At 44.4% G+C, this 144,179-nt stretch overlaps 2 protein-coding genes across 4 annotated transcripts in view; one reads left to right on the top strand and one right to left on the bottom strand.

Moving 5' to 3' along the window:
* The first annotated feature begins 10,269 nt into the window (after positions 1–10,269).
* On the top strand, positions 10,270–112,198 carry KIF19 (kinesin family member 19). 3 transcript variants are annotated; one of them, XM_088473156.1, is made up of 21 exons: positions 10,270–10,330; positions 10,993–11,142; positions 14,496–14,576; positions 28,084–28,194; positions 61,232–61,319; positions 62,243–62,379; positions 64,708–64,833; positions 66,272–66,466; positions 73,475–73,621; positions 76,960–77,082; positions 77,192–77,348; positions 79,025–79,199; positions 82,704–82,902; positions 85,106–85,376; positions 85,763–85,884; positions 93,308–93,471; positions 95,521–95,626; positions 97,048–97,135; positions 102,290–102,693; positions 104,423–104,579; positions 111,642–112,198. In XM_088473156.1, exons 2-21 carry the CDS (start codon positions 11,104–11,106, stop codon positions 111,803–111,805), a joined length of 3,054 nt encoding a protein of 1,017 aa, XP_088329282.1. In that variant the 5' UTR covers positions 10,270–10,330; positions 10,993–11,103; the 3' UTR covers positions 111,806–112,198. The 3 variants fall into 3 exon arrangements, with proteins under 3 accessions (XP_088329282.1, XP_088329274.1, XP_088329290.1); XM_088473148.1 differs by lacking the exon at positions 10,270–10,330 and having other exon boundaries at positions 10,844–11,142; XM_088473164.1 differs by lacking the exon at positions 10,270–10,330 and having other exon boundaries at positions 10,844–11,142; positions 77,192–77,318.
* A 7,558-nt stretch (positions 112,199–119,756) lies between these two features.
* BTBD17 (BTB domain containing 17) overlaps positions 119,757–144,179 on the bottom strand; it is a 160,367-nt gene continuing 135,944 nt past the window's right edge. The window contains exons 2-4 of the mRNA XM_088474627.1: positions 132,915–133,112; positions 127,700–127,976; positions 119,757–121,421 (exon numbers count right to left, since the gene is read on the bottom strand). Of these exons, the coding sequence (XP_088330753.1) occupies positions 120,341–121,421; positions 127,700–127,976; positions 132,915–132,999 (1,443 nt within the window). The 5' untranslated portion in view covers positions 133,000–133,112 and the 3' untranslated portion in view covers positions 119,757–120,340. The remainder of the gene's footprint in view (positions 121,422–127,699; positions 127,977–132,914; positions 133,113–144,179) is intronic.

Here is a 144,179-nt window from a genome sequence, read left to right on the forward strand (position 1 = left end):
AGCACAAAAAATATACAAGAAAATACTTAAATGTGTCCATGAGATAGTTCATAGGTTTCCATAAAAAACACTCATCCCCGTTAATTTTTATGTGTGGCAGCTCTTCTGGGGGCTGGTTTGTCAAATCAGCTGTGGAAAATCTGGAGTGAGAGAGAAAAAGGAGCACCTAATAGTGTAGTTATCCAAACGCAGTGGAGACCAGTGGCGGCACTAGGGGGATCGATCGGGGCACGTGCCCTGGGCACCATGGCAGGCCCAGCAGAGGGGGCCCCGCCGGCAAGGGCATTGTATCCATACCAACTGTAGGGGGAGCTGCAGCAGAAGCGTGCAACCCCTCCCAGGCAGTCATTCCCATCTTCCTTCGCCGGTGCTCTCTCTGCTCTGCAGTTAGGTGTGTAGTAGTTTTTTTTGTGGGGGGGCGGACTGCCATGGGGGGAGGGGGGCCGGACTTCCGCGGGTGGTAGAAGGGGGGCCGGACTGCCGCAAGAGGGGGGGTGACTTTAAAAACAATAGATGCCAGTGATGTATTTATTTGGCTGGCTGCATATGTGTGAAAGGTGTGTGTGTGTCTGTGTTGGTGTGTCTGTGTTTATGTCAGTGTGTGTCTGTATCTGTGTCAGTGTGTGTGTAACTGTGATGGTGTGCCAATAGATGACACAGGGGAGGGCGATGGTGTGGCTGAGAGACGACACAGGGGGGCGATGGTGTGGCTGAGAGACGATGCAGGGGGGAAGGCAATGGTGTGCTGAGAGACGACACAGGGGGAAAGGTGATTGTGTGCTGAGAGACGACGCAGGGGGGGAGGCGATGGTGTGGCTGAGAGATAATGCAGAAGGGGGAGACGATAGTGTGCTGAGAGACAATGCAGGGGAAAGGTGATGGTGTGCTGAGAGACGACGCAGGGCGCAGGGGGTGATTGTGTGGCTGAGAGATGCAGGGGGAAGGAAGCTACACAGGGGGAACAAGACTGGTTGAACCGCTGTTGTATGATCATTACCTTCTTAATAATCCTACACAAACAGGCATCTTCCGGATGATGTGACCTACATGAATGGTGAATACCGACTGAAGACGCCGTCTTCCCAGGGAGAATACATTTCTTCAGAGGTTCCACATTGTGAGAAACCACCGCATAGGTAAGGTGAATATGGAATGGAAAGGGATGTTCCCAGAGTGCTGAGAAATGGCTGGCGTGTCATGTTGACATGCCCCATTTTCAGTGGCCATGCCCCTTCGGTATACGACCACACCCTTTTGCCGCACGCAAATTAGATGCTAGAAAATGTTCAGAGAGTCCATATACTGTAGTTTTTAAAAAGGTGACTTTCCTGCTCCCCTTGAAGAAGTCCAAAAGGGATGAAACGCGTCAGGCTCCTCCATTTACAATTGATACATGGACTGAGACAATTCCTTTTTTAAACTATATGGACTCTCTGAACATTTTCTAGCACCTTTGGTGCTATTGGCTAAGTTAAGTTTTTTTTTACTTCTTTTAAGATGTTTATTGTATTTTATGTGTCTGGTTCTGTTTAATAAATGTACCCCGCTTTTATCTACAATGTGTAGAATTGTGACTTTTTACTTAACCTATCAATAAGGGGTTTATTTGCATTAATAATAGGGTGAGAAGCACCTTAGACCAGACCAAACTCAGCCATAGCCACATTTTTTTTTTCTATTTTTTTCATATTTAATTCACAAAGAATTGTTTTGAGTCATAGAATACCCACGGCAACATTTGAGACGACCACTTGGAATACTACAGCATTTCACTGCTTTACACCAAGAGTCTATCTGGTACGCATATATTTTGGCACAATATGAGTTTGCCTCCACTGCACTTGGATAACTACACTATTAGGCGCTCTTTTTGCTCTCTGACTCCCCGCTCCGGGGACAGTGGCAGGTGGGGAGTTTGACTGGGGCGGTACACTTGTCAAAACGTAACGCAGGTGTCCTAAGGCGAGCTCAGGGAGGACAGAAATCTCCCATGGAGCAGAAGGGCAAAAGCTTCTATCTATCTATCTATCTATCTATATATATATTTATATATATATACATTTGTCGTTGGTATATATATTCCCGATAACCTCAAAACTAGGCTATGTATCATCTTGCCATCATGTTAATTGGCTACATACACACACCACACATATACATACACACTTATCACACACATATCACACAAATGCAGCTTTCAGATCGTTTTGGTGGAGATTTCATAGTGCCCGGGTGAAAAGCTTCACTCGGTTGTGACAGTGCTGCAGGGAAAAGGGCGCGTCCAACTCAGTATCATACAATCTTTACACTATAAAATCTGCATTCTTTGTGTACCAACTACAGTATAAACAAATCCATTTGCTTTATTCCTGTACCATCTATATGCAAGAATACCTGCATTGTTCTCATACGCAACCTGCAGGGGCAAAATGGGAACATTAAGTGGCTCTGGGAAAAAAAATGTGAAAGTGGCCTTCAGGTGAAAGGTTCCTCTACCATCTATACACAATACAATCCCCTGAGATCCCATTCACTGCACCAAAAGCGGGTACCTGATGTAGTCTGTCCTTATAGATGGGCATATTTACTACAAGCTGCATTTAAAATGCTGTTGTGGCATGAAAGTTACACCTTGAATTTAACAGTATTGGGGCACTTCTAGCGAGGGGCTAGAAGCAAAGTGATAGCTCCAGCCATCGGCCTGTGCCAGTAGGGGCAGATGGGGAGGGATCTGGTAAAATGTGTAATGCAGTACACCAGAGACTATTATCGCATTCTGAAGCTAGATATATCTGACAGTTTGGCAGACCCCATATGAGGGCTGCTGTTGTGGATGGAGGGACTGCAGCAGATATTGGAGATATATGGCGTGGTGCCGCCTTGTAGGGCCGCCATCTGGGGGGGGACTGCTGGGACTGGAGTCTCGGGCCCGCACATCAGAAAGTATCTTTGATGTCGGAGCCACTTATAGCGTGATTTATTGATGTAAATAAGTACTAAGATTGCTGCCTGTCCTGATATATATATCTACCATATAAAAGCGAAAATTTGTCCTTCTGTCTTTCTATACAAATCCACAGTTTGCAAGCCAAGATCGTGAAATTTTGCATACGAGAGTATTAAAACACGGCGGAGGCAACTAAAAATATTTGAAATCGAAATTAATTACTGTTAATTTTTAGTTAATTAAACAACACAATTTTTGCATAGCATTCACCCTCTACAGGTCAGGTACGGAATTAGAAAAGGATTTAGCCCACAGTTTACAAGCCAAGATCTCTCATGGTTCTACACCTAAAACACCAAAGAAGAATAAAAGCATTGTCCGGTTTGGGTTATTGTTATATGCAGATTTGGACACCATTCTTCTTGGGCCATCTGCAACGTCAATAATAAAAATATTAAAATGTTTATTTTTGTTTCATTTCATAGTTTGATTTTATAACATGCATTTTGCTACTTACTAAGGAATTATGGAATTTTATTTTGTAGCATATAATCTAAGTCTCTGAACATCATTTACTATGGCTCTCACGTGGAGTTTACAGTACCCTTTAAATGCTGTATGAATTTATAACCACTATTGATATTAAGCCAGCATTATTATGAGTCTGAATATGATAAAAATTGCTATCTGCATCCATGAGGAGAGATCCATCTGACTTAGAATCAGGCCCATAAAGATGGCAACTATACTGGGATGCAAAAACGCAGCTCTGCAGCACAAATTTTTATTTATACTCGCTCATGCATCAGCTTACACAACTAGGTGGTGGCAGCAGTGGCGAACAAACTTTTTTGCCTACCTCCTTGGTTGCTGGACCTCACTATGGAACGCACAGAGGCTACTTCCAGTTCATTCCTTTGTCAGCCCCTGAAGGGTAAAACCGATTGGATGAATCTTATACACCGTGGAGACCCTGAATGCCGGAAACAGCTGCACAAGGAACTGGAAGTAGTTGCTGTGCATTTCATAGTGCGATCCAGCAACCAGGAAGTACACAGTCATCCTAGTATCAGAGCAAACAGAAGCTCTTGGCCGTATTTACACTGTACATAGGACAAGTTTTGAATGCTTCTATCTAGTTTGATTATCCACCCTGCAGTTGCCAGGCTCAATTAGGGAGTTTCCCTTCCCCTCCACAGACACTGCCCCCTTTATGGCTGCTCCCAGAAATTTCCAGGGGAAGTTCCTGCCTATTATTTAATTCCCGGACCACACAATTTCTGATGGCAGCCCTGCCGCCTTCTTAAGTCCTGGGGATACTTACCTTTTGCTGGGATCCCCAGAAAACGGCTGTTTGGGGAGATGATCTTTTGAAAATATACTCTATAGTAATAATTGATGACCTTTTGGCTGCCCCCCCTGGGAGGGGTCAGCGAGGTCGGCACTGCAGGTCACGTGGAGCTGCAGAAGTGGGTGGTGCTGGGGGCATGGCGACATACCCTGCTAGACAATGCCATGATTACCAGCATTGTAAAGTTGGAGACGGGGCCAAGATGACGCGATTCAGCACGAATCACGTTATTGGCCTCCTGTACCATCCACTTCACTCGGGAAGTGGGTGGCTGGGGGAGGCTCTGGGAGACTTTGCCACTCTTCCGGGTGGCCAGTAGCAACAGACGTTTTTCGGGAGCCTCCTGGCCGTTCCTGGAGTCTTGGCAAGTGTGGAGTAATGCTGGGTCTGCCCACTTTAAATCATCCTGAGATCCTTATTAGGGGAATTAGTGAATAAATACTTTTGAGAGTTTCACAGTGATAATTAATGGTAAGCACCTCATGTCAGTAATGTCACTAGCTGCTAGTGACAGGAATGGCCAAATATTGGTTAGGCCCACAAAATGGCTACTTCCATAGCGTGTAGGTGATGACCACAATAATGTATTTTTTATTTACATATATACCTCACAATAGTGTTCAGGGACAAACCTAAATGCTATCATTTATATTTTTCCTATGGCCAGGTTACTGAGACCAATATTAATCAGACAGGTACAGAACTGGGCTCCAGGACAAGCATTGTTATTGATACCACTAGCAACCAAAGTAAACTCCAAGTAACAGGCTGAGAAGCAATGAGAACCGTGTTTTTCTGTGACACAGGAGAACCAATATCACCACCTCAGTTTCACCAGAGAATGATAACTGCACGAGATTCAAAGAAAATAAAACATCATAAAACAATGTTACTCTCAGCACTTCTGATCATACAGGTTATATTGTGTAAAAAATTAAATAAATAATTTAAAACATGTGACTACATAGAGAAAAATCACCAGAGTCACTATATAATGACAACGGGAGAATAAATGGAAATAAAAGCAGGATTGTGCTAATTAAAAGTCATGATTTAAAATTTTGTTTGAAACAAGACTCCAAGACGCATTGAAAAAAACACGCAGGAATAGTGGCGCTATAAGTCTATACAATCCTGTTAAATATGAATAAAATTTAAATGCAAACATTAACCAAGAGACTCTCTGGTTTTCTTAGAGGCTGCTCATAGGTATCTATTGCCTCTCTCCAGTTATATTATCCATGTGTATAGATCAACTCACCTCTAAAGTGCCCACATCTGCACCCCCTATACCCATATTTTCCTCCTTAATCCAAGGCACATTGAGCTAAGGACATACGGGAGAAATTATCCCACCACTAAAGGACAACATCAGAGTACCATTAGTCTTTCTGTCTCAATAGGGTGCCACAATATAATATAATTTTCTAGAATATTTATAGCTGGAATTCAATTAAATAATAAAATAAATAATAATAATAATAATTAATAAAAAACAAATTAACAGTATATAAAATATGGAGACATATAGCCAAGAGGACTTGTATTCTCAGCCAAACGGACATCTCAACTATATAATAAGCAAGGAAGTGTGTTTGTCTGTTTCTCCTTAATGCACGGCCAGAGTTTTGGACCTAGCTCCACCAAATTTGGCATGGTAGTGTTTTTGACCAGGATTAGATTTTTGACTAGGTTTATACTTCGTCGGGGCCACACACTGTCACACAATCCTTAAAAATGCGGATACTCTTAAATTACACAGGTTCTGGCTTCAGTGGAAATTGGCAGTCTACCAAAAACCTGTGTGAAAGTTACAAAAGTATACTTTTAATCTTAGTCTGAGCAAATGTCAAACTGTATGACTCATGCAAATTCATATTAAATCCAGAGTAAAGCTGGCCACACACTAGACCAACTTTCATCCAACCAGCCAACTAGTTGATTGGTTGGAATGAAAATCTGGTAACGTATGGGAGTAAATGATGATCAGCAATTTGCTCCTAAATGCCAGAAAAACAGATGAAAATTGTCATCAGACAAGTTTGTTAAATGTTTGATCAAAACAATTTGTTCAAACAACAGTTTTTAGTCCAATTTCTGGCGTTTGGGAGCAAATTGCTGATTGTCATTTGCTTTCATCCCTTACCAGATTTTAATTCCAACCAATCAACTAGTTGGATGGTTGGTTGCAACTTGGTCTAGTGTGTGGCCAGCTTTAGTTCTTTTTAAAGTGACCATATATATAAGACAGCCCTGTGTGTTTTTTGGGGACCACATAGCAAGATCTTAAAAGAGCCCCCACCCCCTCCCTCAAGGTAAAAAAAACACATACATTTGCTCCCACACAGAGCTCATCCGTTTTATGCCAAACAGAGCCCATTCAGGTTATGCCACACAGTACCATCTATACACATTATGCCATGCAGTAGTAGTGACTCTTACACATTATGCCACACAGTAATGCCCCTTACACTACACAGTAATGCCCCTTACACATTATACCACACAGTAATGCCCTTTACAGATTATGCTACAAAGTAGTAGTGCCCCATATAACACATTATTCCACACAATAGTAGTACCCCTTACATATTATGCCATACAGTAATGCCCCTTACACATTATGCCCCACCCCCCTCAGCAATTCACCTCCCTGTCTCCCTCCAGCAGCCTCTCGCCTCCCCCTCTGTGCCATCAGCAGCCAGCAGGTATGGATTTGGGGCGGGGCTGCTAGTTAATATCAGCTGGTGCAGTGGCAGGCATGGACAGACCCAGGCCCGCTGAGAGCCGCGGCAGGCCCGGGTAATAGGGGGCATGGCCTAATTGTAGGAGGCATGGCCACGCCCCCTCCCCGAAAAAAAACTAAAAGGGAGGGGGGCGCTCTGGGCCCCCTCAGCCCTGCTCAAAGCCCAGTGTGATCGCTCCCGCCCACAGGCATAGGAGACTGCTGTGGCTGCTGCTCAGCAGCCACGAGCAGTCTCCACTGCAGCTCAGCACACGCTGTGTGCTGGGCTGCTGTGAGGGAGGGGGAGCGGCGCTGGACCCGGGCCACCGCCGAGCCCCTCAGGAAGCCCGGGCCCCGGTAATATGTACCCGCTCCCCCCCCTCTCGGCGCCCCTGGACAGACCACTCCAGCACAATTAGAATCTGCCACCAGTTGTGAGCCAATCTGAGTTTGTGGACCAGCAGCCAATCAGTAGCCACCACTGCTGATATGCTGCCAGTCCGTGAGCTCTGTTTGCCTCACGACCGTTGGCACTGCCTCTCTGTGTCTGCCTGCCAGTGCGCCAGCTGTAATCAGCTGGCAGGCCGGCACCAAATTAACATCGCTGCCAACCTGGCCCCCTTCAGCAGCCCTAACTGGGCCAGCCCACCTTGTGTGCATGAATGGGTGCAGGGGGAGAGGTGGGCCACAGAGGCAGCATGGGCACCACAACAGCCGCACCCCTTGTACCCACGATAGTTACGCAATTGTTTTCAATGCATGTATGTTAGCTAACAGTAGGGTCCTTTTCAGGATCAATGGAATGGGGTTATACGCGAGGACAATGTAAACAAATAAAGGCTGCAGGTGTGCAGCCTTCAACCTGGGCAATGTCGTGTATCCCAGCTAGTAGCTTAAGAAATGCTGATCCATGTCATGTACCGTATGCTCGCTGTGACATCACTGGCCAAGTCCCAAATGTTTTCATTCTGTATGGATTAAATGGCTACAGCTCACTGAGGGGGTATGGTGTTTTTATGGAAATACCTCCCAACCTACTGCATATCTAGACAAATGTCCTGATTGTGGGATGACGGGACAACCTCCCACCATCATGTTCCACCAAAATTTGGGCAACTGAAATTGCAGGTTATTTTATGGAAAGCAAATATTTGACGATGATTATTTATAATATATTTGTATTTTTTTTTACCTGCCTTTAATTTAATAATCCCCAATGTCACACCCTCTGTGGGCATGGTTGACATTTTTTTTTTTTTCAAATTAATGTTGTTGTTTTTTTATGTGTCAGTTAAACAAAACAATAATGGGGCCCCAGCTTCCACATACAGCATCATCTCACCACATTGTTTTCCTTATAAATGCATTCCAGCATTAAAAACAATGATTTATGTACTGGTAGAATACATTTTTATATGCATCTTATAGAGATAGGATGGGTTAGAGGTTGGAGACCCTGAACTCTGCAATCAATATGAGAGGGAGAAAAGTGACCTGAAAGACAATAATGTTTATATCCAAATCCACATTTGTTCCCAATTGACATTACCTGCTGTTTGTTAATCTCCAATGACTTCTAGACATGATGTAACACAGTGTTCTGTAAGACCCCTTCAGACAGGTGGAACATGATGTTGGGGGCTTGGCCCGCCATCCCACAATCAGGACACTTGTGTAATAAGCATGACATAAGCATCCCATCTGGCATGACCTTAACACTTTAATATGTACACTTCTAATTACATTAATATCTTACATTTGGTAGGATGTTAATCTCCATTGCATGTCTGATAAGTTTACAGAATCTTATAATAGCATTCACACACTTCTGGTTATAACAACTCACATGACTCACATCTGCTATTCTTATCCATTGACTTCCACATGTAACCATATTATTCCTGTGCATTATTGTATACTTTGTAATTCTGTGCGATAATTGTGTCTGTCAGGGACGGAGACAACTGAAGGTGGTTGTCTCCGGGACTGAAGGGGGCAAACTGACCTAGCCCAATGCTCCATGTTCGGCTTCATGCAACCTAGAGCAGGAATAAGCAGGGAGCCCGGGGGGGCATGTGGAGTTCGGTCCCTAGAGATGGATCTCCAGCAAGGAAACTGCACCAATGTACATAGAAGGGGAAGGACAGAGGCTTGAGTGCATGGTCCCTCCCTCCTTTGTTGGTTCTTCTCCCTTACACATGCATGACCTGCTGCCTCTGCTGTTGCTGTGGGAGCAGCAAATGGCAAGAATGGAAGACTCTGATCAAAAACAGGTAGTAATTGTGTGTTTGGGTGTTGGTAGTTAATTGGGGGAGGAGTGTGTGCCTGGGTGCTGCTGCTGTTTTGTTGGCATTGAATGTAGGAGTGGAAAAAGTGTGTCTGGGTGCTGCTGTAGTGTTGGCAGTGAATGCAGGGGGGTTGGTTTCTGCTGGGGTGTTGGCAGTGAATGCGAGCCGTGATTGTCTTGTGTGGGAGCCAAGCCTGCCCGAACACAGGACAGTCTCTGGGAGCCAACAAGCGGTCCACACGCTGGAGTCTTGCGCAATCATGCTTCCACCACTGGGAGGGACCAGGCAGCCACAACACTAGGTACCTGTCGCGGGCTCACCTCTGTTGCTGGAATCTGACACCTGATCCCAGCGCCATCCCCCACGGCAAGGGGTTCAGGGCGGCCTTCCACATCTGCACGGGTAAAGGTAACCCCTATAATACACCCTCAGATGCTTCTCTTTTTACATGCTAAAGGTCAGAGTTTTATTAGCATAAAGAAGGGCTTGGGATTGGGTTTGGAGAGAGCAAGACCCAATTTATTGGACATGTCTAGGGACAATATTGTGCACGGTTATCATTTTTCTTAAATTATTGCATAAGAACCATAATTATAAACATAGAGGTCTGAACCGTCTTTGTACGCAGCTACTGTGCTAAAATATGATAATACTGCAGGAGTCTTATAGAAGCCTCCTGCGGGCTTCAGTGAACATGGCCTTCTGGGTAACCCTCAGGTTACTGAGAAAAGCCAGGTTGTTCACGCTTCCGGGGCCAGTAAGTCTGCATCGGAAGACGCAGATACTGGCCTCGGCAATCCTAGTAAAATGGGGCCCCTGTTTTTGAGAACGCAGCCCGGCCCCGCACTGCAACCTTAGTTGCAGAAAGAGACCTGCAGAAGCGCAATACAGATCCTTCACAGGTGCAGATTTCTAACGCAGCTTCTGGAAGAATACTTACCTATTCTCCCGGAAGTTGCAGGAGGCTCACGAATTTTCGGGTAGCCCCCCGCATCCCTGGAAAAGTGTGAAGTCAGCAAGTAAGCATCAGGTTTTACGTACATCTCTGAATTAGGACCTCTTTGTCAAGCTTGCCGACTTTCTGTTTGTCCCCATTGTGAACTTGTCTAATATGGTCACAATTGTACTTATATAACTTATTGTATGTTCCACTTGTGGTGTCATTTAAATAAAATATGGTAATATTATTGATGATGATAATAATAGTAAATTATATGTGACATTATTCAGATCATCGTTCAGACAAAACATTAATTCAATACACATGTTAAACACATATTAGCTTCCCCCTCCTTTGGCCTGCAGATTTGGTTCTGCTCTCTAGTGAACTCATTATCTATTTTTTAACAATCACAGTTAATTCTACGGTTAGCAATAATTGTCAGAAAGACAACCCGTGTGAGAAAATGGGAACTGCGGTATTAAAAGAGCCCACAAGAGGGCACACGTGAGAACTGCAGTGACAGCTGGGGTTGGTTTGTTGTGTTGGGTTTCCAAATCTCCAGGGAATCCATGAGAGAGCAGAGATAAAGGAGTGAGACAGAGCTGCTGGAGTCTCTCCTAGACATCGCTCTCACTGCATTTCCAAGCCTGACACACACATGACTATATATCTGTCTATCACACCTGACTCTCCGTGCCTCTGTTTTCCTAACAAATATGTATCCCATGGGACTTGCAGCTTCAATGCTTTGGTAGATCCTGCTCAGCAGACCTGCCTGGGGACCCCTTGCTGTGAGACATGTACGGCTAACCCTGCGCTTCTTCCCCAACTGTGCTGCAACATCCAGCCATGAAGGACGGAGGCGAGTCAAAGGACCAGCAGCTCACGGTAAGTCACCGTATATGCCTGTGCTATTACTGAGAGAAATGTACATCTGCCCAGTGGTCACTTACCAATTCCCAGCTATGTGCCCAGCAAGAACTAGCTTCCATTGTGCTTGTCATCACACATTGTGTTTTATTTAATGCAAATTAAATGTTTCAATAAGTTGCTAGATGTTTGTAAATAGCATATGTATATATGTGTATAATGATACACCAGGTAAGCTAAGTGAATGCCCCATGAGGTCACACTCTGGGATCCAACCAATTTTGAGGCACTTGGGGTGTGTGATACATGCAGGCGGTACTGGTCCTGGTCCTGGACAGTCAATGTGTTAATACTTTGTTGTCAGTATAATTCTTTCTAGGTTGGCGTGTGTAATGTAAGTGTCAGCGGTGTTACTGTGGCCTGCCTGAGCATAGTTCTGTTCACACTGCACTGCACAGTAATTGTGTGGTGTGTGCACATTAATCCCTCGCTGGGGGTCTCAAGCAAAGGATTAGGATGAACAAATAATGACATATAATTAACTTTGACATAACAGGATTCAAATCAGACTTCAGCTGAGCAGACACAGATCTGGTGACAACAATGTAATAGTGGCGTGCTATAATGACCTAGTGGTACAGAGTTCTATCTATGAAGTGACCTTTATTCATACATTTAAAAGCATATTGTCCGCAAAGATGTAACACTCATTTTGGGATGGGCTCAGCTGGGTTTACAAGCATTTCCCAAATCACAGGTCATTGCACATAGTTATCTGATCTACTGCACCAGGTTATACCATGAAACATGAAATGTTCAAAGAGAAAACTTAAAAGGGGTTTGAGCTCTTTCTACATACAGTAAATGATCACATATCACGGGAAGTATCCTCATACCATTATCATGCTTTACTCCTATTTTGCCCGTTGTACTGTCATCAGCCCCTACAGTACAGTGCTACACTCTATTTTAGAGTCAGTCTGTAATACTTATCCCTTGCACTGTTTAGAGTCAGTCCATAATACTTATCCCTTGCACTGGTTTAATGAGCTGTTTGTTTTAACAGATTTTGTGAAATAAACAATAGATTTATGAGGGCAGCTGTTGTAGACCAGTTCTACTGTATAATATATATTCCATAACATGTACACGAGTGACGTGTTTATATACAGTGCATCTGGAAAGTATTCAGCACTTCACTTTTTCCACATTTTGTTATGTTACAGCCTTATTCCAAAATGGAATAAATTCATTTTTGTCCTCAAAATTCTACACACAATACCCCAGTGAGCACAGTGGCCTCCATCATCCGTAAATGGAATTAGTTCGGAACCACCAGGACTCTTCCTAGAGTTGTCCGGCCGCCTAAACTGAGCGATCGGGGGACAAGGGCCCTAGTCAGGGAGGTGACCGAGAACCCGATGCTACAGCATTCCTCTGTGGAGAGATGAGAACCTTCCAGAAGGACAACCATCTCTGCAGCAATCCACCAATCAGGCTTGTATGGTAGAGTGGCCAGATGGAAGCCAATCCTTAGTAAAAAGAACATGGCAGCCCGCCTGGAGTTTGCCATATTGCACCTGAAGGACTCTTAGACCATGAGAAACAAAATTCTCTGGTCTGATGAGACAAAGATTGAACTCTTTGGCGTGAATGCCAGGCGTTATGTTTGGAGGATACCAGGCACTGCTCATCACCAGGCCAATACATCCCTACAGTGAAGCATGGTGGTGGCAGCATCATGCTGTGGGGATGTTTTTCAGTGGCAGGAACTGGGAGACTAGTCAGCATAGAGGGAAAGATGAATACAGCAATGTACAGAGACATCCTGGATGAAAACCTGCTTCAGAGCGCTGTTGACCTCAGACTGGGGCGACGGTTCATCTTTCAGCAGGACAACGACCCTAAGCACACAGCCAAGATATCAAAGGAGTGGCTTCAGGACAACTCTGTGAATGTCCTTGAGTGGCTCAGCCAGAGCCCAGACTTGAATCCGATTGAACATCTCTGGAGAGATCTGAAAATGGCTGTGCACCAACGCTTCCCATCCAACCTGATGGAGCTTGAGAAGTGCTGCAAAGAGGAATGGGCGAAACTGGCCAAAGATAGGTGTGCCAAGATTGTGGCATCATATTCAAAAATACTTGAGGCTGTAATTGCTGCCAAAGGTTCATCAACAAAGTATTGAGCAAAGGCTGTGAATACTTATGTACATGTGATTTCTTAGTTTTTTTTTTAAATTAAATGAATTAATGCTTTGGCCATGGAGACCCGGTGATAGGGTCTCCTGGCTGTGGCATTACACCCCGGTCGGTGTGGGTCCGGTGCTGGTTTTTAAATATACGCCCTTTCCCCCCCCCTATATTTAAAACCAGGACTGGCTCTGCACCCAGGTGCTGGTTCCTAAATTATGGGGGAACCCTACATGTTTTATTCCCCGTAATTTTAGGAAGCAGGACTGGCTGAGTAGCCCGGGGCTGGTTATGCTTTTGGGGGGGGAACCCTACATAATTTTTTTAAAGATTGAACCCTTTTTTTACAGGTACAACACACAAGCAGCCTTCACATATCTCACTGTTCAGGGAGACTTAGGCAGAGAGAAGACCTACAATCTTGGGATATCTCGATCTGCTTTACATTCGGCAAACTCGCTCTCAGCTAAACTCACTTCTTGTAGTAAATTTGTGAGTGGCAGAAGCCTCAATTCACCCGAGTTTCGGCGATGCTAATCGAGTTGAAGAAACAAAACTCGATCAGACTCGAATCTTAGTAAATTTACCCCTTAGTATGAATGAGCGGTGCAGGTCTTGAGCAGAGCTAGGGGTTGAGTTAGGAGATATTTTAAGACAAGAGAATGAATGTATGTCAGTGCAGTTTTGTAATGGCTTTGTATGTTAGTAGAAGTATTTTATATTTGGTGCTGTAAAATACAGACAGCCAATGTAAGGACTGACAGATCAGAGTAGAAGTCTAAGAATGATTCCCAATGCAAATCAGTCTTGCTGCTGTTTTCAAAAGAGATAGTAGGGGAAGAGCGTTAAGCAGGAGGTGCAATAATTAATGTGTGTATATGAATGCATGTATTAAAGATTTTGCAGCATCTTGCGGGAGATACGGGCCTATTCTGGAAATGTTTCTTAGATGCGTGAAGCCCTATCCTCCTGTACACATTCACGCAAATTCTCCTACAATCACAAATCAGCACATTCATCTTCTGAAATACTGCACTGATTATTCTGATTGGCTACAGGTAGTTCTATCCCTGCTCATTTCATAACTGAGGTCATATGAACGAGATGAAGAATGATAAATCTGTATGTTCTGACCCTCGTCAAAAGCACCATGCTAACATCTCTCTTTTATCTGGACAGGTTGCTCTGCGTATCCGGCCAATTAATGAGACCGAGTTGGTTGAAGGAGCCACCATCATTGCACATAAGGTGGATGAACAGGTATGGTTCATTTTAACAAATGTAAAGCAACCCTACTATCCACTATTCAATGCAGCCTTATAAATCAAATCACAATCAATCTATTCAGTTCAGGCTGTATTGCTGGTTTTAGTCTTCATCTTTGTGTTTATACAGCTGAATTGCTATTAGATACCTCTTTGTGTTAGAAATGTTCTACTTTAAAGCCTGCTTATAATGTATACAACTACTATATGTGACATTTGTTTTGGTTAATTAGTGGTTGTGCAAAAATGTCTGTAAAGAGAGGAAGATCATCTTGGGAGCAGCTGTTTGCCAAGAATTCTGTAGGGATTCAGTATAATTTACCGCTGGCCGCATGGCCGGCGGCTCTAATCCCGACAGCGGCAACTCGACAGAGGAGGAAATCCTGATAGTCCTTAGGGTAAGTATAACTAACCTAACTCCCCCCCCCCTAACCCTAACCCTCCCTTAGGGGTGCCTAACCCTAACCCCCCCTTCCCCTAGCCTAAACCTAACCTCCCAAGGGGGTGCCTAACCCTAAGTCCCCCCCGGGAGCCCCTAATTTAACCCTCCCCCCCACACGGCTTCCGGTGCCCGGCTTACCTTCGACCGGTAAGCCGGGTGTTGGGCTCCCGGCGTAGGTCTAATGACAGGCGTCGGGATATCGACGTCTGTCATTAGTGCCTTGCCGGGATTAGACAGTCGGGAAGCCGGCGGTCGGGATTACGTCCGTCGACTTCCGGACTGCTTTCCTTCTGTAGTATGTCGTGAGAACAATGTACGAGTTATTATCATGGCAAAATTGTCTTGTCTCTGTTTATTAAGGAGAGAACAGCCATATCTCCTGACAAAATGGGTGTTTTTGCCAGATAGGGCATCTCCTTATCTATCGAAGGCTACAGGCATGCCATTATCAGAGATTCAAAGAGCCTCTCTGTTGGAAGCTTCCCCATGCAAACAGTCACTCAGCTGCTAGGGCGATATAGTCTTTGTATATTGTGATAAGCTGTGATAAAACATTTGTGCTGTCACTGTATATTAATAATTTGTGTCCATAATGCTACATTAATATGTTACCAAGAGCTCAGAGAGTTCATATTATATACCGGCTGGAACACTTATTATGCACCAATTGAATAATCCCTCTGTTTTATGCTGCCTACCGAGGTGGTTTACAGTACACGTACAGTTATTTTTTGGCTAGAACTGATAAGTTACTGACAAGAGACATAATATTGAATACACTGATATGATATCACTTAATAAGGCGTTGGGACATCTCATGTGCCACAGCATTGAGGGCCTGATTCAGAGCCGAACGCTCTGACCAGAGCGTTCGCTCTGAATCAGTGCCCTCCTCCCTGAAAATGGAGCGGCCTCCTGGTCGCTCGCATAGCTGTGGGTGACCACCCACAGCATATGAGAGCGGCCAAAAAGATGGTCGCAATGGTCAAGACCATCGCGACCATCGGGCTTGCGACGAGACCCCTGTGGTAGGATCTCGTTGCCTCAAGCCCTGGAGTGATTTTGGCTCTATCAGAGCCAAAATCACTCCCACTGACATCACTAGTGATGTCAGTGGGGCCGGACTCAGACGGTAGGTGTTCCCATCGGAACGCCTCCGTCTGGCAACCACGCCCCCTGGCACGCCCACTAAAGGCCACCATCGACAGCACGCCCCCTTTAGTGCGAGACCCATAACGACGGCTTGGCCGTCGTTATTCGGGTCTCGCGCATGCACACGACGGAGCTCCCTCCGTCGTGCGCAATCCCATTGGGGGAACATCGACCCGCTTGCGAGCGTCCTGCGCTCGCGAGCGGGTCTGAATGACCCCCTGAGTCCATTGTCTGGAGTCAAGCAGTAAGGATGCACCACATGTCTATCACAGTATAGTCACTCATCTGATTATGGTTATGGCAGCAGCCTTGGTTCACAGATAGAATGTATAAACCTTAGATGTGTAGAATGAATTTTAAAACCCCTATTGCCAGTGAATAACTCACCAGCAATGGAGATTTTTACTCCCTGATTAATCTGAGCCGACAAATCACTGTATGGAGCCTGTTTATCAAGACTTAAACCATGCAGAAATGTCTGCTTTCTCTTGCTTATTCAGACTTATTTACGTATCAGGGCTATTTAGAAGAAGCCTATAGAGTTTAGGCAGAATATCACAGTCACCATAACTCTCAATAGGGGCCACTTTGTCATGCTCTGAAAAGTTTAGTATTTCTGAGTGTGACAACAATAGCTTTTGCCATGATGTCTGTCCTGTGGGAAGAACAGGGCTCCTCCCATTGTTCTGCCACTCTTTGTTTTCTGCGACTTAGTGGCCTGATGCTCACACATGTCATCCGTAGTAAATAGGATGTGAGAGCCTGGAAGTAAAGTGATAGCAGTGCAAGCACTTTACTATAGACCCATCGCTGGGACAGACCCTTATCAGAGCCGCTGTCCCGGAGTTTGTTGTTACATGACTTCATTACTTCATCTGTAATCACTGTAAATAGCTGTGATAACTGATGATAATTTACGGGGACAGAGGGTGAGATGCATCAAGCATCGCATTTTGGATGCGATGAATTCCCCCAATCATGGCATTTAGAACAGCTGTCTTTTGCGGTGATGGGATTTCCAAGTTTATGACCCAGGAGTCCCACTGCACATGCACAAGCTGCCGGAGACGGAATGGGATTGAAATGCCTGTGGCTGTTTAGCCGGTTCAAATCCCAACAGCGGATTCCCGGTAGGAGGAGATCCTGACTGGGGCAGGTAAGTATTCTAACCCTCCCCTGTTGTTCCCCCTAACCCTCCTTTAGTGGTGCCTAACCCTAACCTCCCCCCCCCCTAGTGCCTAACCCTAACCCCCAGGGGAGCCTAAACTTAACCCCCCCTACCCACACCCTAAACCTAACACTCCTGTGGGGGTTTCCTAAGCCTAACCTAACCCCCGGTGGTGCCTAACACTAACCCACCCCCCTAGGGGTGCCTAACCATAGTCGTCCCCCCCAAAAAAAACCTAACCCTAACTGCGCTAGAGTGCCTAATCCTAACCCCCCCTCCCCCGTGGATAACGCTAAGGGTGCCCCAGACTTACCTTAGTTCGGGCTGGCATTCCGGATTAACATAGGCGTCGGTATTTCGACACCTCTGTTAAATCCCTTGTCGGGATTCCGCTGTCGCGATTGAGATAACTACATCCCGCAGGGGACCCTGGGAAGAATCCTATTGCATCCCTCTTGGGGAATTCTCCAGAAAATAATCCCATAGGCTTCTATTAGGTTTTGCCTATCGGTTCTAAGCTCCGGAAAAATTTGGTTGGTACCAGGGCCGGCTCCAGGGGTAGCTGCGCCCTGTGCCGGATGGTGAACATGGTGCCCTCTAAATGGAGGTGTGGCCTTTTTACCACAGGCCACGTCTCTAAGTGCCGTTATTTGGGTGCATGCCCATGTGGCACGCCTCCCGTGTAACGTCAGGCTGGGGGCGAGCCCAGTACTCCGTCACTAGCTGGGCTACACCCAGCCCTCTCCCGGCACTGAATGGATGCCGCGCGCATGCGCACAGTATGCATTCAGCTACTCTGGGGTCCGGCATAGCTGCGGCGGTGGGGGTGCCCAACCTCCAGATTTGACCACCCACGGGACACAGAGGGACAGTGGTATGTTGGGAGGTGTACATCCTCTATGGGGTGGTTGAACACCCCAAGAGCCAGCTCTGGTTGATGGGTTTGACCGCATTTTTAGCGCTGATGCATCCTGTCCATAATGAGATGGGTCATAAATATACAGCAAACTAGTATAGAGAACCCTACAATCCAGCCAGACACCTTTTGTCTGTCTGTCTCCACACCTACCAGCATTCTTATGGGTAATTTGAAACAAAATAGTCTACACCAGCAAAATGCCAAACACCTAGCTAGATACACCAAAACTACAGCCATTTTCTCGGTAGGCCACATCCATTTTGCTCACCAAAAAAGGGTGTGTGTGTTTCTTGGAAGACCCCACAATCCTGCAATACCAGGAGCAGATTGATTTTTCTGGGGGCAATCCAAAAAACCCGTAATGTGACCTACGCCCATAAATATCCTTTTTCTTTTTTTGTTAACTTGCATTTCGGTGAAATACCTTTTCTGAATTTGGCTATGTCTTTCCTTTTCTTCTACTGATCACTGCAGGGGACCTTCTTCATACTGTCATAAGTACCCCTCCTCTTACTGTACATTCCTATAAAGTACTGATTATACATTTGTTTGGAAATCTGGTCTAGCTTGCAGTAAATCCATTATGGCTACTTGTTGATCAGTTGCTATGGGTTAATGCGTATTATTTTACATGTTTGCACTTTGTACACTGGTTTATTTACTAACAATGAAAAGTAGAAGATAAAAAAAACTAAGTTTACTGGAAAATGTAGAAATAAAACTAAAATGAAGGGAATGATGCTTAGAAAACATTTCCCCTGTAGTTTTACAGGAGACAGGCTAGGCTGGCCGAATGACATCCTGGCCTATTGCATAAGAAGGGGACAGACAGATTAGGACAGAGAAGCACAGATGGTGGCTGATAACATGCTGTTATGATGTATCCGCTACCCACTTTTCTGTAGAGAACGGTGTTGCTATGGCAGCCACCTGGACAGACAGGAGCCGGCTGAGGACAGCATGCATTGGCAGGAGTATAATAAGATAGGAGAAGAACACTGCACACAGCACCTGCAGCAGGTGTCACCCACTGCTCCTCCTCCCTCCCTCATGCTGAGAGAACAGATACTGCTCTCATTGTACCTGTGCAGTCTACTTATATTCCTCACAGCACATCCAGCCTCATCTGTTCCATTATTATTATTATTATTATTATTATTATTAATAATAATAATCTCAAATACAGTTTCTAAGAATCTTCATTATCAAAAATGTATCTTGTGCAGTGTAAATATCCCTTGTGTCTGTTTGCAAATGTGACCTTTTTTCAACATACATTTTGCATGTGAAAATAATGTGGAGGGTTATATATATATATATATATCTATCAATGATCAGCACAGACGGTGTAATGGTTAGCATTACTGCCTCACAGCACTGAGGTCGTGGGTTTCATTCCCACTACGGCCCTAACTGTGTGGAGTTTGTATATTCTCCCTGTGCTTGCGTGGCTTTCCACCGGGTACTCCGGTTTCCTCCCACACTCCAAAAATATACTGGTAGGTTAATTGGCTCCCAACAAAAATTAACCCTAGTGTGTATGTGTGTGCGCATGTGATAGGGAATATAGATTGTAAGCTCCACTGGGACAGGGACTGATGTGAATGGCCAAATATTCTCTGTAAAGCGCTGCGGAAATATTGTGTGCGCTATATAAATAACTGGTAATAAATAAATAAATAATAAATAAATAAATCATGGGGTATAAGATTAACTGGGTTCTGCCACTGATATCTTTCCCACGCAAAGCATGGGTAACATTGTCACAAGCATCGTAGCGCTTGTGCCACCAATACGTATTCTGATAACAGAGGAGATTTGATGACAAAAATGCTGCATTTTACAATAGTGAATCATTATTTATTTATTTTTTTAATATATATTTTTAACCTTGCTTTCAATACCAGTGCAAATGCACTAACTGGATACCAGATCTGTACAGTGTAGCTGTGAATTAACTCTTACGACTCCAGGCCAGTGATTTCAAGATGAATTTACCATAAATTAGCCTAAACTAATGCTATATTACCAGGCTCCTGCATATGACTGAAATATCTAGGCAGCCTATCTATTATCTAGGAGCTCACCTCTCAGTCTTATTAGTTCCTAGTGAATTTGATGTTTCAGCCTTTGCTCCTTCCTCTGAGTGTAGCTGACTGGTCCACTTTAATGAAAATTAATTATTCCCAAATGATTGCTAGACCTAAACTTAGGTAATAAAAACCTATCCGTAGCCAGAGGTTATCTATTTTTTATCATCCTCAATAGATAAGGTGTAGGACTGATCACCCAATACAATTTTTTGAATGTCAACAGATAGAATGTCTACATTTAACCAGAGCAGCCCTCTCTGCTGTCACTATCAGCACGCTCTAATGCCCCCGCTACAGATCCTCAACATATGGCATGTGGGTGAGGCCCTTAACATGTAACGCTCCAGACAGATTACCCAACCTCTGATACATACACCAGATGGCTTCTAGCGACACCTTACAGCCATTGTTTATTCCATGCAGAGAGTTATCTGGAAATTATAGTGTTAAAAATGAAGCATTATTAAAAAATTGTGCAGAGTTGCTAACAGAAAACTTGCTGCTTAGTGATTATAGGAACATTTTCATGAGTTTAGGTGAAGAACTCGTTAGGTGAAATTCCAGGATGCTGCGCTATCTAGTATGGATAAATGGATAGTATTGGTGATATGTAAAGAAGAGCACTATTTGTATTGATCAGAAAGGGACACGCAAGTTAAAAAAATAAAACAAGCCAATACTGGAATGTGTATATAAATAAGGTAAGAGCATTGCAACATGAAGAATCAGAGACAGTGCAGTCATTAGACAAGTTTAACACTGGGGTGCCGGTGTTCTGGGGTGCCTAAATAGTTTATTTCTTTTTTAATTTTTATGGTACAGAGCTCTGGATTCCTTGGGAACAATGACGCAAAGGAATAGAAACAAGCAACATCACAGGCAGCTTTTCCAGCGTTTTGTGCATGCGCAGTGAGGAAATCACCGGGAAAATGGCGGCCGCACCATTTCCCCACCTTACCTGTGCATGCGCAGTAGACGCTGGGCACACTCTAGTACTTTTTTGTAAAAAAATAACTGTCAGGGCCATTCATCAAGTTTCGAAAAAGCATTTATTTCGGAAATTGATGGTGTTACTGAACGCCACTGTCAGATGGCGTTCAGCCCCCGATAACCTTCACAGGCTGCTGTTTACATGGCTGCCTGTGAAGATTTACAAGGCAGCCACAGCAGAGGGATCTCTTCAGATCCCTTGCTGCCAGGGCCGGACTGGGACTTAAAATAGGCCCTGGCATTTTAAGAGCACACAGGCCCACCTCGCGTCATCATCATGCTCCTGGCATAGACCCCTCCCCTTACTATTCCTAACTCCTCCCATTTCTTAGTCTATGCTCCTACACATATATTATTCATATTAGAACATACAAGTACACAAACAACAGAGCACATCCTGCAGGGGATTTAAACATGTGTCATAGTCAAACATTTGGTATTGTGTTGGTTCTGTTAAACTGTGTACACACCTATAGATATATCTGTCCAATCCATTTGGTGGGAAGGAAAATCTGGGAATGTATGTGAGCAAATAACAATAGAAATTTGCTCCCAGATGCTGGAAAATGGACCAGATTTTTCTTCTCACCAGACAGATTGGACAGATATCTATAAGTGTGTACACAGCCTTAGGTAAAGCTGGCACTTCACTGGTGTAGGTCACACACAAGAAAAGGGAAGACAGGAAAGAGAGAGGAGGAAAGGAGGAGCAGGGAGAAATTCGGGGAGCTGGGGGAGAGAGAAAAGGAAAAATGGGATCCAACATAGGAGAATGAGAGAGACCAGAGAGAGAGGGAGCCCAGAGAGACAGAGACACAGAGAGAGAGAGAAAGACAGAGAGAGAGAGAGACACACACACACAGAGAGAAAGCCAACCACAGAGAGAGAGAGACACAGGCGCAGAAAGAGAGAGACAGAGACACAGAGAGGGAGAGAGAGAGACAACAGAGAGACACACACACACACACACACACAGAGACACACACACACACACAGACAGAGAGACACACACAGAGAGAGAATAAGGAGAGAGAGAATAGGGAGAGAGAGAAGGGAGAAAGAGATAGAGACAGGGAGAGACAGAGAGATATGGAATAGAGAGAGAGAGACGTAATAGAGAGAGAGGGAGAAAGAAAGAGAGACGGAATAGGGAGAGGGAGAAAGAGAGAGGCGGAATAGGGAGAGGGAGAGAGAGACGGAATAGGGAAAGGGAGAAAGAGATGGAATAGGGAGAGGGAGAGAGAGAGCCCAGAGAGAGAGAAGGAATAAGGAGAGCCCAGAGAGAGAGAGAGAGAGAGAGAGAGAGAAGGAACAGGGAGAGCCCCGAGAGAGCAAGAGAGAGAGCCCAGAGAGAGAGAGAGCAAGAGAGAGCCGAGAGATAGAGTGAAGGAACAGGGAGAGCCCCGAGAGAGAGTGAAGGAACAGAGAGAGCCCCGAGAGAGAGTGAAGGAACAGGGAGAGCCGAGAGAGAGAAGAAATTGGGGAAGCTGGGACAGACATAGGGGGAGCGGGGAGAGACATAGGATAAATAAGGGGAGCTGGGAGAGACATAGGAGAAATAAGGGGAGCTGGGAGAGACATAGGAGAAATAAGGGGAGCTGGGAGAGACATAGGATAAATAAAGGGAGCTGGGAGAGACATAGGAGAAATAAGGGGAGCTGGGAGAGACATAGGAGAAATAAGGGGAGCTTGGAGAGACATAGGAGAAATAGGGGGAGCTAGGAGAGACATAGGAGAAATAGGGGGAGCTGGGAGAGACATAGGATAAATAAGGGGAGCTGGGAGAGACATAGGAGAAATAAGGTGAGCTGGGAGAGACATAGGAGAAATAAGGTGAGCTGGGAGAGACATAGGAGAAATAAGGTGAGCTGGGAGAGACATAGGAGAAATAGGGGGAGCTGGGAGAGACATAGGAGAAATAGGGGGAGCTGGGAGAGACATAGGAGAAATAAGGGGAGCTGGGAGAGACATAGGAGAGATAAGGGGAGCTGGGAGAGACATAGGAGAAATAGGGGGAGCTGGGAGAGACATACGAGATATAGGGGGAACTGGGAGAGACATAGGAGAAATAAGGGGAGCTGGGAGAGACATAGGAGAAATAGGGGGAGCTGGGAGAGACATAGGAGAAACAAGGGGAGCTGGGAGAGACATAGGAGAAATAAGGGGAGCTGGGAGAGACATAGGAGAAATAGGGGGAGCTGGGAGAGACATAGGAGAAATAAGGGGAGCTGGGAGAGACATAGGAGATATAAGGGGAACTGGGAGAGACATAGGAGAAATAGGGGGAGCTGGAAGAGACAGAGGAGAAATAGGGGGAGCTGAGAGAGAGGAGGAGAAATAGGGGGGAGATGGGATATAGAAGGTAGGAATAGGGAAAGACAGGATACAGGAGGAATAGGGGAGACAGGATGAATAAGGACAGACAGCAGTTTAGGTATAGGGGGAGATGAGAGGAGAATAGGGGAAACAGAAAAGAGAGAAGAAATCAGGGGAGATGGAAGAGTAAGAGGAGGAGGAATATAGTGAGATGAGAGACAGAAGGAAACTAATGGTGGAGATGGCAGAGAGAGATACCTTATGTAGTTTTGGAGTATGAAGAGAAGGTTTTAAACAGTCAGCTTATGCAGTCCTCTGTGACGTTGCTGCACTTCTGTCGCTGATGCCCGGGTTTAATCTACCATTTCATTACCGGCACTATAACCCGGAAGTGCGGCTCCTCTGAATGAAGAGCGGCTCGTGCGGTTCCACCTCTAGGCCAGCAGACTGTCTATATAGCGTGCGGCTCACCCTCCCACCCAGATTAACAATGCCCCCATTGCCAAGGGGCTTGGACGCTGGCCGCGTCATGACGCAATTGCGTCATGACATCATCGCGCAATGACCTGGCCGCGCATTAGTGAAAGTTCCTTGCTGACTCAGAGCATGGCACTGCCCGGGAGGGTGTACTGCCCGGTAAGCCTGTGTTCAGCCAAACCGGCCCATTTAGCCATCGACCCTTCTGGCATTTGCCAGAAGTGCCCGATGGCCAGTCCGGCCCTGCTTGCTGCTGTGTCTGCACTGCAGAGCCCCGTAGCTGAGAGCTCTGGGGCACTGCAGTCATGTGACCCAGACTCACCAACCGAACACAGGTGAGCCGGGGAAGGAGACGATGCGGCGGCTCTGGATCAGGGGGCCACATCGGACACCCGCGGGGGTGGGGGGGCGCATCGGTCTCTGTCGGCGGCAGAGGCAGCTTTACATGGATGGGGGGGGGGGTGACAGACACCGGCAGTTGGAGCAGGGAGTCCAGGCAGATAGGCAGGGGTTCAGTCTCTTTCCAGCCTAGCTTCAAGCTACGCATGCACAGCTTGAAGACTTGAAGACATGCAGTGAAAAGTTTCTCGCTTACGACTGCTATGTAAAAACTGCAGTTTTTCGGAAGGGATAGTTTAGGGCAGGAGGTATGATGAATACCTCCTAAACTGTGTTTGAACTCACAGTGAGTTCAAACCATAATTATCACAAGTGATAATTAAGTTTTGATGAATAGGCCCCTCAGAATCATAGTTGTCCACTTAAGTTATATGAAGAAGTTACAGTTGGCTGGAAAGTGATAGATCCAAATAATGAATGGAATTGATTCTCATCATTGATGGTTCTTTGGTGCACAGGGATGAAGTTAGGCTACAATAACAAAGTTATAATTCATAAGGAACATCAACAGCATTAACTATCGCCAGTAGAAATTCATGAATACTTACTACAATTCCTAAGGCTTTTTGTTTTCTTTAACTCTCAGGTGGTCAGTATAAGTGTCGGTCGATGCGCGCGCACGGATGGTCGATATCGATATCGACCATCGCCCGTGCATGCAGGCCAACCTGGTCGATATCGACCAGGTTAGCCTGTTTGATCGCGGGATCGTTAAGTCGTTAGGCTGTTGGTGAATGTTGCTGGACGTTCGATATCGAACATCCAGCACATGCAGGACGGTCAGACAACGATATCTGATCGTTGTCTGATGGACCCTTGTGTACGGGCCATAAGATTTCTTTCATGACGTTTGGAAGAGTTGTTTTTATTGTTTTATGCACTTAAGCTTTGAGAACAGGTTATGCTTTTTACATGTCATTTTATTGCAACTGATAAATTATGTTCTATCCATCTGCTTTCTACACTAACTTGAAAGAATCCACAATAAAATCCTCTTTGAAGAAGTACACCCTTATCTTCTGTACTAACGGCCGGTGATGAGTTATACGGTTGTTCTTGTTCCAGGTGAAACTGCGGTAACACCATCTGGTTATGTAGAAGGTGCCCATTGTAGGGTCATCTACTCTGTGAGGCAGCAGCGCATTGTCTGGCACAGAATTGTGTCTCTTCTAGCTGGCGTCGTCTCTGGAATCATTTCCTTATCTGATTTAGAAGAATTCAGAGAGACTTGAGCTCAAGGACATCTGTTCATAAAGCTCCACTTGTCCATGAACATGTTATTGGTATTTTGCAGTCATTTTACTCTAAGTGTATTGGTTTAAATACATTTTTCTCAAACATATAAAATTTTAGTGCTTATATGCGCACAATACAAATAAAACATGGAAATGGGCAATAATCACTTGGGTTTATGGCACAAATACGGATGGACCAGTCACGTAAAAATCTATTCATAAGACTATAACCTCTTGTCTGCTGATTTGAGCATCCAGCTTAGTGTAAAAAGAAACACATTAATAAAACTTTTAACAAAAATTAAAAACGTATTAAAAAAAACAAAAAACATTTATGCATTACAAATACAGTTTATTGAAGAATAAAGCATTTTTTAATAAAAAAAATGTCATCACTTTCCTGACATGGCTGTAACAGAACTGGTATTGTACTTTGGTGGGCGTGGCTGCCCAGGCGGAGGCGTTCCCATGGGAACGCCTACCGTCTGGGGCCGGCCCACTGCCATCACTAGTGATGTCAGTGGGAGTGCTTTTGGCTCTGATAGATCCAAAAGCACTCCAGGGCTAGCGGCAGCGAGACCCTACTGCAGGGTCTCGTCACAAGCCCGATGGTCGCGATGGTCTTGACCATCGCGACCATCATTTTGCCCGCTCGCTATAGCTGTGTGTAGTCACCCACAGCTATGCGAGCGGCCAGGAGGCCGCTCCAAAAAGGAGCAGGGACGGCCCTGATTCAGAGCGATCGCTCTGTCAGAGCGTCCGGCTCTGAATCAGGGCCTCTGTTTGCTTGCTTTAGTCTGCCAACAGAATTTAGTTTACATTTAACATTTATGTTTTAGCTACCCAAATATAGTTGTGCTGTTATAATAAGTTTTTATTTATATCTATGTCTCCTGCTATTTAGAATTGCAGTTGGTAAATTATATTGCGAATGCAGATTTCTGTCGCTAGTAGGTTTATAGTAAATAATAGCTGCTTCTCGATGATATCATCAAAATGCATAGACACGATCATGGTCCACTTATACAGTAGCTATGATGAGCTTGGCAGAACTATGTACCTATGAACTATATAACAGGGAAGGAACTGCCAAAGCAGGGTGGGGAAATAGGTCATTTTTACCATAGGTCCACAGCATTCCAGATAACAGATGATCCCATGTCTGTAATTTAATTTTGGGGTTCTGTGAGCTTGGGAGTTGTAATGAATTTTATTTGATGATCATGATATGTATGCCTATTACCATGGAGTCATGAGATAGGGAAAATATGAACTCAGAAGTGTTTAGAAGTGTTAGGCATCCCTTTACCCCTCTCCACTCCAAATATCCATTCACTGTCATGGTACATGTGGCCCTTGCTTACTGTTGCTCTGCAATGCATGGGATGTAATTCCCAATGGCATAAGTAGTTTGTTTTATTTCTTACCGGTACTCTCTGTGGACCCGTTTTTGGTCACTCAGGGGCATGCCCAGCCCTCATTCATTTGCAAGGTCCGTCACGCACCTAATGGTAGTAGCCGGTATGCCGTGCCCCCTAATTTCTTAATGGTACACTGTACTGGCCTGTACCACCTTACTTGCGCCACTGGTAAGTCCAAACTTTCGAATCCACAGGACAAAGCTGTCCTGCACAGGACGGCAGGATGAAGCCTCACCTGACTCAGGATGGATGGGAGGTTTGAGTGTATGCTATGATTTTGGCATCTTGTTAATTTGCACAGTTTAATATTCACCATAGAGAACTAAGGGGATGGCTCTTGGGATTAATTTTGTACAGATTGTAGGATATATCTCTGATATCTCCTGTATTATATTATTCTTAAATAGAAGTGATAAACATTGCTCTAATCCTGCTAAACATTTTTGCAGAATTTAAGGGCTAGGCGGCTTTGATAAATAGGTCCTTTGGAGTATGACCTTTTAGAGAAGCATATCCCTTGTAATATGGCAAGCTGCTGCAGATGAGTGCAGGAGAGCATGACAGACTTATTTAGTTATGTATAAAGAGTGAGAATAATTGAGGTACATCTTCAGCTCAGTTATATACAGTCTTACACAGCCTTTGATATTAATTAAATTAAATAGTGGAATTATTTACTTGTAAAGATAATACTAGGATTTCCAGAGGAGATGGCGGCCACAAGGAAACCTATTGTCTAAATATGTTCTAAATGTTGTGCAAGATGAATGTGAACTGAATATCACTATATAATTAATTACAAATTAATTGTATGAATTGATGAGAACAGTGATATCACTGAGGTATGAGGTGTTACATTGAACTCTACAAATTGATTTAATAACTTGCAGATGGTGGTTCTTATGGATCCAATGGAGGACCCAGATGACATCTTGAGAGCCAACCGGTCCCGTGAGAAGACCTACATGTTTGATGTGGCGTTTGATTACACTGCAACGCAGGTAGCGCATAATTTTACTATAACATTAACAGACAGCATTTGTGCTAAATGAATATGCATGCATGCTATTATAGCCAGACTATCAAGTCCCTAAAAAAATAATTGTGTGGTCCAATTAAACCTGCACTTTTTCCCTGCCTCCACTAATACATCGGTTTCAGGGCCTAATTCAGACCCGCTCGCGAACGCTGAGCGCTTGCAAGAAGGTCGATGTTGGCCCACTGCGCATGCGCACGACGGACCCGGCTCTGTCGTGCGCATGCGCGAGACCCGCATAGCGACGGGCAAGCCGTCGCTATGGGTCTCACTACAAAGGGGGCGTGCTATCGATGGTGAGTGACAGCACGCCCCCTTTGGTGGGCGTGCCGGGGGCGTGGCTGCCCAGGTGGAGGCGTTCCCATGGGAACGCCTACCGTCTGGGGCCGGCCCCACTGACATCACAAGTGATGTCAGTGGGAGTGCTCTCGGCTCTGGTAGAGCCGAAAGCACTCCAGGGCTTGCGGCAACGAGACCCTACCACAAGGGTCTCGTCGCAAGCCTGATGGTCGCGATGGTCTTGACCATCGCGGCCATCTTCCTGGCCGCTTGCTATAGCTGTGGGTGGTCACCCACAGCTATACGAGCGGCCAGGAGGCCGCTATAAATTTCAGAAGGACGGCCCTGATTCAGAGCAAGCGCTCTGTCAGAGCATCCGGCTCTGAATCAAGGCCTCAGTCTTTCCAGCTCATTACAATATTTCATCCTGCAAAATTAAATCTTGTTGTTTTTTCCTCAGTGCTTGTAAAGAGTTCACGATTGCCTCTAATCAGCACTTTGTATGGAAAGCAGATCCGCCTATGTCCAGCCAGGTCCACCTATCACACTTTCACAATCGCCAACATTTTGAAGTAGTTTAGAGGGACATTTTGCTGCTGAAGCACTAAACACATTGGGGCTGATACAGAGCTGAAGGCAATCAGCAGCATTTGCAGACATGTTGTGCACGCAGACTAAGGGGGAGATGTACCAAACCTTGATGAAAATACGGGGGACCCCTATGTTTTTTTACTTGTCTTTTCACAACCAGGACCGACTTACAGAGCCCGGTGCTGGTTATGCATTTGGGGGGCGCGGGGGACATGTCATTTTCTTTCCTTTTTTTTTTACTTTAACACTTTCATTTACTTTTAACACACAGAAGCCTGCATGCACGGATCTCACTGATCCGTGCAGGTTTCTGTCAAACACGCTGCTGCCATTGGTTACATTGGCTAACTCGCACCATGTAATAAAACTCGCATCACAATTTGTGAGTTTTCCTGCAGTAACAATAGCGTAAAAGTCACAAGGACTCTCATTTCAGATAAACTCCTACTCGCAGGCTATTGCTGCGAGTTTCGGAACAAACTTGCATCATACTCGCACACAAACTCGGAACCTATTACATTTACCCCTGATTGTCCAATAAAACAAGGATTTTTCGTGATGAAGATTAATTAATTTATCAGTATCTTCATAAATGTTTGCCCCATCACCACCCAGTTACCAAGCATCTCATGTTTTACATACAATGTTGCCTTTAGTTGCATGCACTCGGAAAACAAGCATGTGTATTGTGGAAACACGCAACGTACTTCCAGAAAACTGATCTGCATTTATCTTTGCGTCGTCCCCATAATGTGCAAGTGTATTAAAATGATGCCATTCTTTTTTGCATTTGAAATACTTTACAAGAACATTTACCATTTAAAGACCAGAAAATGAGGCCCTGTATACAATTTTGCTCATCCTGCCATCAATGCTATCCTGCCTTGGTAATCCCTGTATATATCTGCAGACACAACAGCGCACAAATAGTCCCTCTGCTGAGAATGTCTGCATTTTCTTTTACATTAGAGGATGACCTCCAATGTCTTCCATGGACATTTCAATTACACATGGGTGACTGAGAAATGGCTGTGAAGGCTACATATTGTAATGCATCTATATGGTGCTCAGGTGGCACATCTAGAGAGAGTAAACATTAGCTGTGTTTTCCAGGAACTATCTCTCCACTGCGGAGTCCCTGGAGTCGCTGTTACTAATAATTAACTGCTCCAGCGCTGGTGCTGTAATGCTTATTAGAATTCATATACATTGATATCTGTGAGTGGAGTCAAATCTGGCTGAGGATGTTCTAAAAAATGTTTGTAAGGTTGCTTATAACAAGTAAGGAAAACACGTTTGCTAGCTATTACCTCTGAATGGATTGGTTTGAACATGTTCACATTATCATTTGGTCAATTATAAACATTTGTGCAAAGCGCACAATAAAATCTCTTCCAGACAGGCAATATTGTTAATTTATTGTTATTAAAATAGTCTATTCTAAATATGTATCTACTTTATTACACATAGCTGAGATACCTGGCATTGCCCGGGTTGAAGAATGGACCTTGAAGTTCATCTGCAGCCTTCATTTTTTTACATTGTCCTCACCTATAACTCTTTTCCATTGATCCTGAAAGGGACCTCACTGTTTGCTAAAATTGTTTTAGCCCTGAAATGGACCTATCTATCCAATTAGTAATTGTCTGTGCAGGTGCAGTGTGACAGTTGATCCTCCCACTCACTGCTCTTCCTTTGGAGCTCTGCCTGCCCTAACTGGTACATATCAGCCTGTGCCTTTAGATCAGGATGTAGTTGGTTTCCCGACGGCCGGGATGCCGTCACTTAGAATGGTGTCGCCGGAATCCAGGCAGGGGTCACAATCCCGCCACCTGCATCCCGACCGCTGACATGTCAACGGTAAGTATTAGGGTTAGGGGGAGGGTTAGTTTTAGGGTTAGGAGTTAAAGTTAGGCACTATGGAGGGTTATTTATTATTTATTTATTTATTAACAGTTCTTATATAGTGCAGCATATTCAGTTGCGCTTTACAATTGGAACATTAATAGAACAAAACTGGGTAATGACAGACAGATCTATAGGTAGGAAGGCGCTGCTCGTAAGCTTACAATCTATAGGGAAATAGGCATTGATAAACAAGGATAGATGCTATATATTGCCATTTGGTCCAGCCAAACTGCAGAGTTTCTTGGTGGGCTGCATGATCCAGTCACACAGGAATGTCAGACAAATGTCAGGATGATGTGAAAGAAAGACAGTGTGTGAGGTTATGTGTGGACTGTAAAAGGGAATGTAATTAGACATGGAAGCTATGAAGGTTATGTGGGTGGTTCTGGAATCTGATAAGCTTGCCTGAAGAGGTGAGTTTTCAGGGAATGCTTGAAGGATTGGAGACTAGATGTAAGTCTTATGTGCGTGGTAAGGCATTCCATAGAGTGGGTGCTGCCCGAAGAAAGTCCTGTAACCGTGAATGGGAGCAAGTAATGCGTGGGGATGAGAGACGCAGATCTTGTGCTGAGCGGAGAGGTAGGGTTGGGAGATATTTTGAGATGAGTGAAGAGATGTATGTTGGTGTGGTTTGGTTAATGGCCTTATGTGTAAGTAAGAGTATTTTGATTTGAATACGGTAGAAGACCGGCAACCAATGGAGGGACTGACAGAGCGGGGCAGCAGACGATGAACGTTTGGCAAGGAAGATAAGCCTCGCAGCTGCATTCATAATGGATTGTAATGGCGATAGCCTGTTTTTGGGAAGACCAGTAAGGAGACTATTGCAATAGTCAATGCGGGAAATAATGAGTGTATGGATTAGAGTGTCTTGTGTGAGATATGGTTGAATTTTGGATATGTGTTTTAGATGTATGTAACATGATTTTTAGACAGATTGAATGTGGGGAACAAAGGACAGTTCAGAGTCAAGGCAGCTAGCTTGTGGAGCAGGGTGGATTGTCGAGTTATCAACCGTGATCGAGAGATCAGGTTGGTAACTGTTCTTGGCCGGTGGAAATATAATGAATTCTGTTTTAGAAATATTAAGTTTCAGATGGCGAGATGACATCCAACATGAAAAGGCAGATAGACATTCAGTGGCACGGACCAATACAGATGGTGATAAATCTGGGGAGGATAGGTAGATTTGAGTATCATCCACATACAAATGGTACTGAAATCCAAAAGAGCGGATTAGTTTGCCAAGAGAAGTGGTATAGATTGAGAATAACAAAGGACCTAAGACAGAACCGTGCGGTACTCCAACTGATAGAGGTAGCGAAGAGGAGGCAGAGTCAGAAAAACGAACAGTAAAAGAGCGATCAGATAGGTAGTAAGAGAACCATGAAAGAGTTGTGTACTTAAGACCTAGGGATTGTAGTGTTTGTATGAGAAGAGAGTGGTCAACAGTGTCAAGGGCAGCAGAGAGATCTAGAAGAATTATGAGTGAGTAATGTCCTTTAGCCTTGGCAGTGACCAGATCATTTACTACCTTAGTCAGTGCTGTCTTTGTGGAGTGTTGGGAACGAAAGTCGGACTGAAGTGGGTCCAATAAGTTGTGTGAGTTTAGAAAGTGTGTGAGGTGGGTGTAGACAAGTCTCTCAAGTAGCTTGGAGACGCATGGGAGCTGGGAGATAGGACGGTAATTTCAGAGAGTGTTAGGGTCAGAATATTGTTTTTTTTCAGAATGGGAGTAATCACTGCATGCTTGAACAGTGATGGAAAGATGCCAGTAGAGAGAGACAGATTGCAGATTTTAGTTACGGTTGGGATGAGCACAGGAGACAGAGTTTTACTGATTTGTAGGGTATAGGATCTAGAAGAGAGGTAATATAGTAGGAGGATGAGAAGAGTGTAGATACTTCATCTTCGTTTGTGAGGTCAAATGAAGAGAATGAGCCAGAGGGTACAGGTAGGGAATTGAGCAGGTCACTAGCTGAGGAAGAGCAGACCATTTCATTTCAGGTCTTATCAATCTTATCCTTAAAATCAGAAGCAAGATCATGCCCACAGATAGTAGCAGGTGGGTTGGGTGAGGGATGGGTAAGAAGCAGTTTAAATGTATTAAAAAGTCATTTGGGTCTAGAGGCTTGAGCAGAGATAAGAGATTGGAAATATGTTTGTTTGGCAGCGTCCAGAGCAGCACAATAAGAGTTGTAGATAGTCTTATATGTGAGGAAGTCACTTGGAGCACGAGACTTTCGCCACTGACGTTCTACTTTACGTGAGCGTTTTTGTAGATGCCTTGTTGAGTTATAATGCCACGGTTGACATCTAAGTCTGTGTGGTGTGTAATGGCTAGCTGGAGCTACTTCATCAAGGGCTTTTTCTAGAATCTGGTTTAGGTGTGATGCAGCAGGCTCAGGAGAAGTGAATGCAGTCATTGGTGAGAGTTGTTGTTGTAGAGAGGTAGATAGTTGTTGAAAGTTAATAGCATTAATATTTCTGCGGGTTTTAGGAGGTTTGTTTTCAATGACAGAGGTTGATGTAATGGAGGAGAGTGTGCAGGTGATAAGGTTGTGATCTGAGAGAGGGAAAGGAGCATTAGTGAAATCAGAAACTGAGCATAGTCTGGTAAATACAAGATCAAGACAGTGGCCATCCTGATGAGTAGAGGAGTCAGTCCATTGGGAGAGGCCAATAGAGGAGGTTACAGAGAGTAGTCTGGAGGCATGAGGAGATTGTGGACTGTCAATGGGGTATTGAAATCACCCATAATGATGGTGGAGATGTCTGAGGATAGGAAAAATGTTCCAGAAATTGTTGGGGTGGCCCAGGTGGGCAATAGATAGCAGCAACTCGTAGAGAGAAAGGGGTGAAAATTCTGATAGAATGTACTTCAAATTATGTAAATGTTAGTGAAGGTACCTGTGGGAGAACTGTGTATGTGAAAGATTGGGACAGTAATATTCCTACCCCACCTCCTTTAAAATTACCAGGCCTGGAGGTGTGTGAGAAGTGTAGGTCACCATGTGAAAGTGCAGCAGGGGAGACAGTGTCTTATTGTGTAAGCCATGTTTCTGTTATTGCCAGAAGGTTGAGGTTAGTTGAAATAAAGAGGTCATGGATGGATGTTAGCTTATTGCAGACAGAGCGTGCATTCCATAAGGCACATTGTAGTGACTTGGAGGGTGAAGGGAGGCATGCAATATTCATGAGGGTAGCTGGATTTATAGTTCGTTGTGGGTGTGGCATGTGGGTCGGGCCTGGATTTGGTTATATGTCACCAGCTAATAGAAGCAGCAGGAGAGAAATATAAATATAGTTGTGGGATTTGTCTGAAAGATTTTTATGCCGACAGGTTGTGGATGTTATTGTCAGTGTGTATAGATAAGTTAAAAGCTCATGTGTGTTTGTAAGAGGAGAGTAGATTAGTGAGGCAGCAATATGTACAGAAGGATGAGCTGCAGGGAGAGTAAAGGATGTAGTTGAAGGTTAGGGTTAGGCTGCGGGGGGTGGGGTGGTTAGGGTTAGGCTGCGGGGTCTAAGGTTAGGGTTAGGCTGTGGGGGGGAGGGGTAGGCTGCGGGAGGGGTAGGGTTAGAGGAAGGGTTAGACAACTTACCACCAGGTGTCGGTATTGCAAACCAGTTGGGATTCCGGTGTTGGCATTCTGACCGTCGGTCATATGTGCGCCGGCATCCCATACACAACCCTTCAGATCATAGCAGATTTAGGCACTGGAAGACATCCTGTGCAAACTTGCTTAAACAAAAATGTCAAAACGGAGGCTCCACGCCCTACTTCGAGGGACCTCTATGGCCCTGACGAACTTCAAACATAGCGAAAAACCAATTCTGGTCAAACTACTCTACCATGCCAAATTTGGTGGAGCTAGGTACAAAACTCTGGCCATGCATAAAGACTTATTATATAAATTTACCTAATTATTAATTTAATTAAAACAACTATTAAATAGTGAATCGCCTTACCTTACAGCAAAGCTCAGCCATGGCTATAAAGTGTTAGTGAAAGTCCTAGATACTGTAGCTAGGTTGACCAGACCTATGTTATTTTTGTGCAGACCTGATCAGCGCAGGGACTGACAGAAGGCTCATTTACATCAAGTTTTATTTTTTGTGTGTGTGTTATTTTTTGTTTTTTTTGCTCTTCAGGGCTACTGTACAGGAGGCAGAAGTGGAAACTGCTCTCCACATTACACTCTGCCTAGGTCTCTTTATGGCCACATATCTATGGGCAATGGATTCTTAATGAACTGATGGACTGGATGTTCATGAACATTGGTTCAGTCCCGAAAATGGCTACCTCAGCTGTGTATGAGCCGCGGAGTGACTACAGAGTGCTCATGAAGGCCCCGCACAGTGATAGTTTCATTTCTGCCTACTGAATATGCTGTTTGCCTTAGAAAATATTTAGGAGTTTGTATTCATTGGTTCCTCCAGTGTCCCACAGAATATCAGCAGATTTCACACGGCTAATTAATTAGACACTTCTAACTGATCTTAAACAGACTCTCTTGTGTTTGGTGTAAATGTAGAGACATGCAGATACACCATGGCAGACTGGACACAAATTGACGTAACCAATTACTATGTAAATTCCTAAATGGTCGATGCAATTGCTTTTTAATTTGAGATCCAGAGAGACAAAATTTGGAGCCTGTCAATGTACTTATAGCACAGGCATAGTAGGAAAGACCAATTTATGTTAATAAAAAAAAGCCCTCTCTCCACTATTGGAAAGACCTGTTCTTTCTGGGAATAAATAAACTGAATAATATGGTAACGGATCACTATCATAGTTTATGTTAATAGTTCAGTGAAATAAAAAGTTTTTATTAAGCATTTTTGGCACCTTTTAGTTCTGATGGGTTATTCTAACAAGTATTGTGCAGATGTTTGTTTTATACAATATGTTGCTTATTTTTATTACTGTAGTTACTAGTGACGGATTATAAAATAAGGGCAGTGGGGCTGCAGTCTGGCACCCAGCCTTGTGGTCCTCCTCTAATAAACAGGTATATATGTGCTGTGGAACATCGCTGTAATAATTAAGGCCTTGAACAATGTTTGTGTCTAAGGCAGTTGCGTAAATTGCTCTGACCTTGAGATATTCCCAGTACAGACGTTACCCCATATATAACAAACTTTTCTTGTGCAACTGCATGTTCTAATGTAGGTTGGGGGTATAAAGGTCCATGCTAGGATACGACCCAGTAGTCAGAGTGGTGCTCTAGATAAGGGGTGTACAGTTTTTTCATTCAGGATTAACGCTGAATCTTAATTATGCACACCTCTGTAACGGCGTTAAGACGCTCAGGCACGCCTGCGTTCGCACCACCACTCCCCGTTTCCAATGACCATCCCGTCACCACCCACAAACGGCTTCTCCTGTCACTCATTCTAGCGAGGTGGCTATGCGCAGCGAGCGAACGCTTCCCGATCAGTTACCCTACCCTCCCCCTTTTGTCTGTGTACTACCTAGCTTCCTGTTTATTTTGCTCTGTGTTGTTTCTAAGATATGTAAACTTGCAATTACCTATGATATATCACGTTTCACTGTTATTTTGCATATACCCTGTACAAGACTCCAAATACAATGTAGCGCCTTAGAAGTAAATAATAATAATAATAATAAGATAGAAAGTGTCAATTTGGAACGATAGACACCATACACGGGTCCCTCAGTGCAATTGTGACATCACATACATATCTTTATGGGCTGAATTACTATTTCTATGCAACTATTTCTCATGGATATGCATAGCTAGATTTGTTATTGGTAAATGATGCATGCGATAATGGGTGGATGGGGAAGGTTCTACACTTTTATGGGGTTGGTGCAATGTATTTACATAAAATGATGCAAAGGATTAAATGAATGAGCGTTAGCAGGCTGTGATTGGTGGTTTCAATTTCCTGTTCAAGGTGCAATTTGTGCTTCAAACCCAGTTTTTGTGAGCCTGCTATTTGCAGAGGGTGTCTTACCTCTTTGTCTATTATTACCGAGTGGGTCATAATTTATTAGTGTTTTGTTCACATTTGTAAAGGGCAATGGAAAATGCCGGTCCCATATAAATAAATTATAGACTTGCTTTGTGCACATATGTAGATATTTCATATAAGATGTGTTCTGTGTAGGTCATCAAAGGCTCCTTCCTTACACCTGCACAGCCCAGCTCTTATTTGAGAAGCTGCATTGGTTTTCTCTGGGCTCATTGAGCTTTCGTGTGTTCATGTGTAAAGGTTTCCTCTTGATTTACAGTCTCAGCTGCTTTTATATCCTGATATTCTACTCTCAGATCCACCATTCTTCTTGTTCTATTGTTCTCTTCTCCTACTTGTACTAACTCACCAGGTTTTCCTCACTGTATGTTTGCGCTCTGGTGTTTTCTGTCTCTGCAGTCTGCCTCCTTCTCCATTGCACTTTTACTTTACCTCACTATTTCCTTCTTGTCTGACAAGAAATCTTTGCCCTTGATAGAAATGCTCTCAGCTAAGAAATAGAATAGAGGAAACACAAGTCTGCTTGTAGATAAAGTTACCTCCTTTGCAGGATCATGTTGCCTCTTTATATTCTGGGTTGTGTTACAACTTCACTTGCATTACTCTCCAGCCTCCAGCACCTTGACCTATGTGTGACGCTTGCTTTTGTCACTCATCTGATGTTCTCAGGGAAAAGGACTATCCCAGTACCAAATGTATAGTACTCAGTTGTCCTGGGTGGTAACTTGAGGGACTGGGTGTGAAGATGTTTAGCTCTTTTATCACTCAGCTCTAGAGGGTCAGCCCAAAGGCTGCCTTATGTATTGGCTGAGGGCACCCGGGTACCTCTGGGGATTTGGCATTCCTTAGACAAACAACTCAAAAGTAAAACTGTTATAGCCTCCGATTAGCGGGCAACGGAGCTATTTTGCCAAGATAGCTGCTAGATTTAAAGCAGCAATTAGTTTTAAAGCAGAAGCAACCTTGTGTTGCCTTACAGCTAATTGCAACTTTAAATCTAGCGGCTATCTCTACAAAATTAGGCTGGTGTCCGCAATTTGTAGGCTATTACATTTGGGCTCAAATGGGAGATGTATCAGCAGTGTAAAGAGTGGTGAAGTTGCCCAAAGCAACCAATCAACTTCTACCTTATCATTCTATAGATTCAGACTGTACTTGGTAAATGCTACCTCAAAGCTGATTGGTTGCTATGGGCAACTCCTCCACTTGTCCAATTCTCCACTTTTTACACTGCTTCATAAATCCCTCTGACCAAAAGGGTCCAACAGGGACTTTATTGTAATATAGGAGCAGATAACGCTAAGATCTGGAAGTAATAAATTAGAAAGTGATAACCTACCAACCAATCAGCTCCTAACTGTCATTTTTCAAACACAGCCTGTAAGTTGACAGTTAGGAGCTGAGTGGCTGGTAGTTTATCACTTTCCAATTTATCACTTCCCAGAGCTTAGGACATATCCCCCATATTCACACACAGGATAAAGACCTATAACAAATACCCCTTTCCCATTGCCGCAATAACCCGGGTTATTGCAAGGTCAACCCGGGTCGCGGCTCAGTGGAAAAGGGTCACAAAAAATAAAGGTCTGGTGTAAACAGCATGACCCGGGTCACCCCTCAAACCAGCGGATTGGCTGGTTTCAGTAGTGCTTGGAGATTACATCATCGGAAGACCCGGGTCTGGTGTGAACGGCTGGACCTGGGAATAGCCTGGGTCCAGCAGCCAGTGTAGAAGTGGTAAACCCGGCTCCGACCCGTGTTCGGTCAGTGTCCTGGGTTGGAACTGGGTTTTTATGCAGAAAAGGGATAACAGGGAGTTCAGTACACAAAACAACCCTACCCAACAGAGCTATATTTATTGTCCATTGGAGCTCTGTCCCAGCCATGGAGCCACACTTTTCACACCTCTAGCAGCAAGCTACTATAGGGATCAAGTCCAATCTCATCCTGCTATTGGCAGGTACATACAGTACAATAAAAGCCTGATAAGTGTTCTAGAGGCCACATTGAGGGGCCTATTCATCAACACTAAAATAACGTTTTTAAGGACATTTTCCTTAATTACCGTTATTTTAGTATTCACGTTGACACTTAACCAGGAGATATCAGTGATATCTCCTGTGTTAAGTCCCCCTGCATGGGGATATGAAAATTATGATTCAGAAAATTGTGTTGTACAGCGGGTTACACTTACCTGCTGTCAGCATGAGCAGGTCCTCCTCGGCTCCCTCCGGCGCTCCATGGTCCCTCCTCTGGCTCCGGTGGCTGCTCTGACACTGTGTTCTCCCACAGAACGCAGTAAAGTTTGGAAAAAAGATTTTTAAAAAGTTTTTTTTTTTTTCCCCTCTAAACTGTACTGTGTTCTGCCGGGAGAACACAGTGTCAGAGCAGCAGCCAGAGCCGGAGGTGGCTGCAGCGGCCAGGTAAGTGGGGGACAGGGAGGTGAGTGGAGGGGAGGGTTGGGGGGGACACGCAATTACCGCAGCTGTAGGCAGGGCTGCGCATGCGCTGCTTTTACGGATGTAACAGCGCATGCGCAGCACTGATTACAGCTGCGGTAAGGTAGAGTAGATAGGGAAAAGTATCTATTTCCCAAAAAACTGTCATCGCAAAAATGCCAGCTTTTCGGAATAGATAGTTATGGGGAGGAGGAATGATGAATTCCTCCGGTAATTAGGTAGAACTCCATGCGAGTTCTAAACCTAATTCATAGAATTTTTTGTAATGATGAATAGGCCCCTGAGTGTATTAGAAATATCTGGGATACTTGTCAAATGTACATAAATTTAAAAAAATAACATTACTTTTAAAATCTTGTCTATGAGTTTTCCTTCTGAATTACCAATGCGTGTAACAAAAAAAAGTATTGAAGTGTGCAAGAGAAAAAAGTCTTTTGGATTTTATTAAGTGTTAAAATAAAAGTTAATAATACCCTCTTGGACATCAGTAATTCAGTAACCCTGTAACCCTATTTTATTGTTATTTATACCTTACTACTAACAGTTTAAGTGTAATACCTCTCCAAAACTGGAAGGAAGAATTACTTGTATATGCATGTCACAAATAATGTGGGGTACGTGGAGGGGTAGCCATCTCCTCTTGTCTGGAAAGTCCAACTGCATTTTCCGTGGTCTCAACCTTTGTTAAGTTATATGTTAGTAATACTAGGCTACTACAGCTGCAAATTATTATCAAATCATGGTCAGTTACAACAGAGATGTCCCACATATACAGATATGACTGGAAATGTTTTACTGACCATACTCTAGCATGGCACATCTTTTCAAAAGTGGCATTAGTGCTCTCCCGATCCACGATTTTCTCGACCATATAGTTATCTGTCGACGTACGCTCTGCCAACAAAATGTTGCATCACACTTCTCTGTGAATCATATTTGTAATTTGGGCTAGGCAGAACAAGGCCTTGTGTTAGGGCAGCCTTCAGCTTGTTGAAGGCCTGTTCTGTCATTCTTTTTTGGAGGTCAAGTCTGTTAAAGGCTTGGTGATGGAGCTATACTGTAAGGCCAGTTCAGGATAGCCTTGACTTTGGCCTGCTGTGATTAAATCTTCCTCCTAGTGCCCCAGGTATAGTACCTCAATCATCCCCATCTTATACTTGCCAGGATGACTTGAGCGAGGTGCCCAAGATGTTCCTCTCCAGTGTCACAGAAAATGTTGTCTAGATAAGCCTGAACAAACTCCATGCACCCTTCTAGGAGCAGATTTACCATTCTGTGGAAGCTGTTTGGACATGGAACTGAGCTTTTACTGGAGTCACTTCCGTACCTGTGACTGGTAGTTGCCAGTACTGGTACTTGCCTCATACTAAAAACCATGGAGGACACATAGCATCCCCTCCCCTTCAGTATATCTAATATCTTGCCAATGAGGGGCATGAAGTATCATCAGTCACTGTCATACCATTCAGGTGCAGAAATAGCTTGTCCCATCCTTCTTGGGTAGCAGCACTGCACTAGCTGTCAGGAACTGCATGAAGACACAATTAAGAAAATTTTCAGCATCTCATCCACATACTTATTTACAATGTTATAGACCTCTGGGTCATCTGATATACAGTTTGTTGATTGGGCGAAGTCTCCCCTGTGTCAACATGATTGGCCATGTTAAGGGTGCTCTCAGATTTGCTTGTAAATTGTGGTAATTACTCCTCCAGCATCTCCCCAATCACCATGCTCTGCATTATGGTGAATTGCGCTTCTCTACTCCCTCCTGTCACTTGACATCGGTTAGTAGGTTGGTTAAGGGATGAGAATTGGGGTGTCTGTTAGCAGGCAGCCGACTGCCATTGACCCAACCTTCCTCTTCCAGATACACATTAAACCGGCTGAATTGGTTGGTCTGTAGCTGGGTATATCTGCTATCTAGGTCTACAGTATGAGTCCCACTGTGTTGCTGTACCACCATGTAGTGGCTGCCCCAGGTATTCTGAAACATATTAATTTTATCTAGGACTAATACAAACACACTCTAGCCTATGGCCAGCTCATGCCCCGCGTATGCCTGCTGCTTCTGTCGGCCCTGCACTACTAGCAGGCTGGAGTGATTCACCTCAATTAACTGCTTGAGTTACTCCCTCAACCTTCCTACATATTCAGTGATAGGTATCCCTGGTACAATAAATATTCCCTTACGGACCTGGCCCATGGACCTTCGTATCTTCTGGCTGTACAACATCTTGAATTGTAGACTCCTGTGGCACTTTCCAGTAGGTTGAAAACAACTGCTAGATGTACTTCTCCCAGTCTGCTTGCTTCCTCCAAGTGGTCATATGTCTTTAGCACTTGCTTGAAACTCCTGCATAGCCTGCTGGTCTGGGGTGTGACCCCAACATTTTCCCATAGGGTCTGCATCAATTCACCCTGAAATTGGGACCCATGGTCACTGATGATCTCCTGTGGGAATCCTACCCAGCTGAAAATGTACCAACACATGTGCTACATGTTCTATACCTATGGACACCAGGGTATCTTGTAGCATAATTGACTAGAGTCATGGGTGCAGATTCATATATCCATGAATTAGACTAGGTAGCAGAACCTTTTACTGTGGTACAAACCCACAGCTGTAACTCTTTCATATTCAGTTAGAAAACCACATTAAGTTAATGCAGCTTTCAAAGGGAGAGATTGCGGCTTTTAGTTTGCACTTCCAAAGTTGTTGATAACTGTTAAAAAGTCCTTGGGCCTGATTCAGACCCACTCCCGAGCGGCTGTCCGCTCGCAAGTGGGTCGATGTTATGGACTGAGCATGCGCACGACGGAGGGAGCTCCGTCGTGCGCATGCGCCAGACGCGACGAGCGAAGGAAAGTCCTTCGCTCGTTGTGTCCGATCAAAGGGGGCGTACTGTCAATGTTGATTGACAGCACGCCCCCTTTGGTGGGCGTGCCGGGGGCGTGCCTCCCTGACGGGGGCGTTCCCATGGGAACGCCTCCCGTCAGAAGCCGGCCCACTGACATCACTAGTGATGTCAGTGGGAGTGATTTTGGCTCTGATAGAGCCAAAATCACTCCGGAGCTTGCGGTTGAAAACCTCAACCGCAGGCTCCGGCTCGCAAATTCGATGGTCGCGATGGTCTCGACCATCGCGACCATCACAATGCACGCTCGTATAGCCTGTGGGTGGTGACCCACAGCTATACGAGTGTCCAGGAGGACGCTCCATGAAAATGGAGCCCGGCCCTCATTCAGAGCGTGCGCTCTGCTCAGAGCGTACGGCTCTGAATGAGGGCCATATAGTTCATTGCTTCTGGTATGTCCCTCCTAATGAATAGTAAGGTTTTTAATTTGCATAAATAGTGAAATATGGGCACTTTATTTTTCAGGTTTTTTTTTTAAGTTGCAGATGGTAGTTGTAAGTACATTTTTCCAAATTTTTTCTACTTCTATTGAAACAGAGACATTAAAATGTACCCCCAAATGCTCTAAATACATCACTCTGTTGAAATACACTTGCTGGCTATTCATAAATAAAAGTTGAAATATTCATGGCTGTAAGACTGTAAAACGGCTTCCTACAGCCACTAATAGCCTCCAACACTTTCCTTATTGCCAATAGGTATCTTATTTACCACAGGTGTTTAGGGTGGTTTCCCCACTCTCTCATGCAATTCACATAGATCACACACTGCAGACAGGGCCAGATTAACAATGGGGTTGATGGAGCTCCAGCTCCAGACTCCCACATAAAAATAGGCCAATCATCATCATGGCAGCAAGAGAAACAGCTGCCTAGCTGGCCACACAGTTGGCCATAAATCATCCTAAGTATTAAAAATTTTATTTAAAAAAAAAGTGTTTTATTTTATGTACTTGGAGAAACATTTGAGCTTATAGTGTAGGTGGTGTATATGCCAGCGTGACTCTGGCCACACCCCCTCAGTACTGGCCACACCTCCTCCACTTCTCAGTATTGGCCCTTGAACATTTTCAGCCCCAGGCCCATGTGGCCGTTAATAAAGCAATGACTGCACCTGCGAGATGGCTGAAAATTGGAGTTTGGAATTGAATTGTGTGACTTTGTCTGATATTATCGGATTATTAATGTAGGAGCACACAGGGCCGGTACTACCATTAGGCAACCTTAGGCAGCCGCCTAAGGGCGCCGGCCACTGGAGGGCGCCGATGAGTCTTCAAAAAAAAATGAATGGCATAATTCATGGCTGAGTGGCGTATAATGAATTTGAGACACAGCTGTGCAGCATATTATGTATCTGCAGCAGTATTATGAGGTACATTATGATTTTGGTACTCTGCTTTGTGTAATATTCTATATGGTATATTATGAATTTGGGACACTGCTGTGTGGCATGTTATATAACCGGGGAGACTGAAGCATGGCATATTGCGAATTGGAGGGAGCAGGGGTGGTTGGTGAAATGTTGCCTAGGGCGCCCGGAAACCTTGCATCGCCCCTGGGAGCACACATCGCAGAGTTTGCAGCTTGTTGATTCTGGCCCATGAATTTATGTATCATTGACTATAAAATGCCAGTGAATCCTACTAACAGCTTGGGTTATATACGCATTCATGTATGGGGAGGAGCTGATGAAAACATGAGTGAAAATAACAAGTCTTCTGCCTCATTCCATATTGTTTGGGAAATTTTGCCATCAGAATTTGGCTCAGGTGTTCCGCGATGAAATTCACCCTATCGGTTTTTGAATGGACAGACTGTCAGAATGGCAAGGCAAAACGAAGAAGGATACATTGCTAGCAATGCTCTGCTGGGAAGAAACAAGTACTCTGAGTCTACAAAACATATAGAATAATGGCCCTCATTCAGAGCCGCTCGCTAGTGGCAGTACGCTCGTTCCGAGCGATGTTTGCACATCTGCGCATGCGTACGGTTTTTAGTACGCATGCGCGAACAAGTCAGTGCGGCCGAAAATCGTTTGTACGCTATATAGCGAGTGCCTGCTATTTTGAGTGACAGAATGAGGCGTATGTGGGTGGTAACAGGGGAAGGTGTTTGAAAACGGGGGAGTGGAATTCGGACGCAGGCGTGCTTAAAGGTCAAAACGGGCGTTTTAAGGGAGTGCATAATTAATACAGCAGCGTCATTGACCACGTCACTTGTTTTTTTTTAACTCAGAACTGCTCGCAAAATAGCGGTTGAAAAAACCAACCACAAGAATAGCGAGCAGTTCATACGCTTTACGATGTACTCGATTAATCTAATAAATAGCGGACATGACGTATGGTGCGAGCGGCCATGGGGCGTTTTTATCAAATAAACGAGCGTATGTTTTGCTCGCTCGTTCAGACTTAGAGGTGTGAACAGACTGCAATTTGCGAACGGATCATTTGAATAGCCACCCCTAGTTTTAGAACGAACGACCGCAAATAGCGAGTGGCTCTGAATGAGGGCCAATGTTCACAGTCAGCCCCCCCAGACCCAGTTTTAATTAATTACAGCCAGTCTAGCTGTATATGTTCTATTAACCTATTGTTCTGGATCTATAGGTAGCCATTTGTGACATATATGGGTCTGTTTTGTCATTAAGGGTCCCTTTGGATGATAGCCAAGAATTTTTATTGTGTCGATTTAAAACCATTATCTCTGCATATTACACCTTCCCGGGAGTCTGTGCAGGCATACTGACAAGCAGGACATCTGGAGAGTTCCCTAAAACTGTGATCGTCACATCTAAATAGGGACAGTAGATATAAAATGTGAGATAAAGCACTTAGCTTGTGCACACAGGACAGGTATATATCTACAACCCGCTCTTTCCTTACACCCCCTCCATGAAGCCATGTGTGTTCGTGCATGAAGCCAGGTGTGTTAGTGCATGAAGCCAGGTGTGTTAGTGCATGAAGCCAGGTGTGTTAGTGCATAAAGCCAGGTGTGTTAGTGCATGAAGTCAGGTGTGTTAGTGCATGAAGCCACTTGTGTTGGTGCATGAAGCCATGTGTGTTAGTGCATGAAGCCATGTGTGTTAGTGCATGAAACCAGGTGTGTTAGTGCATGAAGCCACTTGTGTTGGTGCATGAAGCCAGGTGTGTTAGTGCATGAAGCCAGGTGTGTTAGTGCATGAAGCCATGTGTGTTAGTGCATGAAGCCACTTGTGTTGGTGCATGAAGCCATGTGTGTTAGTGCATGAAGCCATGTGTGTTAGTGCATGAAGCCAGGTGTGTTAGTGCATGAAGCCACTTGTGTTGGTGCATGAAGCCAGTCGTGTTAGTGCATGAAGCCAGGTCTGTTAGTGTATGAAGCCAGGTCTGTTAGTGCATGAAGCCAGGTGTGTTAGTGCATGAAGCCAGGTGTGTTAGTGCATGAAGCCAGGCGTGTTAGTGCATGAAGCCAGGTGTGTTAGTGCATGAAGCCATGTGTGTTCGTGCATGAAGCCAGGCGTGTTAGTGCATGAAGCCAGGTGTGTTAGTGCATGAAGCCAGGTGTGTTAGTGCATGAAGCCACTTGTGTTAGTGCATGAAACCAGGTGTGTTAGTGCATGAAGCCACTTGTGTTGGTGCATGAAGCCAGATGTGTTAGTGCATGAAGCCAGGTGTGTTAGTGCATGAAGCCAGGTGTGTTAGTGCATGAAGCCATGTGTGTTAGTGCATGAAGCCACTTGTGTTGGTGCATGAAGCCAGGTGTGTTAGTGCATGAAGCCAGGTGTGTTAGTGCACAAAGCCACTTGTGTTCGTGCATGAAGCCAGGCGTGTTAGTGCATGAAGCCACTTGTGTTGGTGCATGAAGCCAGGTGTGTTAGTGCATGGAGCCAGGTGTGTTAGTGCATGAAGCCAGGTGTGTTAGTGCATGAAGCCACTTGTGTTGGTGCATGAAGCCAGGCGTGTTAGTGCATGAAGCCAGGTCTGTTAGTGCATGAAGCCAGGTCTGTTAGTGCATGAAGCCAGGTGTGTTAGTGCATGAAGCCATGTGTGTTCGTGCATGAAGCCAGGTGTGTTAGTGTATGAAGCCAGGTGTTAGTGGAAAGCACAGGAGTATCTCATCATACTATGCTGTGCGAGGCATGGAAATAGATGCCCTGTATGACTCCAGTCTTATCACTGATTCCTTTTCATCAACTAGAATTATGCAGTTACCACTGTAATGTTCTTCACATATTCTAAGCACAGAAAATCCCTGATATGTATCACTCAGCGCCGTGTTGGAAGTGTCAATGGCCCTTGCAAGCAAATTGGATAAACCTATAATAACATCTAAAGCAGATAATTGCTCTGCAATTACTTCCTTCTCCTTTTTCCTTTCAAGGGGACTTATTTTGTCAATTGACAATTACTACCTGTAGCATAAGCATTTACAGTGTCCTGTGAGTCTACATATCTTCTAACAGACGCACTACTATACAACAAAGGGAAAGCGTGACAACGTGGTGAAAGGGGCTTAGAATTTAGAAATCCATTATGTAGATCGAATGTACACTTTCTATTTTTGATGATGCATTTTTTTGATGCAAAGTAAATTTAGCAATTATTATGATAATCATATCTATATGAAATTGTGTGTTTTGCAAAAATGTTTCTTTAAATTGGGATTAGATAGGTGTTTAATGTGGATTATATTTCTATATGTCTTAATTGCTGCACCAAAAATGGCATTTACTCCATTCAATTGCAGAAATGAAACCTGTGCAACAGTCTATAATTTGTTTCTCTACCTACATGCTGTTCCCTTACCATCCCTGGCTGTCCGTGATGCACCATAATGTGATAAGCTTTGTGCTATATTGTACTATTACAGTATAATATATTATAGCGAGACAATGTCCGGGCAGCTTCGGGGAGATGACAGCTTCTCTGTCTGCCAAACAGTATCCATGGAGCTAAGAGCTCCCGGCAATGCATTTGCTAAAGAGTGTAACACTGGATCCTGTAGAACATGTAAGTATTGTTGTTAACTACATTAATTGAAAATATATGCCAGGGACATGGATTTAATAATAAGGTTAGAGTGACACTAAACAGAAATATAATTTTGTCAGATTATGAAGTGTTTTTATAAATGTTAGAATTTGTGTAGAGTACTACTCTCCTAGCGACTTTGTCACACTTAGCACAGACAATCAAACACAAACACAGCCCTTCCTGTACGCAGCCCTCTTCATCTACTTCTGTTCTCACTCACCTACTCCTCCTGCTTCATCCACTACTGCCACCCCACACCTGTTCCTTCTTCTTCATACCCTACTGTCACCACCACACCTGTTTCTTCTACTTCATCCCCTAATGCCATCACACCTGCTCCTCCTACATCATCCCCTACTGACCCCCAGCTACTCCTACTTCAACCCTGCACAGCCCCCACACATACCCCTCCTACATCATCCCCTACTGACCCCCAGACACCTAACCCCCCTACCTCATCCCCTACTGCCCTTCCCCATACCTACTGCTACTGCCCCATGCCCATTCCTCCAGCCCCCTCCCCCTTTCAACTTCTTACTAAACCCCTACAGTTTACAGCACTTACTCCTAACTAATACCCTATTGCCCATCCACATCTATTCCTTCTAACTTAGCCTCTACTGCCACCCACCTAACCCTCCTATCTCCTCTCCTAATGCCCCTCCAGACCTATTTCTCTTAACGCATCCCATACTGCCCCCCCGCCACACCTACTCCTCCTACTTCATCCTCTACTGCACCCAAAAACACACACACAGTGGCGTAACTTCATCCCAGGTGCCCAGGGGCAAGATAAATGTTGGTGCCCCCCCCAAACTAAAATGTACCACCCCCCAGCACCTATGCCAGCCCCAGCTGCCGCCGCCCCCCTTATACAGTTCCTTTTATATAATGCCCCCAGTAGTGGTCCCGCTATGCAGTGCCCGCCTATGTAGTGCCCCCCAGTAATGGTTCCCCTATACAGTACCTCCAGTAGTGAGCCCCCGGTAGTTGCCCCCTGTAGTTGCCCCCAGCAGTGAGCCACCTGTAGTTGCCCCCTGTAGTGAGCCCCCTGTAGTTGCCCCCTGTAGTTGCCCCCAGTAGTGAGCCCCCTGTAGTTGCCCCCAGTAGTGAGCCCCCTGTAGTTGCCCCCAATAGTGAGGGCCCGCCCGCGTGCGCCCACACACAAAAAAAAAAAAAAAAAAAAACACTTACCTTTATCCCCGCTCCAGTGCTGCTGCCGTCCATCCCCGGCATCCGCTCCTCAGCACTATGGGAGTGACGTAATTACGTCACTCCCATAGTGCACTGCGGGACCTGGAAGACAGAGCTCACTCCTGAGCTCCGTCCCCGGCGTCCGCTCCTCGGCACTATGGGAGTGACGTTATGACTTCACTCCCATAGTACACTGTGGGACCCGGAAGACGGAGGGAGCTCCGTCCTCCAGCTGCCGCCAGGGGTTTGAATAGGAGCCGGGCGCCCGCTGGTAACACACTCAGCGGGCGCCCGGCAAATGGAGGGTGCACGGGGTTACGCCAATGGAGGTGGAGTGCCGATCAGCGGCGCTCCTTCTCCATGCAGCTCCCGGGGACAATGGAGCCAGGTGCCCCCTTCAGGGCTGGCGCCCGGTGGCAAATGACTCCATTGTCTTCGGGAGTTCCGCCACTGCACACACACAAACCGTAATCAGTCCTCCATGCCATTTGGTACTCAATCACCCAGAATAGAACTTTGCCCATTAAGTTGACCAGGTGTTGTCCTATGTATGGTGTTGCACCCCAGACTCTAGCAGCAAATCTGGATCTCTCTCTGCTGTATTGGGTGTCTATGAATATCATTGTTCCCTTGTCCGTTACTGTAATAGGGATGTGATGACTGCAATGGATACTAGCACTCTTGTTTGTATATGACCTTACATTCCACACCTCCAATCTCTTTCATTTGAAAACCGTGCAAGGAAGCACAAAACTGGCTAAGCTGATAGTAGGATAAGATAAAACTAATCAAGCATTATGAAGATAATCAATTCATAGACCACGACAACAAAAAACAGGGCAGGTCTACTTTTCCATACGGTGATGCTTTGCAAACCAGCATGTCTGCAGCCTGATTCAACCTTTTCCCAGTCAAGATTCAATGAGTTTGCAATAGATTTTGAAGACAAATTATCATCCATTAGGGCTGAAATCCCATCTCTGCCATCAAATGAATGCCAAGGTTTCAAGCTGTGAATGTCAGACATCTTGGTCTTCTTGGACTAGCATTGACACCCTGGATGTAGAAGATATTGTTGAAATAACCAGAAGGTTGTGTCCCACCAGCTTAGAATTGGACCCTGCCTCAACCAAACTTCTAATAGGAATGCGGTCCCAATCCCGACTGCAGAATGCCAGCTAGGGATTATTGATAGGCGTCGAAATACCATCGCCTATAATAATCCCGATGCCGGAATCCAAAACGATGTGGGACCGAACGAGGTAAGTACGGTCCACACGTCCTCATAGCCGCAGGGGGAGAGGATTAGGTTTAGGGCACCCCGGGGGGATTTAGGGTTAGGCACCCCCCTGGGACGGTTAGGGTTAGGCTAGGGAAAGGGGGGTATGGGTTAGGACTGGACTGGGGGGTATGGGTTAGGCTTAGGGCTGAGACGGCTGGTGGGACTAGGGGGGAGACGCACAGATCAGGGAAGTTTGGCTGGACTAGGAGGGAACAGGCAAGGCTGACTGGACTAGGGGGGAGACTCATGGCTGAGAGGGGGGACAGGGTAGGGAGGGCTGGCTGGTACAGGAGGGGGAGCACAGGGCATAGTCAGGTACTATGTAGTACCTGGTTTGCGCTTCTTCAGTTGGCACTGATGGCATATCAGGATCATATATGGCATGTATGATTGCTGCACCCACCGGCATTTCACCAGGCGCCGGACCCGAGCCAATCAAAGCTCGCAGACCAGCAGCCAATCAGGAGTGTCCGCTCCTGATTGGATGCCGGTCAGGGAGCTTTGATTGGATGGCGCCGGGAGCGAGCCAATCAAAGCTCTCGGACAGGCATTCCAATCAGGAGCTGATGCTCCAGATTGGCTGCCGGTCCGCGAGCTCCGGCTGACTCGCGGCAGGCCCCGTATTTGTAATTGTAAATTAATGTAGCAGGCACTATCAGTACTCTATTGCTGCCGGTGCAGCACCGCAGCCAGCTGGGCCCTACTCTGTCTCTGCTCTCTCTGGGCCCAGGACTCGAGGCCCGGCAGTCCCCCCCTGATGTCGGCCCTGTTAGGCGCCCTTTTCCCCCCGGGAGGATTAGGTTTAAAGTGCGGGGAGGGGGGGTCAGGTTTAGGCCCCCCCAGGGGGGGTTAGGGTTAGGCACTAAGGGGGGAGGTTAGGGTTATAGTCCCCATACACCTACACAATTTCCGGACGATTACACGATTTTCAAGCAATCATAAGATGGATCTTGTGAAAATCGTGTCTTTTTTTAGTAACTTACGATCCGATGCGCGTTCCCGCTGTTCGTACAATCGTGTCTTCTTATCATATGTGCAGCACATCTTGCCCGTCGTATCCGTATGAGGATCGTGACGTTTATTTTGTCCATGCGATCCATCGTGTGGCATTTCAAGTCATTTCAATGACTGTTTCCCTGATGAGCCCCTGATGAACCTGTGAGACAAAGGATCGATCTTACGACTGATCCTGTGCTAGATAAACAACAAACATGCTGCCGGGACAGCCAGGGTGCTCCTGGAGATTCGTAGGGAAAACGTATCATTCATCTGATCTTATGCTGGTCGTTTAGGTGTATGGGCCCTATATGGCACCCTTAAAGGATGGCTAGAGGGGGGGGGGGTAGGGTTAGGTAGTTTACTCACCTCCGTCAGGATCTCCGCCGTTCAGCCTGCCGGCGTCGGGATTTCGACCACCGGGCTCTCGTCATTCATACCGATCCCCTTCTAATAGGGTGTATTGATATAATTGGCCCAGTATTTGCAAAAATAGTACAATGCTCCTTGCAGACCTGCATTTTTACTGAACTAAAAACTAATTTAGATCCAAACTGCATGGCTAACTATAGACCAATAACAAACCTTCCTTTTCTAGGAAAGGCTATTGAGAAAGTTGTTGCAACTCACTTAAAACCCCATGGTATTTATTATGATGCATTCCAGCCAGGATTTAGGAGACGACAAAGCACTGAAACTGTGTGTGCTTAATGATCTTCCGATGACAAGAGACAGTTGTAAGGAACATAGCCAAAATCAAGCACTTCATTCCCTTAGAAGATCTGTCGACACTAATACATAATATTGTATCATCACACATGGACTACTGCAATGTCCTTTACCTAGGTCTCCAAGCAAAAGAATTGCACCGCTTGCAGCTGATAAAGTATGCAGAAGCCACTGAACTAACCAGCCCCTTTCTGCCACATAACACCTTCTCCTTTCACTGACTTTCTTAAGCTGGCAAATCTATTTCAAGATGGGCTTACTGACTTTCAAAGTTCTACATAACTGGGGTCCAAGGTACCTAAAGGAGCTGCTGTTTCCTTACATCTACAATTTCTTACTTCGATCTACAGATGAAGCAGGGGCGTAACTTGAACTTTGAGTGCTCCATATTTTAAGGAGCCCCCACCAACTCAGGTCTCAACCAGAGTGTGTGTGTGTGTGTGTATGTATATATATATATTATATATATATATATATATATACGTGTTAAATATATACAAATATATATCCCCTCACCTTAAAAAATTGGGGTCTTACTCCACTATTTCTGGGTCCCATTACATATTATGGGGGGTGAGGGCAGGCAGCAGTTGGGACAGTGCTGGGGGCAGGTAGCAGTTGGGGTAGAGCTTGGGGGTAAAGGCAGGGAGAAGTTGGGGTAGAGCTGGGGTAGAGGGGAGTAAGAGCAGGCAGTGCTAGAGATAGGGAGGGGGTAAGGGTAGACACCAGCTGGTGCAGTTCTGGGGGCAAAGAAGGGGTTAGGGATAGGCAGTGCTTGGGTAGGGAGGCGGTAATGATAGATACCAGATGGTGCAGTACTGGAGGGTGTTAGGGGCAGGCACTGCTTGGAGTAGAGAGGGGGGTAAGGGTGAATAACAGCTGGGGAAATACTAGGGGCAAGAAGAGGTTAGGGGCAGGCAGTGCTGGGGGTAGGGAGCAGGCATTGGTAAATAGCAGCTGGGGCAGTACTGGGGGGGCAAGAAGGATTTTAGGGACAGGCAGTGCTAGGGCTAAGAAGGAGGTAAGGGTAGATAGAAGGGCAGCTTAAAGTAGTAGTAGCAGCTGCCCTCCCCAACCCCAACAGTACCAAACAGCCAAATGTACTTTTGTGCCGGGGCCTACCTCCCGCCTGGTGCCGGGAACTGCCGCTGGTTGCCAGGGCCGTCCGTGTGCGGGGGCCAGCCTGCCGCCGGGTATCGAGGTCCGTCCTGCCACCGGTTGTTGGGGAAGTGGCTGCTTCTCCCTGTAGTGCCGGTTGCAGGAGAAGCGGCCGCTTGTCACTGAGTAATGCCGGGTGCCGGTGCACACCTGGACCACCCCGTAGATTAGCCCGGGTGCAGGGGGTTGCTTTCTGAGCCGGTGGGCCCCCTATGCTGCCGGACCCCATAGCAAGCGCACCCCCTGCACCCTTTATAGTTATGCCACTGAGATGAAGCACTAGTAGCAATACCTAGACTCTCCCTTAATTCATTTTGGGGTCAAGCTTTTAGCTTTGCATCTCTGACTCTCTGGAACTCGCTCAAGATGTAATTGTTTATTGAAACATTTCATTAATGCCCCTTTAGTTTCTAAATAAAATAAAATACAGCTCACATGCTTAGCTCTGTTCTCTGTAGTAAATTAATGCTTAAATTTATTTTGTATTTTTTGTTATTAAAATGAAAATGCAAAACACTTTGACTGCTATATAAATAACATTATTGTTATTTATAACTCATCTCATACTGCCCCCGCCTACTCCTAACTCTTCCTCTTTTCCTCACACCTAATCCTACTGACTCCCCCGCCTACTCCTAACTCTTCCCCTTCTCACCCCACACCTAATCCTACTGACTCCCCCGCCTACTCCTAACTCTTCCCCTTCTCACCCCACACCTAATCCTACTGACTCCCCCGCCTACTCCTATCTCTTCCCCTTCTCACCCCACACCTAATCCTACTGACTCCCCCGCCTACTCCTAACTCTTCCCCTTCTCACTACACACCTAATCCTACTGGCTCCCCTGCCTACTCCTACCTCTTCCCCTTCTCACCCCACAACTAATCCTACTACTCCCCCGCCTACTCCTAACTCTTCCCCTTCTCACCCCACACCTAATCCTACTGACTCCCCCGCCTACTCCTAACTCTTCCCCTTCTCACTACACACCTAATCCTACTGACTCCCCCGCCTACTCCTAACTCTTCCCCTTCTCACCCCACACCTAATCCTACTGACTCCCCCGCCTACTCCTAACTCTTCCCCTTCTCACTACACACCTAATCCTACTGACTCCCCCGCCTACTCCTAACTCTTCCCCTTCTCACTACACACCTAATCCTACTGGCTCCCCCGCCTACTCCTAACTCTTCCCCTTCTCACTACACACCTAATCCTACTGGCTCCCCCGCCTACTCCTAACTCTTCCCCTTCTCACCCCACACCTAATCCTACTGACTCCCCCGCCTACTCCTAACTCTTCCCCTTCTCACCCCACACCTAATCCTACTGACTCCCCCGCCTACTCCTATCTCTTCCCCTTCTCACCCCACACCTAATCCTACTGACTCCCCCGCCTACTCCTAACTCTTCCCCTTCTCACTACACACCTAATCCTACTGGCTCCCCTGCCTACTCCTACCTCTTCCCCTTCTCACCCCACAACTAATCCTACTACTCCCCCGCCTACTCCTAACTCTTCCCCTTCTCACCCCACACCTAATCCTACTGACTCCCCCGCCTACTCCTAACTCTTCCCCTTCTCACTACACACCTAATCCTACTGACTCCCCCGCCTACTCCTAACTCTTCCCCTTCTCACCCCACACCTAATCCTACTGACTCCCCCGCCTACTCCTAACTCTTCCCCTTCTCACTACACACCTAATCCTACTGACTCCCCCGCCTACTCCTAACTCTTCCCCTTCTCACTACACACCTAATCCTACTGGCTCCCCCGCCTACTCCTAACTCTTCCCCTTCTCACTACACACCTAATCCTACTGGCTCCCCCGCCTACTCCTAACTCTTCCCCTTCTCACCCCACACCTAATCCTACTACTCCCCCGCCTACTCCTAACTCTTCCCCTTCTCACCCCACACCTAATCCTACTGACTCCCCCGCCTACTCCTAACTCTTCCCCTTCTCACCCCACACCTAATCCTACTGACTCCCCCGCCTACTCCTAACTCTTCCCCTTCTCACCCCACACCTAATCCTACTTGCTCCCCCGCCTACTCCTAACTCTTCCCCTTCTCACCCCACACCTAATCCTACTACTCCCCCGCCTACTCCTAACTCTTCCCCTTCTCACCTCACACCTAATCCTACTGACTCCCCCGCCTACTCCTAACTCTTCCCCTTCTCACTACACACCTAATCCTACTGGCTCCCCCGCCTACTCCTAACTCTTCCCCTTCTCACTACACACCTAATCCTACTGGCTCCCCCGCCTACTCCTAACTCTTCCCCTTCTCACTACACACCTAATCCTACTGGCTTCCCCGCCTACTCCTACCTCTTCCCCTTCTCACCCCACACCTAATCCTACTACTCCCCCGCCTACTCCTAACTGTTCCCCTTCTCACTACACACCTAATCCTACTGGCTCCCCCGCCTACTCCTAACTCTTCCCCTTCTCACTACACACCTAATCCTACTGGCTCCCCCGCCTACTCCTAACTCTTCCCCTTCTCACTACACACCTAATTCTACTGGCTCCCCCGCCTACTCCTAACTCTTCCCCTTCTCACTACACACCTAATCCTACTGACTCCCCTGCCTCCTCCTAACTCTTCCCCTTCTCACCCCACACCTAATCCTACTGGCTCCCCCGCCTACTCCTAACTCTTCCTCTTCTCCTCACACCTAATCCTACTGACTCCCCCGCCTACTCCTAACTCTTCCTCTTCTCACTACACACCTAATCCTACTGGCTCCCCTGCCTACTCCTAACTCTTCCTCTTCTCACTACACACCTAATCCTACTGGCTCCCCCGCCTACTCCTAACTCTTCCCCTTCTCACTACACACCTAATCCTACTGACTCCCTCGCCTACTCCTAACTCTTCCCCTTCTCACCTCACACCTAATCCTACTGGCTCCCCAGCCTACTCCTAACTCTTCCCCTTCTCACTACACACCTAATCCTACTGGCTCCCCCGCCTACTCCTAACTCTTCCCCTTCTCACTACACACCTAATTCTACTGGCTCCCCCGCCTACTCCTAACTCTTCCCCTTCTCACTACACACCTAATCCTACTGACTCCCCTGCCTACTCCTAACTCTTCCCCTTCTCACCCCACACCTAATCCTACTGGCTCCCCCGCCTACTCCTAACTCTTCCTCTTCTCCTCACACCTAATCCTACTGGCTCCCCCGCCTACTCCTAACTCTTCCTCTTCTCACTACACACCTAATCCTACTGGCTCCCCTGCCTACTCCTAACTCTTCCTCTTCTCACTACACACCTAATCCTACTGGCTCCCCAGCCTACTCCTATCTCTTCCCCTTCTCTCCCCACAGTTAATCCTAATGACCCTACAAACACACACCTACTCCCCTTAACTCATCCCCTACAGTCCACCCAAATCTAACCCTCCTAACTAATCCCATATTGCACTCCCCACACTTACTCCTCCTAACTCATCCCTTACAGCTCCTCCACTCCTACACACACACACACCACTCATTTTTGCACTTTTTGTCTATGCCCCTGTGTCCTAGATTGTAATCTTACATGCAGGGCCCTCTCTCCTGTTTTAATCTCTCATTGTATTTTCTTGCCTGCACTGTCCTATCCACCTTCACATCCATGTCAGGCACTTTCTGCCTGGTCTTTTAGTCTCTATCTACTGCTTCTCTAGTCCTGTTTTGTGCACCCATGCTTTTGGGCACAGGTAGGCTTCATGGAATGCTTCCTGTGTTTTGTCCCCTTTTCTCATCTGAAACCCCCCTCTGCACTATGCTGTTCTGATATACATCCCATTGTATGGTATTGTGGACCCTAATGATGATAATATAATTATTTAATGAATTCAGCAATTCTAAAAAAATGTTTTTCTTGCCTCTATGTGTAATAAAAATAAATTCAGTTACGACTTAAAAGGTTGGACTACCGATAGTTATTGCATCATTTAGCATGCCAGTAGACATCCAATAATGGAGTTTAATGAAGGAGGTGTCTGACTCCTTTGCTCTATGTAATCCATTCTTGCCTACTTTTAAAATCCCTTCTTATGGAAGATCCTGAAAAAGAGGTAGGAGTGGGAAGTGCAGATAGTATGGCTCTGCGAATCACATTATCACACCCCGGCCCATTAGCTGTGCAGTGCCACAATTTGTGACATTGATAACAATGGTGACACATTATCATGCCCGCTGGTGAAGTGGGCAGAATCAGGGAGATTGGTCTAATCTATCAGTGCTAGAGAACTCTCCAAAATTCGAGAGTCCCAAAGGCATTCCAGGAGAGTAGGCAAGTGTAGTATAAACCACTCTCACTGTGACATCTGGGTAATGCCATTTATATGTCCTTTGAGTCACTGACGCACTATTTGTTTCCTCCTTGTTATGGCTCTAGAGTGCAGTATATGGTGTTCTGGTTATTATGTGAACCGCTATAGGGGATGATTCTGATTTACACGCAAAGTGACTGTAGTTGTGGGCAGCCACGAAAGCCTCAATTACTCTTTTATGGTAATGCGAGAATCCGCAGGGCAAATGCGGGGGTTCGTTTGCCTGCAAGCTGGCACCCATGCCCTCCATTATTTCCAGCTGCCGTATCTGCCATCAGTAGCAGGGGCTAGCTGGCAACTTTTAGCCTGGGGGGCAAATGCATGCAAGTGGCCCTGGCAAGTATATAGTCCTGCCATCCGACCCTCTGTAAGCAGTTATGTGGGGCCCCTCCGCCCAAATCTTTATTTTTGACCCTATTACAGGTCAGAGAGGTTTTCTGCTGTACGTGTAATAGTGAAATCACAGACCTACCCTGCTTTTGCTCACACGCTAGGGGGTGACGTGACAAGGGGCAATGCTCATTATGGGTGATGACAGGGCTTATATATGATTTTTTTTCTGTTATTGACGCTTTGTTTCACACACACAAAAAAAAAAATCACTGGCCCAGTGATCGCCATGAGCAACAAAATATGTGGGTTCCAGGGACCCTCCACTTAAAAAATATAGGATCCTACCTGACCATTTCTGGGTCCCATCATAATAATTATGTTTTAGCGCTCCCCATATACCCCTCAGACCTCCCCATATGCTGCCACACATCCCCACATACCCCTAGAATGCCCAGCTGATACCCCCAATAGCATGGTAGTGTTTACTTTCCCTTCACAGAGAGGACCCTGACGTCATCAGCTACTGTCCCAACGTCATTCCCTACCATCCAAGTGGGCATAGAAGTGAAATACAATCTTGTGGCGAGTCCAAAATTGGGCGAGCGTAGCGAGCCTGCGAGGGGACAACTTTCTTCTTTAGGTGGCCTTTATGGGCATGGAACTACACTTAGAATCAGTTTTATACCTAGAGGTCAGACTGCAGTCCCCATTGACAATAATGGGGACTGCGGTCTGCTGCGGTAGTTAGCCTTCTGCAGGAGATTTCTGTGAAATCTTCTGCATTAGACTGTTCTTACATAGCGGTGATGCATAAAATTATGCAGAAACTGTATGTTTAGCATAATTTTATGAAAAACGACGAACCAATAAATACATTTTAAAAATATACCAAAAATATTTTGTTCTCTTACCTTTGAGCAAAAATGCTCAAGAAATTATCTGCGTCTAGCTGTGCTCTCTTCTGTCCTTTTAATCTGTGGGAGCTGGATGAGGGCGGCTGCGCTCATGCTGCAGGTCCTTTTGGCTCCTCGTCTTCTTGATGAGTGGAAGGCAGAGCTGGGGACAGGTGTAGGAGGCAGGAAGCCGGGCACAGGAGTAGGGGGTGGGGAGCTGGAAACAGGAGTAGGAGGTGGGGAGCTGGGAATAGGTGTAGGAGGTGGGGAGCTGGGAACAGGAGTAGGAGGTGGGGAGCTGGGAATAGGTGTAGGAGGTGGGGAGCCGGGGACAGGAGTAGGAGGTGGGGAGCTGGGAATAGGTGTAGGAGGTGGGGAGCTGGGAACAGGAGTAGGAGGTGGGAAGCTGGGCACAGGAGTAGGGGGTGGGGAGCCGGAAACAGGAGTAGGAGGTGGGGAGCTGGGAACAGGAGTAGGAGGTGGGGAGCCGGTGACAGGTGTAGGACGTAGGAAGCCGGGCACAGGAGTAGGAGGTGGGGAGCCGAGGACAGGAGTAGGTGGTGGGGAGCCAGGAATAGGTGTAGGAGGTGGGGAGCTGGGAACAGGAGTAGGAGGTGGGGAGCCGGTGACCAGGGCTTGTGGCTGGGAAACCCTGCGGTAGGGTTTCCCTCGCAAGTCCGATGGTCAAGACCATCGTGACCATCTTTTTGGACGCTCGTATATGCTGTGGGTGGTCCAATGTGTGGTAAATTCTTAGTACATTAGATGGAATTCCGTATAGGGTGTGATTTGATGTGCTGGTGCTGTATATATAGCTCCAAATATCAACTGGTATGGCGTACCCCACTCACAATTAGACAGGCATTTTCTTTCACATCAAGGTATCTTTTACCCGTAGGCGTTTGTTACATCCACCATATATTTCCTTGATACTCAGGGTATGATATTTCCCAAAAAGAGATAAATATGTGTATATGATTAAAAAAATTAATTTATTCATATACATAGCATCCCATATACAGGATGTGGACATACAAATACACAACAGTTATATAACAGAATACAAAAAATACAAAAAAAAAACAGCATAGTTTACCTATGGTAATCAATAGCAAATATCCACAGCTTCCAAAAATGTGTCAACGCGTTTCAGCCCAATCCTGGGCGTTTATCAAGACATGTGGATGCTGTGTTGGATTGTGGTGTTTAACTGAGAGAGCACCAATCACGGTGCAACTCACAGTGACATCATAATTGCCAGCCAAATATATATAAAGGCTTAATATGCATGTAAAATACAAATACAAAGAGTACCTATATATAGGGCTGTTTTTCTGGAGATCTAGTCTTCATAGAACTATTAAACAAACTTAATAAAAAAGTTAAGATCTATAATAAGATCGCGATAGGGCTACACTTCCGGTTTACATGGAAAGTGACATGCACGCATGGAGTATCAAGCGTGCGTTCCAGTGTCTCCATGGAAGACTGGATCTCCAGAAAAACAGCATTATATATAGGTAATTATTGTATTTGTATTTTACATGCATATTAAGCCTTTATATATATTTGGCTGGCAATAATGATGTCACTGTGAGTTGCACCGTGATTGGTGCTTTCTCAGTTAAATACCACAATCCAACACAGCATCCACATGTCTTGATAAGGCCCAGGAATTGTTGGGCTGAAATGCGTTGACACGTTTTTGGAAGCTGTGGATATTTGCTATTGACTACCATACTTAAACTATGCTGGTTTTTTTTGTATTCTGTTATATAACTGTTGTGTATGTGTATGTCCACATCCTGTATATGGGATGCTATGTATATGAATAAATAATTTTTTTTAATCATATATACATATTGGAACATACTTTTTTTTTTTAATCTCTTTTTAGGAAATATCATACCCAGAGTATCAAGGAAATATATGGTGGATGTAACAAACGCCCTACGGGTAAAAGATACCTTGATGTGAAAGAAAACGCCTGCCTAATTGTGAGTGGGGTACGCCATACCAGTTGATATTTGAAGCTATCGTATCTCTAAAGAAACCTTTATATTCTTGCCCTCAACCTCCTTATATGTGAGTGAGGTATGGAAATTCATCTGTAAAAAGCTGGGTGACGGTACAAGCACGTGATTCATCACATCAGCTGAAAAGAAACCTTTATATGCACATACAATTGGTGTCACATTGTGAGTGGGGTACCCCTATATACAGCACCAGCACATCAAATCACACCCTATACGGAATTCCATCTGATGTACTAAGAATTTACCACACATTGGATTTTTTTGGTTTATATTATTTCTTCTATGTGAACTTCACTGGGAATGGAGTGACTTACCAGCAATAGAAGGAGAAGAATATTTGAGGACACTGTTCATTTAAGAAGGAATGTATTGTATATCTATGTTTCTATATATTTTCATATACCAACATAGCGCCACTTGTGTATGAATGGTCTCTACTCTTGTTTTCTGTTACATATCTTATTAGGTAGGGTAATGCCTTATTGAGATCTTGTTCTCACAAACCGGCAACTTTGCGCATAGATCAGCATCCTCTATCATTTCCTTTTGAACGATTCATTTAGGTGTCTTGCGGCCCGATCTCAGCCTGGACTCGCACATTTATGCTTGCAGCCCTATGGGACTGTGCACAAAAATGTGCGAGTCCCGATGTACTGTATTTGTAGCATACAGCCGCACTCAATTGGACCGAGCCCTGTGACCCCTAATATTTTAGTGAGGCTGTCCTATTAATCCACATGGACACCGTTTAGGAGAATGTAAACAAGTAGCTAATATGATGTATACATATTTTTAATATGCAGGAAGCAATGTTAATGTTTCATGGCAGTTCCAGGGGAAACCATCAGTGTGTTTTTCTGGTCTTTCAGGACACTGTGTACCGTCTCACCACCAAAGGTCTGATAGAAGGAGTCATCTCAGGTTACAATGCCACAGTATTTGCCTATGGCCCAACAGGTAAGTTATGGCTACAACAGGGACTTACAAATGTTTGCAGAATGGAGGTACAAGTTTGTGGGAAGAGCCAATGCATGAATTCACTAGGAACAAACCGCACTGTACTTGAGATACTTCAGCTTTCAGCCCTAACTCCCCAGAATAAAAGAAACCTTTAATACAACCGGGCTTAAACTGTGTGCACTGGAAATGGCTTCTGTGCGGGTTCATTGTGTGCTTTATCATCAGCCTTGCCCCTGTATACTGTATTTACAGTATAACCCATCTAGCACAAAGCAATAATGCACTGCCAGCATAGGCAAGGTTAAGCAAGAGGCTCATTCATGTGTGAACAGGTTGTTATCCTCAGTAGATAACCTGCATCTTCTGTTACTAAGACAACAAGACAGATGGTCCCTTGGGGACCAGTATTTTGGATCGAACAATAGCCCATGTATGCAATAGAATATTCCATGGCCAAGTCAGATTTCTTCTCTATATATTCAGCAGTAAATTTAGTAAGAACATGAATCGGCATGTTTTAATTTAATTGCTGATTTATTACCAAACTGCTGTCACACTGAGGAAGGTTATTCATGAAAGTGTTCCCTACACACATATAGAGGCAGCCATATTGTGGTCTACACCAGTATGCCTTCAGTCGATTCGTGAGGAACTAGTGACATCAATGAGGCACAAAATGCATATAAAGTACACAATGCATAGTCCCAAAGTCAGATTTGCCTTATTTTTCCCCTATAACTGTAGTAATTGGCCCCTTGACCATGGTAGTCATCATCATAAATTGTTAAACAAGAACTTTGCTTTGCAATGTGATATCTACAATCTGGGCATTATATTTATTGATATATAGTGGAAATCCTATATGTTTTATCTGTAGATTTTGTTGTGTTTTAATTACTCCCATTTTATTGTCACCTCAGGATGTGGCAAGACGTATACTATGCTGGGCACAGATCGAGAGCCTGGGATATATATTAGGACTCTTAATGACCTCTTCAGAGCTATCGAGGAGACCAGTGATGATATGGAATATGAGGTCCTCATGTCCTACTTAGAGGTTAGTGATGATGCTGGTGAAGAATAACAGAGAAAAATAAATACTCATACTCAGAGCTATGACTGGTAATTTTGGGGCTCCACTGAAAAGGAGGGATCTCAAGGTTAACAAGACGAGACACCCTGCTCACTCCACTGCTTCTTTACCATGCTTGGCTACTCCACTCCAAGCAGCACTGGAGATCAGCATTGGAGATCTGTCTCAGAAAGGAACATAAGCAAGATAATAAGGAGTTATCTTCTGTGTATTCGTAGGTGAGTCACTCATGACTAGAATAATGCCCTGCGCCCTGAGCTTACTACATGAACAGGTGATACATTTCATTGTGAAATGATCACAATGTAATGTACTGCATTGGGAGGAACACTGTGTGCCCATTAATTGTCTTGTGTATAAATAAACACTCATCTCCATAGCTTGTAAGGCAGCATAATATCTCTTCTTGGGGCTTCCTGCTCCTCGTGTTTCACTAGAAGCCCTGATAACACTTGCTGCTGGCTTGTCTGCACCATCCTTGGAGCAGGGCAGATAATCTCCATGGTGACAGATAGAGTCTTTACATGCGTTGATTCCTTCTGAAGAACTGGGATGGTGATGACATTATAGCCTGTGTAATATTTGCACATTGAACTCACTGGAGAAACCAAGTATGCAAACAGGCAGCTAGGAAACTACAACAAATCCATGTAAAATGAGAATTTAGTTAAATAAATGCCCAGTTACCACAGAAGTGTTATTTATCTAATCTTAATACAGAAATAAAATCATTTTACTGACTAAAGTACTGTATACATTTAAAGCACTGACATATATCTATATGTCTGCTACAGATGTGTCCTCATACACCTAGCCTCAATACACCCTGCAGCGTGAGATGCCTGGCATGAGTGAGCCATGCCGAGCAGTGTAGTGTAGCAACGTTTTCTAAAATTTGAGTCTTATTTGCACCGCAGATGCAGCCTAACACCACTCAATCTGTACCAGAGACGCTGAGCTGCGACCTTAACCACACAGGAATTAGTTTTAAATATGTACAAAGTCACAGATGAATCACAACATAACTTAGGAGTCTATTCATGAAGCAGAGAAGAGTCCTGTTTAGCTGAAATCATGGCTCTTCTCTGCTTCGTGCTATTCATGGAGCTAGTTTACCGTGGAGAAGGGTATTACTTCTCCAGCTGGACCCCCGCTCCATACCTGCATCGCATCCCCATACTATTGTATGGTGAGTGCAATTCAAAAAGGAACGGAAAGCTCAGCTTTCCATTTCTCTCCTGTGGTACAGATTCGCCATCTAAAGATGGAGTTATCTGTTACCACAAGCCGAACAGAGCAGGGCAGTTGCATACTTCCCCGCTGTCTACTCGGTACCCAGCGCTGGCTCCGACCCCCTTTTCCCTTTTCTGACCTGACCTGCTGCACTTGGACGCCGGGGCATGCGCAGTGAGGAGCAGGCATATCGGGCTCCCGATATGACTGTCTTCTCACTGTGTACAGGAGATCGTGGAGCGCCCAAAGACGGTGGCGTCACAAGGGGGGGTGGGCCGCACCCTGGTGTCACCCACCGATGGGTGACACCAAGGTGCTGACTCCCTCTCAGTGACAGGAGCCGGGTGCTGCACTGTATAATTAAGCGCAGCACTCAGCTCCTGACACTGTGAGGGAGCCGGCACTGCAAACAGGGCAGTTACTCCGCACCTCCGGCACCCCCCTTCCCCACTGTCTCCACTTAGTTATGCAGTCACCACGGGAGTCCGGGCCGCATGGCCCCGCCCCTCTCCACGAGGCCACGCCCCATTTACGATGGCGCGCAGCTCTGACGCGTGCATAGCATCCCTCCCCGCACCAGGTGACACTGCGGGGAGGGACGCCAATGACTAAACATCGCTATATATCACATTGATGTGATGCAATGTATAGTGTAATCTTTTAGTAGCCACTTCATGTTGTACATGAATAGACCCCTTGGTGTGAAAAAAAGCCACGGCCGTTGCATCATAGCACTTCATATACAGATTCAGACTCTGACACACACACACAGATGTACAAGTGTCGCATATCAAATGAATCAGTGCAGTCTCGTTCATTGATTTATCGCATCAAGTGAAAAAGAAGCTAAAAAGACGATTGGCCGTAAGCTGAAATGCACGGGACCTGGCTCGCGGAAAAGGGGTGTTTGGAGCAGCTGCGACAATAGTGTATGAGGACACATCTGTATAATGCTTTACCAGTTGGCAGCCTTGTTTTATGGTCTTTCCATACTGGTACAGGGCAGGGTAGCAGATTTCTGTCTCCAGCTGAGTCAAGTATATTTTGTTCACCTCACAGATCTACAATGAAATGATTCGGGACCTGTTGAACCCAGCACTGGGCTACCTGGACCTGCGGGAGGACTCAAAGGGAGTTATTCAAGTGGCCGGGATAACAGAGGTGTCTACCATCAACGCCAAAGAGGTACTATGGCATTGGGTTTACGCAAGCATTACACAAATAGAGGAGATGTGTACCTTTATCTTGTAAATGGATACACCAGGAGTGTTCTTAGTAACTGAAATCTGTTGGGTCCTAAGCACAATACATGTTCTGGGCCCCCAATATTCAGCGCAGCTGCTAGTATTACTCACAGTGGTTAAATCGAATTTTAAGGCGTGAGCCCAGTTACCCAAATTCTAGAACTGTGGGGGTCTCACTCTCGGTGTCTCTGTGGTCTTGCTAGGTGGATGAAAGGATCAGGCTGACTGGTTCCACCTTAAGAGAGTGATTAAGACTAGCAGAGAAAGCACATAATGGAGACACAGACAATGTACTGAGGACCCAACGCATTTGAAGGAATATTGATATCATGTATATCTTATATAAAAAGCTGCAGCTGACATAAGACTATTGGCCACAGTAGTGCAGTAATATAGGAGGCAGGAATAACCAGTCACATACAGCAGCCCGGAAGCAGTGTTCTGTTAAGCAGCCTGGCTTTGCCCCCATGAGCAGCTGCAGACCTTAGGTACTTGTCTATACTGACATCATCTTATTCCAGTCTTAGTAAATAGATGACTTGACTCATAGGGATAAAGGTGCACAGTTATGACTTATTTGTAGGAAGATAATACTAACTAAATGTGTCTCATAGGTTGGTCATCTGCGTTTATATGTTGCCACTTAGTGGAAGAAACTAATGTCTCTATAAACACAGAGAGATACAGATATTTTACATCTATGATACGTTAAAGTTCTCAGTTATTCGTATGGATTCTAATGGATTCTAGGAGGGTCTGTATGCCATGGATCACATATCTGAGCATGTCAGACCTTGTCTTCATTTTGGAGAATAAAACTACTATAATGTTCTTGTGTGTATATCAATGTTCTCTCCTTCCTCCCCTATTTCCCTAGTGTAATCCCAGTGTTTTTGTGTTGTTTTTCTTTTTCTAAACGCCGTTTATTGATAACCGGGGATGTCTGGTTAGATGACAGGCTGCTGCCACTCTCCCTATTTACTTCATCCCAACCTCCGCCCCCTATGCTACAAACCTTGTTCACTATCAGCAACACAAAACAGTGGTTCAAGTTATGTAGGAGATTTGAAATAGGCTTACAAGTAAGCTGCCACCATGAGATTTTATAGCAATCTCAGTATAATAACCAAGTAGAAAAATGTATATGAGTTCGTGCTATGGGAATTGCTGAATGCTTCAATTGTATATTCATGTTTCATACAAGTTTGCTTACAGAATGAATGTATATTGGTATTTATTTATGATAAAATATCGCATATACATCTCATGTTTTTCTGTGAAGAATTATTGTTTTACTAAAAACTTAGGCTATATTTACATAGAATTTTACTTTTAAACCCATGGATGCACATAAAAACCTATCTCTCTGTGTCCCTTAGATCATGCAACTGCTAATGAAAGGAAACAAACAAAGGACGCAAGAGCCCACAGCAGCCAATAAAACCTCCTCCCGCTCTCATGCCATCCTTCAGGTCACTGTTAGGCAGAAGAATCGCATCAAGAACATCACTCAGGAGGTCCGTGTAGGGCGGCTCTTCATGATAGACCTGGCTGGATCTGAGAGGGCTTCCCAGGTACAAGTTTACAGAAGGAACATTAAACTCCCATTACCATATCAGCTCACATCTAGCAGCTTGAAGTACTGGGCCCATAAGGGCGGTATCAGGAGCTGAGGTCTTCCTCACATCCCAGTGTGACTTTAAAGTCCATTCATGTAATGTTATTCCTAATGTGTTTTCCAGCCATCCAGAAATGCTCCAAAAAATGGAAAACAAGTAATATTTTTACCTCACAGGTAAACAGGGGTCCATCTTTGGGCTGGAAATCCCCATAATCTCCTGGCCTTTAGCTCAGAAGAAGAGTGACTGGAATCATTACTGTTACATTGCAGATTAGCAGTAGCTATCGTGATCCCCACCGCCCCCCTTCTGGCCTGGAAACAGAAAGAGAGGTGGCCATTGCAACCTACCTAGAAGTATACATATTTGTGAGTTTAATTATTTGCCTGGAAATAGATAAAGGAATAAGCATGGAAGTTAATATTCATTTTTTATTTCATTAACCCTCCCCTTAAAATGTCACTAAATTTTATACACTTTCCTTGAGAGGAGAGACCGCACAAAGCCTCAGTGTTCTCAGTGAAGCCAATGTAATAAGTCTCAGAAATGGGAAAAACGGTGGGGCAAACCGAGGTGCAGAATAGTCACAGACATCTGGCAGCCTAAGGGTTAAAATTGATATACAAAGTTTTTTTTCAGGGCTGGATAACCCTGATTTCTAATCCGACTCTGCTGCATTGTAACACGTTGAGATACAATTACAGAGTTAAAACGTGTGTACTAAAATAATACTTGGATCAGGTTTTGCAAAAGCATTTTAAGCATATTGTTACATATCATCCGTGGCCATGATAAGGCTTTACTCAATTTGTTCTCTGTTTATCCTTAACAAGGGCCTTCACGGTGTTTAATGAACCTGCTATTTTATTTGAAACCTGATACCTAGCTCAGGACAATAGAGACTTTCACTGCATAGCATCTATTAGAGAGCACAGTAATAACAATTAGAGTAGGATACAGCACCATCTGGTGGATGTAGGCGGTATCGATTTGAATTGATTGTACTATAAAGACAGTTAAAGTTGATTTACAACTGCAAAATATGCTGACGTTCAGTATATTTCTAATTGCACAGATTCACCTAATAGTACATATGTATAATAAAGAGCATTACCAAAAGCACACTTTCATTCTGGATTTTGGATCTGTTCTGGTAAAAACACTTTGTGACCTTTTGAAAGGTTTACGGATCTGGCTGAAAATGTGCATTATGGAAATGGTAAATGTGCAGTGTGAAAATACTGTACAGCTGGCTACCACTATAGGATTGGCTACTTCATTCATTTCAATATCTCTGCTTTTCTCTAAATAGCTTAGCTCACTTTTATGTATGTCCTAACATAATCATGATAGTGAGGGGTCAGAACTGTGGGCCTAATTCAGACACGGACGCTCGCTGGCTAAAAGGGTCCGGCTATTTAAATCATGTGCTCGCACTGCGTCGCGTAAAGCGACCCACTAAGTAATAGCGAGCGGCCGCACTATGCGCTCGCACCTGTATAAAGACGCCCCTTTGCCACCCGCAACACACGTCATCTCCGGCAGTTGTAGGATTAATCGGGAACATCGAGAGCCATCGGAGCTGCTCGCAGCGCTTGTGGTAGCTTTTTCCCACCACAACATTGCGAGCAGTACAGGCTAAAATACAACCCAGTCACGTGTGTAATGACGCTACTTTGCTAATTATGCGAACCCATTAAACGCCGTTCTGACGGTCGGGCACGCCTGCGTTCGCACATCCACACCCCTGTTTTCAAGGACCTTCCCTTGATACCACTCACAAACGGCACTATCTGTCACTCAAAATAGCGTCCCGACTGCGGGCTACGGGCGAGCACTTTCCCATCGCAATGGCTGGTTCGTGCACGCACATTGCGACTCATGCGCAGATTGCGATAAATCACTCAATGCGAGCGAGCGCAGAATAGCGTCCGGGTCTGAATCAGGCCCTGTATTTGTAACTTTTGCTATATTTGTTCCTGGAAGGTGAAAAAGGTGTCTTACTGAATGTATAGGCCTGGTCTCCAGCATCTCCCAACAGTCCCAGTTCTTGTACATCAAAAATAGGGATATTTGGGCGGAAAGTCAGTAGAATCATTCATGTGCTTATTACAAATCTGTCAGGAAGCACACTAATTCGCCCATTGCAGTGACTATTATATTATTATTATTGATTTATTAACTATTAATCTGAAGATGCAACATTTTAACTCTCACAGACTCCCCACAAATCCATGAGCTTCCCCGCAGAAACAGATGCATTCACACAGTGTACAGGCACAAAACGGACACTTACTGACACTGGGCCTAATTCAGCATTAGTGCACTGCTGAATGCAGATTCCCAATGTTCGGGAATCTGCGCAGGTGCCAGACACGTTCTGCGCATGTGCAGAACAGGTTTGCGAGCCCACATGTAAACTGGCAGCAAACTTTCAATGATTGACAGTCTGCTGCTGTTTGGGGACTGGGAGGGGGCGGCGATGGCTTCCTTTTCCCGAAACAGAGGCGTGTCGTTGCCGTTGGGGGGAGGCCAGGATCTCTGTCGGCTGCCGGAGATTTCCTGGCCTCTTCCTCGCAGCTGCAACGGCCACATAGGCAAACGCAGGGGGGTCTAGGGTTGCCTGGAAACCCTCCCCTTCCCAGCCCACAACATGATGATCACAATATAAATAGCATATAATACTAAAGCTGCATGGTTTTTAAGATCCCCTCAATGTCCAAATGAAATAATTAGCACCACCTCTTAATCTTTTAAAATGTGTGAGCCAGTAATGAATACACTTGCACCAAATAGGATATCTGGAAAGCATACACGGTTAAGGGTGCACTTATATAGATCATCTTTCTGTATATAGGTTAGTTTTTGCATTTTGAGAGAATAAATTCTGTTGACTAGAAATCTCAAATTATAATAGCAGCTGACTAAAATGTAGGAAGTATATGACAGAGGTTTCAGGTAACACATAATATCTATGTACAGAACAGAGGGCCAGATTCAGCTTCAGACGGAATAGCTAAGCTGCTCGCAACGCAGCATCGGATACTCTGCGGACTATCGGCCGGCTAAGGTGACCCATGGGGTCACTCAGCTGGCCCAGGGGCAAACGCAGGATTTCTAGAGGGGGGTTTACAGATGCTTGATTTTAGAGTGAGTGTGGCCAGTCCATGAAGAGGGCATAATTAGCACTTAACCAGCTTTAATATGGGTCATACAAAGTTTATTGCATGTCATAACTCCAGCCTATAGAGGACCAGCAATCACAGTAAGCCATAAGATACGGCAGTAGGGCCATCCTGTCTGAGCTGAATGTTTTTATTTCAGATGTGGGCACCATTCTAGAGCATGGGAGCAAGTTCGCAAGTCTGGGGAAGCAGCACAAGAACCTTGCAGTGCTCTGAACATATATGTCTCCTTACGCAATGGATAGTGGATTATTATACAGTATTAATAATTGACCCTTATATACATTTTCTTACTTCTCTACTAAGGGCCGGATTCAATTAGCGTAGAAAAGCCAAGTACAGCAATAAGCTCGATGTTTTCGCTTCATTCACCTGTTTCGAGGCAAAGTTTTCGCCTACTTGCAAACTGCGCACTCCCGCTTTTTGTCCTATTCAACTGTAAAACAGGCAAAAACTTATATGTGCGAATGCAGCAAATAGCAAAAATGACAGGTTCTTTTGGGAAATCAGTCTGTACCCCATAAAAAGCCTAACGGTTCCGGGGAATCAATATAGAAGTGTATTAATAGCCCTAATAAAAGTATTTGGGGTTTTTAAATTGAGTCAAAGGGCTGTTATTTGCATATTTGTTAAAGTGTGGAAAAATTATTGAAAGCATTTTTGGGGGGGAGAAAATTAATTGCGATAGGTAATTTGGGGGGTACATTAAACTGGGTCCTAGCATATTTATGTGTCTCTAAAGTGTATTATAAAATCTTTATAAAAATACACCTGCTGCAGCCACCTGCAACCCTAAAAAAACCTGACCCGTCCATACAGCCCCCCAAAATACACGGCCCAATACTTTAAACTCATTTTCAAACACTGTTTTACATTTTCACCCCAAAAATTACATGCCTTTTTCTTTTTTTTTGCCCTAATTAGTAATTAGCGGGGGTGTCCAAAGGGTTCTGAACCAAATCCCCAAATTTTTACTCAAAAATAGGGATTTTGCACATCTTTTCTCCTGTCTTTGGGTGGAGAAACTTTTTCACCTAGTTTTGCCTCTGGAGTTTTCACACATGCCAAAACGTCCTGGAATTGAATAGGGCGATACTTTGGAAAATGGGGAAAGCATTGCATCGGCGAATGTTTTTTGACGATCACGGCTTTTCGCCTCTAATTGAATACGGCCCTAAATTACAACTATAATCTCAAGAAGCGATCCTTCATTGAAAACATTGGGGGTCATTCAGACCCACTCGCGAGCGGCAGTACGCTCGCAAGTGGGTCAATGTTCCCCACTGCGCATGCGCACGATGGAGGGAGCTCCGTCGCGCGCATGCGCGAGACCTGGCGAGCGAAGGACTGTCCATCGCTCCGGGTCTCGCACCAAAGGGGGCGTGCTGTCGATGTTGATTGACAGCACGCCCCCTTTGGTGGGCGTGCCGGGGGCGTGCCTGCCAGACGGAGACGTTCCCATGGGAACGCCTACCGTGTGAAGCCGGCCCCACTGACATCACTAGTGATGTCAGTGGGAGTGATTTTGGCTCTGATAGAGCCAAAATCACTCCAGGGCTTGTGGCTGGGAAACCCGACCGCAGGGTTTCCTTCGCAAGTCCGATGGTCGCGATGGTCAAGACTATCGCGACCATCTTGTTGGACGCTCGTATATGCTGTGGGTGGTGAGTGACCCACAGCTATACGAGCGTCCAGGAGGACGCTCCATTTTAATGGAGGAGGGCCCTGATTCAGAGCGAGCGCTCTGGTCAGAGCGTCCGGCTCTGAATCAGGCCCATTGTTTGCTTATTTCTAACTATTAATAATGCTCCGTACATTAGTCAATAAGCACTAATGATATTTGCTGTGAACAGGTTACCAGGATAGTCATAGAAACACTTGTCAATAATAACTACTGTGTATTTTAAAACATTGCATCTCTTTGCCTGTTATGTTATTAATTAGTAAGGTGAGAGATTATGATGCATATCCATAAACACCTATACTAACAGTGCTGTTGTCACACGTTATACGATAACTGTGTTACAATATATTATTTTCTCCCTATACACACATGCACATTGTCTTGTGGTACCGGCTCTGCTTACAGTTTGTGCTGCCAGAGGTCATTGTGAATGAATAACCAATAACTTATTAAATGTGCATTGAATATGTTCATGCTGTTTGTCAAACATTGGTCTTGATCATGTAACCACACACCAACTAGCTAACTCATATTTGCATAGAGCGATCCATGCACAGAACCACCTGTCCAATAGCAAAGAGTAACTGGAAATTGTATTTAAATGTTGGCAATAATGTAGTGATAGACTATGGGCTGGTGAATGAGAGAAAGTGATTGTCAGCACTTGTTCCCTATATTAAGTACTATATATCTATTTCAGTAGAAATATGAGCTACTAGTATAATATGTAGCCACCTAAGTGCTCCACTCTTATAGTACAGGCGTCCTGTTCTCGTAATACACAAATTACCCTTTTAGAGAATAAATTGCAGCTCAGGCAATGTTTGGCATTGTCTTCATGATGGGAATCTGACGGCACCATGTGACCGTTATATTTAGGTTGGAGGCTGCCAGGCCCGCCAAGAGCCGTGGCGGGCCCTGGTAATAGGGGGCGTGGTCTAATCGCGGGAGACGTGGCCACGCCCCCTTGGTGACAGAAAAAAAACAAGAAAAAAGAGTTGCGGCGCTGCGCGGTGGGGAGGGGGGGTGCTCTGAGCCCCCTCAGCCCGGCGCAAAGCCAGGGGGGCGCGATCAGTCTGGTCGCTCCCCCGCACAGGCTTAGGAGACTGCTGAGCAGCCCCTCAGGAAGCCCGGGCCCGGGTAATCTGTACCCGCTCCCCCCCCCCCTCTCGGCGCCCCTGGAGGCTGCACAGTAATACAGTAATACTAATACAACATTGTAAGAAAGTGACTATTACCCAGGTTTTTCAGGTTTGGGAAAGCTTCATTTCTAATCTATACAACCTACAGAGATGCAACGTTTGCTCATTCAATGTTTCTCATCTACCTCATGATATCTATTGAGGCTAGTTGATAATGATCCCTCCGTTGTTTAATGAACCACCCTCGTCTTTCGCACAGTATACCCTTCACTCCTTTATCTATTATCATTAGATTTTATATAAACAAGATATATTCTATATGCTGGATGTATCACCTTATTTCATGTCCAATCTTTACTGCATTGCTTGATGTCCTTTTTTGATAAGCTTCAGAATCAATCAAAACATTTTGGGGAAAAAAGGTGATTATTTATGGCAGAGGTTTTTTCTTTTCTAGAAACTCCTCATACTGCTGCTGTGGCTGCTTTCATAGTCACTAACATCAGCAAATTTCATTGAAAACTTATAATGTAAAGTCAGGAAATTCTAAGTTACTTTTAAAATAAACAAATATATGGGAAAGATTTCTGGACTGCACAACCTGACTATATATATGATGGGAGGTGCTACCTGATGAGACTAATTGCAGGCACAGAAACAGAAAAATCTCAGGTGCACAACTCCAAATTATTAATATATATAAATGCAATAAAATTTTGCAATCAATAGAGGTTTTTAGCAATTGTTTTTAAAAACAGAGCTGTAGAGGCAACCAAAGGAAGTTGGAACGTGATACTAAATATTTTCATATGAATCGCAACATATTATTTATGTTAATGTTTAGTTGCTCTTGAAGGCGTACAGAATTCACATGAACAATTGTGAATATTTAATCATTAATCTTTTGCATTGATGCTCATTTATATCTGAACTATCATTTGGTGTAATGCAGACTCAGAACCGAGGTCAGCGTATGAAGGAGGGAGCTCACATCAATCGCTCGCTGCTGGCACTAGGGAACTGTATCAATGCCCTGAGTGACCGAGGAGGCAATAAGTATGTCAACTACAGAGACAGCAAACTGACAAGGCTTCTGAAGGTACAGTACAAATTCATCACCCTCCGACATGTGTAGCTGTGCCAAAGTCTAGTTATTTACTAGGATTGGTTTCAAGGTGTAGGTAACCCATAACAACCAATCGGACATTTACATTTATCAATCAATGCAAAGCTGTGAGTTACTGCACATTTATTATCTGTGAGTTACTGCACATTTATTAGCTGTGAGTTACTGTACATGTATTAGCTGCGAGTTACTGTACATTTATTAGCTGTGAGTTATTGTACATGTATTAGCTGTGAGTTACTGTACAGTTATTAGCTATGAGTTACTGTACATTTATTAGCTGTGAGTTACTGCACATTTATTAGCTGTGAGTTACTGTACATTTATTAGCTGTGAGTTACTGCACATATATTAGCTGTGAGTTACTGCACATTTATTAGCTGTGAGTTACTGTACATTTATTAGCTGTGAGTTACTGCACATATATTAGCTGTGAGTTACTGCACATTTATTAGCTGTGAGTTACTGTACATTTATTAGCTGTGAGTTAGTACATGTATTAGCTGTGAGTTACTGCACATTTATTAGCTGTGAGTTACTGTACATTTATTAGCTGTGAGTTAGTACATGTATTAGCTGTGAGTTACTGCACATTTATTAGCTGTGAGTTACTGTACATTTATTAGCTGAGAGTTACTGTACATTTATTAGCTGTGAGTTACTGTACATTTATTAGCTGTGAGTTAGTACATGTATTAGCTGTGAGTTACTGTACATTTATTAGCTGTGAGTTATTGTACATTTATTAGCTGTGAGTTAGTACATATATTAGCTGTGAGTTACTGCACATTTATTAGCTGAGAGTTACTGCACATTTATTAGCTGTGAGTTACTGGACATGTATTAGCTATGAGTTACTGCACATTTATTAGCTGACCACAACGACCATTTGCGCAAATATCGGCATTGCGTGCGACTCTATGTGCATTCAAGTTCACTATACGAAATACTATGTATACCTACCATCTTCTCTCATTCTTTTGGTCATAGTAAATTCATTGGGATGTAGTTATGATCACAGCGGTTGGGATGCCGACGCTGGAATATCAACATCAGTCAGAATCCTGGTACCAGCATCCCGACCACTGACATCCCATCGGTCGGTATTGGGGTAAACCTAGTGCCTAAACCTAACCCTCCTAGGTTTAGGCACTAGGGGGAGGACTAGGGTTAGCCTGCAGGGAGGGAGAGTTAGGTTTAGGCTGCGGGGTAGGGCTAGGGTTAGCCTACTTACCAGTAGATGTTCGCAGTGTAACCCAGTCAGGATGAGTGCGGGGACCCTGAGTGCCGGCATCCCGTACCCAACGCAATTCATTTTATAGTGCTCCATGGAGGAGCTGGTGCTCGATGTAGGGACATGAGCATATTCTCTAATTTATTGTGCATAATCTATGCTAGAATAACGTCAAAATGTGGTTTCTGTGATACCATCGTTTCTTTATCAAATAAAAAAAATATCATTATATGAGTTCTATGGGCGGGATCTAATTAGCCTCAGACTTTTACGCCCGAGGCTATTTAATGAAAAGCTCTTTTCCTCGCGCGGTAAATCTGTGCGGAACTATGGGTTAACGTGTTCGTGGCTGCCGTGATAGGGGCAGAGAGCCCTATTTAATGCAAATTTCTGTTCAAACCTCAGGAGGAGGTGAAATCCGCATTAAGTGGCTGCTGTGGGCTGTAATTGAATAACCCCGGGCACTGCATCGTGGGTAATTAGCCATTTGTGGCTAATTTAATTCAGCCCTATGTGTAACTGAATTATTGAAACTTACTAATGTCTGCTGTAAATTGTAACGACCATTGGTGCAGTAAGGATGACTTTTTATGGAAATGGGATATATTCTCTGTACCAGTGTAAGTGCATGTCCGTGATTCACTCTGATTCTTGTTTTGTGAATACAAGAGCTGTAACATTTCATATAGTTTTAAAATCTGTACCAAGGCAGGAATTTACTCTGTATCTGTGTTTGTGGGTTGTCCTCTCACCATTTGTTTATTTGTTTGCTGACCCTTTACTGTTTGGGGAGGGGTAGAATCAGTGTGGACACCTGGTTTCAGCCATACTTATTACTTACATTTTGGGCTGCTAAGCCAGGGCTGCATTTGCAAGAGTGCTTATATTTTAAGTGCTTAATTTAAAGTGTAAACTAGAACTTTTAAATTGAAGCCGGAGTTATTCAGGAGTTAAACAGGAGGAGAACAGAAGGAGAAACTAACAAATCAACTATTCCTGCTATTAAGGACTGTTTTTTAAAAACCACCACACTTCCACCATGCCTATGGATTGTGCCTGTACCTGGATTCCTAATGCTGCTCACATCCACCCTTACCTCCTCATGCAATCTGCTTATCCACCCCAACTATGCCATACCGAACGACGCAGCAAATTGACCCCTCTAATGGACCTTGGTTGTGGCCCTAAATCTTGAGGCTTGGTGGAATATGGATCAACTCATTGTCTTTTCCTCTTAAGTTTAAACTAACCTTTACATAAATGTTATAATACTGTCACCCTTGTATCCAGCCCATCTGTGTCACCCCTGTCTGTCTGCCCCCTCCCCTTAGAATGTAAGCTCTCACGAGCAGGGCCCTCTTCCCTCATGTGCTTCTCCTTCAGTTGATTATACTTTAATATACAACAGTACCACACCCTTGGTTGCTGACACCATGCTGCTTATCTAAGTGTTATGCAGCAATGTATTAATCATGTATCTGTCCTGCATTGTTTGTACTGTTAATAACTGTTTTCTTGTGTGCTCATTTGTTTATGTACATTGTAAGGCGCTGCGGAACCCTTGTGGCGCCATATAAATAAAGGATAATAATAGCAATAATAATAATTAGTATATGGATCCCGGTGGGTGTTTTCTCTTACAGAAATACCCCCTTTTTTATGTTGCATGCTTCCATGCCTCCGTAGTATGCTGCAATTGAACACCTCCCAAACCCCGGCAATTCCTGGGAAACATCCCAATTACAGTCCTCCAAAATCGAGACTGTCCCACCTAATACAGGATGTGGGAGGTATGACCTAAAGTGTGGAGAGCAGATTCAGGCTTTATTAATTAATTTCATGTGATAATTTAATTGATAAATAAGAGATATAATGGCAAATCAAGTCTACATAGGCATTCACAGTGATGCTAATACTAATGTCTAATAAATCTGCAAATCTCTGCATACATCTTGGTTCCATACATAGTGCACCTCATCTTCAAATGTTGCCATTTTGTGTGGATAGTAGTATATACCTGTACAAATGGTGTATTTCTATGGTATCTTCAGCATCCCACTTCATCTGTTTTCACCAGGATTCTTTGGGTGGAAACAGTCGCACCGTGATGATTGCTCACATCTGTCCCGCCAGCAGTGCCTTTGAGGAGTCACGGAACACTTTGGCCTATGCCGACCGTGCCAAAAACATCAAGACTCGGGTACGTGTGTAAGAGCTCTCCAGCAATAACAGAGCATATATGATTGGACAGGATAAGTGATTGCTTCACCTCACACTCTGTCCTCACTCATTTCCTTACTGCCCACCAGGTGAAACGGAACCTTCTCAATGTCTCCTACCACATTGCCCAGTACACCAGTATCATCTCAGACCTTAGAAAGGAGATCCAAAGGCTCAAGGAGAAGATTGATGAGCAGGGATTAAAGCATATGAGGAGTGAGAAGAGTGATATTCGTAACATTCAGGGTAACACCAATGAGCAGGTTGCTGTAACTAAAGCCTGTAGTACAGATTTGTAGAGCAGCGTGTAGGCTAATGTGACTATAAGTTCACAATGTACGGTATGTAATCATTAGTTCACATGTACACAGCGCCACATCTGCAAATGTTGAGGTTTGCAGTGTTCTGTCCTAGTGCCACTTGTAAAGTAGATACTTTGGGGCACATCCAGGACTATAGTCTGTACTATTTACCATAACGATGAACGAGGTACATAACTGGTGCAGCAGTATTCCATGACAGCATTGTGTAATGGGGCAATTCGGAACCTTGTGGGCTTATACATTGCTGGATATCAGGGCTGGGAACTCTTACTTGTTTTAGCGCACACCACTTTAGAAATTAGAGCAAAAAACAAGTGAACGTTCTGTAATGTAACGGCGGAAAAACTGCACAGCTGCAGTCGGTGGCCGTCTTTATGGGATTTTTTCTGCAACTGAGCAAGTTGGTGCTTGATGTAGGAACATGAGCATATTTTCCATCTCATTGTGCATTAAATATGGTAGAATAAAGGTAAAATGTGGTTCTGGCATCATCATTTCTTTATCAAATAAAAGAAAATCATTATATTTTTAGTGCCTCATTTATCAACGAATTTTATCACTCACAGAGAGTGATAAAACTTGTTGCGTATGATAAATGGTGCTCTAGCCAATCAGCTCCCAACTGTCATTTTTCAGACAGATGACAGATAGGAGCTGATTGGCTGGACCACCATTATCATACACAACAAATTTTATCACTCTGTGGGGGGAATTCAATTGTTCTGCCGGCGGCTTTTTTTTTTACGACGCCCGACAGAGCAATTCAATTGTTGCTCTGTCAGGGCACGATAGTGGCCGGCATTTCTACACGCATTCAGGAGGGTACGAGCAGAAATGTGTCTGAAACCCCCTGGTTAGGGCCGCTAACCGCAGATAGTGCGCCAGACATTAAGACGGGTTTAGCCGTTTTAGACGGCTAAACCTCGTCTTTTAGGTGGCGAAGAGGACGATAATTAATGAGCGCCCAGAACAATTGAATATCAAACTGGGCGCTCATTAATTATCACGCCCAAAAAAACATTTGAATGGCCCCCTGTGAGTGATAAAACTCGTTGATAAATGAGGCCCTTAGTTGTATGTGTAACTGAATTGCTGCACCTGGTAATGTATGCTGTAAATAGTAACGATCATTGGTGCAGTAAGGATACCTTTTTACAGGTTTACACAACTTATCTGTGGAAATATTGCTTTAGATGCAGTTTGGCTGGGAAAGGTTTGGAAATGGATTAAAGCAAAGCTTGAAGCAAAAATGTTTTATTTACTTATTAATAGCATATTCACAGTGGAAATATCTTCTTTTACATAAATATAATGGTTCTATATTAAAGACATTTTAATAATTTATTTTCCATTTTAAAACACTTCTTTTGTGAGTACTTCCAAATGATATGACGTCCTCTCTGACACGGAACTCTGAACACTCGTTTCTCAATTTTCCTCAATTAGACCCATATAGAAGCCATAAGCCACCTGGTTCAGATTATCCTCTAATGTGTAGGGGGCAAATAAATATATTATGATTTTTTTAATGATCTGTCGTCAAACTTCCTTTTCACCATCCCAGTAATCCTAACTCCTCTAGTTCTCTCTCTCATCCAGCCGAGGTTCAACTTCATACTTCACCCTATGACCGGCATGAGATGGACCAGCTGAGGGAGCAGCTCATCAGGGCCTTTCGAGAACAGATGGACATCCGGAGACAGCTAATGGAACTGGAAAACAACCACATGGAAATACAGATGGAAACTTCCCAACACTTTCTCGTCATTGCAGAGTAGGTGGACCATGACAACTCAGGCTCTGCTCTGTCTATGTAATGTTACAGACCAATAAAGCAGCTATTTGCAGACAGAAGCAATATTCCAATAACAAATGATGTCACACTTTCTCAGAGAATTGATACTCCTGAATCTTGGTTCATACCACTAAACAGCTGCTTTCACTGTGCGTAGGTGACAGATTAATTTTAAAAGAGATGCACAATAGGGATCGTAGCTAAATTTTGTGAGTGTAATACAATTTTCTTTATACTCTGCATTTATAGCACCGGCAAAAAAAATAGAAATGATCCTGACTGCTTATAGCTAAAGCTTAGATTGTACAGTTATATAGTCATTACCATTTAGAACTTTGACAGATATAAAATTTGCCTCTTGTATGGATGTCACATACACATTCTGACCAATCGCATATTGGTAGCAGCAGCACGGAGGTAACCCTTTCCTGTACTCAGAGTCTTAGTCACACCAATTACAAAACTGAGTGATATCACATATGCCAAAACTACACTGTAAAATATACTGCCGCCCCCTAAAGATGCCAGCTGGATGTGTTTAGGGGCATCCCATAACATTTAGCACATGCATACACTATAGCACACAATTATCCAGCAGTCTAAGGGTTAATTCACAGCACTCAAGCCATGCAAGGTTTGACTCACTACATATAAATGGTGGATACAGTATTTAAAAATAAAACAAATTAGTTTTTTTCATCTTGGAATACTACACATTTCCTACCAATCTCAGCAAAATAATGTACAGAGGAAAATAGAGTATTTTAAAAAGGATCCATGGCTCCCTTGCATCCAAATACTTTGTTACAGAGGGAGGGAATTGTATCAGTGTCCAGCATTTTCATTATAGTTTGATTTAAAAAAAAAAAAAAAAAGTTTCATAATGTGGTCTCAATGGTGATCCTATGCAGCGTCTACGGACGCTGGACTCAGATCGCAATTGCTGTCATAGTCTGCTTCCTTTAGAGTGATACCTCTTGCAGCATTTAAATATTTGTCGGACAGTAATGCCCAGCAGCCACCAAAGCGACTGTGCAACACCGTCCACATCTGAATCTGGCCCTTTGGGTCTGATTCAGATATGGACGGTATTGCACAGCCGCAAGGAAGCAGATGTGCATTACTGTCCAGCAATTATTTATATGCTGCAGGAGGCGTCTGTAGGAAGCAGATGTGCATTACTGTCCAGCAATTATTTATATGCTACAGGAGGCGTCTGTAGGAAGCAGATGTGCATTACTGTCCAGCAATTATTTATATGCTGCAGGAGGCGTCTGTAGGAAGCAGATGTGCATTACCGTCCAGCAATTATTTATATGCTGCAGGAGGCGTCTATAGGAAGCAGATGTGCATTACTGTCCAGCAATTATTTATATGATGGATGAGGCGTCTGTAGGAAGCAGATCTGCATTACCGTCCAGCAATTATTTATATGCTGCCGGAGGCGTCTATAGGAAGCAGATGTGCATTACCGTCCAGCAATTATTTATATGCTACAGGAGGCGTCTATAGGAAGCAGATGTGCATTACCGTCCAGCAATTATTTATATGCTACAGGAGGCGTCTATAGGAAGCAGATGTGCATTACCGTCCAGCAATTATTTATATGCTACAGGAGGCGTCTGTAGGAAGCAGATGTGCATTACTGTCCAGCAATTATTTATATGATGGAGGAGGCGTCTGTAGGAAGCAGATGTGCATTACTGTCCAGCAATTATTTATTTGCTGCAGGAGGCGTCTGTAGGAAGCAGATGTGCATTACTATCCAGCAATTATTTATATGATGGAGGAGGCGTCTGTAGGAAGCAGATGTGCATTACTGTCCAGCAATTATTTATATGCTGCAGGCGGCGTCTATAGGAAGCAGATGTGCATTACTGTCCAGCAATTATTTATATGCTGCAGGAGGCGTCTATAGGAAGCAGATGTGCATTACTGTCCAGCAATTATTTATATGATGGAGGAGGCGTCTGTAGGAAGCAGATGTGCATTACCGTCCAGCAATTATTTATTTGCTACAGGAGGCATCTGTAGGAAGCAGATGTGCATTACTGTCCAGCAATTATTTATATGCTGCAGGAGGCGTCTATAGGAAGCAGATGTGCATTACTGTCCAGCAATTATTTATTTGCTGCAGGAGGCGTCTGTTGGAAGCAGATGTGCATTACTGTCCAGCAATTATTTATATGCTACAGGAGGCGTCTGTAGGAAGCAGATGTGCATTACTGTCCAGTAATTATATATTTGCTGCAGGAGGCGTCTGTAGGAAGCAGATGTGCATTACTGTCCAGCAATTATTTATATGCTACAGGAGGCGTCTGTAGGAAGCAGATGTGCATTACTGTCCAGCAATTATTTATATGCTATAGGAGGCGTCTCTAGGAAGCAGATGTGCATTACTGTCCAGCAATTATTTATATGCTATAGGAGGCGTCTGTAGGAAGCAGATGTGAATTACCATCCAGCAATTATTTATATGCTACAGGAGGCGTCTATAGGAAGCAGATGTGCATTACCGTCCAGCAATTATTTATATGCTACAGGAAGCGTCTATAGGAAGCAGATGTGCATTACAGTCCAGCAATTATTTATATGCTACAGAAGGCGTCTGTAGGAAGCAGATGTGCATTACCGTCCAGCAATTATTTATATGCTACAAGAGGCGTCTACAGGAAGCAGATGTGCATTACCGTCCAGCAATTATTTATATGCTACAAGAGGCGTCTACAGGAAGCAGATGTGCATTACCGTCCAGCAATTATTTATATGCTGCAGGAGGCGTCTATAGGAAGCAGATGTGCATTACCATCCAGCAATTATTTATATGCTACAGGAGGCGTCTATAGGAAGCAGATGTGCATTTATATGCTGCAGACAGCTCCTGACAGCAATTGTGATCTGAATGCAGCGTCCGTAGACGCTGCATCGGATCACCGGTGGCAGCACCAGGCAGTCTGAGTAAGCTTCAGCTAGATGAGACACTCAGGTATTAGTAGGATATGTTAAGCCTAGGGGGTAAATGTACTAAGATGGGAGTTCTATTAAGAAGTGATGTTGCCCATAGCAACCAATCAGATTCCAGGTATTATCTTCTAAAAGGTGCTAGATAAATGAGAAGTAGAATCTGATTGGTTGCTATGGGCAACATCACTTCTTAATAGAACTCCCATCTTAGTAAAGTTACCCCCAAGTCCCTTCACAAGCCCAGGCAATCATTACTTCACAAGCCCAGGCAATCATTACTTCACAAGCCCAGGCAATCATTACTTCACAAGCCCATGCAATCATTATGAAGAAGCCTTACCCTTAAGGTTAGAATAACTGGCTAGAGTTGGACTCCTGATTGCCCTATAGAGGGGCATAGCTGCTGGCCCATTATTGATTGCTGCTTCCTTGAACATTCACATAATAGCATTTATCCATATGGGCCACTAACCTGTTTTTAGTTCCCCTGAGTTTTGTTTTATTATGTTGTGGTTGTAGCTGGGAGCAAGAAAAAACACGTCAAGTCCGTAAGTGGAGAGAAGAACTGAGGAAAGAATCATATGGCAAAGATGATAGCGAGAAGGATTCGGACACCGGAGATGACCAATCTGACACCATGGAACCACCAGAAGTGACCACAGCCAGAGAGAACATCCATGCATTGGTTGGAGACCAGAGCAAACTACGGCGCCAGAAGGTAGCAATAGGAGCATGGCGCTTTTACTTCTTTATCAAAGGTCAAAGCAGAGCCAGCCCTAGTCAAATTAGTGCCCTAGGCAAAATTTTGGGTGGTGCCCCCCATGGGATCCTAAAAAGGGGTGTGGTCTGGCTGTGCTGTGACACCTTCCCCCTTTGTGCTGTACTCCTAGCACCTCTCTCACAGCACAACACCCCTCTCCCAGCAAAGATTACAGCACCCTATCCCAGCATAGCACAGATCACAGTACCCCTCACCCAGCATAGCACAGATCACCTCACCCATCACCCCTCTCCCAGCATAGCACCCTTCATCCCTTTTCCAGCACAGTACCCCTCTCCCAGCACAGATCACAGCACAGCACCCCTCTCTCAGCACAGCATAGATCACGGCACTCATCACCCAACACAGCACACCACCCATCATCTCTCTCCCAGCGCAGCATCCATCACCCCGTTCCTCACCCAGCACAGTACCGCCCTCTCCCAGCGCGGTTTCAGCACCCCCTCCTGACCGAGCACCCCTATTCCAGCACATCACCCACCTCACTCAGCACAACACTCCAGCCCTCACCCAGCCCAGCACCCCTCTCCCAGCACAGATCACAGCACCCATAACCTCTCTCCTAGCACAGCACCTCAGCCCTCACCAAGCACAGCACCCCCCTCTTCCAGCACATCACGGTGTCAGCACCCACCCTCACCCAACACCCCTTTCCCAGCAGAGCACCCCTCTCCCAGCAGTGAGCACCGCAGCCCCCCGGCCGGCCCTCTCCTAGTTCCAGACTTACTTTACTTGAGCTCAGCCTGCAGAGCTGCCTGACTTGAGATACAGCAAGCCACGGGTGGCGGACCTGTTTTTCCCAGCTCAGGCAGGCAGGCCGCGTCCTGGTGCATACCGCCCCAACTATAACCACTGGCTGCAGTCCAGGTACCCCACCCTTGCAAAACACTGCTGCCCGCTCACTCTTTGCTGCTGCCGGGCCGAACGAAGCAGTCAGCTGAGCTCCGATCAGGACGCTGCGCAGTAACAGCTGCCAGAGTCTCTGCCCAGCAGGCAGCAGGTGCCCCGGCCGTGCCTGCCCCAAATCTCCGCCGACTCTGGGAGGTCTTGGATGCCCCTAGGCATTCCAAATGCCCTAGACATTTGCTTACTTTGTCTATGCCTAGGGCTGGCTCTGGGTCAAAGAGTGGTTCATATTAAAGAAAATATGGATCCCATGTAATGCTATGTAGGTGAATGGTCGGTGAAAAGCAGGCGTGCCAGTGCGTTTTGAACGGCATGCATAAATTAGCCACTGCGATGCCATACGCAGTTTGGGATTTCACTGCGTGCGATGAGGTCAGCAATTTCTGAGTTAGGTTATCCCTAGTGCAAGTGTGTGTGAGGCTGCGATGGTACTCTGTTACTAATGTTTTCACAGACTTGCTAAGGATTACGGATGTGTGTAAGATAAAGTGTGCATCCTTGTGTTGTGCTGCAGTGGCATTGCGATTGCAATGGATTAGCATACTATCGCAGTGAGACTGTGTGCGTAATCGTTATTGCAATCGCAATTGCGATCCATACTGAATCAGGCCCTTAGTCCATTGCAGATTCCCGTTGACTGCATTGGACTAAGTCTTCAGTCATAGGGGCCATTTCAATTAAAAAGTGATGGAGCAAATTGCTTGCGTTCGGACCGGTTCTCCGGCTACAGCTCCTTGAGGTGCACAGGAAAATCTGTATTGTAGCTTTTGCGCACATCGTAGATAATTGAATCGCATTTGGATGAACTGTTTCACATAAAAGGGAATTTGAGACATCACTCTGACAGAAGCCTGACATTGCTATTCTGTTCTGTTTGTGGACCATACTCCTTCTACTATTTAAATCTGTCTTTGACCTACTGATTACATCCATTCCCCTCCTCCCATCATGACACTGCACCTTTCACAAGCAGTCCTGTCACTAACACAACACCGCAAGTGGACAGGTCTCTGTCTCCCACATGAGGAAAACACTCATGTCCCCAAACACTCTACTGCTATGAACGTTCTTATCATCTTATTGGGTACAGATTTTTCTGTCCTCAACCTTTAATAACTGGGAACACACAAACTTACAGGAGATGCGATATATATAATGATGGAAAAGAAATACTGTACATTACCAACTGATATTTTGGATATCCCTTATTTCATCATGTCTTCTTCTTATTCAGCTTGAGTTAGAGAAGCGTTTTAAGGAAATCCGGCAACGAGCAAGACGGCTGGAGGAGATCCTACCGAAACGAATCAGCTCGGAAGAGCAGAGGGAAGTCTTAAGTCTCTTGTGTAAAGTGCATGAACTGGAGATTGAAAATACTGAGATGCAGTCCCACGCCTTGCTCAAGGACAACATGATCCGACAGAAGAACTATATGGTGCAGAAATTTGAGCAGCATCGCTGTCTCTGTGACGAGATCATCAAGCAGCAGAGGCGGATTATCATTGGTACAAATAATCACTAGGGTCCTTAGTCAGGGCAAAGGATGTTAGCCAGGAAGCAAAACTACAGTTGGTTAAAGAGAGATAACAAAAGGTCAAGAAAGGGGGGAAGGGTGATGATTTGTAGTTATGGCTTTGTGTGTTAGACCAATCTGAAAGAGGACTTGTTCCTTGTGCATTCAGCTGTGTATACTACACTTGTCCTCTGCTGAGCCTTTGAGTTCAGTATAGTTCGGTGCTTAATGCCAGATTATGGTGGATTTAGGTCCTTCATACAGGTCAAAGGAGAAACTTACAAGTAAATATGAAGATAGTTTAAAGCCAATGAACAGCATGGTCATGTTTCATATGACCTCAGTAGCTTAATGTTTCCACTTTTGATCCATTTTCAGACCATAACCTGAATGTTCCTCACCGCCTGGAGGACCTGTATGAGCTCTACCTCCGGGAGCTGGAAGAGGGCACTTTGGCGCGCATTAGCATAATCGATCGAGCTTCAGTTATGGTCTTGAAGGTAAGTACCGCCAAACCCTGATCACTTATCCGGGACAACACTGCAAAGTCAATGCTGGTGTTCCCCCTCATTTCCCTTATCTCTACACCACTAATTCCATTTGCATAAAGATTTCACCTTTGTAAGATTACCTAATATTAATTAATGACAGGAACTATAATGGATTAATTCTGACTACATACTTCATAAATTTATATCAGGAGGTAGTGTGTCACTCCTATAATATTTTTTTTATTTTATGGATTATAAATAAGAGACTGGGTATTATTATTCTCTTTTATTCATATGGTGCCTCAAGGGTTTTTAGTGTTGTAAATAGTGGAATGGAGCATACAGCAACATCTCATAGTACATGGGTGACCAACTCTTATTCTCTCTACATCACAAAATGCTTTTTCCAGGTGCAAATTTTGTACACAGCAGATAATCTTGTCCCAACTCTAAATAATTTTGCATATGGGGACCTTAAGGGAGCAAGTACGTAGGTTTCTATGTTCCCAGTAAGAGTCCTGCGGAGTCTCAGCAGTGTTTTCACAAGTGTACACAGTGCTCTGTTTCCCATCCCCTGACTCTTAATCAGTAATCCATGTTAGGTAAGCCACATCTATGTCCCATTATTCAGTAGCTTATATACTGGTGTAGCTGCAAAAACTGTATAACCTCTGTGTGAGGTACTGTGGTCCAGATTTATAGTATGGGAGTCCTGAAAATTAGTGTTTTGTGGGTGGAGGAAACAGCAGACATTGTTACTATGATAATTACTGGTAAATTGCACACAGGGTCGCCAGGATTTGGAAAGTGGGTGCAAAGTACTCAGGTCTGTCTTGCAGCCTGCAGGGGGCCAGGCCTGCCAGCAAATGAACAGCTATTTCAGCAGTACACTGCATGTAGGGCGCTGATATCACAATGTGGTGTTGCCAACCTCCACACACCTGGCCACACTCACCCTAGTGCCCGGGCACAAAAGATCCCTTGGCGACCATGTTTGCACCCTTTCTACTGTTTAAGTCAGTCAGTAGTTTTCTACTCCAGTCGTGAAGTATTTTAACCCCAACAGGTGTTGTTTTGTGGATTTCTTTAATCATGCACAGGTGCACTATTTTGCTGGGTCAATAATTATCTGCTTCCACAGAGAGAAATCCTCAAAACATGAGCTGTGGTACTTGAGGGCTGGAGTTCAGAACCACTGGTTTAAGCAAATGAAGTTCCATAATAAAACTATGGGCCGTATTCAGTTGGAGGTAAAAAGCCGAAATCAGCAGAAAAGTTTCGCCTATTGCCGCTTTTTGCCTGTTGGGAACTTATCTCCAAATTCAATTCCTGGCGGAATTCGCCTAAGTGGAAACTCAATGCAATGTAATAGGCGATAAAGTTTCTCCTAAGAATAGCAGGTGAAAAGAAGTGCAAAATCTTTATTATGGGGTGCAAACGTGGGAAAATGACCCAGAACCCTTGGGACAGTCTACTACTTGTTTTCACCAAAATAATACTGCTTAATGCTATTCTTCACCACTTATGCAAAGACGTTAATAAGAAGCAATTAAAACTACTTAAGTACCCCAAACACTTTTATTAGGGCTATTAGTACACATCTGCATTGGTTCCCTATGTTAGTGCATCTTTTTTGGGGGTACAGACTGATTTCCCCACTTCTGACAGTACTTTCCACCTGTTCCGCATTCGCCACTCTCTGTTTTCACGTGTTTAGGAATTGAATAGGGCAAAAAGCAGGGACGCGCACGAAAAGTTTTCGCCTCAGAAACAGGCAAAGGAGGCGGAAAGTTGGACAGGCGAAACTTCTCCAACTTTTCGCCTCTAATTGTATACGGGCCTAAGTTTCAACCAGAGTTTTTAATGTAACTATGGAAGACACCAACTCTGCAAGCTCCTTCAGGTGCTCAGAGTGAGCAGATCAGCGTGCTCTATAGAGACTGTATAGACTGTGGACTAGCTGCAGTAATGTGCCAGGTGAATGTTTCATGACTTTTATTTCAGTCAGTAGTGAACTTTTGCATTTAGCATAATATTTCACAGCAAAATAATTTCAAATCTACTGTATACTTGATGTACTCTTTTCCTCACCAATGATATAAAGATTTAATTTATCAGGATGATCAACTCTTATGTACAGTGCCTTGCAAAAGTATTCACCCCCTTGGCATTTTAAATTTTTTGTTGCCTCACAACCTGGAATTAAAATGGATTGTTTGAAGGTGTGCATCATTTCATTCACACAACATGCCTACAACTGTGAAGTTGTGTTTTTTTTATATTGTGAATCAAACAACATATAGGACAACATAACAGAAAACATCAGCGTGTATAACTATTCACTCCCCTAAAGTCAGTACTTTGTCGAGCCACCTTTTGCGGCAATTACAGGTGCAAGTCACTTTGGATAAGTCTCTATGAGCTTGCCACATCTTGCCCCTGGGATTTTCGCCCATTCCTCAAGGCAAAACTGCTCCAGCTCCTTCATGTTGGATGGTTTCCGCTTGTGAACAGCAATCTTCAAGTCTGACCACAAATTTTCAATTGGATTGAGATCTGGGCTTTGACTAGGCCATTCCAACACATTTAAATGTTTCCCCTTAAACCACTCGAGTGTTGCTTTAGCCAGGGCCGTAGCTAGGGTAGTGCGGCCGGTGCCATCGCACAGGGCACCACAGGTCAGGGGGCGCTGTTTGGGCCTGTCAAATTTCTGGTTATTATCATTCTCACTTATAACTTTCTCTTATTTCATCCCCCGCATCTCCTGGCCTCCCCTGTCTCTTCCCTGGCACTTCCCCATGAGGCAATTCCCCTTTTTTGGGTGCATTATGTCCCTTTGAAAAATGAGGGGGGCGCCAATGCTCTTTCTGGCACAGGGCACCAAAAAGTCTAGCTACGGCTCTGGCTTTAGCAGTATGCTTAGGGTCATTGTCCTGCTGGAAGGTGAACCTTCCGTCCCAGTCTCAAATCACAGGCAGACTGAAACAGGTTTTGCTCAAGAATATCCCTGTATTTAGCACCATCCATCTTTCCCTCGACTCAAATCAGTTTCCCAGTCCCTGCTGCTGAAAAACATCCCCACAGCATGATGCAGCCACCACCATGTATTACTGTGGGGATGGTGTTCTTGGGGTGATGGGATGTGTTGGGTTTGCGCCAAACATAGCATTTTCCTTGGTTTCCGAAAAGTTAAATTTTAGTCTCATCTGACCAGAGAACCTTTCTCCATACATTTGGGGAGTCGCCCACATGCCTTTTGGCAAACTCAAATTGTGTCTTCTTATTTTTATCACTAAGTAATGGCTTTTTTCTGTCCACTCTTCCATAAAGCCCAGCTCTATGGAGTGTACGGCTTATTGTGGTCACATGCACAGATACACCAGTCCCTGCTGTGGAACTCTGCAGCTCCTTCAGGGTTACCTTTGGTCTCTGTGCTGCCTCTCTGATTAATTCCCTCCTTGCCCGGTTTGTGAGTTTTGGCGGGCAGCCCTCTCTTGGCAGGTTTGTTGTGGCACCATGTTCTTTCCATTTGATGATGATGGATTTTATGGTGCTTCGGGGGATCATCAAAGATTTGGAAATTTTTTTAGAACCCAACCCAGAATTGTACTTCTCAACAACTTTGTCCCTGACTTGTTTGGACAGCTTCTTGGTCTTCATGGTGTGATGCCTCTTGCTTAGTGGTGTTGCAGCCTCTGGGGCCTTTCAGAAAAGGTGTGTTTATACTGACAGATCATGTGACACTTAGATTTCACACAGGTGGACTTCATTTCACTAATTATGTGACTTCTGAAGGTAATTGGTTGCACCAGAACTTTTGAGGGACTTCATTGCAAAGGGGGTGATTACATATGCACATGCCAATTTTCAGAATTTTATTTATAAAGATTCTTTTTTATATATATTTTTCTCATTTCACTTCACCAAATTAGACTATTTTGTGCAGATCCATCACATAAAATTTAGATAAAAAAAATAAATAAATTACAGGTTGTAATGTAACAAAAAAGGCAAAAAGCCAAGGGGGTGAATACTTTTGCAAGGCACTGTACATCACGGATTGTACGTCAGTCTGTGGCTTCCTATTACCTCAATCGGCCTCCTGACATTACTACATTGCACCTGATACATGTGCAGCCCAGTCTTCACTAATATAATCATACGTGTGGACAGGTCACTGCTTCTCACAAGATATCTTACTCCTATCCTGAAATAATCTGTGCTGCAGTGAGCATTCTGCTGATTTTATTAGTATCAAGTGGTTTTATCCCCACCCACTTCAAGCTCTGAACACCCTGACATGTTCTAGATGAAGATTAAAAAAAGAGCTTTAAAATGCAGAAAAGTTGTAAATAAGGGGTTAATCCCTGCCGGGCTGTGCAGCGCAAAGCTGACCCTGCTCTGACCATTGAGAAGGACGGCATAAAACCGTCGGCCATGCTGCCTGCCGCTCTTCTGTAGCATTCCACGTTTCTGCATGCTCCTGGCGGCGGTCGCCTAGACTGCGGCTCTTCATTGCAGCTAATATTCTGGGGATGTCCTGCACCTAGTCACCTGCATCCTTTCCCCGTGTGCTCTTCATTGTAACTAGTGTTCTGGGAAAGTTCTGTACCTGGTCACCAGTTCCACATCCTGTCCCCAGGTGCAGGACTCATGTTACCCTCAGAGTCCTACACCTGGTTACCGAATCTGCATTCTGTCCCCGTGTGCAAGTCATTGCAGTTAGTGTTCTGGGGGAGCCCTGCACCTGGTCACCGGATCCGCATCCTGGCCTAATGGGAGTCCTGCAACTGCTCACCAGATCCGCATTCTGTCCTCAGATGCCGGGCTGCTGTTCCTGTGGAATTCCTGCACCTGGTCACTGGATCCTTTCGCCAGGTACAGTACTCCTGTTCCCGTGGGAGTCCTGCAACTGATCACCGGATCTGCATCCTGTCCCTGTGTGCTCTTCATTGTAGCTAGTGTTCTGGGGGAGTCCTGCACCTGGTCACCGGATCCACATCCTGTCACCGTGTGCTGTTCATTGTAGCTAGTGTTCTGTGGGAGTCCTGCATCCTGGTTCCCGGATCTGCATCCTGTCTTTTTGAAACCCTCAGGCGGTTTGTATTCCCAGATGATTTTGTTGCCTTATTGAGAGGCTTATATTTCAACCCATATACTCTGCTCCTGAGGAATGGTTGTTGCCCTCATTTGACATCCAGTGGGGGAATCTACTCTGCTGTTAGCCTTGGGACTGGAGCCTTTGGCAATAGCAGTGCACAGTTGCTCTGACTACTTTGGCTGATGGTTGTTGCTATGGAATGTAAATTAACATTATTTGAGGACAACATGTGATTGTGTTATATCCAGATGTTTTCATCCCTGTAATACTGCGATAATAAGTGTAACATCCTTTGCTGGGTGCAAAATTAATTTTGATAAATCAGAGCCACTCCCGGTGGGTGTGTGGGATCCTTGTGCCCCATCTGCTCAGGCCTTCTCGCACTTCTGAGTAGTCCAAGATAAACTTGGATGTCTTGGAATCTGCCTCCAACATCCCCTATCAGATTTATATAAAGTGAAGTTTACTCCAGCAATTACTAAAATTGAGCATCTAGTGAATACTTGGAAACATTTGAATCTGTCTTTGCTGGGCATAAATGCTGATATTAAATCGGTACTTTTCCCAAAGCGAACCTATGCCTTGCTGATGCTTCCACTTACATTTTGAACTTTGTTGCAAATTAATGAAAAGGGAAAAAAAAAAGACCACGCAGTAAATTTACTAAGCAGCCGGTGTCCTGGGGTTTTGAAACCCCTGCACATCACCTGCAAATTAAAGCACCAAATCACTGAATTACTATATAGCGGTTTTAATGGAGTTTTGTAATCCACAATCGATGTCCATCTGTTTTACGGCGGTTTGTCCTATTTTCTAATGGGATTTTGACCAAACCACCATAAAACTACTGCATCTATCTGGCCAATCATAAGGAGAGGAATCACAGTACACTTATAATGAAGACAATCATATATTGAATAAGGAGACTGATACTGTAACATTAATTACTCCTTTGCTAGGGAAATACTATTTTATTAATATATTATGGGAAACATGATTAAATTTTATTAAGAGAACAATATTATGTATTAATCATATTACAGATGAAATATTATATTAATTGGTGGCTTAAAATTTATTTATTTATTTTTTATGACGGGTTAGCAGGGGCGTCACCATTTACAGGGGCTCACGTGAATTTTTGTTTTCATGTCACTCTACCATTCGGAAATGTTCCACAAGGGACTGTGCGCAAGATACAAAAACAAATTTCCAGTGATTTATTGGCGCCAGTGCCATGTTTTCAAAGAAATTTCCAGATATATAATGCCGCCAGCAGCCTGGTCAGGCATTGTTTTGGGTGCAGGAAGAGTGGTGTACTCTAGGCACCCTTAACCAAGGAGCTCCTGTGCCTAGCACACGGAATCGGTATGAAATACCGCCGGCCGTATGGTTCGATTCCCGGCAGCGGCCGCCCGACAGCTGAACAGATCCCGGCGGCGGCAGCCCGAAAGCGCTGGAAATCCCGATCATCCTCAGGTAAGTAATAACTTACCTAACCTAACCCCCCCTAACCCTCCTTAGGGGTGCCTAACCCTAACCTCCCCGCAAGTGCCTAACCCTAATCCCCCCTGCCAGTGCCTAACCCTAACCCCCCCTTCCCCGCTGCCTAAACCTAAGTCCCCCGGGGGGGGTGCCTAACCCTAGCCCTCCCTCCCCCTAGCCTAACCCTAACCCTCCCGGGGGGGTGCCTAACCCTAAGTGCGGGTGAAAGAACCCGGGTGCGCTATACCTAACTCCCCCCCCGCAGCTGTCCGCTCGCGGCGCCCGACATCCCTTCGATCGGGAAGCCGGGCGCCTGCCTCCTGGCGTCGGGAAAATGACAGGCGTCTAGATATAGACGCCTGTCATTTAACCCACGCCGGGATAAAGCAGTCGGGAAGCCGGCTGTCGGGATCACGGCAGCCAGTTTCCCGATTGCATCCCCTAGCACACCCAGCACCTGTTGTAGATACACCACTGCGTGTTTTTACTTACACTTGTTATATACCTTGCCTATTATATCTTATGTTCTGTATTATGCTTTTTGAGTGTCCAGAACGTTGCCTGTTGGTCAGTTATGTCTTTGTAATATGCTCTAGATCCCCACTGTATGGCGTTGTAGATTTTTGTGGCACCTTATAAATAAATTATAATGGTTATAATAATAATACGATTTGTCTGAATTTTAAAATATGGTCTGCATACATCATTTTGCTAAATGTAATTTATAAAACTTTAATCGTACATTAGATATATTTACAAATTGTAATTAACCGGTTTGTTCTGCCATTTGAATGGTTTGTATACAGTATACTGCAGAGTTTCAATGAAAGCATTAACTGATTGCAGGATAGCCAAAACTCTCTGCCAAAGCTTCCGCAGATCACAGCGGAAGAGAACTCCCATGAGCCCGACTCAGACCAAGAGAGTGTGAGGACGTTTGGATCAGACAATAGGAATCACAGAGAGTCATATAGGAGAATACTTCCCCGACTTCTGTCTGAGGCAGAGAGGTGAGGATCTGGTGAATAGATTTCCCACCTTTCCAGAACACAGCTGAGAATTACTAATGGAGATTTCTAACATAGAATGCTTGTAGAATTAGGTAAACCTGTGAGAAATAATGTAGAAATTCTAATTTTTATACAATTTTATTCAAAATTATTTATATTACAAATATAAAACAGTAGTTGAATCAGATTTTGAAGTAAACTCTTATGCTCATCTTGTCCTACAGAATTTTGAAGCAAATATATATATATAGGGCCAAATGTAATAGGCTGTGATTTGTAGGAAACTGCGTGGTATGGGCTTTATAACTGGTAGATTTAAAGTGTCAACCAGTTTTTGCCTTAAAACTTATTGCCACTTTAAACCTAGCAATGGAAGGTAAGCACTTCTCATAGGGGATGGAGTAAGATGTGCAGCCAGGAACAGCAGGAGCCTTCAGCTAAGCTCCTCAGATAGGGGTATGAAAAATGGATATAAAATATCAAGTGATGATTTCTTTGGAGGGTCTTTAACCAGATATCCCGTGTATAAAAGAAAAGATGTGTCCCAAGGTGATTCCAAGTGCAATGAAGTGATGTGCATCTGCTTGTGTTCCAATTGTAATAAGATTCCTCTTGTTTATCAGATGTTCCAATAAAAGGAAGAAAACATCCATAAAGTGCACATCAGTGGGTACAACTGTCCTTAAATACATCCAATAGTAGCTTTAGTGTCTGGCTATATAGCCGAAATAGCACTGGTGACTACAAATCTCAGGCTATTACTTTGGGCCTTAAGCTGGGTGCACACTAAACGATGTGTGTACCCAGCTATGTTGCCAACGATCCCAGCGCTGACGGTTCGACATATCCGGTGGTCTGTACACACTGGGCGATCTGGTACCCAACCGCCCGATATGCTGGCCCCTTGCATAGCGCTGCATGGGATCGTCAGCCGCATCGCCTGATATTACATGCTGCATATAAGATCAGGCGATGAGGCTGATGACTCCACAGGAGTGCACACCACACAATGTAGTGCACAAACACTACACATTTTTAACGATTTGTCATTCCGATGTGTCAGAATTGACCAAATCGTTAAAGATATCGTGTAGTGTGTAGGGGCCTTTGGAGTCACATTTTACACTCTCACTGTGACAGCTGTTGCCTCTTTGGAAATGTAAAGGCAAACAAACAGCATACTGAGCATAAGACTTTAATGCAAAATCTCATTTTTATCTTTTTTCGTATATTTGTTGCATTTCAATATTTATTTCCATTACTTTGCAATTGAAATTTGTTATAGATCTTCTTAATTGTTCTGATTTAATAAAATAGGGCTGAATCAGAGGAGGACACGGTGCCGATGTTTGCACAGTGATTGTTGTTTTTTATACTGCGCATGTGTATGAGTCGCACTGCGCATGCTCCATGCTTCAGTACCGTCTGCGGTCGCAGTGTGGACTTGGACGCAGAGTGACAGACAGGGAGTGTTTGTAGGAGGTAACGGGTGGTGGTGACCCAAATGAAGATGTGTCGCGACCGCTTCGGGGATGTTCATGCCTTTGACTGTGAATTTGTATGCAGTGGTTAAAGCTCTGGCGCTTCCTTCCGATGGACATTCTGAGCAACCATAGAACATTGATGCTGCGACCGATGGTGCGCCTGTGTATGCAAGCGCCCGGACTTGAGACACCGCTAGTGGGATTCTTAATACAAATGTGGGTGGCTGCAACATTTGCATATATCCCCACAACCACTGCATACGGGAACGCAGCCGTGCAGGTATTAGGGTCCTCCTCTATCCCCACAACCACTGCATACGGGAACGCAGCCGTGCAGGCATTAGGGTCCTCCTCTAAATCTGACCCATAATCCGCTTAGGATCCCTTAATATATCTCCTCACTACTATGTAAGACCTTGTATGAGGAGTCACCTATATATTTTCCCAGACTTTTTGGCACAGTCGGGAGTGACTTTTTGCATTGCTTACATACCTGCCAACATTGTTCATAGTGAGTTCAAAGGGACTTTAACCCTATATTTGTCATCATCTTTCTCCTCATCAGTGATACAAACAAAGTATTTAAAACCAGTCCCCATGCTCGGTATTTCAAGAACTCCTCAGTGGTGACTCCTCCTCCAATACATATGAATGGAATGGTCAGAAAGGAGGTAAGGGAACGTTTTCACATCTACTATTGCTCCAGCTACTTTATTGGCTGTCCAGAGAGTCTACTATCAAGCTGAAAAGGCAATTACAAATAAATATATATTTCTTTCAGCTTTAGGTCAGGACCAAGCCTTAAAATGCTAATCTACTATTACCCCATTTTTTCAGTAACCTGCAGCCTTGCAGTCTAATTATTAAATGCTAGTAAAACTTAAAATATGCCTTGAACGAATACTAAGAGGCATCTTGTCTTATTTACAAATATTTTATTGCAAAGGTTAAATACAAAATACATGATAGTTGACATTGCATGCAGCCAGGGTACGGCTCTAGGGTTGTTCAACCAACGCAGTTGAACAGGGGCGCCACCCATAGAGGGCGCACCCCTCCCCACCATCCCCATTTCAGCGGGACACTACTGTCCCACTGTTCGACCAGTGGGCCGAAGTGGCCCACAGGTGGTCAAATCGGGAGGTTGGGAACCCTCACCGCCGCAGCTGTGTGGCGGTGCCGGACCCCTGAGTCTAAATGGATGCTGTGCGCATGCGCGCGCCATCCATTCAGTGACAGGAGACAGGCTGGGGGAAGCCCAGCTAGTGAGGCTCCCCCCAGCCTGACGTTATTTGGAGGCGTGCCATGCGGGCACGCCTCCAAATACCGTCATATGGGGGTGTGGCCTGTGTTAATTAAGCCACATACCTATTTTTGGACGTGCGCGATGTTTGGGTAAACTGTTAGGCTAGTTTCACACTTGCTGGTTTTGGCCGGGCGGGCAAGAACCTGGCGGTAGCCAGCCGGGCTTTTTCAGGCACTCAGTGCCTTTCACAAGCAGCGGCTTTGTGCCGCTTTTAATGTGTTTTTTTTTAAATATATTGGGCATGCGCAAGCCTGTCCGGCACAAGCCCGTGTGTGTGTAAAAGGAAACATTGTTTCCTTTACACCACTGGCGTGCAGGGATGGGACGGACACAGCATGGCAGCTGTCCTGCACAGTGGATATTCCCGGCTGTAACACGGCGACTGGCGACCGTGCCGTGTGATAGAAGGCACCTGCTTTCAGCCACCGCTATTTTTCACACCCGGCAAAAACCGGGAGGGTTTTGGCTGCCCGCTCAAAACCGGCAAGTGTGAAATAGGCCTAAAGAGCCGGCACATTGAACTCCGACCCCTGGAGCTGGCCCTGCATTCAGCCTTGCTTGTGAGCCAATATCTAAGCCTACATATGAGGCTTTTATATGATCTGTCATTTTCATATTACAATTCTCACTACTTGCCAAATATATGGATATATTTGTTACTTGTGAATTTCATATGTTATAGATTTTATGTTTTTAATTCTGGGAATAACTGGGAAGTTCATTATATAATGTATGTTATCCCAGTGGTGTTATGTCCTGCAAATAATTCATTATTTACTCTCTCAGTCCTTTCCCCGTGACAATCTGGTGAGCATAAGCGGCCACATTAACTCCTCTCCTGACAGCAGCGACAAAGTTGCATTAACGCGCAAAGGTAAGAGTAATAATGCACAATGTGTGTCGCTCACAATGGTTATTTATATTAGCCACATATAATGCAGCACTGTACAGAGAATATTGGTCATTCATATCAGCTCCTGCCACATTGGAGATTATAATCTAAGAGGTTTATTTATTAAGCATTGGGTTCTAAAACCCGACGCTTCTGCCACGCGAGCAGCGGAGGAGCAGGAAGATGGCTGCCTTGTGCATCCTGCAAAGTGGAACAAGGTGGCGTGCTGCTGTTTGTTTAGTGACTATGCCGTACACTCGGCCTTGCAGTGGCACCAATCATACACCCTTCATTGCGGCCCTGATAGCGGGATTATCAGGTAGATAGCTGGGTTATAGTTAGAAAATAGGGTAGAGGAGTCAGTCCTTGTCTCCAATAAATATGCTGATTGTTGGGGATGTCTGTTCATGAGAAATTGTGCTTGCAGGGGAGTTAGTGCACCAGAAAAGATGTTGGAATGAAGGTGTAGGTATAATGAAGGACAGAATGTGACTGACGAACAGTTTCCAGCGTACTGGGGTTTAGCATATTGGGGATTGTATGGATAGATTCTTGTGAGTATCTGTCAATACTTATCACGAAGTTAGAAGTAGGTGCATGATCGTCATGGGTATTCAGCTTTAAACCTAAAAGCAAATGGCTACTTGATACTAATTTCTGAAATACTACCTGTTACATGTTACACTTGAAAAACAGCAGCAGTTTAGGCAGGTAAACAAGTGGGAGAGAAGTAGGTGTAAGATGGAAGGTGTTGGTGTTTTGGAGAAATAGGGCCGTATTCAATTAGCAGCGAAAACGGACATTTTTTGCCAAAAAACGGCTATATTTTCCCCAAAAATACAGACGAAAACGCAATTGGAGAAAAAAAACTGGAGAAAAGTTTTCTCCATCCCAGATCAGGTGAAAAAAAAATGCAAAACCCCTATTTTTGGCTAAAAATGTGGGGATTTCTTTCAGAACCCTTTGGACAGCCCCCCTAATGATACTTTAGCGGGAAAAAAAATCATAAGTCGCGCACGTGGCTGATTCAGGCATGTTTTTAGTGGTTATAAAAAACCACCTGCGCCAGCCACGTGCGATGTTTAAAACAATTGGCGCATCCTTATGGCCCTCTGAAATACCAGCCCCAATACGTTAAACGTATTTTTCGTGAAAAAAGAAAAAATTTGGACCAAAATTTCAGCGGTCATTTTTTGGCAAAGTGCGCAACTTACGATTTTTTTATCCGCTAAAGTATCATTAGGGGGGCTGTCCAAGGTGTTCTGTAAGAAATCCCCAAATTTTTACCCAAAAATAGGGATTTTGCTAATTTTTTCGCCTGCCCTAGGCTGGAGAAAAGTTTTCTCTAGATTTAGGTGAAAAACGGGTGTTTTTCGCCATCGTTGGAGAAATCGGCCGATTTCGCCTGTGATTGAATACCCCTCTAAATCTGATCTCTCTCTCTTGTGCAGGCTATTGTTTCCTTGTTAAATGTACTATATGACAGACCTTATGGGCAGTGCTGAATAGTGAACAGCAGCATAAGTATATAGTTTCCATACACTGCAGAGCATACTACAGAAGCTTTGTAAGCCACTTAGGGGCATATGCCCCCAAGTGGCTTACAAGCAGCCTGCATATATCAGTGAAATATGTGCAGGCTGCTTGTGTGTTTACTGTCATTTTAAGGGTTACATTTTAGTAAAAATATGACGTGGGGTCCTCCCCAAAAGCATAACCAGCCCCGGACTGCTCAGCTAGTCCTGGTTCTTAAAATGATGGTGAAAAAAAACATGTAGGAATGTTTTCTAGGAACTAGCACCTGGCTGCAGGGCCAGTCCTGTTTTTAAATATAGGGGGGAAAAAATGCGTAGGGGTCCCCCTATATTTAAAACCAGCACCAGACCCAAACCGACCGGGGTGTAATGCCACAGCCAGGAGACCCTATCACCGGGTCTTCACGGCCAAAGTATTCGCACCCCAAGCCGGTCAGCCCAAGATGGGATCTCAGGGGAGGTGGGAGTCCCCCCAAGAAGGAGTCCCCCCCTCTCCCGACACCCCAGGCGTAGGCTGAAGCCCAGATCTCTTCCCCGCACCCCTGGGCTGTGGGTACGGAGGTAATAATGTTGGAAATAGTTAAAAACTGTTGTATTTTACAGTGGTACTACAGGTGCCAACATGCCTGCCTTTTGGCACTTGTGGTACTACAAGTGCCAGCAGCCGGTCGGCACCTGTATTCCCACTGTAAAATAGTTTAAAAAAAACACTGTACACACACCGTCTAAAGTACAACTTTATTACATTCACTTACCTCACTCAGACATACTTACCTGCTGCCAGATGTTCACATCCACTTCTCCATGTAGAATCCACTGGGACTACCTGGAAAAGAGATCTCATAGTCCCCTCCATCCTGGCATCGGTCTCCGTAGCATCCCCGTACTTGGCAAAATAAAAAAAACGAGTGACCCGATGCATAGCGGACAGTTGTAACTATAGGTTGTGACATATACTTACACTTACATGTAGCGGCCCCTCAATGGCTGGGACCCACGTGTGACCAGCCAATAGATCTGTGCCTAATTATTATTAAATATCAATATGTATTGCTTATTTTTTTTGTTTGAAATGGGTATGAAATATAACCACAACACCTTACGACATAAAAGGTCTAAGGGCCTGATTCAGAGTAGTACGCAAACCCAATGTGAGATGCATGCACAGGATCTGTACTGTACTGTGCAGGCCTCCCTCTGGGCTCGATGCACTAAACGGAAAATGCGGTAAAAACTCAGTTTACCACATTTTCCATAAGCATTATTTTCCTGGCCACCGGGCTCCGATGCGTTGGGTAGCTTTTGCTGGTGTTACCCTATAGAAGCCTATGGGCTTCTACCGCATCGCGCTGCTATGAGATCCCTCCCAGCATGCCCCGCGGCCGCTACATCACTCTGTGCATGCGCAGATGGACTCCCAGGTCATAAACCCGGAAGTCCATGGCGCAGGGCAGATCGCAAAGGACAGTTCTTATCGGAAGAGCTGTCCTTTGCTGTACTGATTGCATGTGTTAGTGCATATGCGATCAGTACAAATGCGAAGCATGGCAGTAAGTGGCGCACTATATTAGCGCATCCCGCCCCCTGTGAGATCTTTCGCAGTTCCACCAAGCTGCAGCCTGATTGACAGACTTCGGGGGCGAGGAGTGGTTGGTGCTGGCCTCCATTCCCAGAAACGGGGATGTGTTGCCGTGCATTTTCAGGGAGTACCGAGGCCAGGGTCAGGTAGTCAGCGTATGGGGGAGGTTTACCGGGCGGTTAGAGAAACACTGTATCTGGACCGTTTACACTTTCTGGGCGTCCATAAATCAGCCACTTACTCACAGCAGGAGAGCCCTATGTGTGACTGGAGAGCAGCTATGTCTGCGACAGCTCAGACTTGCTCAGGAGGCTGATGGACACCTTATCTGTGTCCGATGTTTCTGGTTTTGTGCATGAGCGGTGGATGTGAGATGCTGTCAGTGGGCGTCTCCATGCCTTGAAGGGCAGGTGAGTCATTAGCATAATTTCATAATTGCGATCCGTGAGAGATTACATCTGTGATGGCATTTACATCCACATCTGAATTAGGTCCAAGATCCAGTGCTGCTTCTTAGGACACAGCACTCAGATCTGCGATGCAGTCAGCTGGTGTCTATTTACACCAGAAGCTGCTGCATTTGCATATGAGGTGTGCAGTATTGCACAGCATAGTCCTGTGGCATACATCTCTGAATCCGGCACCAAGTCATAACCATACCTTTATCAGGGAGAAAGAATGACATAGCAGGTGTAGCTTTAACAATGGGAAGTGATGTTATAGTGTAATAGATCTTGTGATGACTTGGGGTAATTGGCTCGGTAGATGGGTGTCAGTGGTGCAGTGATTAGGTGCAGAATTAGAGTCCACACATGGCATTCCAATAAATAATAAATTAAAATGGTGCTTTACTTCCAGCATGGAAATCAGGACACTAGCTCACTTCTTCAGCTCTCTCTATAAAAGCAGCTAATCTGCATGAAAGTCTCTTGGAGATTGTTGGACCTCCCTGCCATATGCAGGGCTGGACACTGGCCTCCTGGCCCAGTATATCTTTCACAGCTTGTTGGCTGGAGGATCTCCCTGCCTCCTTGCAGGTATGAATCCTGACAACCTGGTCTGCTTCAATCTGACTGCAGCTCCACTTGGACTGTCTGACTGTGTCCACCAGAAGCCTCACCTGGGCTCTGGTCATATGGCAGCCATTAGTCTTGAACCTTTTTGTTCTGTGTGTGGGCGGATCCCTCCAGCCCCACACTGACTCAGCTGCTCACCAGCGCCCTCTCTGGTGAAACTGCCACAATTTTTATAGGCTTGGAGAAGTCTCTTGGAAATGTGTACTTACAAAGCTACAATACCATATATTTTTAACTGGTTTACATTGATTAAACTTTCTGCCTGATTCAGACCCGTTCGCTAGATGCGGCCGCTCGCTCCCAGCATATGCAAAATCTGCTAAGTGATGTCAAGGCAGGCGATCGCACGGCAAGGCATAAGCACGCCCACTATGTCTTGGCGAGCGATCACTTAGTGTTTATAGATGCCCACCAGCCTGTCTTTAGCCGCCCACTAGCGCACGTCATCTCCAGGAAGTATATACAACCATCGCTACATCGGGTTCCATCGGATCTGACCGCAGCGCTTGCGGTTGCTTTTACCCTACCACTAACACTGCGAGCATTTCAGTGTAAAAAACAGCCCGGTGACGTGTACTCTGACGCTGCCTGTTAATTATGCACGCCTCTGAAACGGCGTTGAAACACTCAGGCACGCCTGCCTCCGCAGCTCCACTCCCCCGTTACTACTGTCCTCCCCCTGTTACCACCCACAAACGGCCTCTCCTGTCACCCATTTCACTGGGCTGTCTTTGCTGGGCGAGTGAGCGCCTCCCAATTGCTCGAGCTAGTTCGCGCACACGCACTGCGATGCATGTGCAAATGCATAACATCGGTCGCGTACGAGCGAGCGGCCGCTTGCGAGAGTGTCTGAATCAGGCCCTTTATTTGTAAGATGTCTAGTGGGAAAAGTTTGCATGTTAATTTTATTGTAGATTAATTAGCTTTTTCTTCTTTTTATTCACAGAGAAGAAAGAGATTCTAAGCAGCATCAAAAGTATTTCAGTGAAGGCGGCGCGGAGACGTTCCCGGGTAGTTGATGGTGACCGCCAACAACTGCTGCAGCCCATGAAAGAGAGAAGCAACCTATCTGTTCATTCAATGAGTGAAAATGAGGACAATCCATTCAGAGATCAGCAGATGCCCAGCTCTCCACTCCACCACGCAGCCAGCGATGACAACCTCTCCACCAGCACCGGTGAGATGGTAACAGCTGTAGGAGGAAGAGCAGGCAACCACCGGAGAGATACTCCAGTTCTGTGGCAGCAGGCACCAAAGAAGGTACCTCAGAAAGTGGAGAAAAGGGAGGAGTCTTTAGAAGTAAAACGCAGAAAGAAGAGGTCAAGGTCATTTGAAGTCACTGGCCAAGGGGTGAGCTCAACAAAATATCTGTGTATGATGTCTGGGATTTCTAAACTCACTAATTTCACAGCTCTACAATTTTCTGCTGATTAGTAGTGTTATTAAAGGCTCCTTCCTGGGTTCTAATTAGGTTTGACCATTGAGGCAACAATTGATGGTTTGCTGGCGATGTTCAGTGGTTTTTACCATTGATGTGGGAGGTCAGATGGTGCACATCGATGGTGGAGGTCTGACAGTGGAGGTTTGCATATGTGCGGCCACTAATCATCAATGGCTCAACCATCAATGGTTTTATGATGATGGTTAGAATGCAATGAATATCAATGGCAGAACATTTAATGGGACAATCTTAGTCCTAATGCAGAATCTGAGCTAGACGTCATAACAATTCTTGGGGGCGTATATAATAAATGACTGCTTTTGAAAACCACAGACTATCTGCATTCATGCTTGTACAATTATAAACAGCCATACTACACACCTGGCTTTGCCCTTAATAGTATTGCCATTTTAAATTCTACAGGCAAAACCACTGGTAATTGGAAGCTTTGAAGAGCCACTGTTTATACTTGGTCTCAGATCTCTCATCCCCCTTTCTTCTCCAAAGATATCATGGCAACCAATCCAATGTCAGTTTTTATTAGCAAAGAATACACTAGACTGTATAAAGCTAATATCTAATTGGTTGCTGTGGGTTACAGCACTTCATTGCTCTTTTCACACTGTTATTAAGTAGACTCAGTAGACTGTGTTTATATCACAGGAACATTTACTATTATATGGAATTTACTAGCCTCATGTGTACATTAAAAATCAAATGTAATAGGTACACCTTAGTCACATATAACATACAACACAATCATATGACATGTCATCCATAGGTGTATTTATAATGGGTGTAGGGTGTGTGGTGCACCAGGCCCCTGGGTTCAGGTGGGCCCTGTACTTCACACCCTGCACCCATATAGTATACTTACCTTGTGCCAGAGCCATTGCTCTTTTGTGCGCATGCTCCATCTTTTCAAATATCACTGGAAAATGGCACCACAGAGGAGGAGAGACCCGCTTGCCAGCACAAGGTAAGGTGTAAGGTTTGGGGTGGAGTGCTGCTTAGTGGAGGGGGCTTGCTGCATACGATCCCCCTCAGGCATTAATACGCTCCTGATGCCATCATTGACATATCAGAAATACATATTAATTATATATAAATATACATATAAATCTTGCATTAAACACATCATTTACAGAGACATTGGATGTAATTTACAATTCTTGTGCTTCACGTCCAATGTGGCTGCTGTCTCAGCAAGAAAAGAAGGAGGTGATTCTCCCCAATGCTGCGGTGTGGCGTGGTGTCACCTAACTATTGTAATAGAACTATTGTGCAGATGAGGATGTGGCTTGGGGCACGGCCGCAAACTTGACCTCTGCAAACTTTATTGCTGCCCCACTGGTACCCTTCTCCTGTATCCTACATGATGGCGTATATTAATAAGAAAATTATTCTCGATGCAGGACCTGCCATCCCCACATAACTACATTGTTTGTTTAAATGATGTGTTCAAAGTACTTTATGTTTATATTGGGAAAAAAATCTATTTAGGGAGCAGCCAGGTTAAAAATCTAAAATAGAAAATTTTTCTGGAGATAATAGTGGTCATCATACGATCATCTTTTTTATATAGTATCAGCCTGAAAAATGTTAATTCACATTGACATGTCATTTCTGTTTCTCCAGCTGGTCAGACCAAGGAACCATCTGTCTCGAAACAAGGCCCTTGATAGCAACTCGGACCACAAGATCCAAACTAACATCCCTCAGACCCTTAACAGCCGAGTACCTGGGAAAATTGTGCTACCAATAGCACAGGTTAAACTTCCACAGAACCAGGCTGGTGTGTTTCATTTTCCTTACAGTATTCTCTTTACCATTAAGCAGTAGAGGCATCCATTTTGCAAGTAGAACCAAAATGAGAATGCAGCTATGAATTTATTTGATACCACTACCTCATGAGTATTTGTTTACAGGTGCCTCCACGATGTCACCAGTGTCACATGAGTATTTGTTTACAGGTGCCTCCACGATGTCACCAGTGTCACATGAGTATTTGTTCACAGGTGCCTCCATGATGTCACCAGTGCCTCATGAATTCATAGGCTTCTATATCATGATAAATATTGGCTCTGCCCACAAAATGGCAGCCATCACTATGTGTAGGTAGCATGTGTTTTAATGTCTGGCTGATGGAAAACCAATTTAAGAGGTAAAATTGCTTTTATTGTATTGATGAGCCATATATATAGTTTTACATTTATATTAGGGGTGAGCGGGTTCGGATTTCTAAAATCCGAACCCCCCCGAGCCCCCCCGATCCGAGTCCGATCCGAGTCAGGCTCGACTTTTCCCGCCTGACTCGGATCTGAAATCGAGGCAAAACGTCATCATCCCGCCTTCCGAGTCTCGCGGGTTTTGGATCCTATATAAGGTACCCGCGTCGGCGCCATTTTCTCACTCGGCTGTGGACAGTGAAGAGGGAGGGTGGGAGTTAGGGCTGTGTAGTGTAGTGTAGTGTAGTGCTGCTGTTGTCCACTACTTCAAAGTCCATAGGGGCTGGCTGTGTTGTGCTGTGCTGCTGTTGTTAATAGGGGCTGTGTCCACTACTTCAAAGTCCATAGGGGCTGGCTGGACTGTGTTGTGCAGTCAGTTCTCCATAGGGGCTGTGTCCACTCCAAAGTCCTGTGCAGTGTCCCAGTCCTAAAGGAGAGCTGTAGTGTTGTCCAGGGGGTGCTCTGTCCATCAGGGGCGCTCCCCCCAAGTGCTAAAAAAATAATATATTTTCTGTGTTTGTGAATTGTGTGCGCAGTAGCCGCACGTGCATCAACAAAGTAGTGCCAAGCGTGCGCCTGTGTCATAAGTAAAGGGCCGGCTGGCTTGACCGTTAAAGGGTGCTGTAACCCCCGAAAGTACACTCCAGTCCAAACCAAAAAAAAAATTATTTTCTGTGTTTGTGAATTGTGTGCGCAGTAGCCGCACGTGCATCAACAAAGTAGTGCCAAGCGTGCGCCTGTGTCATAAGTAAAGGGCCGGCTGGCTTGACCGTTAAGGGTGCTGTAACCCCCGAAAGTACACTCCAGTCCAAACCAAAAAAAAAATTATTTTCTGTGTTTGTGAATTGTGTGCGCAGTAGCCGCACGTGCATCAACAAAGTAGAGCCAAGCGTGCGCCTGTGTCTCATAAGTAAAGGGCCGGATGGCTTGACCGTTAAAGGGTGCTGTAACCCCCGAAAGTACACTCCAGTCCAAACCAAAAAAAAATTATTTTCTGTGTTTGTGAATTGTGTGCGCAGTAGCCGCACGTGCATCAACAAAGTAGTGCCAAGCGTGCGCCTGTGTCATAAGTAAAGGGCCGGCTGGCTTGACCGTTAAGGGTGCTGTAACCCCCGAAAGTACACTCCAGTCCAAACCAAAAAAAAATTATTTTCTGTGTTTGTGAATTGTGTGCGCAGTAGCCGCACGTGCATCAACAAAGTAGTGCCAAGAGTGCGCCTGTGTCATAAGTAAAGGGCCGGCTGGCTTGACCGTTAAAGGGTGCTGTAACCCACAAAGTACACTCCAGTCCAAACCAAAAAAAAAATTATTTTCTGTGTTTGTGAATTGTGTGCGCAGTAGCCGCACGTGCATCAACAAAGTAGTGCCAAGAGTGCGCCTGTGTCATAAGTAAAGGGCCGGCTGGCTTGACCGTTAAAGGGTGCTGTAACCCCCAAAGTACACTCCAGTCCAAACCAAAAAAAAAATTATTTTCTGTGTTTGTGAATTGTGTGCGCAGTAGCCGCACGTGCATCAACAAAGTAGTGCCAAGCGTGCGCCTGTGTCATAAGTAAAGGGCCGGCTGGCTTGACCGTTAAAGGGTGCTGTAACCCCCGAAAGTACACTCCAGTCCAAACCAAAAAAAAATTATTTTCTGTGTTTGTGAATTGTGTGCGCAGTAGCCGCACGTGCATCAACAAAGTAGTGCCAAGCGTGCGCCTGTGTCATAAGTAAAGGGCCGGCTGGCTTGACCGTTAAAGGGTGCTGTAACCCCCAAAGTACACTCCAGTCCAAACCAAAAAAAATATTATTTTCTGTGTTTGTGAATTGTGTGCGCAGTAGCCGCACGTGCATCAACAAAGTAGTGCCAAGCGTGCGCCTGTGTCATAAGTAAAGGGCCGGCTGGCTTGACCGTTAAAGGGTGCTGTAACCCCCGAAAGTACACTCCAGTCCAAACCAAAAAAAAATTATTTTCTGTGTTTGTGAATTGTGTGCGCAGTAGCCGCACGTGCATCAACAAAGTAGTGCCAAGCGTGCGCCTGTGTCATAAGTAAAGGGCCGGCTGGCTTGACCGTTAAAGGGTGCTGTAACCCCCAAAGTACACTCCAGTCCAAACCAAAAAAAATATTATTTTCTGTGTTTGTGAATTGTGTGCGCAGTAGCCGCACGTGCATCAACAAAGTAGTGCCAAGCGTGCGCCTGTGTCATAAGTAAAGGGCCGGCTGGCTTGACCGTTAAAGGGTGCTGTAACCCCCGAAAGTACACTCCAGTCCAAACCAAAAAAAAATTATTTTCTGTGTTTGTGAATTGTGTGCGCAGTAGCCGCACGTGCATCAACAAAGTAGTGCCAAGCGTGCGCCTGTGTCATAAGTAAAGGGCCAGATGGCTTGACCGTTAAAGGGTGCTGTAACCCCCGAAAGTACACTCCAGTCCAAACCAAAAAAAAATTATTTTCTGTGTTTGTGAATTGTGTGCGCAGTAGCCGCACGTGCATCAACAAAGTAGTGCCAAGCGTGCGCCTGTGTCATAAGTAAAGGGCCGGCTGGCTTGACTGTTAAAGGGTGCTGTAACCCCCGAAAGTACACTCCAGTCCAAACCAAAAAAAAATTATTTTCTGTGTTTGTGAATTGTGTGCGCAGTAGCCGCACGTGCATCAACAAAGTAGTGCCAAGAGTGCGCCTGTGTCATAAGTAAAGGGCCGGCTGGCTTGACCGTTAAAGGGTGCTGTAACCCACAAAGTACACTCCAGTCCAAACCAAAAAAAAAATTATTTTCTGTGTTTAGCCGCACGTATATATCAAATCGATATAACATAAATGGAGGACCAAACTTTCTCCGATAAAAATAAAATAGAGAAAGATCAAGAACCACTTCCTCCTAGTGCTGAAGCTGCTGCCACTAGTCATGACATAGACGATAACATGCCATCAACGTCGTCTGCCAAGGCCGATGCCCAATGTCATAGTAGAGGGCACATACAATCCCAAATGGCAAAGTTCAGGAAAATGACCTTGAAAAAGACATTTAAATCAGCTGAATAGAAACGTAAACTTGCCAATATGCCATTTACGACACGGAGTGGCAAGGAACGGCTAAGGTCGATCCCTAGTATGTTCATGACTAGTGGTTCAGCTTCACATGACGATGGAAGCCCTCCTCCCACTAAAAAAATCAAAAGAGTTAAGCTGGCAAAAGCACAGCGAAGAACTGTGCTTTCTAAGAAGATATCACAAATCCCCAAGGAGAGTCCAAGTGTGGTGGTGGTTGCGATGCCTGACCTTCCCAGCACTGGACGTGAAGAGGTGGCTCTTTCCACCATTTGCACGCCCCCTGCAAGTGCTGAAAGGAGCACCCACAGTCCACTTGCTGATATGCAAATTGAAGATGTCACTGTTGAAGTACAACAGGATGAGGATACTGGTGTAGCTGGCGCTGAGGAGGAAGTTGGCGAGGAGGATTCTGATGGTGATGTGGTTTGTTTAAATCAGGCTCCGGGGGAGACAGTTGTTGTCCGTGGGATGAAAAAGCCCATCACGGTCATGCCTGGGCAGAAGACCAAACATTCCACCTCTTTGGTCTGGCAATATTTCTATCCAAATCCGGACAACAACTGTCTTGCCATATGTACCATATGTAAAGGTGAAATAAGTAGGGGTAGGGACGTCAACCACCTAGGAACATCCTCCCTTATACGGCACCTGCAGCGCGTTCATAAAAAGTTACTGTCAAGTTCAGAAACTTTGGCTAAGACCGTAAGCAGTCCAGGGACACCTAAATCCCGTTGTCCTGTTGTATCCAAGCGCCTGCAAACCACACCGTCAACTCCCTCCTCGTCAATTTCCTCCTTAGTCAGGATCGGAAGTAGTCCTGCAGGCCATGTCACTGGCATGACTGACTCTCCTATCCGGGATTCCTCTGGAGGATCCTGCATTGCTACGCCTACTGCTGCCGCTGCTGCTGTTGCTGCTGCTGGGAGTCGTTCATCATCCCAGAGAGGAAGTAGGAACACCACTACTTTTACTAAACAATTGACCCTCCAACAGTCCTTAGCGAGGAGGATGAAGTACGACAGCAGTCATCCTGAAGCAAAACGTATAACTGAGGCCTTGACTGCTATGTTGGTGTTAGACGTGCGTCCGGTATCCGCCATTAGTGCAGTGGGATTTAGACAATTGATGGAGGTAGTGTGTCCCCGGTTCCAAATCCCGTCTAGATTCCACTTCACTAGGCAGGCGATACCGAGACTGTACAGAAACGTCAGAAAAAGTGTCCTCAGTGTCCTGAAAAATGCTGTTGTACACAATGTCCACTTAACCACGGACATGTGGACAAGTGGAACAGGGCAGACTAAGGACTATATGACTGTGACAGCCCACTGGGTAGATGTATCACCTTACGCAGCAACAGCAGCAGCGTCACCAGTAGCAGCATCTCAGAAACGCCAGCTCGTTACAAGGCAGGGTACGCTGTGTATCACCGGTTTCAGTAAGAGGCACACCGCCGACAACCTCTTAGAGAAACTGAGGGAAATCATCGCCCAGTGGCTTACCCCACTTAGACTCTCCTGGGGATTTGTGATATCTGACAACGCCACCAATATTGTGCGGGCATTACATCTGGGCAAATTCCAGCACGTCCCATGTTTTGCTCACACAATAAACTTGGTGGTGCAGAATTTTCTGAAAAGCGACAGGGGCGCGCAGGAGACACTTTGGGTGGCCCGAAAAATTTCTGGCCACTTTCGCCATTCAGCGACTGCGTGCCGAAGACTGGAGCGCCAGCAAACACTCTTGAACCTGCCCCGCCATCACCTGAAGCAAGAGGTTGTGACGCGGTGGAACTCAACCCTCTATATGCTTCAGAGGATGGAGGAGCAGCAAAAGGCCATACAAGCCTATACATCCACCTATGACATAGGCAAAGGAGGGGGTATGCACCTGACTCAAGCGCAGTGGAGAATGATTTCCGTGTTGTGCAAGGTTCTCCAGCCCTTCGAACTTGCCACACGTGAAGTCAGTTCAGACACTGCCAGCTTGAGTCAGGTCATTCCCCTCATCAGGCTTTTGCAGAAGCAGCTGGAGAAAGTGAAGGAGGAGCTAAGACGGAGCGATTCCGCTCGGCATGTGGGACTTGTGGATGAAGCCCTTCATTCGCTTTGCCAGGATTCCAGGGTGGTCAATCTGTTGAAATCAGACCACTACATTTTGGCCACCGTGCTTGATCCTAGGTTTAAAGCCTATGTGGTGTCTCTCTTTCCGGCCGACACAAGCCTGCAGAGGTGCAAAGACCTGCTGGTGAACACACTGTCAGCTGAAGCGGAACGTGACACGTCAACGGCTCCTTCTTCATTTTCTCCCGCAACTGGGGCTGCCAGGAAAAAACTTAGGTATCCTAAGCAACCCGCTGGCGGTGATGCAGGGCAGGCAGGACCAAGTTTGGACATCTGGTCCGGACTGAAGGACCTGGCAACAATTTCTGACATGTCTACTGTCACTGCATATGATACTGTCACCATTGACAGAATGGTGGAGGATTACATCGGTGACAGCATCCAAGTAGGCATGTCAGACAGTCCATACCTGTACTGGCAGGAAAAAGAGGCAATTTGGAGGCCCCTGTACAAGCTGGCTCTATTTTACCTGAGTTGCCCCCCCTCCAGTGTGTACTCCGAAAGAGTGTTTAGTGCAGCCGGGAACCTTGTCAGCGAAAGGCGTAGGAGGTTGCTTCCACAGAATGTGGAGAAGATGATGTTCATCAAAATGAATTATCAGCTCTTCCAGGCAGACCAGCCTCCAGAAGGTACAGAGGGACCTGTGGTGGTGGATTCAAGTGGGGACGAGTTAATACTTTGTGAGGATGAGGATGTACACACTGAAGAGGGTGAGGAATCGGTGGATGAGGAGGATGAGGATGACATCTTGCCTCCGTAGAGCCAGTTTGTGCAGGGACACATTAATTGCCAGCTTGTTTTGTGGGGGCCCAAACGAACCAATCATTTCAGCCACAGTTGTGTGGCAGACCCTGGCGCTGAAATGATTGATTTGTTAAAGTGTGCATGTCCTGTTTATACAACATAAGGGTGGGTGGGAGGGCCCAAGGACAATTCCATCTTGCACCTCTTTTTTTTCTTTGCATTATGTACAGTTTGGGGCCTAGTTTTTCTAACTGCCATCCTGTCTGCCACTGCAGTGTCACTCCTAGATGGGTCACGTGTTTGTGCCGCCCACTCGTGTCGCTTAGCATAGTCATCCAGCTACCTCGGTGCAACCTTTTGGACATGAAAACACTATTGTGAGGTGTGAGGTGTTCAGAATAGACTGGAAATGAGTGGAAATTAAGGTTATTGAGGTTAATAATAGCATAGGAGCAGAGAAATCAACAAATTCTGTGATTTTAGCTGTTTTTATGCTTTTTAAAAAAAAAATACAGATCCAAAACACAAAACCCAGAACCCAAAACACGGAAGGGTGGTTTTGGCAAAACCAATCCAGATCCAAAACACGAAGAAAGATCCAGATCCAAAACCAAAACACAAAACACGAAAAGTGGCCGGTGCACACCCCTAATTTATATATTTATCCTTTATATGTAAAAAAATTATTCACATTATGATACAATATTAATATATATTTATTTTCAAATTTACACAGGAAATATGGTTAAAGTGGGAGACCACCAAGGAGCGGGACCCCAGCTCAACCAACCTGCTAATGCAAAGAAGCAAATTTCCACCAACCAACGGCCACGATTCAACTATATTAATGCAAATGCTGGAGGTGTTAATGGCAAGGAAATGAGGGTACGGAAACATTAAAGGACAGAAAATATTACGTACAACACTGTACAGCCAAGCACGTGGACTTAGGAGGGGTCCAGATATTAATGGTACGAATTTTGGCTTGCACTGTGATGGTAGTGTGACGTCTTCGGGAATTCTGGATGACCTATGCTGAACAGATTTTCTGAAAACACTTCAAAAGCTGCAAGATGGCATTTACTCACCAGTATAAATAAAACATATACATTTTGTATTCAGAAAGGTATTTTCATCATTCCTCGCCCTTTGGCAAATGTATTACAGCTGTTGTCTTCTGCTTTTGGGATATCCTTGCAGGGACCTACAATAGCTCACTATAGCTCCAGAGGAGAATTGAATGTGCTGCTATATACATTTGGTTGACTGTTCTTTTCCATAGAGTGCCTGGTCTTCGATGGATGTAACAATATTCTTTAAGCGGAAAGCAACGTTTTACCTTTCAAAGTGGATTATTTAGATAAAACCTCCTGCAATTCATTTATCCAATTTTCAGTCTGATTTTTTGTAGGTTTCTTGTCAGATGTTGGGATTTTTTTTTCAAATGTCACTGGAAGGATAACTGTTGTATTGTGTTAGCTCAGAGCTTACCAGCTGGCGAAGGACATTAGCAGTGATCTGCGTTGCTGGACACATATCTGTAGGTATTAATGGGCATTATAGTTTTCACATGAGAAACATCCTTTTCCTGCTGTGTATCTCTGTGCCAATGTGTGTAAGAGAGTAAACCAACCCCAAGTGATGGCGTCCAATAGCATTGAGCTAAATATTTAAATATTATATATGCAATGGACTAAGGCCTGAGGAGTATATTACAAATCAATACCTATCACTGTATTCACAAGGAATGATTGAACTCTAAACTACTATACAGGCAATCTTTGTGTAGGAGGAATACCTCCGCAGGATACACATAACCTTGTTACTATGCAATTTCATTATTTCATTGCTGTGATATTGTCCACGTCTTAGGTCTAAGCTACACACTGAAACAATGGTGATATTTCAAGGTAACTTTGGCAATGATCCCAGATAGAGGAAGAGTTTTTACACTGGAGTGAATGGAAAATGGCTGTAAACTTTGAGCATACTATGGGGTATATTCAATTGGGTGCGAGGTTTAGCAAGGCTAAAACCTCGCGCCTCTCGCGGCCAATTTCGCGAATCTCGCGGGTATATGCGCTCCTGATACACGCGGGATTCAATTAAAAAAAAAGTGGATGCGGGATTTTCATCAATGAAAACCCCGCGCCGCGTAGATTAAAAGAAAAAAGAAAAAGTCACTTATCTGCCCGGGTCTCCGTGGCTCCCAGTGGCTTCCCCTCTCTCTTCTTACTGGAGAGGGGGCTGATGGGAGTCCCGGGGGCTGATGGGAGGAGCAAGGGCTGCTGGGAGATGTAGTTCTCCCAGCGCCCATTCTGGGGGGGGCTACACACACCGCACCGGGGGTCACACACACACACACTCATGCACACACACACTCATACACACCTACATACACCACACACTGACATACCATGCTGCAGAAGAGCCGGCTCCCGACGTTGGATGCAGAAGAAGATGCAGAAGACAGCGCTGAGGAAGGTGAGTAATTAAGGATTAATTAAGCTTATTGGATACTTCCAATTGCTTAATTAGTCCTCAGGGTTAGTGCCGCGGGGGTGTCAGAGCAAGTCCCAGTGACTTTTCCTTAAATCATCAATTTCAGGAAAAATCACGCTTGCTCAGGAGGTGCGTGAAAAAAAACCTCCCGGTGCGTGTTTTTTAAAAAACCACGCACCTAATAGAATAGCAAAAAACCTGCACCTGCAGGAAAAACCTTGCAGGTGCAGGGTTTTCGCTATTCTCGCACACAATTGAATATGCCCCTATTTGTCTCATACACACCGGAATTTTTTTTTGCCTTTTTTAATTTTTTATCAATTCTTATTTGACAAGTTCTGTTTACACCTAGAGGAACCCATGATGCACTATTTCACGCTGACACGTTCTTAATATTCTATTATAGAATTACTATTATGCTAACGGATCCAATATAGAAGGTATCTAGTAAAATTCTCAGGCATCTGGCTTGAATTTAGCTTGTGTCATATAGTATGTAACTAAATTCTAGCCACTTGCGACAATTACACTGCATAATATATGTGGAAAAGCACTTGTTAGGCCTCCGCCCACATTCTAACGCCCATGCCCCGTTGCACTTTTTGGAATACTCTGTGCAGTATAGCAATTAGCAGACTTGTATTCCTGTGAGAGGACTGGAAACGCCTGCCTCCTGCCACTTGTACACCAACTGCTTACATTCAAATTAGATTGTTTTTCTTCTAAAATACTAATATTATGTTATGAGGATAACTGAACATCCGAACTGTCTTTGTTTCATTTGTTACATTTATGCAGTTTACTATTTTAATGACATTGATATTTGTTAGCATGTAAATGTGCTTTCTGGTATAAAGTGCACCCGAGCGGCCAATGTCTGATCAGCGCCATTTCTGACATGTAAGAAATGAAATTGTTTTGCAGGTGTAAAGTGTTGCAGTCCCTTTTGCACCATATGTACTTTTAGTGGATGCGGCCAGTCGTGTGTGTGTGTGTGTGTGTGTGTGTGTGAAAGCGTAGGTGTGAGGCTGGATGGGGTGTGGCTACACAGTATTGGCGCAATGGCTAGACCTCTTTGGCTGGTCCAGATACTTTGAACCTCCCCATCCCCTCTTAGAATCCCTGGTAACAGCCATATGCAAGGTAGCAAGTCTCAAGGGGTCTGTCAAGGTGTGTGTGTCATGCACAGTTACTGTAAAGGGGTTGCACACATTCCTTAATGTAAATGCTTATGGCGAGTTTTGCATTGCAAAATCACATCAATAAATAGGTAAACTATGCAAACTCATTAGCATTTTAAGATTTTTTTTTTACCAAGAAAACTGTAAAAGGGTAATTATAAAGTAGAGTGCTTACTGCCTGTCACCATACATGAACACAGATCCGACATAGCTACTCGTAAATGAATAAGTAGTTACAAAATTCCTAGGAAGAATTTAGTGTTTTCTTTCAATCACCTTATAGCATTTATGAAGCTACTTTAGGAAGTGTTATATAAACCTGAAGATTATAATATTTGTTCAGTATCCTGGAAGTCACCTATATCTGTTGAAGTAAAGTCACCGATATCTGTTGAAGTAACCATCCAGTTACATGGATTTGATTGTCCTCCGAGATCTTATACACACCAGCGTTTTCAAAATGCGATAGGAGTAATGAGTGCAGAGTACAGCATACTTGCCAACTCTCCCTCATTGTCAGGGAGACTCCCTGAAATAGTAGCAATCTCCCTGTCTCCCTGAAGAGTCTAGCAATCTCCCTCATTTCATCCTCACCCCCATTATGAAGCTGTTATATTAGAAAACAGAGATATATGCATTCAAATGGAATCATTAGTGTAATTTCCTTGCATTGGTTATTATAAGGCACAATGATCCCTATGAATTTCTGAAAAGTATTAGTGTTTTTTCATCAACAAACAGATCTTACTATCTGCTTTTGGGCTGGGTTTACATTTGGATGTAAGTCAGGTTTAGGACACGCCCCTCAGATTTATCAGTACACGCCCACTGTAACACGCGCTCATAGGTGCTGCTTTCACAATCTCCCTGAAATGCTTTTTCAAAAGTAGGCAAGTATGGAGTACAGTAGGTTTAAATGGCATGTACCAGTTCCCTAGGACTATGTTCCAATGCGTACCTGGGGCATTCATTATGGTGACACACGTTATGACAAGTGCTTACTAAACGCAGATACTAAATGAGAGTTCCCATAGAACTCCACTTGGCTGCCAGAAAGGGCTTGTGTACAAGTCTGTTCAGTCTCATAGGGGCATATCCAATTAGCCGCAAGATTTTCACGGCAAAAATGACCAAGGCTATAGTGACAAAGCGCACGCCCGACAAAGCGGCTAAGCTCACTCCCAATTCCCGTGCTATCCACTTAGGAAAAAAATGGTTGTGGTCATATTTACAACAAAGTTTTGCCTGGGGGGGGGTTTGAAATCAGCCTGTGTCCCCAAAAAATAGGAAAACATTTTGGCCAGCATAATAAAAGTACATTTATGGTCCCAAAGAAATATATTTTAGTCTTTGCATTTTTTTTTTTTTTAAATGCCTGATTTTTGTATTTTATTTTTTAATGTAAATGAAAAGATAAAGAAAACTTTTTTTGTTTAAATACAAATGAAAAAGTTGGGGTAATTTGAGGCCACTTTACATTTTTTCTTTAAAATATTAAAAGAGAACAAAAGCAGTTATTTTTCATTTCAATATATACTGTAATTGGAAATCGGAAAACTTAGTTTTGGGCTAAGTGAGGCCATCCCCCAACCCTAATAATGACATGTAAGTATTTGACTAATTAAGCTAATTGGAAACTTCCCAATTGCCTAATTAGTCATTAGGGGGTGTCCATGGGGTTCTGAAGCAAGTTCTGTCATGTTTAATATAAAATAGAGATTTTCCGTGACTTTGCTCCTGCTCTGGGGCTACGAGAAATAAGCCGCGCTAATCTGCATGCAGGTCCGATCGTCAAAATTATTAGCAGGGGCCATGCTGAATGCAACATGGCCCCAGCTGTCGCTCCTATCATTGGCAAGTGTGTACGCACTTGCCAATGCCGGCACCCCGCCGGGTCCCGTCGCTGACGAGGTCGGTACACGCTACACGTTGTCTAGGGTGTCCCGGCCTTTAGGTTGTCAAAAAGATGATTTTTTGATGCTACATTTTTCCAGCCCCCAGAAAATCAATCAATGCAGTGCATGTGTCTGAGAAACTGGGGGTCTGATGCAAATGTGGACGCAATGCCAATATTTACGCATTTCAGTATTTATTGTCTGATTGTGCATGCACCGTGATTGCGCTGCGCATGTGCCAAGATACCTTAGCTGCGCCACTTGCAGTAAGGATTTCTAAACTGGTTGACATTCAGGGATCCTTTGGGGGCGGTTACGGGGATTGGTGGCAAAAACGCAGGGGTGTCGCAGCCCTTTTTTGGGACGTGTCTCAGCATACTACTGCAATTCCTTACGCAGAAAATATGGCGCCAGTGTCTCAGTTCCTCGCGGCCATTTTGTGCGACCATAGGGTTACTCAGATGGTTGATTATTGATGAATCTGCGACCACCACTGTGTTTATGTATGCACTTGCTTGGATCTGCAAAGCCACCGGTGGGCTAATTGATGTTGAACAGGTATATGGGGGTGCTATATGACAGGTATATGGGGGTGCTATGTGACAGGTATATGGGGGAGCTATATGAGTGGGACAGGCATTTTTAAGATTGCAGGTGGGTGTTAGATGTGTATTTTGATGGTTGTTTAAAAGGGGCTTAAAATTACACACACATATATATATATATATATATATATATATATATATATATATACATATACATACATACTTATAGGCATTTTATGCACTCCCAATTTAAACTAATATTTATTTTGCAAAAAAAACACTTTCTATCATTATTTGGCTAATCTAGAAACATGCATATAACAGCCATTTGACTCAATCTGAGAACCCCAAATACTTTTATTAGGGCCCCTAATACACTTCTATATTGTTATCTTATATCATGTTGCCTTTTTTGGGGGTACAGGCAGATTTCACCATTTTCACCTATGCTTATTGCCGGTAAAAATAAGAAGCATTTTCGCGCAAATGCCACATCGTGACTTTTATAATTGAATTGCGCTAAAAATGGGTGCACGCATTAATGCGATAAGAGAAATTTGCACGCGAACATTATCGCATTATCGCGACTAATTGACTTCCCCCTTAACGATACTTAAATTATTCATAGTCCACTCAAATGAGTTACCAATTTTACTTTCTTTTCTTAGTAAATTTTAAAAATGATCATCCTATTTGTTTTACATAGGTGTAAACATGTGAAGAATAAATAGATAAATAAATAAATATGACTTTCCATTATTTCTTTCAGTGATACTTTAATGTCATTAGTTCTGCTCCATAAGTTTACCCCACCATGTTTAATTTGCCAGATGTCCTCTGAGTACAGCAAACAAATATGTGTCATTAAGTCATATATAGCTATAGAGCCCCAAAACCAGAAGTGCTCATTTTAGTTCTGTGTCCCCCCAGCCTGCTGTGCCACCTGTGTAAGCATCTGTGTGTGTGAGCATCTGTGTGTAAGCATGTGTGTGTAAGCATCTGTGTGTGAGCATCTGTGTGTGTAAGCATCTGTGTGTGTAAGCATATGTGTGTATAAGCATCTGTGTGTGAGCATCTGTGTGTAAGCATATGTGTGTGTAAGCATCTGTGTGTGAGCATCTGTGTGTGAGCATCTGTGTGTAAGCATATGTGTGTGTGAGCATCTGTGTGTGTAAGCATCTGTGTGAGCATCTGTGTGTAAGCATATGTGTGTGTAAGCATCTGTGTGTGTAAGCATCTGTGTGAGCATCTGTGTGTAAGCATATGTGTGTGTGAGCATCTGTGTGAGCATCTGTGTGTAAGCATATGTGTGTGTGAGCATCTGTGTGTAAGCATATGTGTGTGTAAGCATCTGTGTGAGCATCTGTGTGTAAGCATATGTGTGTGTGGGCAACTGTGTGAGCATCTGTGTGTAAGCATATGTGTGTGTGAGCATCTGTGTGTAAGCATCTGTGTGAGCATCTGTGTGTAAGCATATGTGTGTGTGAGCATCTGTGTGAGCATCTGTGTGTAAGCATATGTGTGTGTGAGCATCTGTGTGTAAGCATATGTGGATGTGAGCATCTGTGTGTAAGCATCTGTGTGAGCATCTGTGTGTAAGCATATGTGTGTGTGAGCATCTGTGTGTAAGCATATGTGGATGTGAGCATCTGTGTGTAAGCATCTGTGTGTAAGCATATGTGGATGTGAGCATCTGTGTGTAAGCATATGTGTGTGTAAGCATGTGTGTGAGCATCTGTGTGTGTGAGCATCTGTGTGTGTAAGCATCTGTGTGTGTGAGCATCTGTGTGTGTAAGCATCTGTGTGTGTGAGCATCTGTGTGTGTGAGCATCTGTGTGTGTAAGCATCTGTGTGTAAGCATCTGTGTGTGTAAGCATATGTGTGTGTGAGCATCTGTGTGTAAGCATCTGTGTGTGTGTGTGAGCATCTGTGTGTGTAAGCATCTGTGTGTGAGCATATGTGGATGTGAGCATATGTGTGTGTAAGCATATGTGTGTGTAAGCATCTGTGTGTGTAAGCATCTGTGAGGGTTAAATATTGCTCGGTCGGGCATGCTGGATTGTCCAGCATGCCCGTCCGATGCGATATTACCCGTTAAACTGTCGGCCGCATCGGGCAGTGTATGCCCAGCGCAGCCGACAGACAGACATTTCCTGTGTTCCTTCCTACGGAAGGAACGGGGAAATGTCTCCTCCCCCGGGGCCGGAGCGCGGATGTCGGGCTATACACTGTGAGATTTCTCTCACAGTGTATGCCGGCGACATCTGCGGCTGGCAGGCTGCCAGATAAAATGTCTGTCGGTCTGACAGACATTTGATCTGGCAGTGTATGCCCAGCATTAGTCACTTATGTAATTAGAATCTTCACTGCAGAACATAGTGTTTCACATAATTTATTGCCCACCTAATGTATCAGTGGTTACCGCCAGGTGATAACTACCTACAACTGTAATTTCCACTGACCAATGCAAAATGCCTTCCAAGCACAATATGGTTGACCTAATTGTTACACAGAGGCAGCCATTTAGTGGGCTGAACCAGTACTCATGGGAATACAGCCTATCCATTCACTAGTAATTGGTGACATCACTGAGGCATGAGGCACAAGATTCTAGTAAAGCTTCAGCCATCTGCCAAGCTTTGATGATAAGGTAGCTTTCTGTGACTGGATGTTGAGGACAGAAAATGTCATTACACTTGTCTGATATTGTAATTTTTTTATTCTATCTTTTATTATGTGTGGTCAGATTGTCCTATATCATGAATGTACACCAATGTAAGACCATGTGCTTTATTATAAACAACGTTAAAAAAAGAAATTAATTTTTACATTACTCAACATTGGAAATCTTTATAAACGTAGCCCTTTTATTGCTCCCCTCTAGGAGGGAGAAAAGTAACTAAGGTTTTTCCATGGCTGGATTTCACAGGTTCTCCTCTAGTGTCTCAACCCATGCTTTGTATGTTTTGTATTGATTTTGTTGTCTTTTTATATAAATTAATTGGAATAAAACAATCTTGGTGATTCTTATTGTATGAAGATATTTATAATATATCTGCTGACAGCTCAAGATCATGTGATTGTATGGCATAATATGCCTCATTGGGCAACAAAATAGGTGATGCTAGCATGGTTGTGTTGTGAAATTTTAGAATTACTATAACAGATTTATGGGCATGAAACCCATTCACTGCTATTCAGGTCACAAACACGGACATAGCGTGATTTGTGTAATGAGGTGATACTAGGTAGGGTTCCACCAAGGGTACCATAGCCCAAGGTTATCTAGTATTTATCACTAGCTCATCCTTATCACTTGGCCTTGATTAGAGAATGGTAGATAGGCTTAATGATAATATGGAGATGCAGGGAGTTGTCAATCAGATATTCTGAGGTCCGTTTCTGTAGGTCAGCATGAGCCAAGAAGTCAGCCACTTCATCTGTGCTCTGGTGAACATTGTAGACATGCTTCACAAACACCTTGCCCTGCTGTCTTCTTACTCCAACAAGCACAGTTTTCTGGAAGGTAACCCCTGCAAAATCTAGACCACTCATGGCTGAAGTGACTACCAGACGTGGCTTTCCTTCATCTAGACGGTTTGATTGAGAAGCACTGGACGCAGACTCTGAGTATACAGGGCGGAGGCTGGCAGGAAGCCATCGTGGAGAGAAAAGAGCATTCCATGTAATTTTCTTACTGGAGTCATGATTGCTTGGACCTAGCTGTGTCTGGAAGCTGAGGCTCCTGTCATCTCTAGCAGGGTTGTTAATGATCCACTGGGACCCCCACGGCGAGGATAGATAATTTCGAGGAACAAACATACTACAGTTAACATCAAAATACTTAGCAAAATGTATAGGGGAAGCAGAATGAAATTGGAATGCTTGAAACAGGAGATCCTGGACAAAGTTATGGTAGGAGATGAGTACAACTGACTGTTTCTGGATTTGAAAAAGTTGACTTGGCGGGATCATGGGGTACCTTATGGATCTCAGAATCTTCTCTATGATGGAAACATTTGGATTGTTCTTACTGACCCATTCTTCAACAGCACTAAACAGCTCTAGCTCACTCTGTAGCACTAGGTCAGAGCGTTTTAGAAGGGAGACCATGAGGTCATAGCTTACAGTCACCCACTCACTGCTGCTTATAACAGTGGAAAGGTTCCATGCCAAAAACTTCAGGCAGCTTTCCTGAAGGTTTTCATCACCCATTCCTAAGGCATAGTGGTACCAGCTCACAACATGGCCTTGTGTGGACTCACTGGCCAGATGGGTCTTCATATACTCCGAAACGCCTGTCTGCAGGGCTGGGACATGGTACTTGCTGGCCAAACGATGCAGTGGCATGGCTTGGTTTAATTGGACTGAAATCTCACCAGAGTAAAAATACCTAGGGAACACAGATAAATGCTTAGTTGTTTGAAGGATTAATACCTCTACATCAGCTTGCATTTGTTCACAAAACCATTTACACTATTTTCTACAGAATAATGTATACAGTGATTCCTCACGTATGTGTTATAACTCATCTGTGTGTGACAATACCAGGCTGGATGTATCCCAAGAAGTGTGAGTATGTAAAAAATCTTAAAATAAGAAGTTAACTATAATAATTTGGTACAATCTGATTGTATAGCACTGTGTGCAATGTTGGTACTATATTAATGCTAATAATAATTTCAAATATATTAAAACTAAACCAATTAAATACAGTTCACTTTGCTGTATGAACATAATATATACAGTATCTATTCATTATTTAGGTTCTATGCACTCCAGTACATTTTAAGATTAGTCACAAAAAATGTATTGTGTATTGTCTTGTGTTTGGAAAACACTAACATGTATAAACCAAATATAACACACAAGTGGCATAACTATAGGGGGGCAATTCAACTGATCACTATGCTGGCGGTGTGCCATGGGAACACCTGTGATGGCGGCACATCGGAAACAACATAATGGTGTGCAGTAAAATGAGCGATGTTGCTCTCCCGTAATTATCTGTGATTTGCTTCACATCAGGGATGAGTGAAATCCCACTTTGGAATCAATAGCAGCTTCTACAAAGGAGGATGCACATAGTCTTTTAAATGCCAGTCACGGGCCAGCTGGAGCTTAAGGAAGAAGAGGAACTGTTGTACAGATCTGTTTCTAGTGCACGGTATCTGTAATGAAGCCTCCCAGCTCTAGGTAATCTGTTAAGTAGGGGATATTTTATTTTATTTCCAGACAAGGTAGATAGTAAAAGGTTGTTTTCTGCAGTATTGTTGAAGGCCCTCCAGTAAGGAAAATACCTTATATATATTTATCTGAAAGTTTTCTAGGACTCCACAGCATAATAAGAAGGTCAAACTTTTTAAAGTTACCTCTTGTGTCAGTGTGACCTTCTTATTATGCTGTGGAGTCTCTGATAACTTTTGGATGAATATATATATATATATATATATATATATACACATACATACATACATACATACATACATACATACACACACATATACAGTCAGGTGCATAAATATTGGGACATTGACAGAATTTTCATATTTTGGCCTCTATTCACCACCACAATGGCTTTGAAATGAAACAAACAAGATGTGCTTTAACTGCAGACCTTCAGATTTAATTTGAGGGTAATTACATCCAAATCAGGTGAACGGTGTAGGAATTACAACAGTTTCTATATGTGCCTCCCACTTTTTAAGGGGCCAAAAGTAATGGGACAAACTAAACAATCCTAAATCTAATTTTCAGTTTTTAATACTTTGTTGCAAATCCTTTGCAGGCAATTACAGCCTGAAGTCTGGAACGCATAGACATCACCAGACGCTGGGTTTCATCCCTGGTGATGCTCTGCCAGGCCTCTACTGCAAATGTCTTCAGTTCCTGCTTGTTCTTGGGGCATTTTTCCCTTCAGTTTTGTCTTCATCAAGTGAAATGCATGCTCAATCGGATTCAGGTCAGGGGATTGACTTGGCCATTGCATACCATTCCACTTTTTAGCCTTAAAAAACTCTTTGGTTGCTTTTGCCCATCTGCACTGTGAAGCGCCGTCCAATTAGTTCTGAAGCATTTGACTGAATATGAGCATATAATATTGCCCGAAACACTTCAGAATTCATTCTGCTGCTTTTGTCAGCAGTCACATCATCAATAAATACAAGGGAACCAGTTCCATTGGCAGCCATACATGCCCACGCCATGACACTACCACCACCATGCTTCACTGATGAGGTGGTATGTTTTGGATCATGAGCAGTTCCTTTCCTTCTCCATACTCTTCTCTTCCCATCACTCTGGTACAAGTAGATCTTTGTCTCATCTGTCCATAGGATGTTGTTCCAGAACTGTAATGGCTTTTTTAGATGTTGTTTGGCAAACTCCAATCTGGTTTTCCTGTTTTTGTGGCTCACCAATGGTTTACATCTTGAACCCTCTATATTCACTCTTGTGAAGCCTTCTCTTAATTGTTGACTTTGACACATATACACCTACCTCCTGGAGAGTGTTCTTGATTTGGCCAACTGTTGTGAAGGGGTTTTTCTTCACCAGGGAAATAATTTTTCTGTCATCCACCACAGTTGTTTTCCGTGACTTCTGGGTCTTTTGGTGTTGCTGAGCCCTCCGGTGCATTCTTTCTTTTTAAGAATGTTCCAAACAGTTGATTTGGCCACACCTAATGTTTTTGCTATCTCTCAGATGGGTTTTGATTTTTCAGCCTAATGATGTCTTGCTTTACTGATAGTGACAGCTCTTTGGATCTCATATTGAGAGTTGACAGCAACTGATTCCAAATGCAAATTTCACACCTAGAATCAACTCCAGACCTTTTACCTGCTTAATTGATAATGAAATAACGAGGGAATAGCCCACACCATGAAATAGCTTTTGAGTTGATAGTCCCATTACTTTTGGCCCCTTAAAAAGTGGGAGGCACATATAGAAACTGTTGCAATTCCTACACCGTTCACCCGATTTGGATGTAATTACCCTCAAATTAAATCTGAAAGTCTGCAGTTAAAGCACATCTTGTTTGTTTCATTTCAAAACCATTGTGGTGGTGAATAGAGGCCAAAATCTGAAAATTCTGTCAATGTCCCAATATTTATGGACCTGACTGTATATATATATATATATATATATATATGTGTGTACATAAATGTATATACAATATGCATTTTTGCAAGGCTTTGTGTAATTACCAAATGAGGGGCGGAGAATGGGAGGAGCATCAGCCGGCTGCCGGGACTGATTGGACGAGAGCCCTGTAGTTTTCGGCAGATATAAGGATTTTGCTTGTGTGATGCCATTCTCAGATGGCGTTATATAAGCTAAGCTTTTTTTTTACGTTTTCATGCTACCTGAGTGTCAGAAACGTTAAGCGCTGTAGAGAGCAATGACTCTACAGTGTAGGAGTCTGGCATTAAGGGTGAAGATAATTGCGTTATCTACTCCATTAACCCGTTTCTGCATAGCTGGGATGGTATGTAGTCAGCATCCTGACCGTCATGATGACGACGGTCACAATACCGACGGATTTCAGAGGTAAGTATTAGGGTCAGGTGCAGACTTAAGGTGCGTACACACAGGATTTTTTGAACGATTTAACTATAACGACGTCATTATCATTCAAAAAATCGTTCAGTGTAAAACGATGAACGATTATCGTTCATGCGCGTTCACGTTTGTCGATTGTAGTTTGTAGTTCAGTCAGACTGGCCAACTGAACAATTTTCAATAGAAGTTGCAACATTTTTCCTTCAACACACAGAAAATCGTTTATTATGTAAAGTAAAACCAACTACTTTGTAAAACTATTTTTGTTCACTTTTTCAAGGGAAAAACTGAATGAAAATCGTTCAATGAAAATCATTCATTACTTACATCGTTGTGTGTGTACGCACCTAGTGAGTTAGAGGGAGGGTTAGGTTTAGGCTGCGGGACAGAAAGAGTTAGGGTTAGGCTGTGAGAGGGGTGGGTTAGGGGGAGGGTTTGGGTTATAATACTTATAAAAATCTGTTGGACTCTGACTGTCGGGTTGCTGCTGTCGGGATTCTGACCATCGGCTTCCTGACCGGTGAATCCCATACCCAACCCAGCTGGGATATTTATAAGGAAACGTTCATTTTCCCATGATTTGAGTAACATTTTGCTTGCTGATTAAAGTAAACCCCTTAATCTTTGCTTGTCCCTTCCAGTTCAGGCATCTTTTTTCCAGTCAGTCAATATCTCATAGGAGAGTACAGAGGTAATTAACCAGTTGTAATCAGACCTGAAACTCAAGAGATCAGAAGACAACATAAAAGCAAAGTCTACTGAACTCATGGTATTCCACTGGAAACCACACTAGGGTTGAACACACATCTGCTCTAGCTAGATTATCTGGAAAACAAGCACAGTTAGGGTTCCTAGAGGACCATGAAACACTGCTTTATTGCATTTGCACCCCAATAGTACATTTCATACCTCAGCCTGCCTCCCATGGCTCCTAAGTACATTTATAAAGGGTGTATTATGTAGGGATCCACCAAATCCCTGCTAGTGCACTAAAGTGACATGAAATCAGGTCTGGATTCTGTTAGCTGAATTGTTAAAACTTGGTCAAACCTGTATCTTGCTTAACCCCACAATTTATTTACCTGGGTTCTAACAGGTCTCCTGCCATTTTGCATTAAGCCATCACTAGTCTGATATCTTCTGCACACATTCAGTGGCAGTATTCTGGAGAGAATAATGTATGTCTCAAAAGTCAGTAGGAGTGAAAGTAACACACTGTCTGCTGCAGGAGCTGACCTAGGGAGCAGTAACGGACCTGCTGGAACCTAGCTAATAAATTATCCATTACGAATTGCTCAAATCCCAGCTTGGTGCACCCACAAAGTTATGGTTGTTGTGTACATTGCAAATTGTGCTTTATCTTAATTTGCATGTAAAAAGCTGCTGAAGTTTGTACCATACATGCCTAGTCTCCCGGAAATCACGGGAGGTTCCTGATTTTTCAGGTAACCCCCCTCACCCCTGGTAAAGTAGGCACTTCTCCCGCATACCTGCCCACTTCCTAATAATATGGGCAGAATATTCACGGAGATTGGGGGTCCCCAAGTACGGGGCAGGGCTTAATTACATGATTCTATAAGAATTGTGTTATTTGTTCCGCCCCCTATTTAAATATGCGCTATGTTTTGCAACTTACCGCGGAGTGGGGGGCAGGGCTTAATGACACAAAACATCATGCCCTGCCCCCCCATTGCCACCCACCTGCTTCTCCCTGGGCTTCTTCCGGGGAGGAAAATTAAAAGTAGGCAAGTATGGTTTGTACACAAGCAAACTCATATGGCCATTTGGAGTATGACCTACTAACTAATGACAAGTAATTAACTTACATAGGACCTCATTTATTAATGAGTTTTATCACCAAAACAAGTGATAATGTCACTGTGTATGATAAATGGTGCTACAGCCAATCACCTCCCAACTGTCAACTGTTAGAAAAATTACAGTTGGGAGCTGATTGGCTGGAGCACCATTTATCATATTTATCTCTCGTTTTGGTGATAAAACTTGTTAATAAATATGGGCCTTAGTAATGTATTTAAATTACACTAGCTAATGTACCTGGTTTCACCCGGGTAGACCTTAGATATTTGCTGTTTTTATTTCCATTTTGCCACTCCAGTAACACATTAATCCTTCACCTCTAGAAATGCATCCCCTCCCTCACTGCTATAGTAAGGCATTACCCTCCCTCACCTGTGTACTAACACATTCCACTCCCTTACCTCTGTAGGAACACATTTCCATTTCCCTCTCCTGTGTTGTAACACATTCGACATTTCCCTCCTCAAGGCCGGATTAAGGTCTGTGGGGGCCCCTATTAAATATGGATGATATAGTAGTGCCCCTGTAGTAGTGCCCCCAATTGTAATGCCCCAGCAGTAGTGCCCCCAGATGTAGTGCCCTCAGACGTCTCTCCCATAGTGCACTGCAGGAGCCGGAAGCCAGAGCTCAGGTATGAGCTCCAGCCTCCGGCTGGCGCTGCAGGGAGGGAGCCGGGTGCCTGCTGTTAACAAAATCTCAGCGAGCACCTGGCTAATGTAGCCTCCCTGTGGCGCCGGGGTTAGGTGGGCCGGAGGAGGCGGAACAGGTTTCGTCTCCAATTCCTGCCCACTTTAACCTCTGGTGGGTGTGGGGGCCCTTGATGTGTGGGGGCCCAGGGACGACCGCCCCTGTTGCCCCCCCTTTAATCTGGCCCTGCCCCTACTTCACCTGTGAAATACAATACCTCCTACACACCTGCCGTGACACATTACACTCACTCACACCTGTAGTACATAATTCCCCCCCCCCCCTCTTCACCTCTGGAGTAACACATTACCCCTTCTCGCCCCTGTAGTAACACATACCCATCACTATTCAAATAGAGGAGCCACACCAACTGCCAATGATGTTTGGCAGCACTTGGGATGACAGTCGGTGTTTGAATATGACCTGTGCTATAGCCACGATGAGACAGTCAGGCAGGACATTGCACAGGTGGAGGACACATTTTAGCCCTTTTCACCCTCTTAGGAGTCGAATTTTGAAAAATGAGTGGTCATCTACGTCATGAAAGGAATGTACTCCCAGTCAGGACATTTGATTTTATAGAGAGAGAGATTAGGTACTCACCTTACAAATTTCTCAAACAGAACAGCGCAGTCAACGGGCTCCTGCAGGGTTACCACACTTTGATTCCCCAAGAGCCCTTCAAAGACATCACTTTGTAGGCTGAGAAGCAGCTGATGGGTGTGGAACACCTTCACCTCATCTGAGTTGGCGGTGCGGACACGGATGGTGCTGTCACTGGAGTTGTTGTTCTGCAGCAGGTCTTGCAGGCGTTGGATGAGCAAGGAGGAATGGCTAATAAGGGTGGCTGAGGTATCACTGCCTACATCGGATTTGTGCGCTGCAGGAGGAAGAGGATAGAAGTCGACATGTGTTTCCCAGTTCTGTGACAACTTTTACTGACACATTGTAAAGATAATACCAAAGGTATTGTTCCATAATCCTCCTCCTCACAGCATCTACTTGATGAGAAGGATTAGGGAGAATATTAAGATCTTACAGTGTCTTTACCATGTATTTACTGTAATTCAGTTATTTGGTACTGCTATAGGCAACATAGTACATCAGTAAGATACAGATGTGTCCTCATACATACAGGTCCGGGCAACTCTGCTGCGACAAGCATCATTTTCACTTAAAATATGCATCTTATTCTCACAAACAAAACAACTGGAAGTGACAAAACTACTTTGCTAGATTATGATGTATGATGCTGTAGCACACACAGGGGGGGTTTCTGAGTACCCCAAAAACCCCCGTGATGGCACAATTTTTTTTTAGAGACAGAGACAGAGCTCCGTCTCAAACGCCTGCTTACTAGTGCTGCTCCTTGCAGCTGTGAACACTGGCCTCCGAAGTGATCGGAGGCTAAAGAAGCCTCCGATTGCTTCAGAGGCTAGCGTTTCCAGTGATGCACTGCGCGGGTGATGTCATGACATCACCCACGATTTGAGGAGCCTGCCCTGTGAGCCTGCAGGATCCAGTCAGAGCAGAGGCAGTGGTGCTGCGGGAGCCAGTGAGAATGGGAGCCAGCATGGTAAGGTAAGTACTGGGCTGCGGGGGCCCCTGCATATGGGGCACTACTTTAGGGGGCACTGCATATGGGGCACTACTTTAGGGGGCCCTGTATCTGGGGCACTACTTTAGGGGGTACTGCATATGGGGCACTACTTTAGGGGGCACTGCATATGGGGCACTACTTTAGGGGGCCCTGTATCTGGGGCACTACTTTAGGGGGTACTGCATATGGGGCACTACTTTAGGGGGCCATGCATATGGGGCAAAACTACAGGAGGCACTGCATAAGGGGCACAAATACAGGGGGCACTTCATAAGGGGCACAAATACAGGGGGACTAATTGGTTAGCTGCTGTTCCAAAGTAAGTCTCTGCAGACTTAACAATATTGAAATAGTGAAAGGATTTGTATAGGAACTGCGCTTAACCAATTAGTAGATATTTAAATCATCCCATACACAGACAATTTAAATCACAATTGACATAATTTATTAAAATATACACATATAATGTTGCATGGGTCCCAGCAAACATAAATAAAAAAATAATACACAATTAAAAGAGAGTAAATATTTAGCAATGACTGCAATAATAAAATGTAGCCTTTAAATATCTAATTCTCTGCTGAGAAACACTGCTGTTATTCCAACTTATAATAATGTAACAGTCTGTTGATGAATTGTGGCAATGTCCGTATTATAAATATGTAAAGATACAGTTTCTCACCCTGATGTCTGCACAGTAATTCCGCTGTTATGCATTTCTTCACCCTTAGGTAATTTCGTCAGAGGAACCTAAGGGTGAAGAAATGCATTAGGAAGGTGAACTTGTAACTATCTCAAACAGCAGGGATCCAGCTACCATCTGCAAACACCGCTGTAAACCAACTACCACAGCCACTTCAATTGGGTGACTGTGGCTACAGCCTCTCATCTCCCCTGGTATAGCTTCAATTGCATAATTGTCCTTCTCTGCATTTACAACTCCTAACACGTCATAGACGCCGGCCTTGCTGTGTGGACACAGCGTGAGCGAGGTTACCGCGGCAGATAGCCGACGGTCTGAAGACTTATATTGGACATTGTCGGAATCTTCCGAGTGACCAGCTATAGGCTGCCCAGCTTCCCCCCCTGCACCCACAGCCTCACGTACTGCAGATACATCGGTCTCACTGTGCGGACACAGCGTGAGCGCGGGGACTGCTGTTGTAAGCCGAGGGTCTGGTGACCCTGATCGGACACTACCATCTGGATAAGCTGCCCTGTCCCATCCTCAATAGGCTACTAAAGGATTACAGCGGAATTACTGTACAGACATCAGGGTGAGAAACTGTATCTTTACATATTTATAATACAGACATTGCCACAATTCATCAACAGACTGTTATATTATTATAGGTTGGAATAACAGCAGTGTTTCTCAGCAGAGAATTGGATATTTAAAGGCTACATTTTATTATTGCAGTCATTGCTAAATATTTACTCTTTTTTAATTGTGTATTATTTTTTTATTTATGTTTGCTGGGACCCATGCAACATTATATGTGTATATTTTAATAAATTATGTCAATTGTGATTTAAATTGTCTGTATGGGATGATTTAAATATCTACTAATTGGTTAAGCGCAGTTCCTATACAAATCCTTTCACTATTTCAATATCTTATTAAGTCTGCAGATCCTTAATTTGGAACAGCAGCTAACCAATTAGTTTCTGTTATATACCAACAACAGACAGGAATAATTAGCGCCTACTGGTTTTATTCATTCTGGACTGGATAAGGGGCAAAACTACAAGGGGTACTGCATAAAGCAGACAAATACAGGGGGCACTGATAAGGGGCAAAACTACAGAGGGCACTGCATAAGGGAAATATATACACGGGGCACTGCATATGGGACACAACTACAGGGGGCACAGCATGTGGGGACAACTACAGGGGGCACAGCATAATAAGCGCTATTGCCTGAGAGCCAGTGTGGGGGGGGGGGGGGAGTTCAGCCTGAGAGCTGGGTGGATGATGCCTGCTTTCATGCTTATGGGGGCAGAGTGGGGCTGTTGAGATAACTCAGGGGGGTGGAGGTGGCAGGAGTGACATATGAGGGGCTGCTGCAGTGGCATGGGGGGTGGTTGCAATGACACATGTGAGCTGGAATGGTAAGGGAGGGGGCTTGAGTGACACATGGAGGAGCTAAAGTATGTGAAGTATTATGTGAATCTTGCTCTTTCAATGTATTTTATGTGGTTCTGGATTTCAAAATGTATTTTATGTCATTGTGGTTTTTAAAACACATCTTATGTGGCTCTGGCTTTTTCAATGTATTTTAATGCAGAAGTGGCTTGTTGCAGTGTATTTTATGCTGAAGTGGCTTTTTCAGTGTAATTTATGTGTATCTGGCTTGTTTCAGTGTATTTTATGTGGATCTGGCTTGTTTCAGTGTATTTTATGTGCATCTGGCCTGTGTTTTCAATGTGCTAGGCTCACCTGAAGTGTGGCTAAAAACGGGGGTGTATCTCACATTAATATATATGTATATATATATATATAATCACAAGAAGGATCACACTCACGTTTTGATGTCAGTGTTGCTGGGATCGAAGCTCAAACAGACTCAGTAGCTCCAAAAATATAAAAACATATTGAGCGCACTCACCAGACTTGCAAGCAAAGTAAAAGTTTATTGGTAGAAAGCCAACATCACTAGTCCATCGACGTTCCAGTCCTTGTTGGGACTTTTATCAAGATTGATAAAAGTCCTAACAAGGACTGAAACGTCGATGAACTAGTGATGTTGGCTTTCTACCAATAAACCTTTACTTTGCTTGCAAGTCTGGGGAGTGCGCTCAATATGTCTTTATATTTTTATATATATATATATATATATTTTTATATATATATATATATATATATATATATATATATATATAAACCCGGCCACGGCTTTTTCTCACGTCAAGTTCTGTTGTGCTACTTCTACGACTGTGTACGTGTATAAAGCCAATTCCTGTGTGGTTAAAGTTGCAGCCCAGCATCTGTAGTATACTGTGAGTGGTGATATGCTGCATCTGCAATGATGCGAGTAAGACGCATAATTTAAATAAAAACACGGTACGATACACCTCTCTAAGTGGCTCTGTCATGCCGGGAGTCTTGTGTCATATGGCGTATTGAGGCTAGGTTTTGAGAGCACATCTGGAGAGTTATTATTGACTAGCATGCCCTGTAATGTAACTATCAAAATATATGTGCTCACCATAAAAGAGGAGGAAGCTGTTTTGTCTCTCACCCCATGTTCCCAAGGCATGAACACTGAATATTTAGCTTTATTTTAATCTGTGAACAATATTCCAGGCCAAACAAATCCTCTCTTCAGCCCCCTCTCTGGCAGAAGCTAATTTACATCTTATAAGTGACAGCATAAAAGAGGATTCCAGCCCAGCAAGCGATTACATTGAATGCTTCCGTCTCAGTGATGCTGGAGCAGGGTCCCCGCTGCCTGCCTTGTTCCGCTTCACCACAATTTGGCTTTAAAAGTTAACTGAACAATGTACAAAGACTTATTTATAATCTTTCACAAGAGGCAGAAAATAAGATACTGGAGCTGTTACCAGATTTCTCACTAAACCCTTTCAAACTGCTGGTTATGTGCTACAATGTACCGATAGGATTAATTCCCCCTCCTCCCTTGTAACTCCTTCATTACCACAGAGTTGGGAAGTAATTAACCGTTTTTAAGCCAACACTATTTAAAAATAACCTTTCACAAATGGGCATATTAATGTGCTTTCAAAAATAACATATCCATTTACGTTACCAAACATGGACCGATGGCATTAAAAGTCAGCTCACATATATAAATAACATAATATCAAATAAATTGATCAACATAAGTCACTTTATATGTTTATAATAATTGTATAAATTTGTAAACTACACAATTATTTACAAAATTATCAATAATTTACTAAAGTAAAAAGATAAGAACTTAAAAAAAATGACCCAACTATGTTGCCATTAATACAACGTATACCAAATATTGGTAAAATATTAGTGTGAAGTTTCATTATTTTATATAACTGCTAACAAAAAGTAACAACATTCAGGCAGTCTCATTATGAAATATACTAATACACTCCTAACTCTGTATGCCGGGCTTAGGCCAACCGCCAGCAGCTGAGACTTGTAGTTATACAACATCTGGAGAACCAGACGTTTACCTCTGCTGTACACTTCCTTCCACAAGCACATCATGATCCTCTTACCTGCTTTTGCAGTAATAAACAGCAAGGAAAGTAAAGCCAGGCATGTTCCTGATAATGTAAGGCACAGTCCATTCCCCTGCTCCATCCTGCAACCTCTGCTTTGCTCATTTTCTGAAACAGACCTGGGCTCTCCCTCTTTATATAGGATGTTGGTCCCCTCGGGCTGTCAGTCCTCACTCATTGGTTGTATCTGGAAATCTGCCATTGGCATGGGAAACAGTGTTTGTGTTCAGAATGCAATGAAACTCTCATTATCAAACCCTCTGTTGGGATACAAGAACCAAGTGAATGCAAAAGAAGCCATTCACGCATGCAGATATTAGACCTAATTAGCATTAAAGGGACACAAATATTAAAATATAAATCCATACAGTGGGGTCTATTCATAGAGCAGTGAAAAGCCCTGTTTAGCTGAAAATTGGGCTTTCCACTGCCTTCGGCAATTCATGCAGGGGGTTACCGTGGAGAATGTTATTCCTTCTCCTGTGGCACCCCTGCTTCCTGTATGCATCGCATCACCATACTTTTCATGTCAGTGTGATTCATAGAAGAACGGAAAGCTCAGCTTTTCATTCCTTTGCTGTGTACAGATTCACCATCTCAGGATGGCGTAATCTGTACAGTGAAATGAAAAGAACAGGTAAGTTGAATACTTCCCTGCCCTCTGCCCGGTGCGGGCTCAGCCCCCTGAAGACCAGCGTCCTTTGCAGCAGCTCTGGCGTGACCTGCTGCTCTCAGATGCTGGCGCATGCACAGTAGGCAGAAGACATATCGGGCTCCCAATATATCTGTCTTCACACTGCTCCCAGGGATCGCGGAGGGGCAGTTTACCAGAGAGACGCCGGATAGGTAAGTGCACATGAATGGCTACAAAACATCACTATATATCGCATCGATGTGATGTGATATATAGTGATGTTTTTCGTAGCCAGTTCATGTTATACATGAAGAGACCACAATGTCCATATAAGAAAAGTAGAAATATAACACATTTATTAACTGTTCTAGATTGTGAGGCCTCATTCAGATGGATAAACTGCTCCGTAAACCTTGCAGGCACCAGAATTATTGGTCATGTTCAGCAGTGCGATCTGTGGTTTAGTCCAGGTTATTTTGGAGCCATGAAACACTTATTATATCTTTAAGATGGCTTCTTCCAAGGCTTAAAATCAGCAGTTTATATGTCTTTGAAATCATTTGTTTACAAACGGATTACACACATGTGCAGTACCTCATACAAATGTGCAGTACCTCATACACACATGTGCAGTACCTCATACCCACATGTGCAGTACCACATACACACATGTGCAGTGCCTCATACCCACATGTGCAGTACCACATACACACATGTGCAGTGCCTCATACACACATGTGCAGTACCACATACACACATGTGCAGTGCCTCATACACACATGTGCAGTGCCTCATACACACATGTGCAGTGCCTCATACACACATGTGCAGTATCACATACACACATGTGCAGTGCCTCATACACACATGTGCAGTGCCTCATACACACATGTGCTGTACCTCATACACACATGTGCAGTACCACATACACACATGTGCAGTGCCTCATACACACATGTGCAGTGCCTCATACACACATGTGCAGTACCTCATACACACATGTGCTGTACCTCATACACACATGTGCAGTACCTCATACACACATGTGCAATACCACATACACACATGTGCAATACCACATACACACATGTGCAGTACCTCATAAACTTCTGCTTCTGCTAAATAATACACACATAAACGTCAGCTTCCAATAATAATAATATAATAATACACCTATTCTGTATTACAATGTAAACCTCTCTAGATTTAATACTACTTTTAAATATACAACCTTTTTCTCAATACTACATTAATGAATGCACATATAAACATGTATGTATTTAATCATTTCAGCCCAAACAATTGTAGATGCACAAATTTCTATCATTTTAAGTTGACAGGTAGTTTTTACAGCAGCTTGTCTGATCAATGATCCTGGTTAATGGGGGACATGCACAGCACAGCACAGCACTGAGGACTTTATTTATACAGCAAGACACAGCTAGTAAAAGCACTGCCCTTTTAAATATCAGGCATAAACACGATCTGTCTGGAATGGTGTGTGAGCGGAGACGTGTAGTATGCACATCTGAAATTACTCTCAACAGCAGAGATAATGGGGTAAATTTACTAAAAGCCGAATTTGGGTTGATTTTTATGTATATTAAAATAGACTGAAATCGGCTCAAAATAGATTCTATAATTCACTCTCCAAAATGCTCATTTACAAACATTCAATTTTGAGTTCCATTTCAAAATCGAATGACTAAAAATCGACTTCCTTACCTACTTTAAAAAGCACAAATAAGGGAAAGTACCAATATTTGGTCAATGGTTGATTTTCGCCGAGATTCAGTTTTATAGGTGATTATATAGTAGATTTTGGCTTTAATAAATCCCTGTTTTGCTAAATGGACTTAAAATCTCCTAGAAATTCACCAAGAAGCCAAAATCAACCTTTAGTAAATATACCCCACCATGTCTGGTTAGTTTATTTTGAGGACAAGTTGCAGAGGGTCGTTTAGGGCAAAAGAAAATATATAGGGAAGAACAAGAGATCTACGTCCAGATGGGTGCTATTTAAACCTCTTGGGGGGAGGGGGGAAGGGAGAGAGAGAGAGAGCGAGAGAGAGAACGAGAACACATTACAGTGCTTGCATACATTATACTAAGGACAAGAACATTACAATGGCTTAAAAATAGATAGAAAAGAACAATAGTACTATATGTTAGAAAAAATAATTATCATAGTGAAGGCATAGGAGTTAAAATATACTGAAGAAGTACAATACAGAGATAATATTTGTGGGGGATATTAATCTGTGCACAAAGCAGCCAGGCTTTAGGGACTTGTATCAAACAGTAGGTATCACCATACCTAATAGGGTTTACATAAATGGATAAACAATAGAAATACCCCCCAAAAAAACAGTGCTATGGTGGTATATGTAAACATATATATACAAAATAATAAGTGTCAATACATCCCTGGTTTGATGAGAGATGTTCTTATGTTGTCCTTCCCTTGTTATTATGTTGATTCCGTTGGCTTGATAAAGGCCCTGTTTAGGGCTGAAACGCATTGACACTATCTGGCTTCTGTGTACTCTTCTATATTTTGAGGTAATCTATGGCTGCTTTTATTGCATTATATTTTATGACTGTTTTTATATATACATATTTTTAATACATCCCTTGTATGGGATTTTACATGTACTAATAAACCCACTTTTAGAAATATAACTGGAGCATAGCCCTATTTTTTTTCTTGGACTTTATGCACTGAGAACCAAGAATTTATGAATGTATGGTGGGCAGAACTACACACGCCTTGAAAAAGATACCTTTATATGAGAGAATACATCTAGCAAACTGAGTGCGGAATGCCCATTCGATACATATTGGGATTGTTTTTCTTGCACATGTATATGTCTCCTATTATGTGAGTGGGTTATGCAGCCTGTCCAAATTATTGGGGTGGCAGTACAACTGGATCACTATTGGGACACTAAAAGAAACCTATGTGCACGTGAAGCGGTGTTTTATTGTGAGTGGGGTATGCCCATTAATTTCACACCAAACAAAAATCTCCTTATATGTGGAGCTGAGTTTTATGTGATTGACATTACTACCCATTGGCCTTGTTTCTATAATATACTCTTTTCTGACCTAACTAGAATGGAATGAATCAACATAATAACAAGGGAAGGACAACATAAGAACATCTCTCATCCAACCAGGGATGTATTGACTTATTATTTTTTTTATATATGTGTTTACATATACCACCATAGTGCCAATTTTTGGGGGCTGTTTTCATTGACTACTTCTTCAGTATAAATGGATAAACAATCTGGTAAACAATATAAAACCTAACAGATAAGAAATAACTGTCGAAAACCAACATATAACAAGCATGCACAGGAAGGAATAAGCAAGGCCAGACACCCCCAGGGACCCCTCAACCAATCCCCTTATTCTCTCCATTAAGCTACCTACCAAACCCTGGCTCATATTGATAAGCACATGTTTCTCCATTTTAACACAATAGTCTTACGGTACAAGGAGGTAATACTGTCAGTGTCTCGTGAATACATATCTTCTCCCAGAAACCAGCCCCACTACAGTGCATAACAGCTGCCAAAAGGAACAGACAGAAACTCCACACTTAAGACACCAATATTAAAGAGGCCCCAGGGGTACAATATACTCTATGCAAAATATACAAATGAATTTGCTGGAAACAGACACAAAAACGTGGAAGACCTTATTCCTCCCAGCATATAGGACCACTCCTCATCAGGGGCGATCGACAATATATTTACCATTTACCGCTGAGTGGCAGCAAATACCCAGGAGGAACCAAGGGGTTTGAATTGCATACAGGGTAGATATAACTTTCATGTACCCAAATCTGTCAAGCAAGGACTTGACAGGGCAACAAGGGTGTGGGCTTAATAGTAAATAACAGTAAATAGATGAGTTCAGAATATCAAACCCCAATTTGTCAGGGTTCAGCCTAGGATCGGCCTCTCTCACCTCCTTGCCAGCTTCCCCTGACTTCCTTGCGGTCAGACATCTGGTGCAGTGATGGATGTGGGGCTGAGTATTCTGCCTTAGGTGCTTTTTGCGAGCTTCCATGGTCGGCTGTGTGTGCTGGGGATCAGAGTTCCCATCATGGGTGCCGCCATGACAGTTCCTCTCATGTGACAGTACTCCTAACCTATGGTAGTATGATTTCAGTCAGCTGATGATGTGCTCCAGTAATCTGCTACCTCTGGGTATAAATCCGTCTCCAGAACTCCAGGAAGTTGCTTTTCAACTTCGTTATTCCAAGTGCCTGTGTTACTCCCACTGTTGCTCTGTGCTAAATCCTTCAGCGTGTTGCTTCAGCCTGCTCACAGTTTCCCAGTTTCCTGTATTAGCTTCCATGCTAAACCTTACTCTGAGACTTTAGCTTTCTCACAGTCCTTCAGTGTTTCATGTCCCTTCCCTGTGTGTCTTTGTATATGTGCTGCTAATTTTATTGCAGCTTTCCTGTGGCTATTACCCTGTATCACTGAAGTATCAGATAAACCTGCTGGTATTAATTAGCTCACAGCTGGTCCTCCCAGCACATGTCTGTGTCTTGTCAGTGCAAATCTGCACTTGCAGTTAGCACTCTCCCAGTGTATGCCTATCTTCTCTATATGTCTTGTCTGTTCAATCTGCACCTGCATATATAATTATTCCCAGTATTTTGCCTTTGCCCAGTACCAGCATTTCTAGCTCTCCCAGTATTTGGCCTTTGTCCAGTACCACATTTCTAGCATTCCCAATATATTCATTGAGTCCACTCTACTCTTGTATGTGTAATCCCCAGTATATGTTTGTGTTTTCCTGCATATTTAGCAAACTCCAGTACCTGCCTGTGTCCACATCTCCCTGAGCTGCTGAGCTAGTCAGCTCCTGGATTTCTTAGTGATTCTTAGTACATTCTCAGTAATCTCATGCAAGCCGGTGATCAGGATTTCTAATTGTGTTCCAGTGTATCTCCAGTGTTCTAGCAATAACTTAACGTAATATAGTTTCCGTTCTTCTGCCATTCCCAGGTACCTGTCCAGAGGGCCGCGACCTGCTCACTTGGTGCAGCGGAAAACCAAATCCCAATTGGAGGGGTCACTGGAGAAAACCACCAAGTGAGTTAGACTCCGCGCCTCTGGGCAGGTCTAGCCAAACCTGGGTTCGGCCGCAAATAGAAGACCTAGCCACAGTCACTCCGATAGTCACCTGAACCCCCCGGCTCACCGTCCTCCACAGAGGATCATTTTCACTGGATTGTGACACAATTGAAGCTGAGCCAACAATTCAATTGTGGTCGTCCAAGAAGACCTGGTCCAAACTACACACACCATACTGTGACCAGAAGCTGCACCCATCAAATCTGCACAATTCAGATAACCGAACATTGTCCCACAGCGGAGCCTCCAGATGAAATCCCTTACCCTCCATGAGTTTTTGCGCCCTCTTCCACACTTTAATGGCTTGCCGCAAGATGGGAGACAGAAACTGCAAAGGATTTAATATATACCCAGCAACAGCTCCGGAGGAGACTGCCCAACCCAAGAAAGCAGATGAGAAATATGAGCCACCCAATAATATACTCTACGATTGGGAATAGTCAACCCCCCAGAACCTTTAGATCTAGACAGAGTGCTAAGTTTTATATTAGCTCTTTTGTTACCCCATATAATAGACAAAGGGCCTGATTCAGACCCACTCGTGAGCGGCTGTCCGCTCGCAAGTGGGACGATGTTATGGACTGAGCATGCGCACGACGGAGGGAGCTCCGTCGTGCGCATGCGCCAGACGCGACGAGCGAAGGAAAGTCCTTCGCTCGTTGTGTCCGATCAAAGGGGGCATGCTGTCAATGTTGATTGACAGCACGCCCCCTTTGGTGGGCGTGCCGGGGGCGTGCCTCCCTGACGGGGGCGTTCCCACGGGAACGCCTCCCGTCAGAAGCCGGACCACTGACATCACTAGTGATGTCAGTGGGAGTGATTTTGGCTCTGATAGAGCCAAAATCACTCCGGAGCTTGCGGTTGAAAACCTCAACCGCAGGCTCCGGCACGCAAATTCGATGGTCTCGATGGTCTCGACCATCGCGACCATCACAATGCACGCTCGTATAGCCTGTGGGTGGTGACCCACAGCTATACGAGCGTCCAGGAGGACGCTCCATGAAAATGGAGCCCGGCCCTCATTCAGAGCGTGCGCTCTGCTCAGAGCGTACGGCTCTGAATGAGGGCCAAAGTCAGGCTATTAACTTTGATAAACAATGTAAACCGGGGAGTGTTATAATACATATAAGTGTGTGGTTGTATAATCATTTTGAAGAAGTTAACCCTCACCATAACCATCAATGGGATCCTTTTCCACACTAGATTTAGATTTAAACAGGTCAGTCACAGGTTCCAGATTCAACCTGCTATAATAAGAAGCCCTAGAGGTAACCCAATATCCTAGATATTGGAAATTCAACATCGATATTAGTGGATGAGAGAAGGAGTCTGAAGCTGGTATAGGACCGTGTAGGGGGAATATATTTATTCCAATTATCTCAAAGTCTTGACTAGTTCTTGAAAATAGTAACGTCAAGCATGGTACGCAAAGACATATATGTGTCAGACAAAAAGAGCAACATACAGTCAGGTGCATAAATATTGGGACATTGACAGAATTTTCCGATTTTGGCCTCTATTCACCACCACAATGGCTTTGAAATGAAACAAACAAGATGTGCTTTAACTGCAGACATTCAGATTTAATTTGAGGGTAATTACATCCAAATCAGGTGAATGGTGTAGGATTTACAACGGTTTCTATTTGTGCCTCCCACTTTTTAAGGGGCCAAAAGTAACGGGACAAACTAAACAATCCTAAATCTAACTTTCACTTTTTAATACTTTGTTGCAAATCCTTTGCAGGCAATTTCAGCCTGAAGTCTGGAACGCGTAGACATCACCAGACGTTGGGTTTCATCCCTGGTGATGCTCTGCCAGGCCTCTACTGCAAATGTCTTCAGTTCCTGCTTGTTCTTGGGGCATTTTCCCTTCAGTTTTGTCTTCATCAAGTGAAATGCATGCTCAATCGGATTCAGGTCAGGGGATTGACTTGGCCATTGCATAATATTCCACTTTTTAGCCTTAAAAAACTCTGTGGTTGCTTTTGCAGTATGCTTCGGGTCATTGTCCATCTGCACTGTGAAGCGCCGTCCAATGAGTTATGAAGCATTTGACTGAATATGAGCATATAATATTGCCCGAAACACTTCACAATTAATTTTGCTGCTTTTGTCAGCAGTCACATCATCAATAAATACAAGGGAACGAGTTCCATTGGCAGCCATACATGCCCATGCCATGACACTACCAGCACAATGCTTCACTGATGAGGTGGTATGTTTTGGATCATGAGCAGTTCTTTTCCTTCTCCATACTCTTCTTTTCCCATCACTCTGGTACAAGTTGATCTTTGTCTCATCTGTCCATAGGATGTTGTTCCAGAACTGTAATAGCTTTTTTAGATGTTGTTTGGCAAACTCTAATCTGGTCTTCCTGTTTTGAGGCTCACCAATGGTACACAACTTGTGATGAACCCTCTATATTTACTCTTGTGAAGTCTTCTCTTGATTGTTGACTTTGACACATATACACCTACCTCCTGGAGAGTGTTCTTGATTTGGCCAACTGTTGTGAAGGAGTTTTTCTTCACCAGGGAAATAATTCTTCTGTCATCCACCACAGTTGTTTTCCGTGGTCTTCCGGGTCTTTTGGTGTTGCTGAGCTCTCCGGTGCATTCTTTCTTTTTAAGAATGTTCCAAACAGTTGATTTGGCCACACCTAATGTTTTTGCTATCTCTCTGATGGGTTTGTTTTGATTTTGCAGCCTAATGATGGCTTGCTTCACTGATAGTGACAGCTCTTTGGATCTCATATTGAAAGTCGACAGCAACTGATTACAAATGCAAATGTCACACCTAGAATAAACTCCAGACCTTTTACCTGCTTAATTGATAATGCAATAACAAGGGAATAGCCCACACCTGTCCATGAAATAGCTTTTGAGTTGATAGTCCCATTACTTTTGGCCCCTTAAAAAGTGGGAGGCACATATAGAAACCGTTGTAATTCCTACACTGTTCACCCGATTTGGATGTAATTACCCTCAAATGAAATCTAAAAGTCTGCAGTTAAAGCACATCTAGTTTGTTTCAATTCAAAACCATTGTGGTGGTGAATAGAGGCCAAAAGGTTTGGGAATAATGATAATAGTGGCCTAAGGGAGGGCACGGTCGAAGGAGGCCCTCTGAATGAATTTGTTGAAAAAAGTCATCAAAGAACAGAACCAGGATCCCTTAAGCAATGTGGGGTACAACCATCCCAGGCAGAAGATGATTTTAAGCTTTCGATGACAGATCAGACCTCTGTTTAGATATCAGCATTAAGGGTACTGCGCTGCTTTTCAGAGACTTTCTGAAGTAAATTCGAGAAGAGGTAGTCTGTAAATCCACGAGATGATGTGGCAGTGAGAGGGGCAGGCCTGGGTATATTATAGAGGTTATTGTAGAAGCTGTGGAATTAGGGCCTGATTCAGACCCGCTCGCAAGCGCTCAGCGCTTGCAAGCTGGTCGATGTTGCCCTAGTGGGCATGCGCACGACGGAGGGAGCTCCGTCATGCGCATGCGCGAGACCCGAATAGCGACGGCCAAGCCGTCGCTATGGGTCTCGCACCAAAGGGGGCGTGCTGTTGATGGTGATTGACAGCACACCCCCTTTGTTGGGCGTGTCGGGGGCGTGGCTGCCCAGACGGAGGCGTTCCCATGGGAACGCCTACAGCCTGGGGCCAGCCCCACTGACATCACTAGTGATGTCAGTGGGAGTGCTTTTGGCTCTGATAGAGCCAACAGCACTCCGGCCTTGCGGCAGACGAGACCCTACCGCAAGGGTCTCGTCGCAAGCCCGATGCTCGCGATGGTCTTGACCATCGCGACCATCTTTTTGACCGCTCGCATAAGCTGTGGGTGGTCACCCACAGCTATGCGAGCGGCCAGGAGGCCGCTCCAATAATAGGTAGGACGGGCCTGATTCAGAGCGAGCACTCTTGTCAGAGCATCCGGCTCTGAATCAGGCCCTTAATCCACAATTACTGTGGGATCATAGGTAAAAGCAGAACCAGATCTCTTCCCCAAGCTTGTCAATCAGTCTCTACAACCTTGTCTGTTTTAGGTTACTAGTAAGAATGAAGTCGGCTTTACCAGCTCGGCAAAATTTCTTTAAAGTGTTAGCAGCTTTCCGAGAAAATAAAGTATTACGATGATCTTTAAGGGTGTCAGTTCAACTGAGAAGGGAAGTGGTAGGAGAGATCTTGTGATGAGCCAGGAGTGTAGATACAGTATCTGACTCTGCAGAGCATGTAGAGCCTATTTTTGTGGACAAAAGTCCAGGAATGATGATGTTCGTCCATGTAAGATGACGTTTAGCCTCTTTCTGAGTTCCGTTTTTTTGGAGGGAAAAATCCGAACTCAAAGTGCAAACTCGAACCTATCCGAGCCTGCACATCCCTACTAATTATACAAGCACTGGTTACTGCAATAGGGATATAAGTGGGAAAATCAGGAGCAGAGCATTTTGTATAACATAGAAGGGGTCATGTTGGATGGTCTGGTATATTCTAGATACTGAGCCATCAAAACTGAAAGTGTGATTGTGCAAGATTTATCTTGGCTGTCCAAAAAACTGCTTGCGATATGCAAAAAATACAATATATGTGCCTTGCTACATAAGCTTTCTATGCCTCTTTTTCAAACAGATATTATTGAATACTAATATATATTAATATAGAAATAAAATACTATGGCAATGCTGTGCCAGGCCCACCCCCTGTGCGCGTGACGTCATGAGGTCGTGCACATCATGCCATGACATCATGGAGAAGGAGGCTAACTGGCAGCTCAGGTAAGTGCAGCGGTGAACGGGTGTCCTCAGGACGCCTGATCAGCTGCATCTACTATGCAGGGCGCCCGCCTGGAGTGTCCACAGGACGCTCCACGGGTGCTGCAGCAGCAATTCTGGATCAAGGTGCCGTGCCAGGCACCCTGCTAGCCAGGAGCAAGGGCTGGGGTAGACGACGGTGCCACCCTCCATGCCGCTGTGCTCTGAGCGACAACACCAGTCGCCCATAGCTAGGTACGGCCCTGGACAAATGTACTGTATTGTACAGTGATTAACAGCATCTGTTGACACCTTTGATTTAATAGATAATAAAAACTGTCTATGAAAGGCCTTTTTGGGTTTGGCTCAAAAGCCAGCCTGTGTTTAGATGTAACCCTCTTTATCTGGGAGGTGTGCAATTTAATATTGTGTGAAGCATATATGCTAGAGTAGGAACTTGCAGAGATTGAGGATCCCTTGAATCTTGGCTGCAAGCTTATAAATGTTTTCAGAAAAATGTGAACAAAAACCTCATGCGTTTATTTCTTAGATACATACAGATTGTCAGTGGTGGTGACAAGTACTGACAACAATTGTCTTAGGGGTTGATTCAATTAAATGGATGCCAGTGATGCAGTGCACACATTAACTATACATACGGTAGCCCCGACATTGTGCATTTAAATATGGACTATTAATGTGTCTAATGAAATAACT

This window comes from Taudactylus pleione, unplaced genomic scaffold (genome assembly GCF_031769625.1).
Source record: "Taudactylus pleione unplaced genomic scaffold, aTauple2 ptg000016l, whole genome shotgun sequence".
Taxonomy (NCBI): domain Eukaryota; kingdom Metazoa; phylum Chordata; class Amphibia; order Anura; family Myobatrachidae; genus Taudactylus; species Taudactylus pleione.

Coding starts and splice junctions, on each gene's coding strand:
- KIF19 (XM_088473156.1), top strand. CDS start 11,104: ATGAAGGACGGAGGCGAGTCAAAGGACCAGCAGCTCACG. Junction 11,143..14,495: donor CAAAGGACCAGCAGCTCACG/GTAAGTCACCGT, acceptor TTATCTGGACAG/GTTGCTCTGCGTATCCGGCC. Junction 97,136..102,289: donor AGTTGCATTAACGCGCAAAG/GTAAGAGTAATA, acceptor TTTTATTCACAG/AGAAGAAAGAGATTCTAAGC.